This window comes from Artibeus jamaicensis, unplaced genomic scaffold (genome assembly GCF_021234435.1).
Source record: "Artibeus jamaicensis isolate MK-2021 breed Jamaican fruit bat unplaced genomic scaffold, CSHL_Jam_final scaffold_854, whole genome shotgun sequence".
In the NCBI taxonomy this organism is placed as follows: Eukaryota; Metazoa; Chordata; class Mammalia; order Chiroptera; family Phyllostomidae; genus Artibeus; species Artibeus jamaicensis.
The window spans coordinates 621,630-745,337 of NW_026522058.1; the positions used below are offsets into that span (position 1 = coordinate 621,630).

A 123,708-nucleotide genomic window follows, 5' to 3' on the forward strand; every position below is an offset into this window, starting at 1 on the left:
TCTATTGAGAACTTCATTTAGTGGTTCACAGAATAAACCAAGGAAGCAGATATGGGCATAACTGCTAGAATAGATGAGTTCCAACTGTTATGCTGTTCAAGAATCAGTGCAAATGATTAACTCTTTCTTTTAATGAGTATTTCAGCTTCCCTTCTCTTTACAGAAGTATGAAAAGACTGCCCTTCTAGATGTCTTGAGGTTGGATATGGCTATATGACTTACTTTGGCCAATAAAGTGTGAGTGGAAGCATTATTTGTCCCTTTGAGACAGAAGCATTTAAGAGCTCATGAACAATTCTTCATGCTTGGAGAATGGGAAACTCTAAGCTTCATGATGACATGGCAGGATCTCAAAATGGAGATCCATCTGCTTGGGTAACTGAATAACTTACAATGAGCAGAAACTCCTGCCAGACTGCTCTAAACATGTAGTGTGAGAGAGAAACCTTTGTGATTTTAAGCCGTTGCAGTTTTGGCATTGTTATCCCAGCATAGCCTAGCCCAACTTGACTAATACAGCGATTCATTTGCCCTGTCATTGAACTTCTCCAAGAACTAGATGCAATTCTTACACTTCTGATCAATTAATTCACTAAAAGCTGTAGTTCTTATCTGGAAGACAGTGAACGTGAACTGTTGATTTTTTTACCCCCAGCTTACTCACCTACCAACACCTTCTGACTTGAGAAAAAAAATATTTCGTGAATCTTCACACATGAGCTCTCCATTAGTCTGGAAGTTAGATTGGGAGGAGAAGAGGGAGGCCCAGATCTTGTTTTCTCCATTCCAAAACCTAATCCCAGAACTATCCCCACCCACTAGTATTCACATAACCTTGTCATAGGGCGACTATTACCACTCCCAAGGTGTCACAATCAGAAAGGAGTTGCCGCTGGCACCGCTGCAATGTTAGGGCAAGGCAGCCAGGCTGCGCTCTTTCCTCACTGGTGTCTGGGCTTGGCTAAGTCCGGAGAAGCAGCAATCTCTAAGGGAAAGAAGCCTTCTCAAGTGGAAACAAAAATGAGTGTGATGCGCACACCCATCCTGGGCACTATGTGAATTTGGGGTGAGTTCTTTTAGTACTCCAGCTCTGGTCAATTTCTAGTTTCTTTAGCGGCTAATAAGCTGCTCTGCTTAGTGCTATTGGGCCTCTCAGTTTTCCTGGGCTTTTCTCAAACCCACATGTGCTTGTCATCTTTGCACACTTGCAAAGGTCATAAACGGTGGGGGGTTGAGCGCAACCAGAGCTTCAGCAACCGAACCACTGGCGGGATCAAAGGTCGGTTGGGTAGCCGAGAGGCTGAGCCTGCGCAGTCCTGCTCCCGCCTTGGCGAGAAGGGGTGGCGGCAGCGCGGGCTCGTTACACCGCGTGCTCGCAAAGGCGGGAAAGTCGTAGGTTGGATTGCCACGTCCCTCGTTCTTTCTGCCCCGTCCATCCGTCTGCCCAGCTAGCAGGTCCTCCTCGGGAGCCCAGGCCTCGGGGGAGAAGGGCGTGAAGGGCCCAGGGTTCTGACTCATCATCTCCAACCCCTTTCTCGCGCGCGCTCCAAGTCTCAGGACTTTGGACCTGGGCACTGTGGGAGGGGGCGCGGCGACAGCATCTGGGGAACTCCCGCTTTGCCGAGGGCCATCCCCTAACCCCTACCGGTTTCCGAAGCTGCTAGAGAGAGAAGTGTGGCCCCAACAGTCAGCTCTCAGTTGCCGTGGTTGGGGTAGCGGCGCCCCCTTTCTGAATAACCCGCCCGGCTCCTCCCTGAACGCGGGGCCAGTGGTCGCGTCCGAGGAAACTGGGCTAGGCCCGGACTTTCAGCGCCTCGTGTCACTCAGCAGATGCACAGCGCCCTCACCGCAAAGAAAAGGTTCTTTATTTCCCAGCAGGCCACGGGGAGCGGGGTATCCCGGGACTTGTAGTCTCCGCTGGAGTAAGAAAGGAACCGGGTCGGAGGGAGAAAGCGAAACACCCAGGGATTGATTTCAGAGAGTGGGCGTGTCCGGGAACTTGGGCTTGGAGTGGATGGGATGATAAAAAGTGGAAAGAAGAGAACAGTGAGATGAGGAAGATACGAATCCATGTGGGGAGGAGCTGGGTAAGAATGGAAGGGAGGAAACTGAAAGCTGGCTTAAGGATGCCCTGCAGGGGGGTCAGCTTTTCAGGGCGGTGAGGTGAGAGAAAAATCTGGTCTAGGTATAGCTTCCCCTAGAAGAGAAATTGTCCTAGTCTGAGTGGAAATTGAAGGTATTCCACCAGACTTCGTGTGGATTTCAGGGGACTCCATCTAGCTTCTGAATTTGGTGAGGTGGGGTGCAGGAGGGTCTGGAGAACGCTCCCACGGGGTAGAAGAGCAGCACCCATCTGCTGCCCTTACCAGCTCATCAGCTCATTCAGATGTTCGGTTTGCTGTGTTAGCCGCCGTGGAACCATTTTCCAAATCAGTAACTTCCTCCAACTCAGAGGGACCCTGAAAACCAGAGAGAGGTGTGAGGTGTGAGAAAGGAGGAATTCCTCCTCCTCTCTGATTTTTTTCTTATGTTCCCATAGCCCTTCCATTATTCAGGCAGCTTCCTAAGGGTCTCCCACATTCTAACCCTAGCCATTTAGATAACCCAATTCCTTCTTACCCACCACTAGGTGAGGAACGTCCAAAGTCAGAAAACAGTCAGCTTGAGGTTAGGACCCTTTGCTTTCCATCCTTAAGTGCCATTGGCCAGAATAGCCATTGAAAAAAAATGAGCTCCATACTTTCCTCCTTGCCCTCAGTACCTCCTGCAGTTCCTGGTAGTGCAGACTCTGTCTCCTGCAGCATCCTGGCTTCCTCTGGGTCAGCAGGAATAGGGAATGTGCTGAGACCAGCACTCCTCCTAGGGTGAAGGCCTCAGCGCTGAGCTCCAGCACCAGCAATCCATCCAGCTGCAGGTAGACAGGGCTGAGGATGCTACAGGGAACCTGTCCGCCCCTATCCTTATACCTCTCCATCTCCTCTTGCCTCCTCATCTGCCCACCTTCTCCTTTACTCACCTGGATCTTGGAGGAAGCAGTTACAGCAGGCCCCAAGGCTGTCTTCATCACTTCAACCACCACCACGATGAGGCCAAAGATCAGATTGAAGGTGTTCAATATCATCATGGCCCGCACCTGCCAGTGAGCCAGTTCAGCCCTGCCTAGCTTAAAGGACTCATTGCAACCCCAAGCCCAGCCTGCACCTACCCCAAAACAAAACACAACTCTTATTCTTCCACCTCCTAACAGGGCCATCAACCCTCCAAGATTGTTTTTGGTTTCTGTCCTCAGTCTTTTAGGACAATTAGAGGCAGAGAGCTGACTGGATTAGCTTAGAGGACCTCTTTCTGGGTTGATGTATGTGTATGTGTGCTTTGGGTTGGAGAATAGTATTTAATTCTCTTTTTCGCTCACCTTCCAAAGGCGAGGTGCTCTACGCAGCTCAAGGGTAACAGTCCCAGTAACGAAACCCTGGATGTTGAGAAAGGCAAGTGTTGAGCTCTGGCTCCATTAGTGAAGGGCCCCCAGAATCTTCCTTCTGTTCTCTTTGGTATGGTGGATCTTACCAATGCTCCAGGTCCAAGGGGCAGTGCTGTGGCCATGTGACAAGCAGAGCTCAGACAGGCAAGTGAGACAGCAACAGGCACCACAGCCACTGTTAGCCATAGTTGGCTCATCTGGAGGCCGAATGCAGGGTGGTTGAAGAGGAACTGTAAGGGATTCCCTTCCCTCCTCCCAACACCCTCTTCTTCCAGAGATAAACAAATGGCAGGAATGAGTGATGGCGGAAAATAGTCAACCAAAGGCAGTGAAGGAGGGGATATCATTTAATTTGTTCTACCTCATGTCGTAGTTTAGTTACTTACCTATGTATTTTTCTCACATGATGGAAATTACTTATAGATTGAGGGTTTGCCTTACTTATTCTACACCTCCTCCACCCTCCTCCCTCTCAGAGTCTAGCAGTTTCAAACACACGGTAGGTGTCCACAAAACATGTATGGAATTGAATTAGGGTACAAGTGGATATGCTGAAGTTTGGGATGGGGCATCCTGGACTCACCGCTAGCACCAAGAGGTGCCCATTCTGCTTGTGCCTTGTCCAGTGCTGTAGCTTTTCCAGACGAGGGCTGGGTGTCTTCTGCTCTTGTTGCCTGGTTCTGTCTTCCATGGCTCCCTTGATTACTGAGGCTCGGTGCTTTCCTGGGAATAGTGCATTACGGCACCTATCAGGAGACAGGTCAAGCAGGAACCTCTATTACAGCTACCCCTCTGTGTGCTTCTAATATCCAGGGGGTTGTGGCTCAGGGCCTGTCACCTACCTACTCTGAAGCAGCTACTCCAAAAAGATGGGACCTAGTTGGGCCTGGAGCCCCTGGCAGGACTGGTAGCTCAGAGCAGACAACAAACTTGTCCAGGCAGACACAGGCTATCAGGGCTGGGGTGTGGTGGGGCAAAGGTCCCTATGAGGGCCTAAGGATCCAGGGAGTTGGCCGTAGGTAGTAGATACCAGCCTCTGTTCACTCCACAAGATACACCCAGCTCTGCCTGGCTCTGTTCTTTTTTCCCCCATCTCTGTCCATTGTGGGGTCCTCTTCTTATCACTCACCCATGGACACATCTACTCTAGGCCCCAATCCTCCCCACACCCCTGCCATTTTCATGTAATCTTTTTCCTTTTTTTGGCTTCCTCCTCAAGTTACTTCCTGTTCCCTAGGGAAATCCCACATTACTGTCTGGATTGTTCCCATGTCATTACCACTTGCAGCTTTGTCCCAAGACAAGCAAGGTTTAATTCTTCTGATTTCCTGTCTGTCACTTTCTGAATTGTTTCTTCTCTCTCCTTCCTTTCTTGAAGGAGTTATTGTGGATGGGACACGGACAAAGTGGATGGGGTACCCTGCTTATAGTGGGAATTGTCTTTGACTCAGTGATCATCTGCAGCTAGGGATGTATAGAAGATAGCCCCCAAATGAGCAGTCTTGGGAAAGATGCTATTGCAACAATTAATATTTTTGAGAGATACGAGTTGCATTGAAGCCAGGCTGACCTGGACTAAAATCTCAGCTCTGCCACTTTCCTAGTTGTGTGACCTTGAATACATTATTCAACCTATTTGAACCACTGTTTGTTCAAACTGAGTGATAAAACAGAGGCTAATAATATGACTGTGAATGGTTGTTGACTCATGGTGAGTGCTTAGTAACCATTACTGGTGTAGATGAGGTCATACCATTGTGCCTGATGCCCATATACTAAAGGGCTTATTCAGAAACTAAGCTGGGGACATTTATTGCTACAGTAACAAGTGGAACCAATTGGGCCCAAATATGTACTCTAGAAATCAAAAATTGGGAAGGTCCATCCTGATGCAGAGCCTGAGGTCTGGAGGCAACCAGACCTATATTTGAATCCCAGATCTACCTGGGTAACCTTGTGCAAGTTCCTTAATCTCTCTGCCTTCTTACCTGTAAAGGGAAGTCAATACCACGGGTTTGCCTTGAGTATTAAAAGAGAAAATGCATATGAACCAGTTCAGCCTAACACCTGGCACATAAGTATTCAATAAATGTTAGTGGCTATTATCATTATTATATTGATGATGAAACAAGACTGAGCAGAAGATCCCTGGGAGTTACTGCCAGGTCATACACTGGGGGGAAAGTGGCTTTCTTTGTCAGCCACTTCTGCACTGCTAAGTGCTGGGACTGGCACTCATTGGAGCATTGTGTCAGTTCTCTCCTGGGGAGTGGGGATCACAAAGGGGTGAGAACTGTTGAGCATCTTTTCCCTCCTCCACCCCCACACCTATTAACTTTATTTGGTGGCCATGGCCTCACAGAATGTGAAATGTTGGGCTTGCACTGAGGATCCCTGAGCTGGCAGGCCAGAAGAAACTCTTGAGCCTCATATTTCTTTCCTATAAATGCAAACTACTTGTATCTCAGAGTGTTACTGTAAGGAGTATATACTATTAAATATGTGAACTGGCACTCAATAAATATTGACTGAATCTGAGTATACTACTTACACATTCGTAGCCCCTGTGTAGATTATAATTTCCTCAGAGGGTACTTCCCCCACCCCTCAATTTTCATCCCCCTAAAGCGCTGAGCATAGTGCCTGGTACTTAGTAAGCACTCAGTAAATATTTGTTGTATTGAAGAGCCATTAAAGTGACTTAAGGAATGGAAAATAGAATTTGAGAGGAAGGCGTAGGAATTGTTTATCAAGAACAGAAAGGACCGAGGAGTAACTTTAATAATGTTTCTTATACGGCAGACATTATCTCTATAATCGCCCCTCCTCCTCCCCCAAAAGAGAGACAGAAATTGTAGGGAGAGGCTTTGAGATAAAACCCCAGGAAGAACTTCCCGAGTCTGTGCATGTTGGGGCAGAAAAAGCGGCAGAGCCAACTCCTTCCCTGGTATGTCCGGGTTTAGGGTGGGAGGGGCAGCGCTGCTTGGAGGCTGGGGGAAGGACGAGATGACCTTTCAAAATCTCTTCCAGTCTTCTGTAGGAATCGTCTGTACGCCCCATCCCCCTCCCTCCGATAGCGCCCCCCGTCTCCAAACTGCCCGCACCCCGCCCCTGGCGGCCGCCTCTCCCGGCTCCCGGGGTCCCCAGCTCCCAGTCCCCGGAGCCAGAGCCCCGCTCCCGCGCGGCTCCCAGTGCCGCCGCGCCGCCCCCCGCATGCTAATGGCCGGGCCACCTCCCGCCGCACACAATGCGGGCCAGGGCCGGGGGCGGGGGACCGGGGAGGGGGCGGGGGCCGGGCCGGGGGCGGGGGGGCCGGGGCCCGGCGCATCTCCCCCGGCCCCACGTAACGCTGACGCCCGCGCCGCCGGCCCGCCGCCCGCCGCCGCCGCCGCCGCCGCCCGCTCCGCCGCCGCCCGCCCGGGGCTCGTGAGTAGCCGCTGCCCCCACTCCCGGCCCCCCCTCCGCCACCCGGCCCCCGCCCCCGGCCCCCTCCCCCCTCCCGGAGGGGGGGCCCACTCCGAGCGCCGGGCTCGGAGCAGGTGCAGGGGGCGGGGGCGGGGGAGGGGCGCCGGCTCGGCCCCAAGCAAACTTCGCCCAGAGCTCCTGGGGGGGCGGGGTGGGGGCTGCGGCCTCAGAATCTTGGAGAGCTAGGGGGGGCCTCTCGGGAGGGGGCCAGGTAGGGGAGCCGGGAAAAGGGACACCAAAGGGGAAAGGCCAGCGGCGGGGGGGGGGGCGCGGGGGACGAAGACGGGCGTCTTTGTAGGGGCCCGAAGGCAGGTCGCGAGGGCCCTGGGGGTGCAGGGTGGCGGAACCGTGAGCTAGAGTGGATGACCACCCCCCGACCGAGGTAGGGCTGATGGAGGAGGGGGAAGGGACCCAAACTCTCTGGGAGCCCGGGTGGGGGAGGGGAGAGGATGGGGGGTGCTTCCCTCTCTGCGTCCCAAACAAAGTGTCACAAAGAGCTCGGCCGGCGGCAGCAGCAGAGGCGGCTGCAACTCAGCTTTTGTTCTCCCGGCCTGGGTAGCTGAGTCCTGGCCTTCCAATCTCCCAACCCTGTCCCCCATCATCGTTCTGGCTTATCTTCCTGGGGAGGGGTCTAGGGTGCTGCTGGGAGAACCTCTTGTGCAGGATCACAGGTCCTGCTCTACTTGCCAGGCTACTTGTGGGAGGTGGATTTTCCCAGAGGCTCTCCTGCCCACCCTCCACCCCCTAATCCAGGCAGTACTGAGGCCCATATGGGTGCTAAGACTCTGACCTTTCTAGGGTCAGTTCCAGTTAAGGGGACTTAGGGCTGGCTATATGCCCCCTCCCCCAAATCCAGAACTTTCAGAAGAGGGGTCAAGTTGGGACATGTCTCTGGAATAAGATTAACCATGGTGGGATGGCAGTAGGTGAGCAGGTGTATCTTCCTCTTGTCTGCTGGAGTTCATGACTGAGATTCCATGCCACCAGCTCAGGGCAGTGAGGATGGAGGGACAGAGGCCTTACCAAAAACTCAGTGTAAAAGGTGGGCAAACTGTGGTCGGGTCAATTGGAGGAGCTGCCTGAGCAGTGAGGTTCAGAGGACCATGGAGAGGAGACCATTAAAATGAACTACTGGCATGTCTGTGTGATAAAGGGTGGTTTTGACTGTAGACCACCTAAGGAAGCTCCTTTTCCTTTTAACCCCATCTAGTGCAGTGTTAACCATAATTGCTAGAGGATTTGTGGAGGTGTAGGATCCTCAACAGAGGGAAAAACATTAAGTATTAGAAATGATCAGTAACAGATGCCTAGTCACAATAGACCTCAGAAGTGCTGAACCCTTGCCTCTTCCAGTTTGATCCTAAAAACTGTTGAACCACAAGCTTTGAGGGACAATCTTCATGGTACTCTGGTCAGCAGACATTTCTACGAACCTGTCCCTGTTGTTTCTAAGAGTCTTCTCACCAAGCCTTCCATTCTTTCCTATCCAGTACGGGTTGGTGGTCCATACCCCCTTCCCCACCAGCTCTCCCAGCACAAACAAGTACTTGGCCTATTGCTTTGGAAAGACTTCTGATCCCTATCGCTGGCCTTGCATCCCTATAGAACCCAAATAAGGGCAAGATAACCCCTGACTCCCAGAGGGTGAGGAAAGTAGGTCAGTGCTACTGTCTGGCCAACTCTCGTGGATGGCATTTAGGGCCTGACTATAGGAAACTATAGAAATTATCAACTCTTGATAATTGCCCATAGGCAATACATGCATGACCTGAGTTCTAAAACAGTTCACAGAATCTCGGGCCCTGTCAGTGCTTTCTCTTTTTGAGAAAACTCATGGGATCAGATGCCAAGACCTGGTTTGATGTGGAGGTAATTCAGACAATCTTGATTGCACCTAGAGGGTGGGTTTTACTGATTTGAAGCCACCTTTTGGGGAAAGTTTCCCTGTTTAGGAATACAGCTTCAGTTTGGGTCTTTTTGTATATCATTGTATTTTTATCTTAGAAACTGCCATGTGCAAAGCAGATTTTGGGGTTGGTGCGGGGGGGGGGGGAAGATTTGCCTTATTCCTACTTTACTTGCCTTGGATATGAGATCAACTTCCCCTGAAGTATTTTGCTTACTATCCTACAGGCAGTTTCAGGGGCCCTAGAATCTTCTTAGAATCAGAGTATGTGCCTGTAGGTTAGTCAGCTATGACCATGCAGTATTCCCAGCCTCCCCCCCTCCTCCCCCACCATCTGCTTCCTCTGAATATACCAGATTGGCTGTACACCAGGATGTTCCGGGAATCCCCAGGAGAGCAACAGAATGTGATGGACCCAAATATGATGCCTCACTCACTCATTCCAGGATGTACAAACTGTAACTGTCAGGACACTCCTTATAGCTAATTAAAATTCTTCTAGTTACATCTATTTTCTGTTACATCTATCTATTTTCAGTGTCATCCAAAAGGCAAAAATAATCCCTCTGGTACCACTGTTCCACCCCCACTCCCCCTTGGCTCCCAGAAAGGAATTAGAAAAAAAAATCCTCTCGCTTTTCTCAGTGCCTTAACTGTGGTGCTAAAATGCCAAATGCAGCCCCTCTAGCACTTAGTACCTTTATCTATGGTATTGAGGTGGCCACAGTGGCTCCTCTGGTAGCCCACTGCACTCTCCATGGTACTGAAGGGATGACCATTTGTTTTAACTTCTATCTGGGGTCCAGAAGAGTCCTGTGACTTGGAACTACAATGCTTTTGAGCTGGAAGGGACCATCCATATAAATTAATCCAACCCCCTTATTTTACTGACGAGTAAGCTGGGAGGTTAAGTGATTTACCGAAGGTTGTAGGGCTATTAATGGTAAGACTGGTCCCACAATAGCCTTGTACCCCTCGGTCCTATTCTACATCTTTCTTGATACCACTACTCTTCCCCTTTCTCGAGCCTGGCTAGGCTCTTGATCTCAGAAAAGGATTTGGAGAATCCAGAAGATGAGGGTGGATGCCCTAATTTGGAGCTACAGAAATACAAATATTAAAAGGGTGGTGGAGGTTGTTTAGTGACCCTTGGACAAGGACACTTTCTTAATTAACCTCCTGTTAATAAAATTTCCATAACCCAGATTCCACACATGACAGGTACCTGCCCGTTCCTTGAGTTTCAGCACATCCACTAAATACCAAAAATTAAAGAAGCCTCGGACTTCCAGAGCCTCTTTTCTTTGCTGACAAGCAGGCCCTTACTTCTGGCCCAATTCTCACCCATTAAAGATCCTTAAGCAAAGTATTGCTTGAGTCCTTTTCTTTCTCAGTATCCCATTTCGTGCCTAATGTATGGAAGTTCATTGCATCTCAAATATTTTTTCTATATCAGGCCAAAATGTAAACAAATATATATATATATATATATATATATATATATATATTCCACGTTTGTCTAACCTTGAGCAGATAAAATTCTATATGTAAGCGGGAAGGTATACTGACCAACTTCTAGTCATTCTCCTAGGCCTATTTCCATGAATCTTAATTCTGAGATTGCTTTTAAGTCCTAATGCTAACCTCTGCAGCATAGAATCAGGAGTGCAGCCCCCCACCCCTCCAATCCTCTTCCTTTCAGTGCTCTTCTTCTTCCTCAGAACTGGAGCTCTGCACATCCCAGGCCCAGGGAATTTTAGCCTGGAGAATTTTAACCCTTTTCTGCTCAGAGCATGTACTGAGCTCCTATCTGTGCAGATGGCCCAGCCCCGCCCCCCGTCCCTCACTCCAGCCTCTTGAGCTCAGAGCCAGTGTAATCCTCCTCTTGTGTGAGGGAGCCTCTCCCCTGCAGAGAGGAGGAAAGCCTGCTTCGGAACAGCTCTGGACAAAGGGGCTGAGATGCCCCGTCAAACTGCAGGCTCCAAGGTTTGAAACACGGGGATGAATCCTATCCGGTATTTGGAGTTTTTAACCCCTTCCCCAGGCCAGCAGCGCCCCTTAACTTCCACTCCTCCCCCAACTCTCTCTCCATTCCCTCTCCCTGTGGCTCTCTCCCCCTTTGTGCCCCTCCCCCTCTGTCTGTCTCCAGACTGCTGCTGCTGGGAGGTGTTTCTCTCCCATGCATGAATGAGTCTCTGTAATGAATGGAAATGAATGGATCAGGAATCCAGGCGGAGGGAGGGAGAATGAGGGGGGAAGACAGACAGGGTAGGAGCAAAAGGAAGGACTATGGAGCAAAGGAAGGATGTTTGGCTGGCTGGTCAGTTAGGTGTCTGAGAGCAACGGTCCCACCTCATTTGCTTATCAAGCTGCACAGCCCAATCTAAATGAGAGAGGACTGTACTGTGATGGTCTTCCCCGATATCAGGGGGTGGTGATAGTGGTAGTTCTGGACCAGGCATTTAAAACGTTTTGGGGGGGAGAAATCTGTGTTCTCATGGAGTTTTGGGGGTTGGCAAATCAAGGAGTATAAGTTTTGAAGACAGCAGCCCCCTCCTGCCTCGGTATGCAAGGAGGAAGAAGGGATAGGTTTCAGGAGTCCAGGGTGCTGAGTCTCTATTTTGGGGTGACTCTTTCCATTGCTGAACATCAGGACTTATCTTTTCTTCCAAATCTATCTCTCTTGCTTTAGCTCTTCAGCACCTGTTGCCTTCACTAGCAACTTTTCCTCCTCCTCTTCCCTGCACTCCCCAGAACCAAAGAATGTGAAGGGGGTCCATGGAGGTGAGTGAAACTTGGCCTGAACCTAAATACCTGCAATTATGCTCCCTCCCCTCCCTCCCTTTCTCTCATACTGACCTGCCATTGTGATGTTATCTCTGTGACCTCGTCAGCTCAGTTCCCAGTCATCCTCCATCTTCCCCAATATGAATGGGAAGGGTATCCGGTGTACCTGGTTCAGGCCCCACCCAGCAACCCTCCCTTGGGCTCTTCCAACTCTCCATGCCCTTCTTACCCCACACAACTCTCCTTTTTCCACCCTTTGCTCCATATACATCTTTCTCCACAGGGCTCACGTCCCCGCGCCCTGGGCGGCCATTTAACGCCTTCACCGCCGGCCTTCGAGGGCGAACTGGATCTGCAGCGCTACTCCAACGGGCCAGGCCTTAGCACAGGGTCTCCAGGAATGGGAGCGGTGGGCTGGTCTGAGAGTCGCGCTGGCGAACGGCGCTTTCCCTGCCCTGTATGCGGGAAGCGCTTCCGCTTCAATTCCATCCTGGCTTTGCACCTGCGTGCGCACCCAGGCGCCCAGGCCTTCCAGTGCCCACACTGCGGCCACCGTGCTGCGCAGCGGGCTCTGTTGCGCTCGCACCTGCGCACGCACCAGCCTGAGCGCCCGCGCAGCCCCGCCGCACGCCTGTTGCTAGAATTGGAGGAGCGTGCGCTGCTGCGTGAGGCCCGGTTAGGGAGATCCCGAAGCTCAGGGGGCCTGCAGGCCACCCCTGCCACCGAGGGCCTGGCACCGCCCCAGGCTCCCTCGTCATCCGCCTTCCGTTGCCCCTTCTGCAAAGGCAAGTTTCGCACCGCAGCGGAGCTGGAACGCCACATGCACATCCTGCACAGGCCTTGGAAATGCGGCCTATGTAGTTTCGGCTCCAGCCAGGAGGAGGAGCTGCTACACCACAACCTGACGGCCCATGGAGCTCCTGATCGCCCTCTGGCGGCCACCTCAGCTGTCCCCCAGCCTCAGCCTCCACCCAAACCTGAACCCAGATCGCTCCCCCAACCGGAGCCAGATCCCGAGCCGGAGCCTGAACGTGAGGCAACCCCCGCCCCTGCTCCTGCCACTCCTGAGGAGCCCCCTGCGCCTCCAGAGTTCCGTTGTCAAGTGTGTGGTCAGAGCTTCACGCAGTCCTGGTTTCTCAAGGGCCACATGCGCAAGCACAAGGCCTCCTTCGATCATGCGTGTCCCGTGTGTGGCCGTTGCTTCAAGGAGCCCTGGTTCCTTAAGAACCACATGAAGGTGCATGCTAGCAAGCTGGGCCCAATGCGTGCCCCAGGGCCTGGATCTGGGTCTGCCCGGGCTCCCCAGCCTCCTGACCTGGGCCTGCTGGCCTATGAGCCACTGGGCCCCACACTCCTCTTGGCCCCAGCGCCCACCCCAGCTGAGCGCCGTGAGCCTGCAAGCCTGCTGGGCTACCTGAGTCTGCGAGCTGGCGAACCCCGGCCCAACGGTGAGGGTGCTGAGCCTGGGGCTGGCCGCAGCTTCGGAGGCTTCCGCCCCTTGCCTTCTGCTCTCCCGGCACGGGCTCGCCGGCACCGTGCCGAAGAGCCCGAGGAGGAAGAGGAGGTTGTGGAGTCTGAGGAGGATACCTGGGCCCGAAACCGGGCGCTGGGCCCTCTGGCTTCACTGCACCCGCGCCCAGGGGAGGGGACGGGCCACTCTGCACCTGCTTCGGGGGCCCAGGCAAGGTCCACTGCCGCACAAGGTATGTAAGGGTTCTCCTGTTTCTGAGGTTGCTCACTCTGATGCCACCCCAATGCTCTTGTCCCCTCCTTTAAAAAAGGGTGTCCCAGGGCACCAGTTCAACTCACATCAAAGCCACCCCCTCATTTCTCCAAACATGTTGTTTCCTTCAGTACCCGGAGGGGAGGTGGGGTAGCTGTGTGGATGCATGGCTCTGTAGGGTTAGGACAATGGGCCCCTCTGATTTCCCTTAATGTGTGTATTGCAGAAGAGAATGGGCTGTTAGTTGGAGGGACCCGGTCTGAAGGGAGCCGGGGGGCCACTGGCAAAGATTGTCCCTTCTGCGGAAAATCTTTCCGCTCAGCGCATCACCTCAAAGTGCACCTGCGAGTACACACAGGTGAGGGGGTAGCTTCCAGGGTAGGGAGGGTACTACTGGAGGGCAGAAAGAGGTAAGGGGGCTGCAGATGACTCTTGGCAGCCTTCAGACTGGCCAAGATGAGGGTGTTGGGAAATCCTCCTTTAATACCTCCGAGGGAGTGGGAGAGGCAGTTTTTCTCACAATCTACAGGAGGTCTGTATATTGAGCAAAAGGCGGGTGAGCGCGGGCAGTGCCCCTGACTCTGACCTGATAGCACTCTTCTCTCCCCAGGCGAACGCCCCTACAAGTGTCCGCACTGTGACTATGCTGGCACCCAATCAGGCTCGCTTAAGTATCACCTGCAGCGCCACCACCGGGAGCAGAGGAGCGGGGCTGGCCCCGGTCCACCACCGGAGCCGCCCCCTTCCCAGCGGTGTTTACCCCAGACATCTGGAGCCAAGGCGGCTCAGCAGCCTGCAACTTGGGTGGAGGGCACCTCAAGCCCTCGGCCTTCCAGCGGCACCGCGCCGGGATCTCGTAGGAAACCCGCCAGTCCTGGGAGGACCCTGCGCAATGGGCGAGGCGGTGAGGCCGAACCCCTGGACCTGTCCCTGCGGGCGGGGCCGGGAGGCGAGGCCGGGCCGGGGGGTGCCCTCCACCGTTGCCTCTTTTGCCCCTTTGCCACTGGAGCTCCAGAGCTCATGGCCTTGCACCTGCAAGTGCACCACAGTCGCCGGGCTCGGGGCCGCCGGCCGCCCCAGGCTGATGCGTCCCTGCCCTACCTCCGAGCAACGACAGGAGAAACCCCTCCGAGTCCTCCTCTGCAGGAAGGGGAGGAGGGCCCCAGGCTGTCAAGATCCGGAGAGGTGGGGCTGGGAGGGCAAGAAAGGTAGGGAACCCTCTTAGGGGCCATTAGTTTAGTAAGCTTACTCCGCAGGAGCGGGGGAGCGCTAGAGGTAGTTGGGTAGAACATCCAGCAGGGGGCAGCGTGGGACCCATATCCCAGCCCCAGGTGGACCAGAGAGAAGTAAAGGGTGTTGAGGGCATAGGCAGGTGGGCCAAGTGGTACCCACTCAGCCCAGGGGAGTCACAGTGCCTTAGAAGTGGCAGGGGTGAGGATCAAAGAACGGGGTCCCAGGGTTGGCAGAGAGAGTTTTGCCCTTTGGAGGAGATGCTCTGCCAGTCCTTGCTGGTCCATAGGCATGAGAGTTTATTTTTGTACAATGGGTGGGGGTGGGGGGCACTGTACCCTTCTAAGCCCCTTCAGGGGCCCTGTAGACGTCGCTATTTTTGGTACGATTCCTGTCATCCCTGTTGCAGAGTTGTGTCCCCAATAAACAGGTGTCTTGAGGCACAGGACACTGTGTCTGTCTGCCTATGTCCTTTCCTCCTCCTCGGGCCATTCTCTCCAGGAAAGAGGCACTTAGTTATTCCCCAAAGAGTGCGATAAGAAATGCAGGTTCTTGGATTTTACCTCCATGCTTTGGCTTCAGTAACTCCGGGTGGGGTGCAGGCATTGGCATACAGCTGGTGGTCTAGGGGAGTCTAACACCTTGTGGTCTGAGGACCTCTCGTTCTGAAATCTGGACTGTGCTGAATCTACCTTGACTGTGTCTAGACAGTGTGAGAGGAGGATCTTCAAAGGGTACACTGAGCCTCTGGGAGCCACCGTGGAGGAGACGCATTCTCCCAGGCCATACCCAACCTTGGGACAGGAAGGGATACAAGGTACCTTGTACCCTCATTGTATTTTGTGTGTTCTAGTTAATGATTGAGGAGAAGTATTCAAGTTAGTAGTATCACCTCAACCCAGAAGACTGCTCTAGCTCTTCTTTGGACACAAAATGCCAGTAAATACATTTAATATAACAATAGTATTATAATAACAGTAATTACATGTATAAAGTTTGCAGTTCCCCACCCCACCCTCATATATTGGTTTGCATAGCTCCATTTCCTATGACACCCCAGAATGGAGTCACCAGGAATTATGGTTAACCTGGCAGAGATGAGTCTTCTTAGGGAGAGTCAGGATGGGAAGAAGGGGAAAATACCGGTTATCCCGGGAGACCTGACTTGGGGCCATGCCCTGGGAGTATGCAGTGGCCCAGGGTGGGGAAGCACCCACTAGGCCACGGAAAACTCCTGCCTCCAGGGTACAAAGGCAAGCAAATATGGCTACTCTGGTTCCTGAGGAAGAAGGCACCCAGTTCGGAAAAGCTACAGAGATAGCGGTAGCAGGGAAATGCGCTGGTCCTTTGACCTCTCTTTCCAGGAAGTAGAGGGAAGGAAGTCAAAGCTCTTCCAGTCCTTCACTATGTCCCACTGCCATCCCAGCCCAAAATGTGCTGAGAGGAGGGGCTGTAGCCAAGTTCTGGATTTTGTCTAGAGGCCAGGAGAGAAGAAGGAGATGGGTTGGGAGAGGGAAGAGGTCAACTCCTAAGCAGCCGAGGGGACTAAGGGCAGTACATGCAAGAGGGAAGGGGTGTCGGGTGTGGTAGGAAGGGGGGCTCCAACTCACCCAGGTCACAGAGGCGTGGTGGGGTCACTCAAGGCTCGAGCATGACTCTTAGGGGAGAGAAACTGGTGAATTAAAAGGATAAGACATGACCTCTTTCCTGTATCCCATCTCTCTTTCTCACCCAAGGCTGTCACCTCTTTTTCCTCTCCGGAGTTTCTGAATTTGCTGATTTAACCCGAACTAGGCTGTTGGCATTCTCCCCTTTCCATCCACTCCCGTACTCTGCTTTTTATTAAAGATTGCTTTTCACTTTTGACCTTAATGCTTCTCAGCCAAGGATGCAGGAGAGGAGAAAGGAGACTGCAGGAGACTGGACAGTATCGCCAGCCTGCAGCTTTGCTGGCAGCGCAGGCTGGCTGCTTCCCTCTGTCTCCCATAGGATGAAAGATCAGAAGAACCCACCCAGAAAGTGGCTGAAGAGGTCACCCCGTCCCAGCCCTATTGCAGGGACTTACCTGCCGAGAGAGCCCTAAGATCCCTCCAGTGGCCAAAGTGGGAGTGTTGCTCCCAGGGTTGGGGGGTTGCAGGCTGGGGCTGTTTCTTGGTCCTGGGGACGCATCTCCAGAAGAGTCAAGTGTTTCTGGGGCTGGAGAGGAAGCTAGGGTGAGAGCAAGGTATAGAATTCTTCTAAATTACCTGAAGCAACCAAGCTGCTCCATCAGGGAAGAAAAAGTTCTATAGCAACAGGAAGCTGTGAGTCACCATAGCAATCCACTTGCAAGAGAACCACCCCCTACCAAGAGGCAGGAAATTGTCAGCGGCATCATTAGAGCAATGGGGGAAGAAGCGATAGGAAACTATAAGGATTGCCGTGGTGAACCAGGAGGGTACAACATGAAGCTGAGGCAGTTTCCATAGAAACCCAAGGACAGCTACAGAGAGGTACAGAGGAGGTGCTTCTTAGCAACAGGCGGCTGTAGCATTAACCTAGCAACCCAATGGAAGGCTCTTTTAGCAATGGGAAGCTGTAAATAGTTGTCATGGCAACTGGGCTTCTTGGCTAGAAAACGGAATTGCTCAGCAACAAGCAGCCTGAACATCACAGTGATGGCCCAGCTGTTGGGGGGAGCCACCCCTTGAGAGGTGCCTCACCCAGGGAAATGTGCTTGACGTCCAGATCCCAGGCCTCCTCCTCGACGCGGGCAGGCAGGGAGCAGGCTCCCGGTGAGAGGCCCGGAAGGGAGGGGCCGGCATGCTCAAAGGATGACACGGCCACGGAGGCCCGAGTGCGGGCGGCTGCAGAGAGTCGGGGTGGGGGGTGGGTGCTGGTGTGGGAAAGCCCTCCTGGCTCCCTGAAAAGACCCTAAGCTTCACAGAGGGCTTCCCAGTCAGTCCCATAACTTCTGGGAGGACATCCACTCACTATCTTTCCTCGCTTTCTACCATGCCTCCCCACTGTGCCCTCACTGTCAAGGTCTTGTCTTATGGACCACTCCCCAGCACTGGAGCTCTCACCTCTTCCAGTGAGCAGGGCACTCAGCGTCCGCTCCCCAAGGGCCTTGATGTCCAGGAAAGGTTTATTTCCAATGCCCATGGAGACCATCTGCTGCACTCGGAGCTCTAGGGAACAGAGACCCTGTTACCAACCTTCTTTTGCCCTTTTTCTGCTCCAGCCCTAGCATTGTTTTGGTTGACTTCCTTTTGCTCCTTCTCAACACTTATTTCTCCCTCTCATGCCTCTGGCGTCTCATTTCTCTTGCTGGTGACATGGATGGAGATAGTGGTCCTCAACCTCCTTGAACATCTATCTCTTTTCTCTTGCATGCTGCATCCTGCCCATTTACCATTCCAGCTGCCCAACTTTTCTTCTTATGCTCATGTTCTCCCCTTTATCTTGGGTGTTAAGAGCAAAACTCACGTTTTTACATGCCATTAAAGTTTATCAAGTACTTCCATATATAATTCTATCACACTGAGATGTAGAAATTACTTTTTTCCCCCCCCAGATGAGCAGAATGAAGTTCAGACGATTGGGAAAACAAAAACAAAAACAAAAAAACACCCAGCAAAAACCCCAAAACCAAAACAAAAAATGAGTTCAGGTCACACAGCAGTTAAGTTCCAGAACACACGTCCAGTGTATACTTTCTCACTCTTCTGCCCAGCTGTTCGCTTTTTCTTCCCTGAAATTTGCTAGATTCCCCTTTCCTTTTGGTACACCTTAGACTAATTTGTATCTCAGCAGTCTCTCTCAAATCACATCCTGAATCTTCTCGTAAGTCATTTCTCTTTCTCTGTCCTCCATCCTATTTTCCCACGTGTTCTCCACACTTTCCAGCTAACCTGCCATAACCTTGACCCCCCAAGCACACCCTTCCCCAGCTCTGCCTGTTACCCTTATTATGGGCTGCCTGTCTCCATAGCAGCTGGGCAATAGAACTTGTCCACTTGAGTTTGATCTCTGGTGAAGCTGCCTGCAGAGTGTATGCCTCCCGTGCCCGTCGCCGCCGAAACCACAGCTCAAAGCAGAGACCACTGTCCCCGATGTTTTCTGTGAGCCCCATGTCAGCAGTCTGAGAAAGAGCAAAGGAGAGTGGGTAGGGATGGAGTGAGTTCTGGCTAGATGGTACCACATGGAAAAGCATTACACTTAGCCTGGCATCTGGTAGATGTTCAGTAAATGTTTGCTCAACACCTACCATTGGCCAACTGCTCTACATTTAGTTTCTATAGCAACCATAATTTATAGAAGAGGAATGCCCAGAGTCATGAAGCAACTTGCCCAAGGGTTTATCATAGCTTATTAGAGAAGGAAGGTTCAAACCACATCTGTTATTCCAAACCTAGGCTTTTTGCTCTATACTGTACTCCGCCACCCCATCCCAAAGAACTGGAACTAATATATGGGGACAAGGTCTAGAAATCCTGAGAATCATGCCACATAGCCATAGGTTGCTATTGATGTCTATCTGAGTACCAGGGCTGTTTCCCTAAAGCAAGGCCTCCCTCCTCTTCTTCACTTCTGTCACGTTAAGCTGTATATGCATTGTCTTTTCTCCCATCCCCCAGGGAGCATGTGTGTTCTCGATGGGAAGGGTCCTCCTCCTTTCTGGCGTAGGAGGAGGAGGAGCTTCTGGCTCATGAGTCTTCTGAATGAAAGATAAGGAAAACCTCAAGGAGTAGACTGACGATGGTCTTCTATCACCCTCACACCCTAACTGCTGGTTGGTTACAGGCCAAAATCTGTTCTAGATGATGCAGATTCTGAACGTGGGTTGGGCTGAATTTACAGAACATCCTGAGTTCTCAAGAAGAACATGACTTCCTGTCTTATTCCCTGCCACCCCTCCTTCCTGCAGGCATTGTACCTTAAAGGCCTGTTTGTAAACAAAGATCTCTGACCCCCCCTCGGAGCCTTTGGGCTTGCTGAACAGGAGGAGGTGCTCGAAGAGAAAGACATGGCGAAGGCACTTCTTTCGGCCACAGATGACGGTGAAGGGGTCCCGGTGCAGGAGCTGTCCTTGTTCCTTCAGATCTGTCTGTAGAAAGGAAAAAGGAACATTATTGGCCCTGGAGCCCTTTGTGTATACTTTATGGCAAGTAAAAATGCAATTTATGGGGCAAGGACTTAATGACTAATTCTCAGACAGAGTCAGGAAGTCAAGGAAGCCCTTGGCCTAGAATCCACATACTGGTCACTGTTTCCTGGCCTAGCAGCACAGCCTGCCTCTGAAGGTGAAAGGCACATTGCATAGTAGGGTTTATAGCCTCTCATGTGGAAGCCTTTGAATGTTGGGGACCAAAGCACCATTTTGCCCCAGGAAGAGAATCAGCAAAGAATGGATGGGGAAAGAAGTCTACTGGAGGAAGCGGGTTTTCAACCTGCTCTGGAACCTCACAACTGGCAAGAGATTACATAGAGGAGAGTAAGGTATGTGTGAGTGTTGAGATGCAGAAAGAAGTGCAGAGTAGATAGGTATAGATAGGAATTAGGAAAGGAATAGGTAAGCACAGGCAGATGTAGGATCTTGGGATGTTGGGCAGAAGTCCAGTGAAGTTCAGTGACTTGACTCTGGCCAATGAACTGGTTAAAAATTAGAGCTTGGGGTCCTCTGACCTTGAGTCTAGTTCTCTTCTCACCAGCCCACACTGCTTCTGGGGCCACAGGGCTAGGCAGTTGGAGCTGGAGCCCTGGCCTCACCTCACAGCCACGCACCGCCTCCACCGCCAGCAGGTCTCTACCACGGGTCTCTTGTTCCCGAAGCAGCTGCACTGCGGCTCCAAGGGCCTGGCGCTCAGAACTCAGTTCAGGCCCAGCTTCCCTTAGGAGCTCCTCCAAGAGCCGTCCATACCGAGCTAGATGCTCCAGGGGCTGCTGCAGGGCCCTGGGCAAGTGAGGCCCACACTCCGTAGAGCCCTGGGTTGGGAAGGAGACAGGGATTAGGGAAGGGACTGGAGCTGGTGGAGACTGAGCTCTGTGGGGTGGGTGGTATTCCAGGCTTCTGGGGATAGATGAAGCTCAGATATATCCAAAGGTAAGGTGAAAACCTTTCCCCAGAAAGATAGCAGGTGGGGGGCTACAGGAGATTCGGCCATCCTCTATTTTGATGGAGCATAGAGGAGGAATACAAATCATCAATCCCTTATGTCCTCTGGCTTTTAACTTTTGAAGTCACTTTCCCATCTTTTGTTGTGAGGTCTTTTGATCCTCGAAGTACTCTGTGAGTTAGATATAGTGAACATTGCTCCCATTTATTAGTGTAGAAACAGAGGCTCAGAAGAACCAAGAGTCTTGCCCAGTAGTCCCTCAGGTGGACTAGATAAGAATCTAGGTTCTAGGAGATTATTGGTAGGTGATGTTCCTGAGCACATCCAGGAAAGCTTTTTCCCTGAGAGATTTTGAGCTTGGGTGGATTTTAGGCCTTCGTGGCCCCACCCCTTCTCATGGAGATTGGAGAAAAAGTTACCTTGGCTGGGGGGCCGAGTGCAGACAGAGCATTTTCCAGTTTGTGTCGATGCTTCACATACTGAGCATAAAGGCTGAACTGGTCCCCCTGTGGCAGTAGGGAAGAAGTAAGCCATCCCTGCAAACAGGACCCTTCCTCTCCTCCTCCACATCCTCACTGTAGCCCAAAGGAGGGTCACCAGGTCACACTCCGCTAAGGGAATGACGGACTGCCATGGAGATAGTAAAGGCCAAGCAGCACTCGTGGACACAGAGGGACCCAGGGAATAGCACTAGGTTCCAGAGTCCTGGACCACCCATTCTGGTAGGAATGAGTTTAGGGGACAGATGCTAAGGAGGTGGTTCAAGTGGGTGGGGCTGAAACATGACCCGGAAGAAGTTTCATTAAATCACTCACGTGGCGAAGGAAGCAGGCCCCAATTCGCAGGGGGTGGGTAGCGCAACCCTGAAGCTCCCGCAAAAAGTGCGTCCGATGGAAGCTGCGAAGCCTCTCTCGGACACTCAGGGCGGCAGCCCAGGTGCCCCGAAGTTCAGGGGTCAGCTCACACCCAGGAGGTGGCACTGGCTCACTCAAAGTGGCCACATACTCCTGCTCACAGGCAATCAACTCAGACACCAGACGCTGCTGGGCACTGCAGGTGAAACAGAGTGACAGAGGAGACTGAGGCATGCGAGGGGGTCACCACCCCCAACAATGTCATGTTCTTTTCCTGCTGAGCAGTTGGGCCTGCATCTTAGGCACCAGTTGGGCTGGGCTCTCACCTGATGCTTCGCTTGCGCTCCATCCGGGGGGTGCCTACTCCCCAAGGCCCATCTGGCCCCCCGGCCCGGCCCAGCAGCACGTGTTCCCTGGGTGAGCACGTCCTGTCTACCACCTCGGTACTGGTGACCTCCAGGCCTCGGATGAGCACAGTCCTCGGTGGTCTGCCCTCTGCTTCTGGAGACAGTTCAGGGCCCTCCTCATTGTCCTCCCCACAGGGAGCCAGAGAGCAGTGGGATGGGGCCGCCAATGCCCCAGGGCTGCTGGGAAGCAGCAGGGAGCTGAGACTGGGTGAGGGGCTGTGGGGGCCCCGCTGGGCCCCTCCACTGCTAGCACTGTCTGCCCGCCGTCGCCGGTGGCCTCGTGGACTGGCCTCCTCTCCCAGCTGTTGCTGAATCCTTTTCTCCAGCTCTTGGCAGCGGGCCCGGCAGCGGCCCCATTCTCTCAAGGCTGCTGGGCTCCCCAGGTCCAGGGCCAGAGCCCGCATCTCCTGGAAGGTGCCAGCACTGGGCTCCGGTGCCCGTCGCAGGGCCAGGGCTGCCAACACTGCCTCTCGACCCAGCCCCGCTCCTGCCAGCCTGGCAGAGCCTTCATCCACCCATTCATGTGCCTACGAGACCGAAGAGGTTAGGAGTTGAGAGAGGAAGGAGTGGAGTGCTGTGCTGCCCCCCCCATGCTGCCTGAGGACAGCTCTTGGCTTCTTTCACAATGGCTTCCCAGTGCTCACCACCCTCCCAGGCTTCTCAGTACATGTCCCCTCACTATTCCGGCATCACTCCCTGACCAGGCCACTTGAAACGGGTATGGAGACTGCAGCCCAGGTGAGAGGACAGTCAATACACAGAATTTACCACCGGCAGGCTCTGCACTAAGTGCTTTTTAATACGGCTTACAATCCTCACAGAGCCCTGTGAGGTAGGTGCCTACGGAGGCACACTCGGACTTGGTATCTTGTCTCGTGTTATTTAGCAAGTAGGTGGCAGAGCCAGCAGGTAAAGCCAGGGGAATGGCCACCTGAGTCCCTGCTTTTAACAACTACCCGATCAGCCTCTTCAGACAGAAGGAAGACGATGGCGGCCATGGAAGGATGAGGCTGTGCACACACCTGCTGGAAGAAGCGCTGCAGCCGCAGGGCCCGGTGGAGGCCACTCTCAACCTGCTCCAGCCGCTGCTCAAACATATCCAGAACCTTCTGGGAGGCAGCGTCGTCCTCCGGGGCCAGGGCCTCCCGAGCCTGGGCCAGGCGCTCCTGGAGAAGGGAGGCTACTCTCAGACCTGGCCCTCATTCCCACTCAGCCACCCCTGCCCCACCCCACCCCCCGCCCAGTGTCTCGGCTCACCTGCCCCTCTCCCACTTCTCACCTGAACCTCAGCACTGAAAGCCCTGAATCTGAGCTCTGTCTCCTGCAGGGCAGACAGGCAGTCCCCCGGTGCAGCGAAGCTCGCCAGCTGCTCCTCCCCTGGACCTGCTAGCCACTGCAGCACCTGGGGCAAGTGGGGTGGAAGAGCGGGACTGTGAGGGAGGAAGAGGCTTGCAGAGGGTAGGAAAGGAAAGCTGAGACCCTGTCCAAGCTCATCACCCCAATCAGCAGAACCTTGGGTAAACTGTTTCATCTCAGCTGTAAAATGGGGATGCTAACAGCAGACAGCACAGTGAGAAAGTGAGTAAGAGATCTTTGTAAAGCAGCAGATGAAAGGGAAGCTGGGCACGCAGGTCAGGGTTCCAGGGCTCTGCTGTGATGAAATCAATAAAACTGATGTGAGCCTGAGACAGGATGAGGGGATGAGGACTGAAATGAGGATCAGGAGAAATCTCACCTTTTCTGAGCCCACTGATGGGTGGAGAGATGGCTCAGGAGGTGGTATTATGTGTATGTGCACACACGTGAGCCTGCAGACACAGGCGTGTGCGTGCAGCTGTAGTTGCCTATTATGGGCTCAGGGGACTCAGTGGTTATAGGATGTTTGACCAAAAAGGGATGGTAACTTTTTCCTCTGAAGAAAGGCCAGAAGCTGGGTGAGGACAGCTGAGCATACATCAGGGTGTTCCCAGTATTCAAGGTCAACAGTGAACCCTTGCATGGTGCTTTGCTTGATTTGTTTGTTGTCCCGACACCCCTGTACTTATAATTAGCATCCCCATTCTACAGGTGAGGACTTGGGAATTCGGAGACATTTTCAGACTTGCCCAACATTTCACTCCCAGCAGAACTGAAATTGAAGCTGAGCACTTTACCCTTTAAATCCTGTGGGCTAACACTTTTTAAACAGTGGGAGAAAAGAACTAATAAACAAGCAAGCAAGCATACAGTAAGATATATAACCCCTTGGATATTGGGATGGAGAGAGCCAATATGCAGAAATCCCAGGAAGCAGAGAGCCCTGTTACTACCCCCCTCACTGCTCCCACCTTTTGACACTGGCCCTCAACTGACCTTCCCCATGCCCACATGAAGGTTGGTGAGATGAACTGACTCACAGTGCTTGGCACTAGGAAGGAGCAATGAAATTTTCAAAGCCCTCTCTAACCCACATAGTAGAGTGGGGAGCAAGTCCCTGTGGGGCTCTTAACTATAAGAGTAGAATCAAGATTCAGAGAAGCCAGCCTTATCACAGAATCTTCCCCCACAAAGAGGCCTTGGTTCTCAAGGCATTTAGGGCTTCCCTTGCCCTCTCTTTTCAAGGGGCCTTTCCAGCCCCAGGTCTGGAGGATGACATCGTATAAAGAGTTGAGGAGCCATGGCTGTGGGCTCAGTGGGTTGAGCACTGTTCTGCAACAGGCAGCCAAGTACTGTTTCTCCCTCTTTTTCTCCCTCTCTTTCTCCCTCCCTTTCCCTCTCTGAAGATGAACAAAATCTTAAAAAAAAGAAAAAAAGAGCCGAGGGAACATGGGTGGCAGTGTAGATAAAGAGCAGGTATCAATAGATATTGTCTTTAAGCAAAGGAGGCAGGCACTCCAGGATCAATCAGCTCTTCCCAGAACCCCCTAGGATACCAACCATCTCTCACAATCTTTAAGGGTCCTTGGTCAAACATGAACAGTGCAGAGTGGGAGACTGACTTCTCTTCTTTGCTGGTCTTGTGATGCTATCTCCCTCCTGCTGACTCTCACACTGACCATGACCAACCTCCAGGGGAGGTGAGGAGAGAGGGAAGGCCAGTCAACCAAGTCAGGTTAGAAGAACATCAACTCTATCAGTGGAAAGGGGGTGCTGGAGGCCAGGCCCCCAGACCTAGTGAGAGAGGTCCAGGGGTCCTGGTTCACCTGCTGGAGTCGGCGCAGGCGCTGCCGCTGCTCCTGCTGCTGCACGTGCAGGTTGGAGAGGCGCACGAGCTGGTGAATGGCTTCGTCCACCTCCTGATACAGTGTCGCTGGGCCTGGGCCCTCTAGCCTGGGAAAGGAGTGGAGCAGAATGAATCACTGCCCTTGTTTATCAGGCCCCCCTACCCCATTCTATCCTTGCATCCCTACAAGAGTTGGAGAGTGTCGTGGGTCATTGTATAGGCCTGGATTTGAATCCTGACTTTTTCATTTACTGACTAACCTTGGCCAAGACATTGAATGCTTCTGATCCTCCAAATCCCCATTTGTAATCATAACTAACTGTAGAGACCCTATAGGGGTTATGAGATAAGTGGAAAAGCATGATATCTTGTCCAGATACATGCTCAGTAAGAGCCAGTGCCCTGGCTGGTGTGGCTCACTGGACTGAGCACCGGACTGTGAAGCAAGGGGTTGCCAGTTCGATTCCCAGTCAGAGCACATGCCTGGGTTGCAAGCCAGGTCCCCAGTAGGTGGCACGTGAGTGGCAACCCCACATTGATACACATCGATGATAGCCTCCCTCTCTTTCTCTTTCCTTTACTCCCACTCTAAAAGTAGATAAGTAAATCTTTCAAAAAAAAGAGAGAGGGAGAATGATCTGACAGCTGAGGTTTATTGGCAGCCCTCTGCTGTGTCTGCACCGGCCACGTCCACCTGCCCCAGCACATCCGTCCCCCATACTTGCTGCTGTGAGTGGAGCGCAGCCTCATCAGGATCGCTCCCCCGTCCTTCTGTAGCTCTGTCAGCCAGGGATCTGCCAGCACCTTCTGTAGGGGCCCGGGCATTCCTACCGCCTCCTGGGGGCGGGAAGCAGTTGATGATTGAGGTTCTACCACAGTCCCCACCCCAGTCCCCACCCCGTGCCCTTTTGTCCCGTCTCATTTCACACCTCTCCCTCTGGCTCTGCCACTGCCTCCAGTTCCGAAATGGCTTGCCGTACAGAGCCCAGCACACCTCGGCACAGACGGCACAGCCTCGCCACCTCCTGAAACACACACACAGGGATGAAGTCCAGGGACAGTCTGGGATAAGGAGCCTCAGCTCCAGGGTGGATATGGGGCAGCCCCAGAGGCTTCTACAGAGGCAATGCTGACTTCAGTTCCTGACTTTGTTGCTTACTAACTGGGTGACCTTGGGAAGGTCCAGAAACCTCCCTGAACCTCAGTTTCCTCTACTCTAAAGTCCAGATAAGACATAAGGGTTTCGTGAAGTTTAAAGAGGTGCTGCTACATAAGCACCCAGTGTGGGCCTGGTACACTGTGTAGCTTGGGAAACAGAGTCTTCTTTCCTCTGTCTCCCTCACCCTGTAAAACCCTCTGCTCTGCCTGCTTAGATCCAGGTCCCAGGAACACAGCTTAGAGACCATGTTATGGGCCTCCTGTAATACTCGGCTGAGATCATGTTTACACCTCTTTTCTTGAATACTCCCAGCACTTCGGTTCAGAGAATCAGAGATTACATCACAATGGATGTCTTTTGTGGGTGACAATCCTGAGGCTGCGCTGTTGGTGCAGGAAGCAGGTACAGAAAGGCACCATCTCAGGAAGAGGCGTGCAGTCACTTATCCAAGGTCACATGGACCCAGAACCAGACTTCCTGGCTCTCAGCTCTTTCCAGAACCCCAGTGATGCTGTTTCACACTGCTCTCTAGTAGTTTCTGATTTATCTCCCACTGAAAATCATATGCCGCTTCATGGTATGTTAAGAATTTATTTAACATGCTCATCCCATCATAGATGCACAATATTCTGCTCACGGTTTGTGAGCCATAAGTTTATTTGTTGAACTGAATGGAAGGGAAACCACTTTTCCCCAACCCCTTGGTCGAGTCTCAGCTCTGCCTTGTCTCCTAGACCGTTCTCAGCTCGGTCATTCCTGGCCCCCAGTGTTCTGGGGGGAAGAGGTGTAGCTCACCTGGTGTACCTCTACCCAGTGGCTTGGAGAGGACTCCCTGTGACCTCCCAAGTCCCACTGCAGCTCCTCTGGCTTGGCCACTCTTTTCAGATCATTCTCTGACAGCAACTCAGCTCCCTGTAGACACATGAAGGCAGGGGTTTCTGGCCTGGGCATCGCCCCCTGGGGGTCCGGCCAGGCTCTTCTCGCTCCACCACTGAGGCACACTAGGTGGGAGTGAGGGGCTCAAACCTGAAATCCATGGAGCTCAGGCGGAGAGTCGTTATGACTGAGAAGGAACAGCCGCTGAATGATGGGGGAGTCTCCTGAGTCCTGAAGGAGGGAAGAATAACCCCAAGTTGTGGGTAATGGGGTAGCCTGGGATGGCCACTAGGGAAGAGTTAGGATCAGGAGAAGAATCAGTCTCAAGGGGTTGGTTACCTGAAGCTGACTCAGGACAGGAATGAGTGCTGGAGGCAGGGGAGGTGCCTTGCGAAGGTCCAGCAGGACAGACAGCCCCAGTACCTGTAAATCGGGCCTGCGGGGACAGGAAGAGCCAAGGAGGCTGTGTGTGTGTGTGTGTGTGTGTGTGTGTGTGTGTGTGTGTGTGTGTGTTGAGGGGATAGTGGCACAGGGTCTGGTCTTAGTGTTACTGGGTCTCAGACGTTAGTCCCTGGTATGTTTGGGAGCCAATGGGCAAAGGCCCACAGTCTGGGATTTAAGTCCCAGAAGCAGTGTGACCTAGCAATCGGGAGTCCATATTCACATGGCTACTGGGTCACAGGATCAGAGTATAAAAAATTAAGAGTTCTATGCTCTGGAGGCTATAAATTCAAAGTCAGCATGTAGCATGGTCCCTAATAGGTTCCTGGTGCTCAATAAATAGTTGTTGAATAAGGGAACCAAAGTCCTGATAATCTGGGCAGTGTCTTAGGGTAGTGAAAGGCAGCAATGTTGATTTTAAGAGTCGATGTAGACATCCTGGAGATTTGGGGTGAGTAAAGTCAGAAGTCAATAATTTGAAAATCTGAGGACTGAAGAAGCAGGTGTCTTAAATGTCAGGAAGTCAGTGTCCTAAGATGAGAAGTGGTGCAAGTCCTCATGTCCCAGGAGGGTAGTGTCCAGGGTGCCAGCAATGGGCCTCCGTTACCTGAGCAGTGAGTGCAGGTAATGAAGAGCAGTGCTCAGCATGTCTCTGGAGGGCGGGGGATCCTCAGGAGGGCACGGTGGAGTGATGGTCAGCAGAGCTCGCCCACCCTGGTCAACCCCTCCTGAGAACACAAAATGGCCAGGCTGTCCTGGCTGGGGGCTACCTCCCATCCACTCCGCCACTCTCTGCAGCCCACTCCAACCTCTTCTCCTTTGACCCCTTTCCCTTCAACCATGATGCCCACTGACCAGTCAGCACGAGGAATCCAGATGCCATCAAGTCCCAAGCTATGTCAGGGTCATCAGAGGTGGAGACTGGAGGGGCCTCTTCAGGGATCCTGTCCTCTTGCACTTCCTGCACACCTTCCAGGGTTGGCGCTGGGGGATCAGAGAGGAGCCCTTCGGGACCTGAGGGTCCTATACAGACACAGACAGAGCTATGGGCCTGAAGTGAGACCAGGTATGGCTGTTCCGCTCCCAGCCTCTCCTCCGCTCCTCCTCCAGCCCCCTTCCTGAGGCCTAACCGACACTGGTCATCGCCCCACTGACCTCAGTATCATCTCACCTGCTGTGCACACCAGGCTCAGACCCTTCTGCTCCCTCTCTCTGGCTTTCTCTTCTATAGGTCCACAGGCTTCTGGGGGCCAAGGCTCTTTCTCATCCACTGGTTTGAGCTCCTCTTTCAGCTCAGACTCTGATTTCTCCAAACCTTCATGGGCCTCCTTAACCAGGCCGCCTCCTGGAAGCTCATGCTCATTTGGTGAGGGCAGACTGATGAGCGCTTCTTGTTGGCTGGTCTCTTCCTTGTCCCCAGAGCTGAGTGGGACAGGACCACTGTCCCCTACTCGGCTAAGAGCCCCTCTGCCTGCAGCTCGCTTCTTTCTCCTGTTTCCTTTGCCTTTCCGAGGGGTGCCAGGAGGTCCTTCAGCTCCCTGGCCTACTCCTCCTCCGACCTCCCCAGGCCTCAGGGGGCATGATTCAGAGGCTTCTCCCAGCACCTCTGCTGGGGCCTCAGATACCTCCTGGGCTGCTGCCTCTGGGAGGGCCTCAGCTCCTGGGGGAGACCCCAGGGAAGCTCCGCTGCTGCTGCCCTCACCGGGTGGGCGTGCCCCATCCTGGTCTCGAGGTCCCAGACCCTTCTGGTGCATCCATGCTCGGTGTCTCCGGTGCCGGCCCTTCCCTCCAGCACCCTTTCGGGTGGGTACTGTCCGGGTCCTAGCGAGGCCTGAGGAGTCCTCAGCATCCACGGGGCTCCCCGTCATGGGAAGTGTCACCTCCAGCAGCTCCACATACTCGCCCTCAGGTCCTTCAGCAGGGGCATTGTGCCCATCCCCAGGACTCCTGGTGCCCAGGGCCTCCTCAGGGAGTGGAGGGCTGGGGAGCCCTGGGGGTCCAGAGGGCAGTTCTGGGGGCAGTGTGCTTGGCTGATGTCCTACCATGAGACCTTCTTTGTGCACAAATCGGGGGCAGATGAGCTCAGCCCAGGGCAGCCGCTGAATTCCAGAGGGTGCAGAGAGTAGACAGGTACTGAGGCGACCTGTTGGCCGGTCCTTATTGATGCCTTGTAGCCACTCAGGTGTGAATAGGTAGGCACAGGCCTCATTGGGCACCGGCAGCTCCTGCACACGCCCGCCCCCTGGGGCCAAGCACTTAAGTACCAGGCGTGGTGCTTGGGCTGCTGAGGGCACTACTTGAAGGTAGAAGTCCCCTGGGCACAGCAGCTGCCAGGGCAGGGCTGCTAGCTGTACCACCACCTGCTCATGCAAGCAGAGGGGCCAGCCCTCATGGAAGAAGAGGAAACCACTGTACTGGGCCTGGGAAGAGAGATGGGAGGCTGTGCTCAGGCCTCTGCTGATTAAACCAACAAGAGGGGACAGTTAGAATGGGACCATCCTAGGCAGGAGTGGCCTTATGCCTGGTGGGTTATAACCCCAGGGGAGCAGGAGGGGATATCTTGGGGTGTTCACATGGCAGAGGAAGGGCTTGGAACTGGTCAGTTTGCTGATGGTAGGAAGCTCATTCCATGTGTGGGAGTAAGAACTGAGTCATTACAAAGACATGGTCAGCAGATGCCATTGTCTTGGAAGACTCAGAGACTCTTAGGAGGTCTTTACAACTACAGAAATGAAGGGTCTCTGCTAAGCCACTCTGGGGGAGTTAGCATCTTGAGAGATTTGTGTGAGGGAAGAAATGTCTGGAATTGGGTCTGGAGGGTTAGGGTGTTTAGGAGTTGATGTTTCTTAGGGGTCAATTTTTAGGGAAGATGAGTGTCTGTGTGTTAACATCTGAGGGACAGTGCCTCTGGGGGGGTGATCAGTGTCAGGGAGTCTGCATCTTTGGGTTGGGGGAAGTTAGTCGGTCTGGCTAGTCTGTGGAGTTAGGCAGAGGATCTTAAAGAAGTTAGAACAGGAATGCATGGCCACTCACACAGGCTTCCTGCTGGACCTTGGCAAGCAGATGCTTCGCAGGCACCAGGAAGTCCAGTGTGTACTTCAGCGCATCCTCCCGATAAGTCCTTTCCACCACCTGGAACACCTGGCCCAACAGCGTAGGAGCTGTTGCCTCGAAGGGCGGGTACAGGGCAGCGAGCGTGCTCTGCACACAGTCTTCCACTGGCTCAGGCTCCTGGTAGAGACAAGACCAGACTGCAGATCCTTAGAAATCACCCAAGCATGGTTCCTTGGGAGCAAGGCTGGTATGCAGCTGGCTGTGTCACCCCAGGGCCCCACTGGGTGCAGAGAACAATCAGGAAATGCTGGCCCGGGATGGGGTCGGGATTGGGCCAGAGTGTGCAGGCCTCAAAGTGCACTCCATGAGAGAACTCTGAGACAATGGCTTTGGAGAGAATTTGTTGTGAATGTCTCTGATCAGGGTCATCCCTGGTTCTTGGGAATCAGCAGGATTGCATAAGCCCTCCCCCAGAGAGCAGAGACAGGCTCCTGGCCCGTCTGGGGGCTGATTTATGTCTGAGAGCTCTGGAGGGTGGGGCACTCACCTGGCCATCCTGCAAGCCCCTCCTCATAGGGCATACCATCCAGAGACCCTCATCTTAGGAGGGGGTGCCACTACCCATGAATCATGCTAGAGATGGTCACTGGATGGGAAGGAGGACTGGAGGGCTGTCTATGGTGAAATAGTTTTAGCATCCCCTCTCCCATTGTGGCTCTGAAGCAATTCACCTAACCATTCCTGGAGCACGTGGGATTGGGTTACAAACAACTGGGTGGGGACAGTTGAAAGAGGAAAAAAGTCACAAAAGTAATGAGTGGGGAAGGGAAGAGCAGGCTTTGATGGCATGAATTGGAGCTGAAATCTTTTCTGGAATGACGTCTTTGCCAATCTCCACCTAGAGCCACTGTCTCAAAAGACTCAGCCCTACTTCCTCCAAACTCACCTGCCTAAGTGAATCCATGGGTTCTTGTTCCCCATCCCATACTCTAAACAACTATCCTTCAGGCTATTCTTCTGCAAAGTTATTTCTCCTTCAAGATAGCTTTGAAGTTTATTTTATCAGATCCGTTTGCTGTAAATGGGCAAGGGGAAGCTTATTGCACAGTTTTTCTAGTTCTTTACCTACCCGACCCCCAGGTCTGCCTTTGCCCCGACGACAAAACTGCATACCGGAGTTGCCTGCCTGTCCCAACCACGAGAAGTTAGGGCAGCCACTCCGGAGAGGGCCATCGAGTGCGTCACACAGAGACCCGACCCCAAGGTGTGTGGGCGAGCAGACAGACCCCCCAGTGTTCCGGGGACCCGGCCAGCGCAGCGAGCGTGGGTGGGGGGAGGGTGGAGTCGGGCGGGGCGGCGGGGGGGTGGCTAGGCAGAGTGGGCTGTCTGCTCTGAGGCCAGGAACGGGGATCCAGAGCTGGAGCAGCGAGGCAGCTGCAACCCATTAGGGGCGGTGAGCTCATGGCTGAGAGAGAGTCTCAGCCACAGGAAACGACACCGGCAGGAGGGGAGGAGGGGTCTGGGGTGGGAGGCGGCGGGCAGAAGCAGGGAGACCAGGCTCCCAGACGGCTGGGACCAAAGAAGAGACCAGAGAGACTGAGTCAGCGCTCCCTGGCCCAGTTCCTCTTTCTTCTCGCTCCAGCCTCTCTGCCAGGGGGTGCCCTTCCTTTGGTAGAGAAGCAGCCCCGGGAGTGCTCCCCTCCCCCACCCCCGCAGGGGGCGGCCCTTGGGCCACGTCCCCCCTACCCCACTCCCGCAGTGGACGCTCCCTGGCAGTGCCACTCCTGCAGTGATTCTTCAGAGAATACTTCTGGAGTGGAAGTTCGCAGTACAGTGTCCACTGCTGTTGGTATGGGCTTCCCTTTAGCTGTGCCCTCCAGCTCCCTGCGCCCTAAGTGGCTGCTGCTGGGGTCCCCTACCCCTACAAGGGAGCTCCCTCCAGTGCCTCCCCGCCCCACCCCCCCCTGCAGCGGGAATGCCCTTGGACGGTTTCTGTTCCCTGCAGTGGGAGCTCAGGGGAACTCCCGCCACTCCCCGAAGTCTCTCGCCTACTCGGGCAGCGTCACGCCTCCGGGCACGGCGAGCCCCCTCCCCATTCTGTCCACTATCCTGAGGCAACCTCTCTTCCCCGCGGGAATTTCCCTCTTTGGTTATGTCTCTGGCCCCATCCCAGCCTCAGCTGTGGCCGGTCCCCCAGGGCCGGATGGGTGGGTCCGGCTCACCGGGCTGGGGACTGGGATGGAAAATGGTAGTTCCAGGCAGGTCAGTTCTCATGACCTGAGGCCGCTAGGGCGGCTGCAGCACCCAGCCCTCGGGAGGGCCCGGGAGGGGGAGGGAAGATCCTGCAAAGGAAGGCACAGGTCAGGGCAGAGGAGGGCGAGGGGAACTGTGTAGATTAGGGGAGAGACCAAAGAGAGAAGGGGAGAAGGGGCGGGGAAGAGAAGTGAGAAAGAAAGGGTGAGGGCAGTGCCCGGCGGGGGCCGAGCCAGACACGGGGCGGACAGACAGATCAAAGAGAAGCGGTGGGGGGGATGGGAGGGAGGCGAGGCTCGGAGCGCTCAACAGTCCGAAGCGGGCGACAGAGGCACCGAGCGGGGGTCTGGCGGCGCGAAGTGGGCTGCGCGAAGGCGGAGGGGACCCCGGCGCTGCGACGCGGGACTCACCATGGCTCGGCGCGGACTCGCGTCCGAAGCTCCGGCCGGCGGGCGGGGCCGGGCGCGCCGCCGCTCCCCTCCCGCCGCTCGCGTCTCGCCGGGTCTGGCGGGGGGACAGCGCCGGCCGCGGTGGCGGCGCGGCTCGCTCCGGCTCCCAGGCCGCGGGGCCCAGCCAGGGAGGGCCGAGACGGCCGCCCCGCCCCGCCCCGCCCCGCAGCGCCCGCCCCGGACTGCACGCCGCAGCCGGGCCCCCTGCCGGGACCCCCTGCGCTGACTCCCTCTCCCGCGCGCAGCCCGTCCGCGCCGCCCCGGCTCCCCCGGCCGCTCTTCTCCGCTCTCCCGCAGCCTCTTCTTCCTCCTCCGCCCCGCCTCCACTGGGGAGCTGCTACCCAGACCCTCCGAGGCCCGCCCGGCCGAAGATGCCCTTCGTTTCCCGCCGCCGGCCTCGCTCCGTGCGGGATCTTTTTAGTCCGCGAATTCCCTGGCGTCCCGGGCCCAGGGGCTGGAATCGTTCAGCGGCCGGAAGCCTCCGGGCTCTAACTCGCCGGGGAACCTCTTCTCCCTTCTGTTGCCAGACTCAGAAGAGACCCCCGCCCCCAGGCCCCTGTGCGCCTGGGGTGGAGCGAAGGGCAGGGAAACGGGAGGATTCCTCCCACCCTCCAAGGACTTGCTGGCCCTCCTCTTTACCCTCTCTTCTCCTCGGTCCCGGAACATTCGGTCTCTGACAATGGGCTCCTCTGTGCGGTCTGGGGAGGGCGGGAGCGTGGGGGGCAATTAGGGAGCTGGGCAGGCTTGGGGTGGGCATGGTGGCTAGAGCGGGGAAGGTTCCTCGGATCAGGATCCTCCCGTAAGGGTGTGCACTAACGCGAGCATTTTCTGAGTTCCTTTGTCGCTATCCCATCCCCTCTGCACCCCCATCTCTCCCATTTCTGCCAGTGGAGGGAAGGCACCAGAACCTCATGATTTCGTATTGGGTATCAGAGCCTTCCCTTTTGTGGGGCGGCGATAGCCTCGCAGGGCCGCTGGGGCTCAGGGCGGTGGGGACGGCTATCTGACACCGCAGATAAAGTGGGCGTAGGCTTATTAAGAACGTTCTAGCCTCACCCGCCCGCTCGCTCTCGGATGGGTGGATGGAAAGTGAAAGCTCAGCGAGGGTCCCCCAGGAGGGTTGGGGGAAGTTAGACATAGTAGGGAGATGTGTTGTCCTTCCTCTGAGCGGGCACTGGAAGCCCTGCAGGGGCAGGTGGGGTGGAGGGTAGGGGTGGGAGGTAGGAGTCGGATGGGGTGGGTGGTGCTTCTAAAGGGTGGGAATTTGAAAGGAGAATACAAAGCCAAATATACCCTGGCGGGCTAGCTCAGTTGGTTAGAGCTTCCTCCGTAAGTGTCAAGTTGCTGGTTGGATCAAGGGTAGGGGCACATACAAAAGTCAACTAATGAATGCACGAATGAGAGGAAAAACAAATTTCTCTCTCTTTCATCAATCAATAAACTAAAAAGCCACATAGTTCTCAGAGAGGGGTTAGAGGCCATGCACCACTTTAGCTGAGGCGTGACACTTGGAAAGCATCCCTGCCAGAGGATGCAGCTCCTATGAAGCCAGGAGGCCAGAATTTCTGGGCAGTCTTGGAAGAGGTTGCCGCTTAGATGTAATGGCTCTTCTCTTTTTAGAAAACTAATCTCTACCCTTTTCCCACTCCACTGGGTCTGTAAAAGAGGTGAGAGAATTTTTTTTTGAGGCAAGGTCCCTCTACTCCATAGCATCAAAAGATTAATCTAGAGCAGCAAACCCTGGCGACCATCTTTCCAGCAGAGTTAGAGACAAGGAGTTTGAGCTGTTTCCTGTCCGTGGGTTATGAGGCACTGAGTCAGGAGGACGCTCCAGCTTCCTTAGGGTTAGTGCCTGGGAAGCCGGAGAGTGTGATTTTGCTACCCCCTGGTGTCCACTGGGTAAATGCTGCCCAGTAGCTGGTTCCAGAGGCCAACACTTAAGAAACTTTCTTAGAGAATATGGAGTTGACTCCCAACGCTGGTGCAATAAAAAATCCACATACAACTTTTGACTCCTCTAAAACTTAAGTTGTTTCTCAATATTGGAGGGGGGTTGTTTCCAGGAACCCCCATTAATACCAAAATCCATGGATGCTCAAATCTACTATATAAAATGGCCAAACAATGCAGTTGGTCTTCTGCATCCTCAGACTCCCAATCATGGATGGAAACAGTACAGGTATTTATGGAAAAGTCTGAGTATAAGTGGACATGGGCAGTTCTAACCTGTGTTGCTCAAGAGTCAACTGGATTATGAACCTTATTCCCTTGTTTCAAACCCAGCTCATCCATTCTTAGTGCTGAAGCAGTCTGAACCTTCCCTTACCTGGTCTTAAATTCCTTATACTGAAGCAAGTTGTTTGGGAAACAGTTGGTAGAGCCTAAGGTTCCCACAATTAGAAAGTGGAGTATAAATTAAGCTGGTTGTGGGAGTCTATGAACTCCCGGAAAAAAGAAGTGAATCATTTTTCTCCCCTATGGAAAAAAAAAGAGAGTCATTGAAAGTTTTTGAGCTTGTACTGTGAGGGAGTTTGGTGCGGGGTCTGAGATCTGGTGACTGCTTTCCAGGAGTTGTTTTCATCTGTGATAAATTAGAAAGGCTTATTTTATTAGGTATAGTGGTTAAATACCACTTTCCTAAGAATTCAGGCTCTACCTAAGAGTGTGTAGGTGTGGTACGTGTTTGTGTGCACTATAGAGTGTGTGTCAATGTGTATGTTTTTGGGAGATGTGAAAGGGGAAGATGATGAGGAATTGGAGGCAGGGGATGGAGCAGGTTTAGAAGCCCTCTCCTGCGTTCACAGACAGTTCTCACCATGTTTCATCAATTTCAGATTCTTTGGGGCTTATCAAGTTCCCATTTCACAGATGCAATGCTGGCTTATTGAAGTTAAATAACTTGCTGTAAACTACAAAGTAGGTGGAGAAACCAGGATTTGATCTCAAGCAACCTAACTCCAGAGACTTCACTGCCAACCACCGAGTTACAGGGTTTCATCTTAGCTGTCCAAGTCCATAAAAGAAACACTCTGAACACTACACCACCCCTTCGACCACCTAGCCATCATGTTTAAAGTTGTTAGCTTTATTTTTATAGTAGCCAGTCCTGAAAAAGTTATAAAAGTGATAGATATGTTCCTATGGGTCAGAGAATAAAAGCTATTTTTTTCTTTTGACTTGTTCTGAAGTGTTATAGTTAAAATAATCCCCAAGAAATTTCCAGTATGGTTCTTATAGGGAAGGAGTGTTATCCTAACATGAGAGTAGGTGGAAGAAACATTGTGTCTATAATGTTTATTATCTAGTTTGTGTACACCAAGGGATACAACTACCATCGTATGTAGTATTGGGGCTCTAGGCTGCTCCCTATTCGTCCACTTGGAGACTAGCAGGAATTAATGAAGGACCCCAAAGGGGAATTTTAGGGACAGGAAGGGACAGACTTGAGAGAATATCTTTTTGTTTCCTCTGCCTTCCAAAAATGGGGCCACACCTTATCCTAGGATAAGAAATCTGTGCGGGGTATATACTTCCATTCTATTTTTTAAATTTCCCCTTAGTTTTTGTTTTATTTTATTGGTAAGATTCCTTTAAAAGTTTACAACTTTTTTCTCTGAGCTAGATGTTGCCAAAGTCCATGGCACCAACATCTTGCTTGTGCTGGCACATTTGTTTCCACACTTGTTTAAATGTCCCAAACGTCCACTCTCACCTCCTTATAAGTCATTTGCAGCACCCTTGCCAAAGTGATGTTCCAAAAACCTCAATCAGGTCACATCAACCCTTTCCAACGGTGATGACTTCTTTCTGCTTATTTCTGCAGCCTCATTTCTTACCCTGAGTCGGAAACTACTAGTAACCCTCCAGCCATCGTGGCCTTTCAGTTCTTCAAATATGCCTTGCTTGTTCCTAATTTGGGGCTATTTTGCTCACTTTTCCTTCTGCCTGCTGGCCTCACTTTCACAATTCTAGTGGCTGGCTCTCATCCTTCAGTCCTAACTAACGTGTTGCGTTTTCATCATCTCTGTATTGTTCCAATTTTTAGTATATGTGTTGCCACAGTGAGCACTGAAGTGCTGCGTTCTCAATTGTCTTCCCTGACCACCTGGTTCAGTGTTCCCATTGTACCTCCTGATAATGCTATTTTGTTTTTTCTTCACAGCATTATCTCTATTTGATTACGTATTTATTTGTTTATTTTCTCTCATAAGCCCACCTTCACCACTACATATTTTATTTATTTTAAAAAGATTTTATTTATTTATTTATTTCCAGAGAGAGGGGAAGGGATGGAGAAAGAGAGAGAGAATATCAATGTGTGGTTGCCTCTTGTGCGCCCCCAGCTGGGGTCCTGGTCTGCAACTCAGGCATGTGCCCTGACTGGGAATTGAACAAGCGACCCTTTGGTTCAGAGGCCAGCACTCGCTCCACTGAACCACACCAGCCAGGGCATCCAGTACATATTTTTAAATGAGCCCTATGGACTCAGGGACCTTGTCTATTTTGTCACTGCTGTAGCTAGACAGTGTCTGATTTGGTCCCAAGAGATATCACCCCTCCAGATAAAGAGTGTAAGGAGAGCAGAAAGCCCCACAGACCAAGAATGGAGGTGGAAAACAAGGTTGGTTGACACTTGCAAGTGGGAGATGCACAGGGTGAAATTAAAAGTAAGTGTGGAACAGCTTCTGGGTTGGATGTAGATTCACTGGGCTGGAAGAGTCTGGAGGAAGCGTAGTTTGGAGATGGAGTTCTGGAAAGTCTCCACATTCACATATGGACTCTATTGATATAACCCAATGAAAACATAGTTTCCTGTTCTGTTTTCTTCACGTGGCACTGCCCACCCTTATTTCCACATGTCAGTGTAATTTTTGTGTATTTGTCTTCAGTTAAAGGGATAACTCGATGCTTCCATTAAAGTGTCAAAGAGTTCCCTTATATATTTTTTAGTCATTCTCAATTTTGAGGAATTGTATTTTTTAATTTTATTTTTTAATTACAGTTTAAATAATATTTTGTATTAGCTTCACAGCATAATGGTTAGATAATCATATGCTGAACCAAATGGTACCCCTGGTATTTTGAATACCCAACTGGCACCATACATAGTTATTAGAATATTATTGACTATATTCCCTATGCTGTACTTTACATCCCTGGGATTATTGCGTGACTACCACTGTACTATTTCTTAATCCCTTCACCTTTTTCACCCAGTCTGCCCCCCTCAACTACCTTCCTCTCTAGCAACTATCAGTCTATTTTCTCTGTATCTATAAGCCTGTTTAGATTGTATTATTTCTAATTTTTTTCTGATACACAAAGAAAAGTGTTAGCAGATTTGCATAAATTTACTCCTCCTCACTTTGATTTACTTCTATTTACCCTAGCTTAGCAAGTGGAATTATTGGATCAAGCAGTAGGAGCCATTTTATAGCTCTTGCTGTTACCTAATGAGGCAATACAGGGTGGGGCAAAAGTAGGTTTACGGTTGGGAGTCGGTGAAGCCATTTATACTTGTATATTATTTACTAATTATTTTATTATTTTCTGTATGAACAACTGTAAACCTGCTTTTTCCCAGTCCTGTATTAGGAGGGTATCGATGATGAAACCCCTAAGACATTGAAAAAGCTGAGTGTGAAGAGGAATTGGATTTGTTTTGAATGGCTCAAGAGCTAGGGCATCATGAGTTGCTATAGTGACAGAAATGTAGAATGGGTTCAGTAAGGGGAATTTTTTAAAAATTTATTTATTTATTTATTTTTAGAGAGAGAGGGAGGGAGAAAGAGAGGGAGAGACACATCAGCGTGTGGTTGCCTCTTGCATGCCTCCGACTGGGGACCTGGCCAGCAACCCAGTCACGTGCTTTGGCTGGGAATTAAACTGGTGACCCTTTGGTTTGCAGGTTGGCTCTCAATCCACTGAGCCACACCAACCAGGGCAAGGGAAATTTTTAATATTTAGAGCTGCCTGAAAATGGCGCAGGCTGTCTCCTGGTAGTGAATTCCCTCTTTCTGAGGATTTTAAAGCACAATGAGAAAGTTTTAAAGGAAATTACTTTATAAGCTTTCCAGATTTGTGATGTGTGTATTTTCCTGGCCCCATTCCTTTGCTCTGAAAACAAATGCTGTTAAACAAACATTTGTGAAGACGTGACGTGGGCCAGGTATGTCTAGTGGCAGCCCGAGCCCTCACTGGAAGGCTCTTAGCTGTCTCCAGCAGCCGGCAACGCGGGAACTGTGGCAGCAGGAAGTCAATGAGGACAAGCCCACATCCTTAGAACTGCTAAGCAGGTGGGTGCAGATTTATCTTCACTTCTTTGACATCCCCGTTCCTGGACTCATTGCCCACTTACAGGTCTCTGCCTGCACTCCTCCCATCCGTGTCACAGAACTTTCAGTATGCTGTGCTGAATATGTTGCTGAATTCCTCTGCCACCACCACACTGGCCTCAGGGAAGTACACTTCCCTTTCTCAGTTCCTGTAGAATCCAAAGGGAGACCCCCTTTAAGTTGGCAGGATAACCCACCTGAAGGCAGCACAGTGCAGAGGAAGGGGGCACTGAGGAGAGATACAGTTCCAGGTTCAATTCTGGTGCCGCTACTGCCAGCTGTGGGCCTTGATCCAGGCTATTGCACCATCAGTGGCCACCCTCCCTCCTGCAAGCTTAGTAAAAGCAACAAACACGAGAACACCAGGGAGGAAGGTCACCAAAGCTAACTGCATCGTGTAGATGAGAACGACACAGAAAGTGGACTGGTTTTGCAATGGCACTGTGAGTTTTTTGCTATGTACTTTTTGAGTCCAGAAAAGCATTTCAGAGGGCTACTTTGGCTTTTTAATATTTATGTTCCCTGTATAAAAAATGAAAATTAGAGGCCCAGTTCTTCCTTAAGCTTTTTTTAAGTAAAAATAAGTTTTTTTTTAAAATTATTGATTTGAGAGACAGACGGACAGAGAAAATCAGGCTGTTGTTTCACCTTTGCATGCATTCCTTGATTAATTCTTGCATGTGCCCTGACTGGGGATTGAACCTGCAACCTTGGTGTGTTAGGATGATGCTCCAAGAAACTGAGCTACCCACCTAGGGCCTAAGCTTTTATATTTAACTTACAAACAAGTACATTTCAATCTGTTTAAAGGGTTGTACTTGATGACTATCTGATACCATTTATAAATGTAGTTAATAAGACTCCTTTAAACAAATTTAAAATATATTTTATAAATTCAAATTATTTCATGCCCTTATAAACTAATTTGGTCATCTGAGCTAACCAACAAACATTCCTGAAAAACAAAAGAGCTTTTACAAATCTAATACTTTATAAATGTGGTGGTTCAATTCTTTTTTCTTATTAAATTTTTTAAAAAGATTTTATTTATTTACTTTTAGAGAGTGAGGAAAAGAGGAAGAAAGAGAGGGAGAGAAACACCGAAGTGTGAGAGAGAAACGTCTAACACTTGCCTCTCACACGCCCCCAACTTGGGACGTGACCTGCAACCCACGCATGCAGGACCTGACTGGGAATCGAACCGGCAACCTTTCAGTTTGCAGGCTGGCACTCAGTTCAATAAGCCACACCAGCCAGGGCTGATTTACTTCTTAGGTTTCCTTAAATGTTCTAAAATCGCTTTTAAAGGAAAGTTCTATTTCAAATCACACGTCTAAACCAATTACACATTTTAAGTTAGAATTACAAGGCCAATTTGTTACTATAACAGACTAAATTAATGCGAAAACCTAAAATACCAAATATGCATGAATTCCTTAATACAAACATAGTGATGTTATGTTTGATTCTCTTAAACATTTCATCCTAACTTAAAGTTTTCTGGATATGAAAACAGACTTACCCACCAGGAAATAACTCTGTTGTCCCAAACGGCTGGGGAGCCCCATTCCCAGGTGACTTTTTGGAAACAGGTCTTCAGTGGCCCAGAGAGCGGGACCAGCGGAGATGTGCCCCAAGGCTTTGGGAAAGTTCTTCTCGAGCCTCTAAGTGCTCACTGAGCCCCGTTTTGTGGACTCTGTCATTACTCTCTGAATGAGCCAATTTCACAGCCCAAGGCCCCTAGATTCAAATTACACTCCATCTAATTCTTCAACCTACACACGGAAGTCAGGAACTCCTACCCAGGTTGCTACACCACTTGTTTAGATATAATTAATCTATTTAAGGGTTCATTCTATTCTGAATTCTTTCCACACTCTTTCCAGTCTCTGGGGCAACAACTCCTACAGATGGCTGAATTTTTTCCTGGTTTGCCTAACTCTGGTTGCAGACCTAACATTACACCAGAGACATGTAACAGGAAGGTTAACATGTAACAGGGAATGGGCTTTGGGTTAGGATGCATGAAACTCTGGGGAAGGTGGGAGGAAAAAGTTATGGAATTCATTATACTCTTCTGTTGTTTGATATGTTTCAAATGTATTCTTTTTACCCGCCTCTGAAGTTAGACAGGTAATTCTTTTTTTAAGATTTCATTTATTTAATTTTAGAGAGACGGGAAGGGAAGGAGAAAGAGAGGGAGACAAGCATCAATGTGTGGCTGCCTTTCATGCACCCCCTACTGGGTACCTGGTCCACAACCCAGACATGTGCCTGACTGGGAATCGAACTGGCAACCCTTTGGTTCACAGGCTGGCGCTCAATCCACTGAGCTATACCAGCCAGGGCTAGACAGTGAATTCTTGATTGCAACAACTTAAGTGTGTTTGCCTTTATCCAAATCAAACTTTCCTCCAAAGCCATAACAAACATTGGGCACATATTAGGAACCTAGAGATATGTGGAAAAGGAAGACTCAAGAACTTCTGTGCTCCCTTAAGTCAGTACCTGGGATACATGGGAATTACTGGAGAAACAGACAAACAAGTGAAGAAACAAAATGAGCTGACACAGATGTCTGTTAGATTTGGACCTTGAATGATGGGATATGATGTTTCCACTAACCAAGGCTGAGAGACTGCAGGAGCAGAGGCAAGTTTGGAAGCCAGGCAGATCTGACCTCAGTTCTGAGTGTTTTTCATTAGATGACTGCAGGACACTGAGGAGGTTAGTAACCGTAGGTAGATGGAGACGTATGCTTGGAACTTGGGAGATCGGGGCTGGATCATGGAAGAAAACCAAGTCACTCAAGGTAGGGCAGTGTGAGCTAAGAATAGGGCCCCGAGAAACACCATCATTTAAGGTGCAGACAGAGGAAGTGGAGCCTGCCCACGGCACAGCACTGGGGTAAAGACAGAGGGGTAGAAGAATGTTGTTTGTCTCTCACTTCCAGTCTGTCTTCCTTGGTCAGAAGCACAGGGGTGGGTGAATAGTGACACTGGTGGGCAGAGCATGGTGTGGAGAGGCCTCTTGGATGCTGTGGGGAGCTATATTTGGGGTGGATAGTGTGGATGTGGTGGGCAGCCGGAGCTCACTCTGCCTTAGATCTCTTTTTCTAGAATGCAGGGAAGGGGGTTGGGAGTCAGAGTTTGGATTCTGTGCGTTCTCTGCCACATCGCATTTCACCAATCATCCTTTCCCTATTCTGAGACCTAGTCTGTGAAGAAAAATCTTTCTAATATGGGAAGGGGTGTGTGTGGAGGAGACAGAGTCGGCAGAGGGAAGAAGAGGGGCTGCCTTACTGTGTTCGTGTATGTACTCACATGTGTGAGTGCATATTTCTATGTATGTATGTGTGTATGTCTTACTTTGGTATTTATATGTGCATTTCTGTCTGTGTGAGTATATATCAAGATAAGTATAGAAATTGAGAGAAAGCATTGAGAAGCTCTTATGCTAATTTTATAGAGTGATTTTATGTTAATCGAATCCAATAATATAAAATTTGACCTTGGGTTTTCGATATCTGTATGTCCTATTTTACTTTATTGTATTTTATGGAATTACTGGTCTGAGGCAGATTTGCCCATGAAACCAGTCCCTCACCACAGCTAGTTAGAGAAGCACTAGTTAGGACCAGATCAGGATTTTTGGAAGGTCTTGATTCTGAAATTCCCAAGGGAGAGAAATTCACGTAAGGAGGCTGAGGTTCCTGCTCTGGATCATACAGATGAGGCATGAGGTCAGGAGTTTAGGACAAACAAGGGGGTCAGGCCCCAGGCGTGACTGACATCCCAGGGCTTAGCCTGCTCTTCTCCTTCCTCCCCTTCATGTGAAATGGGACCACCAGGCAGTTCTCAACAGGGTGGATGGCAGAGTCCAGGCTGCTCAGGGTATTGCCCTCTCTGCTGTCTGCCAGACAAGTGAAGCTGATGCCTCACGGAGATAAGAAGGGGTTTTTCAAACCCCCATGCTTTGCCCCAGACAGTAACACACCCTCAGTCAGGAACAGCAGTCTTTTATTGGAGCAAAAGCAGACACATAATCATCTCGGATTCTCCTGCCCTCCTTCCTTAGATAATCTCCTCTGCCTGGGGTCCCTTTAACAGTCTGACCACAGCCCTTCTAAGGCCCTGACCTCAGTTTGTATTTGTAACTTTATATTTTCTTTTTTAAGATGGTCTCCAAAATTATATATGCCATAGACCCCACCAAACCTGGACCCACCCTGCTGACTGGGATCCTTAGGGCTGGATGGGCCACATGGTGTCACACACTCAGAAAGCAATGCAAGCAGCAGGGAAGGGCTAACGAGAACCACAGAACCACCTTTCTTCCCTCGTAGTTTAAGGCACCCATAAAGCCCCTTTGGAATTAAGAGTATGTGGAGTTGGGTGTGTGGGAGAGAAGTGCTATTTGCAAAGAGGCTAAAGATTAGTAAAGAACTCAAGGGAGAAAATGCAGCAGCAGCAGTGTCAGGAGTCTGCAGAGCTTGGGGTGAGGGACACACCTGACTTTAGATAATGTTATCCAAGGGCACAGGAACCAGCAGGCGCCTTGTGCCATCCTTCTGTGGTGGAGGGTCATGGCCACAATAAAGAACGCTTCTCTGTGTACCTGCAACCTCAGTACCTTCCCACAGGGAGCTCTCACATGGTCAGGGACACAGGCTTCTGGCTCTGGTGGCAGCTTTCGTGACTGTTCTTGCAGGCTGTGATGGGGGTCTGGCAGGCTGCGGCCACACTGGGGAAGGATTCATGCAGGAAGGTATTGAGGCTCTTGCAGTGTTTTGTGTGCTTGTTGATGTTGCCCATCGCCCTTTTGCATTCCCGGGGGCTGGGCTGCACATGCTGAGTGTCAAACCACTGAGCTGAGGTCATGTGTTTGGGTTTGGTGCTGACTGGGACCTCGGCCACTCACAGCCCCAGCAGCAGGAGCAGCAGCAGAGGGCAGAATCTCGCTCTGGCTGGTGTCTTCTCTCCTAAGAGGGACAATGGCACAGAGGAAGAGTGACGTGAGTGAGTAAGTCACCATGGGGCACGGGGTTCTGCTAGCCCTTCTAAGAATTTCACAGCCTCAGTTAACCACTGCAGGGCTCCTGCAGCCTCAAATATTTAAGAACGCCATTGGCATTGTATTGTTCAATTTCAGGAGGTCACATGCCTTTCTATGCTCCCAATGAATATTTACATTGTTTATCCCTCAAAATAATTTTGATGTGAGTATGATTACTTTTTTAACATATGGGCAAACTGAGACTTAAAAAGTCAAAGAATTTCCCCATCATTGCACAGCTAGAGTGTATCATACAGGATTTTAATCAAGGCCTCTTGGCTTCCAAAGCCTCTATTCTTTCTCAGAGTTTCTTCTTTGAAACTCTGAGAAGTCAGACCACAAAAGGAAACTAATTTTGGAAGAAAAATAGGCCACGGGTCCATGCCTCACTCTCCCAGCCTTGCTCGGGCGTTCCTGAAAGAGTCAATGTTCAGGTTGTGGAGCCAGGTTAATTCCTGCCTGTTCTCGCTGAAGCTGGATAAACAGTCACTCCCAGCAAAGGGATCACTGCTCCAGCCAGCAAAGCAGTGTGGTGAGTCGGGTTCTTTCCATGGCTGCTGTTTTGCCCTGTTGGAGAAAGCTGTGGGATGATGGAGGGTCAGAGCTGGAAGAGTCCTTAGAGATCATCTCAGTCAACTCTGTATTTTACAGATGGAGGAGCGGGAGGCTCTGACAGAGGAAGTGCCCTTCCCAGGGCCACCAGATGAGTGGCAGAGTCTGGGCCGTGAGCTTCCTGACTTTCAGTCCATCCCTCTGGTCTAGTGCCAGGTTGAAAGGGGAAGGAGAAAGTTTTTTCCATGGAAGCAGAGTGTAGTGCGTGTGTCTCTGTTTGTGGTTTCAGTGGTGTATGAACATTGCCTTCAATAACTCTGTTTTAATGTTTCTGATAATCTTTGTTTCTCCCCACTTTCCAATAAGGACAACAGACCTCAGTCTGAGTTTTCACCTGAAAACAATTCTGAATAGAATTTTTAAATATTGGATGGCACTCATTATATTTATTTTTACTTCAGTTGATTAAGTGACACTCATATTCCTTGAAATATGGTGTCACACAGTTTCATTTTCAAAGTATGATTTGAACTAAGTGAGTGAGTACTATTGAGTAAATTATATTCCTATGTTGCTGGCAATAAGTGGGTGTTGCAACAATTGTCAAGGGAGGAAGCAAATGAGTTAAGCTGAGGGATTTGATTTGGCTACAGCCTCTCAGGTCTGTGTCAGTGTGTTAGGCCCGACCCAGCATCTCCATCTGTGGGGTTTGTGCGATTTCACCATCTTTGAGATAAAATGCTCCTCAACGTGTCAAAAATCATGTAGGCTTCTAAGATCTGCATCGCCAGATGGGAAACTTCTGAGAAGCTTGTCCCTCTGCTTCCAAGACGGAGCCTGGGTCACCAGCAGAGCTCGCTCTTCCCAGGGTGGGGATCCCCTCATGCACTCCTCCCACAAAGTTAGTAGTCTGTTCTTGAACTCAGGAGAACATTATCCAGCAAGCAGCTGACGTGGGTCCCAGGGGGCAAATATATTTATTCCAGAAGCCATTTCTCTTTAGCAGGCCCTCAGCAGAACCTCTCCCATTGGGATGGAAGGATTACCAAGTGGTTATTCATTAGCAGTGGGAGAGGAAGCTTTGGAGCGAGGGGGTGGGGATGGCAGCAGGAGCCAAGGCTAGCAGAAGCATCGGTGTCCACCAAGATGATTGACCACAAACTTCGCAAGCTCTGAATCCAAGTAAGTTGTAAACATGCTTTTCCTCAAGTAGGTGCTGACCCGGCAGCTGGCCAGCCCTACTCAAGGAGGCCTGGGGAAGGGGTTTCTTTGACTGTGTATTTGATCCTCATCATTCATCACAAGTCTTCCCAACTGCTGCAGCCTCAGGGATGTTTTATACGTTGAGCAATATAGGCTCAGTGCTTAGGGTCTGGGGAGTTTTTCATGAGTCTAGCGGATCTGAGATGGGAAAAGTCTCCGATACTGAAAAAGTCAACTGAACAATCACATTGAACATATTTACTCACCAGCTAGCTACCACAATAGCATAAAGTTGATTTGTTTATTTATTTGTCTATCTATTTTTGCTGTAAGAATTTGTGTGTTGTCCTCGCAGAGGAGCCGTGCTAATCTCTGTGTCATTCCCGTTTTAGTGCATGTGCTGCCCAAGTGAGCACGATGTTATTTATTCTGAAATTTGGCACACATGGGATGTTTATTGCTTTGTAGAGCAATCTTAGGTTAGATTTTTTTTATTTCACAGGAATTCACAAGTACCACGATGGCAGAAGCAACAGTGCCAATCATAGGTTTCTGTAGCCAGATAATTTCAGAAGTAAGGCTTATTAAAAATAATTTCAGATACATTTTTATAAAAATGCTGTTGACCGAGGAATGTCTGTTCTATGTGTTCAGTGTGGTGTGACGAAATGTTAAAGTGCCTCGTACGGTACGGTGTATCACACACGGCCCTAGACATCACAGCACCACACTGCAAAGGGCCGTGCCCACACAGGGCTCCACTGCATCAATGGAAGGGAAGCACTAGGACTAAGCACCGTTTATGAACATATAATAGGTACTTGGCACAGTGCTAGTTAATAGCTAGCATTTAAAAAGCACTTATTGTATGCCAAGACATTGTGCTTTACATATAATTTTATATACAGAACAATATATGACTTGTGTTATTATCCTCACTTTACAGAAAAGGAATCTGAGGCTTAGAGAGGTTAAAGTCACAGATTTAGTCAGTGGCAAGGGTCGGGACTGGAAATGGGGTGGGTCTGGTTCCAAAGTTACGTTGTCTCTCTCTGCCACACACTGCTTTCCCACTTACTAATGGTAAGTAACATCAATGTGTGGTTGCCTCTGACACACCCTCAATTAGGGACCTGGCCTGCAGCCCAGACATGTGCCCTGACTGGGAATTGAACTCACAATCCTTTGGTTTGCAGGCTGGCACTCAATCCACTGAGCCACATGGGCCAAAGCCAAATTCTATTCTAATGGACTGGTCTTCCTTTGTCTCCTGGACATGTTTTGCTTCCTTCAACTTTACTTCTGTTTTTTTTTCTCTTTCCTGAGAGCCCTCCTTCAAATAGTGTCTGTCCTTCAGAGTTCAGCTGTACCATATCGTCTTGATCATAGGTATGAGCCTCCTTGTGTAGCCTGACCTCAGGCTAAGCCCTCCAGAACGTAACCTCCCTAGACATTAACTCCTGGTGCCACTCATGTGGGTACCTTGTTTTGTTATTTCATCCTTACGTGAGTATCCAGTCTTCCCAATTAGATGGCAAACTCGTGGCTCAGGAGTCTGGTCCGTGCATGTTCCTGTCTCTGTAGCGCCAGCACACTGACAGTGGCCATGTCGTCAACACAAAGAGTTTCAGTGTAATAATTTCTAAAATGCCTCCTGGTTCTAGCTCTCTATGAAACAAGAAGAAACATCGGAGTGTCAATAGCCAGATTAGAAAATAAGGAGAGGCCTTACAGGGAAACCCTGAAGGTATTTCAAAGAGGGGCAGTAGATAATAAGCAATGATTCCTAAAGACCAGTTTTTTTAGGAGTTGGGGTAAGAGTGCCACAAAAGTCTGTCTGGGCTGCTGGCCTGAAGGACAGAAGCACCATGAGGAAGTCTGTGAACTACAAGTGCCACCCCCAGGGTGACTGTCAGACTTCATCCTGCATCTAGCCTCCCGGTGGTGAGAGGCAGACTGCTCAGGAAATGGGAGTCCTGGAGGAGCTGGGCTGGTGCGGGGTGGGTCAGGGCCACTACAAGTGACCAGGAGGGACTAGGGGGAAATGAGGTGCACGTTTTCTAAACCTCAGCTTGGGTTCTGCATGAGCTTGTCCAGCCTAGGTTCCTGGACCCTCAGTGGAGGGCCAAGGCTGTGTAGGAGAACAGGACCAGCTATGTATGACTGATGAGCTGAAAGCTACGCTGTTCTGATAAGGTATTTATGATGGGGTGTGAGAAGAACTGCTGCTGCTGTTTTCCATCGGCGCCAAGGCTGAGCCAAGCTGGGATGTGGAAGCCTTGAAGTAAAATTCATGAAGAGAAAAGCTGAATGATGGTATAACATTGGCCTCAGGAGGCAGGTGGCTGCTCTAGTATTCTGTTTCTCTGGGCACAGCACAGAAGATTGTCAGCTGTCTGCCAAGCAGCTCGTACCTCCATGAGATGGACCACATGGGGCCAGGACAGCCCTAACAATGGCTTACGCCAAAATCCCCGCATTTGACCAGCTCTGGCTATGAAACACGACTGCAATGGTAATTCAAAAATGAGATCAAGTTTGTGAATATTTAGCTCCCCAGTTACTTTCTGAGTGTATAGAGCAATATCCCTGGGAGAGAGAGAGGAGGGAAAAGAAGAGAATAGTGCAAACAGAACGGAAGTTTAGGAAGCACAGAGGTAAGCTCAGGCTGGCAAAGCCCAGAGGGTAAAAAGGATGAGAGGACTGCAGGGCAGTGTCCTGTTCTTGACTAACTATGGAGAACAACAGGGCTACCTTGCCCTAGCTTCTCTGAATATCCTCCTTGGTCTCCTTGTTGGGATCTGGGGTCGTAGCAATGAGTCAACGACCAGGGCAGGGGAGCGGGTTGGTCTCAGATTGAGGTAGGAGCCTTGTCAGAAGCTTCACAGGGAATTTCTCCAAGAGTAATTCTCCTCCAAGAGGGCCCTCTGGCTCTGAAGGCCCATGGCCTTGAGATATCCTGGATTCTGAACTCTGAGCCTCAGGGCTCTATCACATGAAATTCAGTAGCTACATTCCTTGTGGGAAGCTTCACTCTGTTCCCAGGTTCACTTTTCTTTACTATGTAGCCCTTTGGGGTCTTCTCAGGGAGCCGAAGACCACCATGATCTTGTCTCAGTGGGTGGTCTGTCTCCCCTTTTCCTGACTGTAGGACCTGCCCTCAAGGAGAGGATACAGTCTACATCCCAACCAGAGGTGAGGCATGTGGCTCTCCTCATGTGGGTTTTGTGTCCTTTAACTCACTACAAGCCTGCGTGCAGCATTCGGATCTCCCAGAGATGACAAGGACAACCATGATAAAAACAGCCATAGCTACCATTTACTAGGGTTTTAGTCACTATTCCATGTGCTCTGTGTCTATTTTCTTTTCTTTTTTTAAAGTATATTTTATTGATTGTTATTACAGTTGTCTGAGGTTTTCCCCCTTTGACCCCCTCTGCCCTGTACCCCCCTTCCCTTCAGCAATCACCTGCCTTAGTTCATGTCCGTGGGTCATGCACATAAGTCTTTTTGGCCTCTTTATTTTGTATACTGTTCTTAACATCCCCCTGTTTTGTACCTACTGATTATGTTTTTTAATCCCTGTACCTTTTCTCCCATTCTTCCCTTTCCTTCTCCCAGCTGATCTCCATACCTGTGATTCAGTTCCAGTTCTGGTTGTTTGTTTAGTTTTGTTTTTGATTTTCTTTTTTAGATTCTATTTTTGACAGTTGTGAATTTGTTGCTTTTTTAATGCTCATAGTTTTGGTCTTCTTTTTCTTCAAGCATCATCTTGTACATCAAAAGATTGCAGATTCAATCCCCATTCAGGGCAGATGCCTGGGCTGAGGGTTCGATCCCCAGTTGGGGCATATAAGGGAGGCAACCGATGGATGTTTCTCTCTAACATTGATATTTCTTTCTCTCTCTCCCCTTCATCTCTCTCTAAAAATCAATAAATATATCCTCAAGTGAGGATTTTTAAAAAATAAAATTAAAAAAGAAAAGAAAAACTTCATTAAGGCCAGTGTACTCCTGCCCTAGGCTGAATGCTGATGTGTGTCCAGAGTATACAAAGCCACAAGATAAATCTCTCTTAATTTTACTAAAACTATGTGTTGAGGAGAGAAGGTAAAGCATTATTTTTACATAAAATAAGACTGTATGATGGAGTATTCTGGAATATTCAGCTTGCTTTTTCTTTCCTTTACAAACTATAATTTACAACTTTTTTTGTCTGACCTTGAGCCTTATTTTATCTACTCTTGGCTAGGAATTTTTTGGCAAGGAAAGTGAGGAAGAGTTTGTCTTTTGTGTTTAAATTTTTTGTTCTGTTACGGAAGTCAGTCTGGCCCATCCATCACAGGTTCTGCCACTCAACATTTGACACCACAGTAATAAATATAAATGATAACACCTCTCAACTTTTCCTACATGCCAGCCACTGTGCTATATAGCTTTGTATATAGTCACATTTAATCTAGAATATATTCCTATGAAGTAGGTTACCTTTATATAGATGAGGAAATTCCCACCTCCCTAAGTCAAGAGGACTTTCCATCATAGTGAATAATTGTGGATAGACATCTTCCCTTATCTCCCCTCTTGTGAACTGTGGACCTCCTACAAAGCCTTATTAGCGATATTTTCTCATGTCCCTGTGGCTTCATGGATTCTCCCAAGCTTACTGGCTTTGGAGTCCTGCACAGGTAAACATTCTTGTTAAGAGCTGTAATTGCTTTATCTACCTCTGCATGGTGAATGAGGGTTGGAGGAGGACTTTAAAAGACTAAGGATTTGAACTCTTTGAAGCTCTTTTGGAGACCGAGTTGCATGGGAACATAGGAGAAATGTGATAAAATGGGCTAAGGCTCTCTTAAAGAGAAGGCTTCCTGGGTGTTGCTGCTACTGGTATGTTCTCTGTGGCCATAGCTCTAGGGTTATCCCAAATGAATCAGCATGAGAAGGGTCCTGATCTCAAGGGCATTTTCTCTTCCTCCATCCTGCCCTTAAGATCAGGACCCTTCTCACTTACATTGACTCAGTTGGCCCTCTTCATAGCGTCTATGGTTCATTTACTCCAGAATGTGGAGACTTTGCGGGAACAAGTGTCAAGTAGAAAAGTCTCCTACCTAATCTACCTCAGTCTTACTCCTAGGAAAGCTAACTCATTGTGTGGTAGGCAGTTACACAGACATGAGCAGAGCAAGGAAGATGGGCCAGGTACAGAAGGCTGCCAGGACAGAAAGCCCTGGGTGCCTAGCAATAGGCAAAACTGGAAAAACAAGGTCCTTGCCCCCAGGGTAACCTTTCCTCCCCTAGAATATCACTGGTCATGGGGTTTAGACCCCCCGACCTTTCATATCACTGGCCACGTGGTTTGGACACTCCTCTGAACTTTCCTCCACTGGCATGTTGCTAGTTATGCGGGTTAGACCCCTGTACAGGGGGAACAAACAAGTGAGCCAGAGAATAGCCCTTAAGCATTAAGCCCCCAGGACAATGAGGTTCTGAGCTACATCGAATACATTTAGACTTCAGTTGTATCTCAACTCCAGGCCCAGAAAAGCAGTAAAACCAGATAAGCAATACCACGGATGACATCAGGACCAGCTATTTTGACTAATGAACCCCTGCTCTGGCATTGTCCAATTAGTAGAAACCATGACCCTGAGAAGGTACACCTGAAAAAGCTGATATTCTATTGGGATCTTCCCCTGAGACCCCCAGATAAACATCCTCATACTGGAGGACCTAGTGTGGCTCTGTCTAGGGAGCAGGCCCACCTTTTCCCACCCCATTACCCCCAGGCACATTTTCCTTGCCTCTCTTTCTCCTAGGTTCCAGGGGCCCTTCTTTTGCTTCTGTAACTTGTTTCCTAAGCTCATTTCTTCTACCACTCACTTCTAACTCTGTGACTTTCTTTTTAAGTAAATTTCCTCTTACAGTTTGAGTCTTGGCTCTGAATTCTTTCCTAGCCAGAACTCAAGTGCCAAGGTTGGTGAACCAAGGCCCTCTCTGACTCCATAGGTCTAACAACTGGTGCCATTCTTATCGCCAACAATTCTAGCTCCAGTTCTTAATTTTTTAAAAAAGATTTTTTAAAATTTATTTTCTAGAGAGAGAGGAAGGGAGGGAGAAAGAGAGGGAGAGGAACGTCAATATGTAAGAGATGTGGATTGGTTGCCTCTTGCTCATTCCCAGCTGGGGACCCAGCTTGAAACTCAGGCATGCCTCCTGACCAGGAACCAGACGGATAACCTCCCAGTTTGCAGGCCAGTGCCCAATCTACTGGGCCACACCAGCCCGAGCTAATTTTTTTAAAACTGGACTTCATTTCCGTTCCTTAGGGCCAGGCTGAAATACTTCTTTAAAGCTTGCTACACAAGGTAGGGCAATACTTCCCTAGATACCTTCTTCCCTTCTTTAAGCTTCCACCTCCAGCCACAGAAAAGTCTCACAACTAATCATTCTGCTCTTCCTATTTTTCAGTTTATAGATAGTAATGCATCAGGTTCAGCCAGTGCTGGTGTTTGGCTCAAATCTATTATTTATTTTGGACCTCAGCTTTGACCTTTGGGAGGCTGAGTAGCCAAATGCATATTTCAACATTATTCCTGGCATTCCTAAACTTGGCTTTTGTCAAGATCATGTGAAAGAATGGGTGACTGTCAAACCTAATCAGTTAAAGCATCGGTAATAAGAAAAAGGCAAGTCATTTCAATTTATTATTAATATCTGAATAGTCACTGTCATATAGTGGCTAGAGCATTCTAGGTGAAGCTTGGAGTGAAATTTTTCTTATAAACTTTAAAAAATGTTGAAATTCTATCACTCAGTAAAAATATAAATATATATTATTTTAAGAAAATGCTGTAATGAATTAATGGTTATGAAATCTTATGTTGGACACAAAACAATTATTAAGAATTTTCAGCCCTGGCTGGTGTAGCTCAGTGGATTGAGCGCGGGCCTGTGAACCACATGATCGCGGTTCGATTCCCAGTCAGGGCACATGTCTGGGTTGCAGGCCGGTTCCCTGCAGGCCAGTTCCCAGCAGGGGATGCATGAAAGGCAACCATACATTGATGTTTCTCTCCCGCTCTCCTTCCCCCCTTCCCCTCTAAAGATAAATAAATAAAATCTTAAAAAAAATAAAATAAAAGAATTTTCACTTAGTTAAAAATTAGGAAAATTTTTAAAAATTAGGAAAATTAGTTGACAATATAAATGATAGAAGAGAGTATATTGGCTGGATAACTTTAGAAAGAATAGTTGATACTTTTTGATCCCGAAGTATGTACAACAGTTTAATAAATAATACAAGTACTATTTTTTAAAGATTTATTTTTTAGAGAGGGGAAGGGAGGGAGAAAGAGAGGGAGAGAAACATCAACATGTGGTTGCCTCTTGCGTGCCCCCTACTGGAGACCTGGCCCACAACCCAGGCATGTGCCCTAGACTGGGAATAGAACCAGCAACCCTTTGGTTCAGAGGCCAGCACTCAACCACACAAGTACTGTTTAATTTAACAAATAGTACAAGGCAGAATAATAAAAGTTAGATCATAACATAATTCCATCTGTAATTTCATCATATGATAATCTTTGTAGAATTAATTGCTATGTTACCCCTTATTATTGTCAAATAAAATAATCCTTAAGAACAATACTTTTTAGGAGGATTTTTTTATTAAGGTATAATTTACATACAGTGAGTATACAAATCTTAAGTGTATAGCTCAATGAGTTTCACAAAGTAAACATATCCAGACCAAGTAAGAACACGTCTAACTTACCTTTTACCCCTTCCCAAGGTACTTTTCATTTTTGTCACCACAGATTACTTTTTAATTATATTTAATTTTTAGTTATTTAATACTGTTCGGGTCAAGAGTCTTTCACAAAACAGTCCCCTTTGGGCCCTGGCTGGTGTGACTCAGTGGGCTGAGTGCCGGGCCTGTGAACTGAAAGGTGGCCGGTTTGATTCCAAGTCAGGGAACATGTCTGGATTGCGAGCCATGTTCCCAGTTGAGAGCATGTGGGAGACAACCAACTGATGTTTCTGTTCCTCTCTTCCCCATTCTCTAAAAAATAAATAGTCTTTAAAAAAACTATATAAGTCTTATTTGGAAGTGCTTCTCATTTTGAGAGGATGCATGAAGGGCATAATCTTAACAAATTCAAAATTTTATGAGGAGGATGTCTTCAAAACCATGATATCATCAATAAAGAATATATGAAAAATTGTGAAAGAAGAAGAAAGTGAAGAAAAAATCAGCTACTCCCAAATGTCTTGTGCCTTAGTTGAAAATCTATTTGGAATGTTAAATGTATAGGGTAGTAACCATAGGATATACAGATTTTTTACTCAGCCATTTGGCCACAATGTACATTTCATGTACCTCTTCAGTCCTCTGTGATGTAGTTGGTGCATCTCTACTCTCAAGACTTACCAACTTATTGGCCCTGCTCTCTGCTTGAATCGTTCAATGTTCTTTTCTTTTCTCCTCTTTTTTTGGGATCATCCCTTCCCCACCTTCTCTCCTTATCATCTCAATCCATCCAGCCCACCTAACAGGACTTGCCTGCAGTCTTGTCCTCTAGCTGACTCATGAACATCATCCCAGCAGAAGAAAGCCCTCAAGGAGAACTGAGTGCAGTATTTGTCTTGGTCTGCATGTTTCCCAAAGGTGGATGTGACTGGACAGGGATATTTCTATTACTACCACCATGACTACTACTATCTTTTATTGTTGAATGCCTAGCAGTGCCTGAGGCTGACTAAGGCTTTCTAAATGTCATTTCTAAGTCTCCAGGAATCCTGTTGGGTAGGTGGTATTCCTCCCATTTTTCTACACGGAAACACAGCTACAGACAGGTTCAGTAGTTGGCTCCACATCACATGGCCATGACTCTCTGAGCTCAAATTTACACCCAATTCTATCTGGCTCCAAAGCTTCCTCTAACTTTAGTAAGAGGCAAAGGAGCACTGAAATTGTTAGGAGACTTCCCAGCTGGGTGCTGAAGGAGGGCAGATACAAGCCTGGTGCCATTTGTTTGGGATTGAGATAAAGGGAGAGAGATGGGCTGGTAAGGGTCAGAGCTGCAGGCAATGCGGGAGAGGCTATCAGGTCTAGGCAACATAAAGCCATAACTTCTTCATCTCTGCTCAGCAGGGAGGGAGAATCGGGATCTGCAGCCCAAGGGGACAGGGAGGTAGCATTTCTACATCTCAACCCCAACTGCCCGGGCTGACTGCCAGAGTGGAGAGCCAGGGAAGCACCAAAGCAGGAGAGATGATTATCAGGAGGAAGGAAGCTCTGGCAGCTCCCGTCAGCCTGTTTGTGACAAGTAGGCTCTGGGCCACGGAAGTCCCTTGAGGTCAAGGGAAATGTGACCTGGAACAGAAGGCTGAAGCTGGGATACTCCCCTTGCTGTATGACTTCAGGCCAAGGGGATCTAGCCAGAGACAGGCCCAGGGACCAGGTTGGAAAAGCAGTGGGCTGGAGAAGGGGGAGGACAGGTAGAGAGGCAGACAGAGAGAAATAATGAAGATCCTTGGAGCACCACATAAACAGTCTCTTGGCTAGAGAAGTAATGACCTTTATTGAAGTCAACCCAGAGTAACTGGCTCTTCAGAGCTCTCAAGGTACATTTCTTCATGGGTGAACTCTTCTCTAGTTCTCCTCTTGTCCCTGCAGAGGTCTCACTCCTATATTTTTGCGCAGTGGTGAAGTAGAAAGTGCACTGTATGCAGAGGGAGGAGCCTTAGGTTCAAGTCCAGGTGCTGCTATTAACCAATTTCACAGCTCTTTGATTAATTAAGATGTCTGAAATCTCAGTTTCCTCATTCCTAAAGAAGGCATGTCATCAAGTCTATCTCACAAAGGTCTCATGTGACTATACCATGAAAAGCATGAAATGCTATGAAGTGGTACTCCTTTGCAAAGAGGCCACTTCACTGCCACATCGGAGCTAGGCAAGATTTCTAGCTCTGTCCATCAACCCCATACACCCCTCTTACATCGATTTCCTCCTGTTGTCATTCTGCCATGATAGCATGGGGCAGGGGAAAGATAAACAAGGCATGGACCAGGGAACCCCCACCCCTGAGTTTGCTCAGCCCCTCTTAGGTATAGGTTCCTAGGAAAATAGTAACAAAAAGTAAAAGACTATCTATTCTGGAGCTTAGCCTATCAAGGCATAGACCTTGGCTGACCATCAACTTCTCAGAAAAGCCTGAGCTAGCCTGGCTGGTGTAGCTCAGTGGATTGAGCGCAGGACTGTGAACCAAAGGATTGCTGGCTTGATTCCCAGTCAGAACACAAGCCTGGCTTGCAGGCCAGGTCCCCCAGGGCGTGTGCAAGAAGCAACCACACATTGATGTTTCTATCCCTCTCTCCTTCCCTTCCCTCCCTTCCCTCTCTCTAAACATAAATAAATAAAATCTTTAAAAAAGCCTGAGCTAGGAAGGGCTCCAAGAAATGAAGGGAAGAGAACCTTCTGGGCTTGGGAGGAGGAGCATGCAGAGAGGCCTGGAGAGGAAGTTAAAGCCCAGCCCGAGAGTGAAGAAGGCTGGAAACCGAAAAGACTTTGTCCAAGTGCACAGGAACCAGGTGGAATTTTCCAGAGTCCCCTTGCTGGGGAGGGTCACAGGCTATAATGTAATGAGCGTGAAGTTTCTTCTCTTTGTACCTGCAGTTTGGGTACTTCCCTGAGGTGAGCTCACACTCCGTCAAAGACACAGGCCCTTTGCTCTGGTGGCAATTTTTATGGCCATTCTTGCAGACCGTGATGGGGGTCTGGCAGGTGGCAGCCACACTGGAGAAGGATTCATGCAGGAAGGTATTGAGGCTCTTGCAGTGTTTTGTGTGCTTGTTGATGTTGCCCATCGCCCTTTTGCATCCCTGGGGGCTGGGCTGCACGTGCTGAGTGTCAAACCACTGAGCTGAGGTCATGTGTTTGGGTTTGGCACTGACTGGGACCTTGGCCACCCACAGCTCCAGCAGCAGAAGTAGCAGTAGAGGGCAGAATCCTGCTCTAGATGGTGACATCTCTCTTGGGGGAACAGTCAGAATGGAGGCCTGGGATCACTGGGGAGAGAGAGCAAGTGGTATGTAATTGAAAAATGAGCCTCCCTATCCCCACTCTTTCTAGCTAATCAACATCTCCCTCCCCTTCCTCACCCTGGGTCTCATCCCTCCCCTCTGTTGTGCCACACCTACTGTGACCCCAGCCCCTAACCCCACACGCCCATCTCCCACCCCTTGTATCCCTGTCTCCCTTCTTTCTGCTCTTCTTGCCTCACACTCTTCGTTCTATTTCCTTCTCTCAAGTACCATCCTGTTTGTGTCCCTATGTCCCTATCCCTTTCTCTGTCTCATCCCCTCCATGACCCTTCCCCGTCTCCTCTGCATCCCCATTTTGTGTCTCCACCCCTGCCATCACTTTTCTCTTTCTCCTGTGTGTGTCCCCATCCCCTTCACATCGAGTCCCTCCTTTGTCCATTTGATTTCTCACTGGAGTGCACTCTAATCTTGTCAGAACCCATCCCTTTTCTACTCACTCTCCTCACCCATATCCTCTTGCCGGTCTTACCTCTTCACTGGGTCTTCTTGCTGCTGCTGCTGCTGCTGCTCCTGCTCAGTGGCCTAGGATGCACCTCCCACCGCTGGGCCTCAGCTCTCTGAGGGCTTCTTCTCTCCACCTGACTCCTTAAGAGCTGTCCCGGGCTGTGGTGCTGCTGTGGGGCAGCCTGGGGAGCTTTCCTGGATCAGGAAATGAATCAGGTGCATGCCTCTCCACCTACATGTGCCAATTAAGTCAATACCTATGGAGCTAATGTACCTGCCTAAACTTGTTTGGCAATGAGGAAGCTTAAATCCTCACACTCAGACTACATTTGACCCCTGGCCACATGTTTTTAATGAGTCTAATAAAGCACCTGACCCAGGTATCAACCCAAAATGAATTTCAGGGAGAGTTGTCATTTAGCTCCTCCTATATACACCTCTGGTTCATAATTCTGGGAACAACCAATCGCTGTGGTGATAATTGCTTTTTTTTTTCTGACCTGAGATACAGCTAGAATAGCCCAGAAATTAGCTTTATATGGTTTCCTGTCATCAGGATTTGCTGCTTATCTTCTTGAGGAGATGAAGATGACGGAAGTGGACAGATTGTCAGTCAGGATGCCCAGCACCATCCCAATTTGGCGATGCCACAATGACTTATTCCTCTGGGTCCCTCACTTCCAGGTGGTGAGCAAGGCCACCTGGCTTTACCTGAAGAAGGCACTCGTCGCCTCTCACCCTTCACTCTTCCTCTCCCTACTTCATTAAAATTTGTAAAACTAAAACACTGTCTAACTTAAAAATGCTGTTGGTGGTGGGGCCTTAGGCCTTCCTTTACCTTTTAAGTCCTGTTCCTGGTGGTAGTGACATCTTTGTGGAAAACTTGGGTAACTGCTGCTCTAGGGGCTCATGGGAGCTTGGCATAAAGCACTCAGGAGAACTGGACTGCGAGGCAGAGAAGCATCACTCTGCACAGTTGGGAGGCCTGGAAAACTGAGATGAACGGTATTTGTGCTTTCAGGATTCACTTGTTAGTGGGTGGTTGCAGAATACTGAGTTCAGGTTCATGCATGTGGTCAATAAAATTCCATTCAGCCTCTATTACATGCCATAGTGCTTGGAATATATTAATGAGCAAAAGAGACAAAAATCCATACCTCTGTGGCGCTTACATTCCATTGAGGGAAAGGAAGTAAAAATATGTAGGGAACTTTGCTCAGAGTGATCATTGCTAAGAAAAGAAGTAGAACAGGATAGAAGGTGTCAGACAGTGATTTTTAAATTAGGGTCATTGAAGTAGGTGATTCTGAGACAAAGACTTGAAGGTCGGAGAGTGAACTTGGGCTCACCTGGGGAGTAATGCTTCAAGTAAGGAGAACAGCACTGCAAAGGCCCTGAAGCAGATGGGTATGCCTGAGGGAACAGTCAGGCCCGGTGTGGCTGGAGCAGGGGCATGGTGGCGTCAGAGAGGGACCAGAGGCCAAATCGTGGCAAGAACGTTAGGACTGAGACTTCTGCTCTGGGCACAGTGAAGAGCCCTGGGAGAGTTCTAAGCAGAGGAGTAAAAGACCTATTTGTTTAAAGATCCCCTGGCTGTTGTGTGGACTGTAACCATAGAGAGGCCATGTAAACCACCTGGAATATAAAGTTTGTGTTCTGGTCCAGAAGTTAGGGTTTGGGTGTTTCGGGTCCAGGGCAGACACCATTATAGCAGATGGGGAGTGCCACTGTGGGTCAGGATGATCTTGGGAAGAAAACGTGGTGTTAGGGGTGGAAAACACCACTAGATGGCAACAGAGAACCAGGAGCAAGTTCACACAGTCCTACGGCCTCTCCGGTTCACCCTCCCCTGAGGCCTTGGCTGTGGGGACAGCTTTTCACTGCTTTGTTAAGGTGTCTGAATCTTTGCAGTTTGAACTTTTGGGTAGAGAATTATGCTTCTGCTGCTGTAGAAATGCAAATGTGTGGAGATAAAATCCAAGGTTTAAAGTAGACTGTGCATAGAATGCAGATCAGCACAGGCCAGTGCAGCCCTGGGCTGGAGGCTGGCCTTACAGGAGGGGGTGGGAGACCAAGCGCTCATTGGAATTCCTTGCCAAGACTCCTTCTCACTGCTCATTATTCTAGAGTGAGATGTTCCCAAACCACGACTTGCACTGCCCTCTTCCCTTGTGTTTCCCTGTCATTATAATTAACCTAGTTTGCTTTTCGACTCCATTATGCTAGATTCTCCAGAAGGCCGTCTAAGAGCTACGTGAAAGTAAAGTAAACACAGCCCTACTGTGTCAGGTCAAAGGGAAGGGAGAGTAGAGGTTTAGCTTAGCACAAGAAATTTGAGGCTTTGAACCTACCATCTTCACAATTCAAGCCAAAACCCTTACCTTGACTCAATTATTTGGATAAGGCAGGTGATTTTATTTGCCTAAACTATCCAGCTTCCAAGATTGGCTTCACCTTGGACTTGGTAAGATAATTTTGCCATTTTTCCTTCACTTTATGTATGTGGCAAGAAGAAAAGATGGAGGGATGGGGAGACAAGGTTAGGGAGAATAAAATAAGTCAGGCATGAAGCCAGGGGCTGGTCAACGAGTCTGGCAGGAGGAAGACGAGAAAATTTAGAGGACAGAAGACAAAATGGTGGGAGAGAAGATGGGAGGGAAGAAAGCCACTCACGTGAGCAGCCTGTGTCCAGGGACATGAGGAAGCTAGTTCCCCGGCCTCCTTCTCATTTCATCACCACAGTCACTGCTCTGGGTCCAACTTCTCCCCAGACGGCTGGTGCACGTGCGTGCGTGTGTGTGTGTGTGTGTGTGTGTGTGTGTGTGCTTTAACAGTCACTGGGGCGGGTGTTGTGAAAGCCCCAGCAGTGCCAGGTGGACCTCTGCCTGTCTTCCCCACAGGACAACAGCTGCTGCTTCCTCTAGCCTGTGCTGAGAGGGGGTGAGGGAGGCTGGGAGAGAGGGGGGCTGGGCCTGGGTAGGTGCCCTCCCTGCAGAGCCCAGCCTGTCTCCCTCCAGAGTTCTACACAGCCTCAGGATACCAGTGGAAAGCCCATGAGAGTTTTCCTCCAAGCAGGAGCAGATCTGAGTTCTGTTATCCCAATTTTGTTGCTCCTAGGGTAAAATAAGGGTAATGGGCTCATTTGCATAAACGGGTAAAGTAAAACAAACAGCAAGTTGGGGTCAGATGTGGAACTTGCTTTGGGTCTTTGAATTCTCATGACCTTTTCTGGAATAGCTGTGGGTCTGGAGGAGGCAGAACTGACAGGAGGTTGGAATCTTTGGCTTCCAGGCCAATGTGTTTAGTCAAGCCAGGATGTAAGAGAGGGGAACCTGACCTGGGCTTGAGACCTCCCTCATGAGAGGCCACTGTCAGCTAGCTCCCCATTTATCTACAGAATAAAATATAAATTCCTTAGCCTGATATTCAAGGTCTGCTACAATTTCATAAACCTGTTTTTCCAACTTTATCTCTGACTTTTCTTCCACTGAGTGCCTCAACTCTAGCCAGGCTGATTCTCTCTCTTTTTTCAAATATACCTTTCATAATTCTCTCTTTTTTTTAAACAATTGGGGATTTTTTTAAAGACTTTATTTATTTATCTTTAGAGGGGAAGGGGGGAAGGAGAGAGGGAGAGAAGCATCAATGTGTGGTTGCCTTCGTGCATCCCCTGCTGGGAACTGGCCTGCAGGGAACCGGCCTGCAACCCAGGCATGTGCCCTGACTTATAATTCTCTTCATCTCCACTTAACTGTTCCTTGAGACCCACCCCCAAGTCTCCAGGATAACCCTTCAAAAGTTGCTCTGATTCTCCCAATTCAGATGAGATCGGGCGCGTTCAGGGTGGTATGGCCGTAGACTGATTCTCTCAATTCAGAGAGAACTTTCTCATTTCTAAATTCCTGCACTTACTGTCTTTAAGACATATAATTTTCTACCTTGAATTGTTGGTTATTTCTTCATATGGAGTTTTTATTTTCCTCCAGTTTAGACTGTCAACTCCTGGAAGACAAGGACCATCTGTTACATTTCTTTGGTACCTCCCACAGGACACAGTATAATGCCTTGCAGATAAGTGACCTTAACTGATTCAGCCTCTGGGTTAGAAAGCCTTCACTCTGCCCCCGAGTGATCCCAGTACCAGATGGGATCATGACCAGTCCATAGCATTGGTTAGCAGAGTGAGAAGCTGACAATGCAGCTCCTAGACATCAACCCTGAGGTTGACCTGTAGCTATGACAAGAAGTTGAGATGACTGAAGCAATCCTTTAGGTTTGAGGACAACCCAGGAACTGTCTGTGACATAGTACACTGTTTGAGCAATTTTAGTTAGATAGGGCAAAAAGGGATACCACTGAGACTGAGGTGAGCTCACTCTGTGGAAAGTCTTGGGGGTTCCCCTCAATCATAGACAATCATCCCTGCACCTGCCACTGCAGCCAGCTGTTCTAGAAATGCTTACCCTTGGGGAAGTGGGGAGAGAGAATATGTAGTTGGGTGCATGCATAGGGTCACCTTTACAAGAAAAATAGCTAAAAATTATTCCAGTGGTGAACTATCAGCACTCCTTTTGGTGGTGGAAAAAGCAATACCATTACAAGCAAAATCTAACAAATAAGTCTGCACTTGTTGGGAAATCTGATTCTCTCACTGGGCCAGGATTCTCAATCTCAGCAGTATTTGCATTTCAGTTTGGATGATTCTCTGTTGTGGGAGATGTCTTGTTCAATGTTGGATGTTGAGCAGCACCCCTGGCCTCTACCCACTCGATGCCAATAGCAGCTCCCAGCTGTGACAACCCAAAATGTCTCTGCTATGAACAAACTGTTTCCTGTTGAGAACCACCAAACTAGACTTGTGACCTTGAGCCAGCTGCTGAACATCTCTAAAACGTAGTTCCTTCATTTCTAGGATAATTCTTGTGTAAGTAAAGTTCAGTGTAATGGGGTAACAATTCCACAGATCTCAGACTTAGGGAGCGGATGAGACCACAACAAGGGTGTCAGAATGGAAGGAGCGATCCTATGAATCAATCCTCTAGAATAGGATTTTAAAAACCAGACCACTAGGATGGCAGTTGGAAAACCAAAAGGCGCATCACACATTCAGTGCTTTTCCTGGCTCTGTGGCTCATGCCTTTGTAACATATACTCATATGTGTGTCTCTCCTTTTGAATTGTAAACTTAATTTGGACTGGATCTGTCATACTGACTTTATATTTCCCCGTAAATTTGTTGTAGTGCATTTCAAACGATATTTTACAACTATTTTAAAAATATTTTGGAGTAATCAACATGGGGCACAGCTAATAATAGAAAGCTTTGTGAAGATGAATTTTAAGTCAGGTGTTCGATGGAGCTCTAGATTGGCAGAGTTGGGAAGGAGGCAGGTCACTTGGCCCATTTGGGAAATGGAAGAGGCTTTGCAAATAAATGTTCAGTGAATTGGGGAAAAATGTGAGTTGGTGTGGAACCTAGGAGACCATCCCCAGTTATCCATTTAAATATTGTTTGTTAAAAGGCACTTTCATGCAGACCATCTCATTCTATCTTATAGCCTCAAGAGGTAAGAAAGGTATTAATCCCATTTTACGGAAGAGGAAATAGAAACTCACAGGTTATCTAATATCAAGTCCTGAACTCTTTCCTCTGCAGTGTGCTGTTCCATTTCTGTAATTGTGTGTGCAGAGGTGAGTGGTGGTGGGCGGGTAGTATATGAAGAAAGAGAAAGACCAAGTTGCATCTTTGAGCAAAAAGGGAAGAGATGGCATGCCTTGCCTTGATGTGGGGACCACACAGTATAGTAAGCTTCCTCAAACAAAGACTTGAGTCAGCCAGATGCCAGTACCTCCATGCATGGGCTCCCTGATCAGTGTTGGCTTAGGCACCAGCCTGAAGGACACAGATGGGCCACTTGCCTGTGTGGGATTTTCCCTCACTTGCTTGGTTGTGCACACTTCCCTGGAGAGGTCTTCAAAGTAGAGGCTTCTTATACAGGATTCCTGGAATTTGTTTTCCTATGAGCCAGCTCAGTGGAATTCATGGGGGCAAGAGCATGAGGAGGAGATGACATGAGCAAGGACATGGAGGTAGGCTAGGGCTCCCTGGGGGAAGCAGGAAGGCGTGGAGATGCAGTTGGAGACATGGCAAGGGCCAGGTCATGGGAAGTCTTATATCCTATGAGGAGTAGAGCCTGACCAGAGTTGCAGTGTGTGTGGTGTTCAGGAGACACGAGAAACCCAGCAGGGGAAGAAATAGAAATGGAAGAGAAAGGTTTAGGAAAAGTTTAGATAAGATTTCTAGGGTTTTGAATACTCAACATGTGCCAGACCCTGGGCTAAAAGCTCTTGATATACATCTTAATGAATCCTAATATTGCCACAAGGTATAAAATATCATCCTCATTAATAGATAAAGAAACTGAAGTTTACAGTGTTTTAGTAAACTCAGACTGATGGTGCACAGCCTGTAAACAACCGAGCAGGATTCAGTTTCTGGTCTGCTTTACTCAAAAGCCTCCCCACAGGTGCAGTTTGGGAGAAGAAGAGGTCTAGGGTCAGTCTCATATTTCTTGTACAGGTGACTGAGGAAGCTGAAATAGATGACAAGGAGGAGAAGTTGTGGAAAGGGGTTTCAGTTTTATATTCACATTTGTGCTATCAGAAAGAGCAAGTTAGGGGGACTATGAATGAGGAACACCAATATGTCTCTCTGTATCTGCTGCTGAAGTACACATTGGCCTTGGAGCACTCAAGTTTCTGTGGTCTGACTCCCTGATCTCCTGAGAGGAAGCCCAAGACCTGGCTCCTACCCTGCAGGGAGACCGGGCTGAGAGGCCTGTGAAAATCAAGAGCTGTGGCTGGCAGGCTCTTAGCTTCTGATGAAGGGGCAGGGGTCAGTGAAATGGGGAGTTAGGAGCCCAGCCCTTTGCCAACATGACAAACGATAGCAGGAATCTGATCTGCTGGGCTCACGTGGCCTACACCACCTCAGTCCAAACTATGCTGTCTAATCCAACCTTTGGACACATTTGAGGCTTCAGGGTCAGCAAGCAAAAATTTCCGTATGTGCCCTGACTCCAAAAGGGCCAGAGGTTATGGGGGAGGAGGGAATGGTGTGACTATGTCATTGTAATTGTGAGATTGATGATGGGGACCGTGGGGGGTCCACACAGATGTCTTTGATTCTCAGTGCATCATTCTGGTGGGAGGCTCTTGCATGTGCGTGGGCTCTTGTGCATGGGATGAGGCAGTGGCAGACGCTCTGTTCTCTAAGGGTCGGGAATAAGGAGCCCTTTGTTCCCCAGAAACATGAGACTACTTTTCTTCTCACCTTCTGCAGGGGCAGGGCTTATGGACATCAAAGAAAGCCCAAGAACTTAGAGACCTCTCACAAGGAGGTTGGAACTAAGTGTTCCTATGACACCAGAAAGGAGGAAACCAGATTGTAATGTCTCTTTCCTCCCACCCATCCAACCACCTAAGCACAGGGGCTTCTCAAACTCAGGGGACATTCCATCCTCCCAGACTGGTATTTATGCAGAAACCTTTCCAGCCTCTTCTCACCTTTGGGCTGCCCTTGGCCTCAGGTGAGAAGAAACCCTGCCTGCTGCCCTGCTCAGCTTCCAGCTTCTTTCCTTCCTCCAGAACAATCAGAATCATAGCTCAGCCTGTTCCTTCTACTGCCACTGTATCTTTTTACCAGAAGGATTGACTGGGTTCAGGGATAGTCGTGAAGAGTTGCTCACCCAGGAACCAGTTGGATTTCTTATTCTGTAAGTGTTATAGCTCATGAACTGGGTGAGGCTGGGATGGTAGGTGGACCTAGGGAAGGGGGAAATGGCTGAAGGTGGCTGATTAGCTGGGTGATGGTGGTTAAGCGTCTCCCCTCTCTGGGGCATGAGGTCTATGGCTGGATGATCTCTGAGGTACAGTCTGGCTCTTCAGGTGTAAGGGAAGGCATACAGGGAAGGTTGGGGGAATGCTGGAGGCTCAGGGAAGAGGCAGACAGCCACTCTAGGCCCACCTCTGTCTCTAACCACCTTAACTTTACCAGCAGGAAGAATGGCATTAGCTGTGGCCTGGCTCCTGTTCCTCCAGCTTGTTCTAGAGCCAAATTTGGTTGTGGACTTCAGTCTGCAGTTTGCCGTCAAGGACTTCTATGACTTACACACTGACTATCCTAGAGTCAACTACCCACAAGGTTTTCAGGGCTACTGTAATGGTCTGATGGCCTATGTACGCGGCAGAAAGGAAGACTTGTATTGCCCAAAGAACCATTATGTGATACATGCCCCGGAGACAGAAATTCACAAGTTCTGCAAGTACTGTGAGAACTTCTGTGAGAATTACAATGAATACTGTACACTCACCCAGGACTCCTTCCCCCTCACAATTTGCTCTTTGATTACCATGCAGCCACCCAGTGGCTGCCGCTACAATGGCACCCTGACCAACCAAAGGCTCTACCTGCTCTGTTCCAGGAAGTATGATGCTGAACCAATAGGTATTATAGGTCTCTACTAGGGAAAGGAGGTTTTCATTGAGAACCACCCACTACTGCCTACCACAGAGCAGCCGGTCCTCATTTCCAAAATTCTGATCCCTGGTACAAAGTTTCCTTTCTGATTTTGAAGGTAAGCAGGGTTCCTTCCCAAGAGACCAAGGAGGTAGGAAAAAAATGTCCATAGCTTTGATCACACTGCAAAGTCATAACTGTCTTCTAGGCTCTTTCTAACTTCTTTACCTTCCCCCTCCCCCATCATCTTCCCTCTCCCACAGACAGTTCTTCCCACCCAAGAAGCTGACTGTATCCAGTTGGCAGTGACTGTCCATCCACTGGGCCAGATACTGAATCCTGGATGGAGGCCCAGAGCCTCAGCTCACACCATGGCAACAGGAACCCAGTTCAATACTTCAACTCCCCATCCCCAACACCTTTCTCTTTTCAGTCTTCCTCATTTCCCTATGGTTCCCTCCACTCACTCACCCACACTATAGGTATCTCTAGCAATAGGAACCTTCCTGAGACCTTTAGGTTCATTTCAGCCTCACTTCCCCTTAGTTCCCTGTCTGTTCCTCTCTATGAAATCATGTTCTTCTCCTAACATGTTCTTTTCTCCCTCCTTCCATCATGGAGCCCAGTGTCTCTCCCTAACCTTTCCAGCCTCCTTTTCCACAACTCTCACCTTGGCTCACTGTAAAATTTCACATTACTTTCCCTGATCTATCCCCCTAGACATTCCTGCAACCTGTTCCTTCCCAAAGTTCCTCCTGATGATCCCCAAACTCTGGGATCTGCTGCTGACAAGATGGGTGACGTGGGCCTGGCTGTAGTTGCAGAAGGTTTCAAGGCCACATCTGAGTTATGTAAGATGTAACCACTGGATGAAACTGAAGAGTACATGGAACCTCTCAGTACTATTTTTGCATCTTCCTATAAATCTATAATCATTTAAAAATAAAATGATAAAAAACCACATGGGGCTCAGTTTTTATTTCATTCCTTTCTCCTTAGTGCACTAGAACTCTTACTATTAAAGTCCTGAAGACCACTCACCTGGGCTACCCCTAGCTGTATAGGATCTTCTGTTCTACATGAACCATGATGGAGGTGCTGTGGGGTAAAATTCACTTTCAGCTGAGTGTTGAAAGTGGATTCTCTGTTCCCCCAGCTCTAGAACAAACTTGTAATGAATCAGGCTAAGTAGATCCTTGGCCCACCCTAGTTGGCTTCTATTTCTCCCCACAGAAAAGCCTGTATTACAACAGACGAGGAAGGTGGAGGGACAGGGGTCTGTCTGATGCTATCTGGATCATCTTCCATCAAATCAGGAATCGCTACTCCCCTTTGGCAGGTGTGTCTACATGGGGTGAATACCAGTAGTGTGTGTGTGAATGCAAATAGCAAATCCTTTTACCTCCACATCTGGTTCATCACTTATCTCCAAATATATTCCTCAGCCCTGATCAGCTGAGGAGAATACTAACTTTTGACTTGGAGGCAGTAGGCTAAGTAGGGCAAAAGATGGAGAGCTGGGAACCCTGACATCTTGGACTTTCTCTTCTCTCCTACACCCTCTTTCTCTACACCCATGAGCCCAACCCTCCCTTACCCTGGTTGAAGACAGAGCTCCTTAGCTGCTGTGCACACAGATGTTTATTATTCCCCAAGATCCATGGTGTTAAAGATGCAGGGTTGATGGCTGGCAGGCTAAGACGAGGCTCTCCCTAGTTGCTAAACTTCTTATCATAGGTGCCAGCACCCTTGTAGCCACTCACATAGCCAGAGTTGTCGGTCATGTTTTCCCGTCCTGCGATGCCTTTGCCCTTGCCACTCTCATCAAATCGCTCCTTGTGGGTACCAGTGTACTTGCTGGTGTCCGTTAGCCGGCTCACCCCGCCCACAGTTGTTGCTTTCTGCAAGGCAGAGGATGATGGGTCTGATCCCTCTCCTTCCCCCTCCAGAGTTTTACCCCTTTTCTAAAGATGGCCTTTGATTCTTGCTCTACCTGTGGCATGGTGCTGTTTTCTCTGAGCCCAGATGTGGCTGTGGGAAGTAACTGTGGCAAGAGCCATCCACCAGTGAGGGAAGAGGAGTCTGGTGTATGAGAGTGAGTGGACTGTGTGTGCATTTTTCTGCTTCCAGAGAAGTTATTTTGATGAGGCTATGGCCAGAGCACTTCAATCCCAGAGTCCATATGCAAGGTTCCTCCTACTGGGTAGGTCCTATTTGAAACCTACTGTAGTAGAAAGAACTTTTAGTAGAGAGAGGACAAATAGGGAACAGAGAGGGATGAGGGGAAGAAAGTCAGATATCAGACTTTATATGAGAGCAGGAAGAAGACTAGGGATCACATACCAAGTCCTCTGCACTCTGTGTCCACCAGGCCCTAGTTGCCTGACTCAGATACTGGACACTTGAGAATGAGTCTAGATTTTGCTGTGAAAATAGCTGTGGACCTTGGGCAAGTCACTTTCTCTCTCTGGGCACAGATTCCTTGCCTCTGAAAGGGCCAGATGGTCTCTAAAGTCTATTCTAGTAAGAAGAGTGCCCCAGAGGCATTCTGTAGTACACCTTGAGTACCTGTGTTGGCAGGCATTAGGATCAGTGGAGGGTGGAAGAGGAGAAGGAGCAGCAGAATTTAGGGAAGTAGGGTCAGGTGTTAGGGATGAAGAATGTCACTCACAGTAACACCAGTGGTAGCCGGATCCTTGCCTTCTATGAGTTTATAAACATTCTCCAGGGCTTCATCTGGGTTGTTACTCTTGAACCGCTTCTGGCCCAGTTCCTTCATTGCTTCCTGGAACTGCTGAAAAGTGATGGTTCGGGCATTCTTGGCCCTGGTTAGTCAGACAGAAATTCAGGAATTCTGAAACATGAATTCATTACCTACCAAGGGCCAACCCTCCCCTTACTCATACTTGGTCACTGAATGTCTTGAGGACAGAAAATAAATCGTGCCAGGTACCCAGTAGGTACTCAGTAGACCCATTGCAAGTGCTCTATCACATAAACCCTTCCACGTCTCACTCTCTTGTTTATTCTACTCGCAACCCCTACTCCCACCTTTGGTTCCTTACTTGACTTTGCTGAACACGATGTCCACATCAGTGGAGGTGACTGTCTTGCCATCCATGACACCACAGTCTTTGCACAGCTTGGAGAAATTCTTGTTGTTCATTTCAGTGCCGCTGCTTGATGATTCTCCGAAGACAGCAAACCGCTGAAATGTTTTTTCTGCTTCTGATGCCATGATCAGCTGGAGGCTGGGGAGGATAGTAGAGGAGGAGACTGAGGGGTGAGGGAGGAAAGGAAGGGAGGACTGAGGAGTAAAAAGGATGGGGGTTAAGATAAAATGTGAATCAGCAACAGGGGAAAAAAACCCTCCTCCCTATTCCTCTCTTCCCTCTTTCCAATTACTGTTCCCAGCACTAGGGAAACTAGTGTGGATCCTACATTCTGAGAAATCACCACCCCCAACCATGTCCCCACTTTTGGTACCTGAGTGGCTGGATGGTGTCTGACCCTTCTCGGGCTTTGTATGTAAGTGTGTGTATATGTGGCAGTGAGGAGTCAGACAGGGGAAGAGAGGGAAGCTTTTATGACCTCAGTAGATTTTATATGATGTCACCTCCTGCCCCAGCTATAACCCTAGTCTTTGGGGGAGGTGTCTTTTGGTTTCCCTACCTTTCATTTTCATTGAACAAATGGCCAATCTTCTGATCTCCAGGTGATCAAACTTTCCTCATCATCCCAGCCCAACTTGTCCTAGTCCTCTAGGTTCTGATCAAATTGACTCATGGAAAAAAAAATTGCTCTGACCCTCAACAAAGGCTGAAGGGGGCCCAGGGGAGGGGTTAATAAAGACAAATTAGCATAAGTCTGACATTGCTCTTCTTTTTGGTCTCCAGGCCCAGGGAAACTTGGAAGATCTCATTGGCTTTAGCAGACCAGCCTCAATAGGAACGTTAAATGGTGTTGTTTTGGGGCTCAACATGGAAATGATCTTGGAGTGTAACAAATCTTGGTAGGCCAGGATGAAATAGGTCAGGGTGAGGGTGAATCTCAGACTCTGAAAATCTTTCAGGTAAGTTTCCCTGCGGTGAAGGATATTCTTCAAGGGTTCCTCTATGGCCTTTTCTGTAGCTAGAAACCATATAGATGGATGAACTTCAGAAATCCTAACAAGAGCAACTAGGATGGAGATTTCTTTCCTCTTCCTATCTAATCAGTCACCGATTTCATAAGTGTTTTTTCCTTGTTTTACATATCTATTCCTTTTCATTCTTGTTACTCTCATGCATTTAATTTAAAAAAAATATATTTTATTGATTATGCTATTACAATTGTCCCATTTCCCCCTCTGTATTCCCCTCCACTCTGCAAGCCCCCTCCCACCCACGTTCCCCCCTTTTAGTTTATGTCTATGGGTCATACATAAAAGTTCTTTGGCTTCTACATTTCCTATACTGTTCTTAACCTCCCCCTTTTTTCTACCTACCATTTATGCTACTTATTCTCTATATGTTTTTCCCCTTTCCCCCTTCTACTCTTCTGCTGATAACCCTCCATGTGATCTCCATTTCTGTGATTTTGTTCCTATTCTAGTTGTTTGCTCAACAAACAACTAGATTTTGTTTTGTTTTAGGTGTGGTTGTTACTAACTGTGAGTTTATTGTCATTTTACTGTTCATATTTTTTATCTTCTTTTTCTGAGATAAGTCCCTTTAACATTTCATATAATAAGGGCTTGGTGATGATAAACTCCTTGAACTTGACCTTATGTGGGAAACACTTTAACTGCCCTTCCATTCTAAATGAAAGCTTTGCTGGAGAGAGTAATCTTGAATGTAGGTCCAAGACTTACAAGACTTGGAATACTTTTTTCCAGCCTGTTATTACTTGCAAGGTGTCTTTTGAGAAATCAGCCAACAGTCTTATGGGAACTCCTTTGTAGGTGACTGTCTCCTTTTCTCTTGCTGCTTTTAAGATTCTCTCCTTATCTTTAATCTTGAGTGATGTAACTATGATGTGCCTTGGTGTGTTCCTCCTTGGGTCCAACTTCTTTGGGACTCTCTGAGCTTCTTGGACTGCCTGGAAGTCTATTTTCTTTGCCAGATTGGAGAAGTTCTCCTTTATTATTTGTTCAAATAAGTTTTCAATTTGTTGCTCTTCCTCTTCTCCTTCTGGTACCCCTATGATTTGGATATTGGAATGTTTAAAGATGTCCTGGAGGTCCCTAAGCCTCTCCTCATTTTTTGAATTTTTGTTTCTTCATTTTGTTTTTGTTGAAGATTTTCTTTCTTCCTTGTGGTCCACATCATTGATTTGTTCATTCCCATCACTGATGGTTCTCTGTACATTTTTCCTGGTTTCGTTCACATCACTGTTGGTTCCCTGTACATTTTTCTTTATTTTACTTTTCGTAGCCTTTATTTTTTCATCTAATTTGTAACCATATTCAACCAATTCTGTGAGCATCCTGATTACCAGTGTTTTGAACTGTGCATTTGATAGGTTGACTATCTCTTCGTTGCTTAGTTGTATTTTTCCTGGAGCTTTGATGTTTTATTTCATTTGGGGCAATTTTTTTTGTCTTGGTGCACCTGTTATGTATAAGAGGAAGAGCCTTAGTTATTCTCCAGGGTGGTGCAACTCCTTGGCTGTGTTGTGGTGCTGTATGTGGGGGAGGGGTCCAAGAGGAAATAATGTGGCTTGCTCCACTCTCTGCCAGTTTTCAGTCACTTCCCTTGCTACCCACAAGAAAATTGGGCTGTTCTGGTGCTGGGTGTGTGGGCCTGTGTATGTTCTAAGATCCCTGTGGGTCTCTCCAACGAACTCTCCTGTGAGGCTGGGAGTTTTTCCCCCTGCAGCCTCAATCCCCAAAGGTGTTTTCAATAGAAGGTTTGAGGCTTTATTTCCTCACACTGAAACTCTGGGTTGTGTGGTCTGTCTCGCTCCCCAGATGTTCCTCTCGGTCTCTCTGCATACAAATGTGGGACCCGTCCAGTCCACAATCTGCTGCCTTGTCAGGTCTGCCAGCAGCCACCTTGCCCACCAGCTGCAGCCTTGCCCACTCCGGTCCTCCAGCCACCGCCTTGCTGTGAGTCTTCTCTGCCTGGCTGACCCTCTCCACCCCTCTTACCAGTCTGGATGAATGTTTCTTCTTTAACTCCTTGGTTGTTGGGCTTCCATACAGTTTGACTTTCTATCAGTTCTGGTTGTCTTTTGTTTTTAAATTTGTTGTTGTCCTTCTTTTGGTTGTGTGAGGAGGCATAGTGTATCTACTATGCCTCCATCTTGGTCACAAGTCTATTGTCACACTTCTTGAAGTCCTTGTCATCTCATATCTAGTTGAGTATCCTGGCTTCTTTTTTTTTATTTATTTTAAAATTAATTTTAGAAAGAGGAAGGGAGAGGGAGAGAGGGGGAGAGAGAGAGAGAGAAAAAAAAACATCAATCTGTTTTTCTACTTATTTATTTATTCATTAGTTGATTCTTGTATGTGCTCTGACCAGGGATAGAACCCAAAACATTGGTGTATCAGGAGGGCACTCTAACCAACTGAGCTACACAGCTATACTTTGGCTTCTAAGTGATAAGTTTCCTAGACTGAGTGCTTTATCCCTACCTACCTCATAATCCATCACTATTATCCAATCTCCAACAGATTTTCACAGAACTATTTTTTATCCATTCCTCCTGCTCAAGAACATTCTATGGAGCTTCAGTGCCAAACTTTTTTGCCTGTCATTCAAGGACATTCACACTCATCTCCAATCCACCTGACCAAACGTCAGCTACCTCTCATCAGCATTATTCTTCATCTGGCCTAATCACTATATGCTTGAGGAGGCACTGTCTCATAGTGGAAAGAGTCTATCTTTGAAGAGTGGAATGAACCTGGGTGAGGATGTCTTAGATATATCATTTACTAGCTGGTTGGCCTTGGGCAAATCATTAGACATCTCTAAGCTTCAGTTTCCTCTTCTGTACAATAAGGATGGCAATACATACTCTATGGTATAGGGGGATAATATATGGGAAGTTTCTTGCAAAAGGTAGCCATTATTCCATTCTTCAAAATAATGTGTGAATTTATGCCCTCAAACTTTCTCCAATGTTCCCTCCTTCTCCATTGAATGCCCGTCTCACTTACCAAATACTTCATGGTCACACTCCTCATAGGGTGCTTCACCCTAGGAACAAAACCCTTTTCCTCCTCCATATTGTACAAAGACAATATGTCCTAACCTTCTGACCTACAGTCTCCTGGGGTGAGGATTTCTGAATTATCGCAAAGGCCCCCAGAATCTGTATATACACAGATTTATTGTCAACTGGATAAATAATAAGCTGTACACATTGTAGATATTGCTATATACATAGATGTTGTGATGATCAGAATACCGTACACACCTGAAAGTATTGATGAATTCATGGTTTGTCTTCATCAGGGGATACTACACCCATCATGTGGGAATGGAAATCTCTGACCTCCCACTTGAGAAGGATGGGAAACTACTGCCATAGGACTTGTTGTTTAAACAATTAATCTTATATTTAAAAAAAAACTTTTTCTATTTTTATACCTTCTCTTAACTATTCCATCATAGGCTTCTAGAGAGGCTATGACTAGATGTCACACTTTGAATTCCGTCTACACAGTGACTGCACAAAGCAGGTACTTAAAACTGTCACTTGGTTGACGTTCAGTTTGAAGCTGTTCTGGCCCAAGAGAAGGAAGTTAGAGCAGTTATCCTTGTTGGGCCACTTACACCAAGGATGGGCTGGGACCTGCCCCGACAGAGAGGAACCCACTATTAGGGCAGAAGCAGAGTCATTTTTGTCTGCAGCAGGCTGAGACCCCTAGGCCTAGGAAGTAACCGGGCTCCCAGTGGAAATTTCCCACCCTCCTGCCCCACCCTCTGCACCCCTGCTAGGCCCCTTATCAAGTTCCCCCTGAGTCATCCTGACCCAGAGACGAATTTAGATGCTGGAATCTCCAGGTCTTTCCCTCCCCCACTCCAAGTAAGACTACTTTAGACACATAAAAGAACACAGCAAGCAGAAATTCTCCCTCAGACTCTCTTTCTCCCCCAGCCATAGGAGGGCTGGTGAGATCTGTCCTGTCCTATGCATCTTTGTGTATGATCCTAATTCCAGCAGGTTTTCCTAGTCCAGGAGAGTGTTAAACTGGCATCCAGAGGGGTCAGGGCACTAGGCGGGGAGCCAGAGTGCCCAGCTTGTGTGCCAGTTTCTGGGGACATAGTTCTGAAGTGAGTGGAGGAAGGGAATAGAGGAAAACTTGGGTGCTTCAACTAGTGAGTGTAGGGGGATTCTTTCGATTTTGGGTTGTTGAAAGCTGGGTTTTATTCTGACGAGTTCTCCTCCTCTGGGTCACCTCCGCCCTCTTGGCCCCTCTTTTTTTCCAATAAACCCTGCCAAGTTGGGATGAAAGGGGCATTGATGGTCCTTGGGTGGGAGGGGTGTTGTGGGTGGTGAGGGGGGTTGTTGGGGGTAGTTCCCAGGCAAGAGGGGGTAGGGCAATTTGGGGGTCTTGGGGCAGCAGTCTATGCTGGTGTTGCAGTTGGCAGCTTCAGTTCCATTGGTTATTGTTCCCACCTGGCCTGATGCCCAGCCCCCGAAATGGCAACTCAGGAACCAGGCTGAAGGAAAGGATGGGGTGGGGACCCTGGGAGGAGCGGAGCTAACAGGGGGGCAGGTGGGAAGAAATTCAATCAGGTTTCCTTTTTTCTAAAACTACTTTGAATTTCCTTAGCCATATAACTATCTCATGACGGGTGGCTTTCCTCGTAGGAGGCCAGGGAGCGTGTATCTAAGTGTGGGGAGGCCTGGGCGAGTGAGAAGTCTAGAACAGCAAACCCACCCAAGCGCAGAGAGAGAAGCAGCGGTCGGTCCCTGAGAAACCGTCGCCTGGGCATTGCGATTCAGCCAGACCGAGCTGGTCTCACCCTTCTTCTCTGCGCCGGACTAGGAGGGGTTAGCACCAAAACCACAGGGTCTTTTGGGTCCCAGCCCGGGACACTGTGTCCTCCCCAAGCCCCCACTCCACCCGCGCAGAGTTAACTCCGCCTCCGCGCTTGTTTACCCAAGAGTCAGAGCCCCTGGGGGTCCCTGGCCCCTCCTCCGCTCCCCCTTAGGGCCTTGACCTGGGAGTCCCCGTTGGGCCATCCTCTTCCCCCGCCCTCCTGCGATCTCTCTCTATTTATAGTGGCCCCCCGCATTCCCCACCCCCCTCCCAGTCTTGTTTTCCAACTTCTCGGAGAGCAGCCGGGCTGCAGGGATCGGACGCAGCAGAGAGAGGAGGTACCAGGACCCTGGGCGCCCCGGAGTTGGAACCTCAGCGCCCTCGACGCCCCCTCCCTCAGTCGGTGCTGGCACACCTGCCCCTCCCCACGGGCGAGACCCCCGCCTAGTCAGCGGTGGTCCCGCCCACCTCCTCCCTCCTGAAGCGGGCTCTTTTTTGGGGTGGGCGGAGTCGAAATCGTGGGGTGTCAGCACCCTGGGTTCATCTCCCCTCCCCGCCCCCACCTCGGAGGTGAAGGGTGAAAGACAGCCACAGTGCGCTAGGCAAATCCAGGTCACGGGTGAGGGCGGTGTTGAGGGCGGGCGTGGGGATCCCCTGCAGGATAAGGGATCCCCGCGCACCCCACGGCCACCCTCACCCGCGGGGGCTACTGTAGGGAGCGCGGACGGAGCGCGGAAGCACCACAGTCCGCTTCGCTTAGACTTCCCCTTTGGCCCCCTGAACTGCCTGCCCTTCCCCAGCAGCAAACAGCTTGGGGCGGGGTAAGGGGGGGCGTGTTTACTGGGGGTCTGAGGCGGATCTGCGGGGTGTTGTCGGCTGTGGGCGGGCTGGGGCGGGCCGGGGGCGGGTCTGTGGGGAGCTTGAGCCCAAGCGGGCTGCAGAGTCAAAGGCAAGTGAAGGTGGAAGCGGCTGCGGCGGCAGCAGGTAGGGGGAGGGGTAGGCGAGGGGCCGGAGGGCCAGGCTGGGGCCTGCGGGGCTGGCGGGAGGCTCGCGCTCTCCCGGGGACCCACCGATTGCACTGGGCAGGGGTCCTCGAGAGGGCGGGCGCTGGGCTGCTGTGCACAAAGGTGGAGGGCTGGGAGCGGCAGGGCGTGTTTGGGACGTGCGTGAGGTTGTGTCCAGGATCCAGGGCGTTCTGTGCCCGCCTCCAGAGGGTATCGTTTCCCACGAGTTCGGGCAGCATAGCGACTCGGAGGGACAGGTCCCGGGTGCTGGGCCCGGTCAGTCCCATCCCTCTTATTCATCCTTCCAGCTGGCGCTCGGCCCTTTTGGGTTGTCCGTCGGGGGAGGCTGGGAGGAAATTGTGGGACCACCCTCCTCGCCTTTTTCCACTCATGGGACCCACACCGAGGCTGGATGGAGGAGAGAAGCGAAGGCACGAGGCTTTTTAAGGTTTTTTATTATTATTTTTAATGGCGGAAGGAAACAGTCACACTCTGCTACCCTCATATCACTCGAGAGCTGTCAAAAATCTTGGGGATCCCCTAGTCCCCACTTCTATGGTGGATAGAAATAGAAAATTGAATAGCAAATAGAAAATTGAGTAGTACTGATTGGGCCAAGGTCATACCAGTAGCGGCAGAGTCGGGACTAGAATACGGAGGTTCTGAGCCTTGCAGCACTCTTTCCTCCACATCAGCACTTCCCGGTCTCCTCCCCCTAGCCCGGACTGATACCTGCTCTCTGTTTGCCCCGCTGGCCCGTCCAGCCTGTATTGATTCTGGTTGAAACCTAGAGAAGACGTGTTCACTGGACTCAGGGGTTCAGGTTGGGGAGGGTTGGTAATCTAGGTCTTGGCTGAGGTTATATGTCCCTAAAAGACCAGGGTCTGCCTCTCTCCCATGTCATTCACCTCATTGTCTTGTTTTCTCAGACCCCAGAGCCAAGGGCACTGAGAACCCTGACCCTTAACCCCACTGCATCCAGCCAATAGGAGCCCAGTAACCGACCCCACCCCCAGGCTGCAGGCCCTTTATTGTGCAGGTCTGCAGGGGTGCTTTGCTCCACACAAGCCTCACTAATATTGAATGTATGCTAATTTATATACAGTAGGGAGGGAGGGAGAACCTTGGGAGCAAGGGAGACATTGGGTCAATTGGATACAGATGTCCTTTGGTCCCCTTTTCTTGTTTCCCCCCTCCCCCTCTTGGCCATGTTACTCAGGTAATTTTTAGCCCCTTTCCTTTTTAGCTGCTGACATTGGTTCTTTAGTTGAAGGTCACAGTCAGTTGTGAACTCTTTCTACCTGTCCCTTAGTGTCTTTGGAGTACCCAGTCACTAAGCCACTAGTTTCACCCACTACCTAACTGGGAGTGTGGGTGGTCCCTAAATATAGCCTGGGAAACCTGAGCTGCAAGGCTGCCTCACCCTGGTATTTCCATCCAGGATAGGGGAGTTGGGTGTGGAGGTGTGGGTGTTGAGGGGGCCAATGGGGATGGCCAGTGAAGTGCTGTCCTGGTTCCTTATATACAACCTTTCCCCCACTGGCGTGGACATGGAGCTGGAGCAGGAAAGGCTGTCTGTGTCCTAGTCATTTTAAGCTCCAGGGGCCCCCTGCACCCTGCACCACCCTGTCCTGAGAGAGGAAGAAGGTGTTCGAGGAGATGTGGGGGTGTGGAGGCAACCTCCCCAGTCGTGGTGTTTCCTCACCCTGCCAGGCCACCATGGCGGAGCTGCAGGAGGTGCAGATCACGGAGGAGAAGCCGCTGTTGCCAGGGCAGACACCTGAGGTGGCCAAGGTTATTAGACCCTTTGACTCCAGCCCCAAATTCTAGACATCCAAGCATCCCCCTCTTGTCCTGCCTTTCCCAATTCATAGTCTCATTCTGATCCACACTCCTACTTCCTCTATTTCTCCCCATATACCCCGGTTGGGAGTCCAGGCCTTTGTCATGTCACTGTACTAATCTTAATCCTTTCCATGTTTCTTTTTGTCATCTCTCTCCGTCTTTCATCTCTTAACCTACCTCTCTTTATCTGTGTCTGACCCTCCATCTGTCTTTCCACTCTCTGTGGCTGTGTGTTTCCGTGTGGGTCTGTCTGTGTGTCTCTCTCCAGGAGGCTGAGTTAGCTGCCCGAATCCTCCTGGACCGGGGACAGGTAACAGCTTGGGGAAGTCAGGGGGTGGGAGGTGAGAAGGGGCTCTTCTCCACCCCCCACCCCCACCCAGGGTAAGAGAGGACCTTCTCCCCGGCTGTGCTGTCTGCTCCTTTCCCTTCTATTCCAGTCTTTGCCTACCCCCATCTCTGCCTTTTCCTTCCCTTCTTCTCCCCTCTCAGGTTTCCTTGGTGCTCTCCAATCTTTCATTATTCTTTTCCACCCTCAAAATCATCTCCACTGTCAAATTTACCTAAATTAAACTTTTTCTGATTGTATTTGTAATACTTGTTCCCTTCTCCTCTATCTGCTCCTCCCCCATTTAACTCGTGGCCTTTGTGGAAGTTCTCCTGCCTCTTTTCCTCTCAGCCTAACTTCTACCTGATGATGACCTGTTTTCCTGCAGACTCACTCTGTGGAGACACCTTATGGCTCTGTCACTTTTACTGTCTATGGCACCCCCAAACCCAAACGCCCAGCGATACTCACTTACCATGATGTGGGACTCAACTGTAAGGACCTTCACTTCTCCTTTCACTTCTTTCTGGGAAGAGTCGGGGTGGAGGGTGGGGACCCCTGTGGCATGTAAAACCAAAGTATAAAGGGGAAGGGTCCTCATGGGCAGGAAGGGAGTCATGTGGTGTGTCAGGAAGTTCTCTCCTGACTATGGCATGAAAGAGGGTGGGTTTTCCTTTGGGGGACACTCTTCCCTGTCTGATTTTATTGTTTGGGTGATGGGAATTCTCTTTAGATAAATCTTGCTTCCAGCCGCTGTTTCGATTCGGGGATATGCAGGAAATCATTCAGAACTTCGTGCGAGTTCATGTGGATGCCCCCGGGATGGAAGAGGGGGCTCCTGTGTTCCCTCTGGGGTGAGAATTAGCTCCCTCCCTCATCATCAGATCGTGAGGCGTACAGCAAGTGTCAGGGAGATTGGACCAGGGGAGGAGGAAAGGGAGGACAGTGGTGATTCTAGGAAAGGATGAGTAGGACACCCTGAGGCGGGGGCTGTGGGGGCCATTGGGGCAGGCTGGTACTTTCCTTAACACTCCTCTCTTCCCCAGATATCAGTACCCATCTCTGGACCAGCTTGCGGACATGATCCCTTGCATCCTGCAGTACTTAAAGTGAGAAGCCTGGAGATCCCTCCAAACCAGATTTCTCTTTCGAGTGCGAGGGCCATTAGAACTCCTATGTCCACCATGGTTCCTGGATCAGTTTTGGTTTCTGGTCTAGATACATCCTTTCTCCTTCCTGTTCCCAACCTGATTGTTGAGGGGAAGGGGTGGGTTTGGAAAACTAACCCGAGTCAGCTGAGTAGCCCTAATGGATGGAGGAAAGAAAAAAAGGAAGGGGCTGTGTGAGGCGCTGCCTCGGGCTGAGGAGGGATCAGAAAGCTAGATGGGAAGAGGAGGGGGTGACATAACTCTGAGGAACCAGATAGACCTGTCTCTGTTGCTCCTACTCCCCCTCCTCTGTATACACACCTGGGAACTGGGAGCTCTGTGTACAAGGAAGAGTCGGAGGAGGACAAAGGCAGGCAAGGCCTCCTTGGTGTGCACTCCTGGGCTATGTCCTTGGCTTGGCTCTTCATGGACACCAAGGCCCCCAACAGCTCTGGTCCACATCTTTGTCTCTCTTTAACCCCACTCTTACTGTTGTTCAGTAAAGCAGTTTTTTTTTTTTTTAACATCTTGCTTCAAATTTCCTTCTTCTCAGTTCCTGTAGAGGAAGTAGGAATTAAAGGAGAACAAGTTGAACGAGCTTCTGAAAATTGAGAATGGAGAAAGAGCTGCCTAAGAAAATAGTGTCTGGCTGGTTGGTGGGCGGGTGTTTCTTTTCAAGATACTAGCTCTTCAAGAAGGAGCTGGGGAAAGACTTCAGGGACCTACACTGACTACCAGTGTCAGTTTTTAGCTCCTTGGCAGGTCCCTTCTGTCTTTTGTGCCCATGGCCTTAGGAAGGAGGGTAAGGAGTTTGGTGAGCCAAAGTTTTGGATACCAAGTAGACATACATCTTTTTTTCACAGTTTCTCCACAATAATTGGAATTGGTGTTGGAGCTGGAGCCTACATCTTGTCAAGATATGCTGTAAGAATTAAACTGCCCCCACTGGTGAGGGAAAGGCAGGTCTGAGGCCCATGGCAGGCTGATTAAGAGGGTATTGTTTGCTAGTGTGTATTTGGCAGGAGGACAGGGGTCTGAGGGTGGGGGAGGGAGGTCCCATTGGAGCCTAAGAGTGACTAGAACTTATGGGGAAGAGATAAGGCCATGCACTGCCTCTGATTTCCCTTCTTTCTGCTGCCCTTCAGCTTAACCACCAGGACACAGTTGAGGGTCTTGTCCTCATCAACATTGATCCCAATGCCAAGGGTTGGATGGACTGGGCAGCGCACAAGGTTTGGAGGGGTCTATGAACTGAGATCTAGAGTGGGCACCCCACCCTAGCATGGGTCCAGTGAGGCTCTACCAGTATAACTGATTGGCTTGTGACCTTCAAGGAGGGGGACATAGAACAGGAAAGAAGCTGTGTCACTTGCCTAGGTCTCTTCATCCCACAATGTTCTGAGCTTTCTCACCTGCTCTTTCCTCATAGCTAACAGGCCTCACCTCTTCCCTTTCGGAGATGATACTTGGACATCTCTTCAGCCAGGTAAGTGGTTTGGAAGATGAAGGAGAAAGAGAGGACCAGGGGGACTTGAGTGCTTGGGGTGACTTCCTTAGCTGAAACAGGATCGGGAAAGGGAAGAAAGCTTGCCATTCCGCATCTAGTAACTGTTGGCTTCTCTTCCTAGCCCTAACCTTTCTCCCTTTTCTTTCCTTCAGGAAGAGCTGTCTGGAAATTCTGAATTGATACAAAAGTATAGAAACATCATTACACATGCACCCAACCTGGACAACATTGAACTGTACTGGAACAGCTACAACAAGTGAGTGGCGGTGTGTGTGTGTGTGTGTATGTGTGTGTGTGTGTGTGCGTGTGCCCCTGCACACATATGAAAGTAATTTAGAAGCAGTGATTGGGGATGGGGAAGGCAGAGAGGAGAGGGAAGTCCAGAGTGTACACTGTGTGCCACTGGGACAGCTGCAACATGGACCCAGTGGGCGGATTGTGAAGAGCTGTCTGTCCCCCTTTCTCCTGTTGATTTCTCTTGAAATGCTGGATTCCTGGAAGTAAGATGATGATCTGTCCTTGTGCCTTTCCTCCTCATTTACTGGGGCACAGTAGATGTAGAGATTGTGCTTGCCCTCCCTCTGGTTCCCACTTCCCTTTTTTTAAAAAGATTTTATTTATTTATCTTTAGAGAGGAAGGGGAGGAGAGAAACATCAGTGTGCGGTTGCCTCTCATGAGTCCCCTGCCAGGAACTGGCCTGCAACCCAGGCATGTGCCCTGACTGGGAATCAAACCGTGATCATGTGGTTTGCAGGCCCGTGCTCAGTCCACTGAGCTATGCCAGCCAGGGCTGGTTCCCACTTTTAATTACTAATATTTGACTATAGTTTTTGGGAGAGAGACAGCTTCCTTATAGGAGAGAGATACCTTATATCTGCATGGATGGTATTCCTGTCTAAAACTCCTACTTCTTTTTTAACCCCTCTCTAGCCGCCGAGACCTAAACTTTGAGCGTGGAGGTGATGTCACCCTCAAGTAAGACTCTAAGAGATAGAGCTTTGTCTCTTTCCCTGGATCTTCCCTCGGTGCTTATATCCTTTAGGAGGAGAGTCTTTTGCCAGGGAATTTTCTTGTTACCTTCCATCCCATCCCATTTAGCAAATTACTGCCCTCTAGGTCTTCCACATTTAAATCCTCTTGGTGGGGTTGGTGGGTTCAGAGTCCAACATTTTCCAGCTGCTTTCTGGGAAGAGGTGGGTGAGGGAGTGCCAGGGGCTTACCACCTCCTCCCTGACACTGTGCCTCTAGGTGCCCTGTGATGCTGGTGGTAGGAGATCAAGCACCCCATGAAGACGCAGTGGTCAGTAGGGAATTGGGGGCTGGTTGAGAAAGGGTTGGAGTCCCAGGGTGTTGGTTAGAGGGTTCTCTTGCCAGGAGGCAAGCTCTGTTTGGGACATACAGAGCAAGTATGGTACAGATTCCTTCTAAAAAGGAAATGGGTGGGGGCTGATAAGAAAGGAACTGGGGACTGGGTTCTTGGGTCCCTTGGGTAAGAGGGGCTACAGGGAGTGTGATGTCACTCATTCAGCCTTCCGTTTGCTCCAGGTGGAATGTAATTCAAAACTGGACCCCACCCAGACATCTTTCCTCAAGGTCAGTAACCCTGCTCTTTGCCGTGCCTGATTCTTGGCCCCCTGTCCAGAGCCAAAGATCCTGAATCCTAGATTCAGCTTCTAGGCCTCCAGGGTTCTACCTGGGAGCAAGTGGGTTAGACAAAATAAAACAAACAAACAAACAAACAAACAATTAAAAGCCCTAAGGGCCTGGGTGGGGAAACAGAGGAATTACCCTTTTCTTCCTCCTGGTGGGCTCACTTTACTCATGTGTGTATCATTTTTCTGGGGGGCTCTCTTTTGAACAGATGGCCGACTCTGGCGGTCAGCCCCAGCTGACTCAGGTGAGTCCCCCCTGCCATCTGGGGATGGGATATTAGCGTCACTGAACTATACACCTTTTGCCATACATTCCATCCCCATCCTGCCACAGGATTGGGCTCCTCGTAACCCCACCTCATTGTCTCCCTCTCATCTTACTTCCCCAGCCAGGCAAGCTGACAGAGGCCTTCAAGTACTTCCTGCAGGGCATGGGCTACAGTGAGTATGGGGGTCAGAGGCTAGCATGAGGACAAGGGATTGCTGCAAGGATAAGGGATGGCCAGTAAGGGGAGGAACAATTTTAGACTAATTCCTGGACTTACCACCATCTGCCAAATAGAGCTCATGGACCATCCCCAGCCCCATTGTAACTCTTGCACCCCACTCGAGTTGCCAGCCTCTTCTCCCCACCTTCTCTCTGACTGCCTGTTTATCCTTCTGTCTCCACAGTGGCGTCATCCTGCATGACTCGCCTGTCTCGGTCTCGCACAGCCTCCTTGACCAGTGCAGCATCAATTGATGGCAGCCGGTCCCGCTCTCGAACCCTATCCCAGAGCAGCGAGTCTGGGACACTCCCTTCAGGGACCCCGGGGCACACCATGGAGGTCTCCTGTTGAATGGCCCATGTTGCCCTGGTGTGGGACCCAGCCCTCACCTCCCCCAGCACTAACCTGGGAGGTGGATAGGGCACTGGGCCAGAGTGAGCAAGGGAAGATGGGCAGATCATGTGGAAAGATGACCTTGATCTTTGATTGCTACCCTAACCTTGACCTCTAACTTGTGATTCCCCTCAGCTCCTGGGAGAGCTGTCCTAATATCTCTTAGGGACCCAGAGCCCTAAATGATCCCCTCCCTTATTCTGGTGTTAAGGTAGAGAGGGCATAAATCCCCTCTCCCTAATCTGGGTGTCCATAGATGAGGGATAAGGGTCATTGTAGTTGTCCATGGTGCCTACCCCAGATTCTCCCTACTTAACCCATTGCAAGGGTAAGGGACTTGGTGCTGGGTCTCCATTCACCAAAGTGGATATGGCTTCTCATTAGCCCTTCAAATTTCTGAAGGATATGGGCCTAAGTGAATGTGTCAGGGAGGCTTGCTGGTAGGTTAGTGGTCCTCAGGATGTGATAGAAATATCTAGTGTGTGAATGGAAGCTGGACTGGGAGGTGGTAGGCAATGAACAAGTTTGAGGGAAGCATTGGAGCTGGGGCAATAGGAAGGGGCCTGGGGCCATTGGCTGCACTAACTTTGGTAGCTGTTTAGACAGTGTGTGTCTAGAGTGGGAGGGGGAGGGGGCCAAGCTGGGGCAGGGCTGCTTGGGGCTTGGCATAGGGGTGGAAAGGGCTACTTGGGGCTCTGACCAGGGTGTGTTATGGGTGGAGGCTGCTCTCCTGTCTCCCACTACTTCTGCTGTAACAATAAACTGTAGAGGAACCCGAGCACCGTTTTTGTTCTTTGTCTCAGTGTGCCTGCACCCTGCCCCGTTCCTACCTTCTCCAGGCCCAGCTCTCGGTCTCTTCTCCAAGTGACGTAAACCAGGGGAGGGGCTTGGATGGCACAGACATTTCATAAAACATGACTTCATAGTCATCGGCCCCTATTCAGTAGAATGGTATTGCCCTTGATATTGATAGTATCTTTGTGTCTTGGGAGAGGTGCTACGTAGAAGACTTCTGTGTCGATTACTGAGAAACACCACAGGATTTCAGAGATGTCACCGACATGATCTTAAAGAAGGAAGGACAGAAAGCCGACGTGTCCAAGGACATCTGCGACAACCTTTCTGCAGGATCCTCTCGGAGGTCACCTGGATTCTATTTTCGGTGGTTCAATAAACCAGCAGGCCACGCCTCACGGTTTCTAGAGGGCTTGTTGGGTCACCCAGTGGATTCCGATCTGAAGGCTCCTTCAGGTGAGCCCCAGCAACCAGGACTTCCCCCCAGGAATTCCTCCTCCCATACCAATCCAAGAATTGGGGAGTTAATTAGACTATGTGTAGGGTTCTCCGAGAAGCTTCTCAACAAGTACCAATAGTAATCATGAAGAGAACTTCAGATTTTGCGGCTGTTGCAGGCTGATTCTTGGGCTCTAGAGGCACAAGAAGCAAAAGGAGAAGGCAGTTTATAGAACCACTGGCCAGAGTACTGTGATGGAATGTCACACGGTCATTTGCCAGATTACAGAAGCCCACAGGCAATTACACAGTCTCCTCAGTGGACCTGAGCTGACGACTCATGCAGCCTGATGCCTAGTGCCGATGTCTAGTGCTGACACGCTGACGTGGAAGTGGGCACGGAACATGCTCTTGGGTCTTGAGCATTTCATCACTCTCATAGGACCAAGTCTATTTTAGATACAGCAGGCCAGGTTCAGAAGGGGTGAGGACTTTGGGTGACCACACACAGGGCAGGTAGCAGGTGCTTAAATGTGGCATAATTGGAATCATTGGCCAAGCTTGCTTCTTGGTAAAACAGGAAGAAAAGGCAGAGAACTCCAAATAGCATCAGCTTTGACTGCCAATAGCTGCTGCTAGGCGTTATGGAAGAAGGGAAGACGGGTCTTCTCAGCACATTAAACTGCACAGATAACACTGTTGTGTTAGCAGAATAATCTTTGGAAGAGGGAGCAAAGCTCATCCGGGTGTACCTATGTGGGTGGGTGTGTATGTAGCTGCCATGGGGACGGTGTGAAATGGATGGTGACCATGTGTCTGTCCTGTAGGTGTCTCTGTACACAAAACCCAAGAGTTGGGAAGAGGGAGAGATGATCTCTGTCAGAGCGAGGGAGAGGGGTTTGCTGTCCTTGACTGACCTCTCTACTTCTGGGTCTCAGACATTCCAGGCAAGTCCATGGGGACGCAGTGCCCCCCTGTGGTTGGCATGGTTCTTCCTAACTTTCCCCAGTTCCCAGTTCCCTTCCTCAGTCTCCCATTGTTCTTGGTGATTCTACGTTAGGGAGATAGGGAGGACCTGACAACCACCGCTGTAGCTCCTGCCCATTCTCAAGATCAGAGCTCAGAGGCTCAGAGAAGAGGCGGGGTGACTTCACAGAAGCTGAACCACAAAGTCTTTACTTTTTGTCTCTGCTTCACCCTTAGGACTCCTGCTTCTCCCTTCCTCTCATTCTCAAGGAATGTGTTTCCCTGACTTTAAGGACATTAGTGCAAGGTGGCCAAGAGAGGGTCCATGGGAAGAATACAACGGAAGAATACAGTGATGAGAGCCTTGAGGTGTCGGCGTGAAAACTGTGGAACTCATGTTAAAGCACAGTTCTCTGAAGGTACCCAGACACTGAACTGCAGCAGGAGGGATGGCGTTAAGCTTCAGAGCACTCCTTGCCAGGCCCCTGCAGGCTGGCTGTGCTCCTCTCCCGAAGGCCAGTGGACGGCTGTCTGGAGTTTCTGTAACCAGCCAGCTCCTGGGGCTCCTTCTCTCCGGCCCGGTACCACCGTCACTGTCACTCAGCCCCAGGGTGTTGCACCAGCGTTTGTGCTCTGTCCCAACCCTGCCCACACCTTCTGTACGCTCCTTGGACTAAACTGGCCTCAATTACCCAACGTACTTTCTGCTTTCTCCAGAGACTCTAACGCACAAGACGGGAGGTGCCAGTAAAGGTGGGGAAGGCAAAGACAGGGAAAAGAAGAGAATGAGCTTTTCTTCGCATCACAGAAACGTGGGTTTGAAGCTCAGTTAGTTATGCGACCAAATTATTTAACTTTGGAGTGCGTTTCCCTGGACTCACAATGGGCATCACATCTACCTGGCTGGGCCGGGAAGGGGGGACAATACATGCGGAAATAACAGCAGAGGGCCTGGCACACGGCAGGGGCTCAGCGTGGAAACTCTTATTACGACAACATCCTGGGCCCTGTTCTGAGTGTGTTACGTGTGAATACACTTAATAGGGAAGGGAAGCAGAACCGGATGGTGCTTCGGGGAAATTATGTCCTGTGTCAGACGTTTTAGTTTAGTTTTGCCTTTAGCTTGGCTTCTCACTGACCCCCAGCTGTGTAAGCTGGGCTGGTGAAGAGGTTTACACATCTTAATCCATGGGAAGGAGCATGGGATGGACAGAAGACAGAAACGAAATGAGACAAGAGTGAAACTCAGGAGACCTTGCCCACGTTGGGGCCACTTGGGCCACTACCGAGCAAACGTGAAGGGTCACATGGGTGAGCGTGCCTGAGCTCACAGGACACACCTTCCCTGTCCCCACGGGTCAGGGGCTGGGCAGCAGTCGTCCCACTGCTCCTCAATTCCAGGTACCCGGTTTTTGTATTCGTGCAGTTTTTAAGAGAAGCAACACACTGTAGGGTTACTCACCTGAAAGACACATTGTAGGGTTACTCACCTGAAAGACAAATGGTCCAGGGGGAGGGGCCAGAGGCACAGCGGCAGGTAGGGCAGGCCCACGGAAAGCCACCGCCTCCTGGCAGAGCCAAGTAATCGCCCTTGGAGTCTCTCTGGCGCCTTTCTGCCTTTCCAAATACACTGCTTCTTAATCCCGCAGCACAAGGCAGATGGAGGGAGATAGAGGCTCAAAGAACAATCATGTATCCAAGGCCACATAGGGCTCAGTGTGAAAAATAGAAACCAGATGGAAGAAGGCTCCTTGGAGCCGAATCTCGAGAGTCTGCTGGAAACGTGGGTGGCTGATAATAGGTACTGGGAGCGGAGTGGGTGTGGTTAGTGTAGGAAAAATATCTAGATCCCCAAGCTTTTACCCGCTTCGTCTCTAAATGCCGGGAACTCTGGCTCAGAACCTCAACAGCTGTAGGCAAGGTGAGAGCCGGCAGTTGGAATTTCAGCAATGCTGCTGTGTCTGGGGGCCCTGATTGCAGGGGAGGAGACTGCATCCAACCCTCGCCCTTCCCACTCCACGGGGCAGCTCTTCGGTAACCTGGAGGAATGAAGTACAGCATGGTTGAAGGGGGAGGGGAAAGTGGACGTTTTATTACACATAGCAGCAAAAATGGAACAAGAGTCAAATTTGGAGCAGTGGTCTTTGTACCAATTTTCCAGAGTATAAACACTCAACCAAAACAAACGTACACATCCTGTTCTGAGTCCTGGAGGAGCAGAGGCATCTCATGAGGAAAACCCGGGACCCAGTTCATGGGGATGATGCCTAGTGAACTCTGCTTAGTCTCAGCGAAGAAATGTCTGAGGGCCAAAGCCATCTGAGCAGTGTCTGCTGGTGGTAGGGACACCCTTCTAGATGGGTCTGCAGGAAAGTCAGGAACCTCTCAGGCCCACAAAGCAATAACGGCCATGAAGGCAAAACCAGCAGCCACACAGCCCCACTTGAGCAGAGGGCCCTCGGGACCAGCTAGCTCCCGGGGCAGAATTTCTAGGAAGGTGACATATAAGAAGGTGCCGGCTGCCACACCCTCTAACACAGCCTGGGCTAAGCCTCGGCCCCCATCAGCATTTCCTCCAGCCACAGCCAGCCCCAGGGCTAGGCCCAGGGGGGACATGACAGCAAATGACAGTATGGAGAACACAGCCCATCGTGATCCAGTGCCCCTCTGCACCAGCCGCAGTCCCACCCCAAACGCTATGAGCCCCTTGTGAGCCAGGACAGCCAGACAGAGCTCCACGGTAGCTGCTACTGTTTCCTGCAGCCCCACGGCCAGGCCTTCAAACACTGAGTGGAAGGAGAGTGAGAGCAAGAGGACGAGGGCTCGAAAGGGACTCTGAGAGGGTGAGGGGATAGGTCCGTGACTGTGCAGTCCAAGGACACGAGCCCCGCCCATCTCCTCCTCCTGCACTTTTGATCCTCCATCGGCTCCACGACAGCCCTGCAATGCCAGCGACTCCAGAAGGAAGATGAGGAAGAAACCCAGGGAGATGACGAGCTCTCCGTAGGGATAGTCTGTCTGGGAACAGAGAGAGGGGCTGTGGGTCGGGGGAAGGGAGTGCAGGAGGTGGGTGGGGGTGGGATGGGAGCCTGGAGAGAATGGAAATGTGGGACTAGAACATTAAACAGTGGGAGGGGGTGGAGTCCGAGGAGATAAGGACATGCAACAAGAATACCGGAGGGACCGAGGGACACGGTGTCAGCAGGGCTGAAACACGGGAATGCGATGGGGAGCATGTCTCAGGGTCCAGGGAAAGAAGGAAAGAGTGAAGCAAGAGGTTTGTCTGGGGTTCCACAAACCCAAAAAGACTGGGTTGGCTCCTCCCTTCCCTAGTGTCTGAGGTGGGGAGCAGAGGGATTCCCGGTAGCCCTCACATCCTCACCTCAAAAGGGCCCGGTATGCGGGGCCTCTGGTTCTCCTCACCCTGCAGGTTGGGGGTGGGAAATACTTACATAAGATGAATTAGCATCACCAGAAGAATAACCCTCACTCTCTGTCCTGTTCTAGGGAGAGAAAAGCAGAAATTAGATGGGGGATTGAGCTGCCCTGTCCTTCAGCTCCACTGCTTTCCTTAAAGCTCAGTCTGACCTGTGGCCCTCATTCCACAGAACACAAGAGCTGTCGTCTGCCCTACTGGGCCACCTGTGTCCTTGGCCCCATCACTTTCCCCTTCTCCCCTTGGTTCTGCTCGTCATTCTGGCCTCTCAGCCCTGCTGCTCAGCTGCTCACCCGCATCATGAACTTCTGGATCTCTGACTCGATTCCCTCCAGGGCCTCAGCAGTCATGTGCATGAGCCCCGCGCCCAGGAAAACACCTGCGGAAACGCAGCCCAGGAGGCTGAGGACCCGGCGGCGATGACCTAATGAAAAGCAAGAGTGGCACTGTAGTTGGCAATGAGTGACTAAATGACATGGACAAAGGTGACTAAAGAGCAACAGGCAGCACCCAATATCCAAGCTTGGGGTGGCAAGAGAATCAGAGCAAGGTGTCAGGACAGGGTGACAGGGTTAAAGTCAGACTCGGATTATGGGGCCAAAGACGCAGAAGGGCTGTACCTGTGGCTGCCTCGATCTGGAACCATTTGAAGCAGATGGGAATAAGGCCACAGACGAGGGTGAGAGCCAGCAGGGCAAATAGGCAGCCAATTTTTACTCCTATCAGCAGTTCCATCCTTGGGGTACAGGCTAAGCAGAGGTCTCAGATGAAAAATGGAGTTACAAGCTTTGGAGCAGGAGCGGTGCCTTGGGTGGTCAAAGCTGTGGTGTCCACTCCCCAAGTTTCAGGAGGCTGTTGGGTCCTGTTTGGTGCTGCCTCTGCTTGCGCAGCCTTGCGTAGCTGACTGGGGCCCTGCCCCAGCTCCCTGCCCGCCCCCTACGTGGAGGCCCCTCCCCTGCCTCACACCAAACTGGAAACTCCAGACTCCCAGCCAGGCACAGCCTTGTGCTGTCTTCTCCTTTTCAGTTCCATGACTAATCCAAGGGCTGTGGACTTTTTGAATTCATGCTTGGGGCTGGTCTAATCCAGTCTGTGGCAGCTACTTCCCAGCTATTTTGTGTTGGGGGTAACCTGGTCCTGCTTCACTCAGGACATGTGATCTCAACCTTCCATACCCTCTCTACCCCACCCAGGTCTTGTAGGTCACTATGCTGACACCTGAACCACACTCTTTCAGAGGGGATTTGGGGCCTCCAGCAGTGGGGGGTGGGGAGTGGGGTAGGAAGCAGGTGGAGCTGAGGAATGTGCTGCTGCCGCCACTCTGGGAACTAGTACATGAGGGGCTCCCCTTTCCTGTAACCCCAGAAAAATAGCTGCAGACATGGAAATGTCTAGTGGGGCATTGAGATTTCTAGTTTGACAGCAGATTCTGTTACCACTTCTGATTGTGCCTATTTCCTGATGTGTGTTGTGGGAGAGAGACTGAGTTTTAACACAATGGAAGCTGCTCTAGCTCCGAACAGCAAGACCTGGGGGAAGACAGAAATGAACCAAGCAAACTGAAGGACGCTGCCTGGCCATGTGGGGGTGGAGACGGAAGGGTCAGTCCTGAAGGGATCAACTCTTGAGGAAAACTCATGAAGTAAACTCTGGGGGAGCTGATGAACCCTGAGAGCGATGAAAGAAAAGGATGGAGGGAGAAAACCCAGAGGCTGAGCAGCTGCTGGTCCCCTAGGCAGGTGGCCTAGCAACCTTGAGACCTGTAGAGCCAGTTCTCAGAGTGCCGGGGGCAGTTTTCCCCAGTGCCCCAGATTACTTCCCCAGGAAGTTCGGGTCTCTGGTAGACGGAGCAGTGTTCTTGTAGGAGAGGGTGAGCTTGAGATTCGTGTGGGAAGAAAGGCATTGCAACTCTGAGGACTTGCTTCATTACAGCTATGATGGCTGACCTCTGTAAGAATCACGAGATCCATTTCCATTCTTTGAAAACTTTTAATTATGATTAAAACCTCAAACAAATGCAGACATATGGGGGTACCAGCCCTTCCATCCTGGATACCAGGTAGCTTTAGCCTTGGCAGGCAGGCAGGATACAAGAAAACTCATGGTACAGGTCCTTGTCAACTCTCAGGGGGATCTTTAGCAGGGGACGGAGGAAGCTCAGACGGCGTGGTCACAGGTAAAAGATCGCCCCAGGAGCTGACACGGGCACAGCGATACAAATCCCTGTGAAATAGAGGTCACGGTGGGCTGCAGGTTCCTGCCACCTCCCCCTAATTTTGGAATTTTGGTCATAGCCTCTATACCTGCCGTGCCGGCGAGCTGTGATCACAGCGTGCTGCATGTGCCCATCTGGACAGCACAGGTGACAATGCACATGGCGCGGCCGTTTAAGAACAGGCTGAGTGATCCGGGGCCAGCGAGCAGCCTCCCCTGGAGAGCCCCGGGCAAGGATTACCATTGAGAACTTTTCCTCCTTTGGCTTCTTGTTCTAAGGTAAGGACAGAGAGACTGTTTGGGGAAGAAAGATATGGGAAAAAAATTTTGACCCCGTCCTGCAGCCCTTTTCATATTCCGTGTCATGTGTATTCAGGAGCTACAATCTCCAGGCTATTCAGTGAATTCTCCAACTCTTCCCACTGCTGATTTATTTTTATCCTGCTTTCCCAATTTCCTCCCTGTAATATTCCCAGAATACATACCCAGCTGAAGGGGATGGGGTGGTAAGCCTGGGAAAAGCTGCAGGCCAGGGGCTTAGAAGCTGTCAGCTGGGGACAAGCAAGTTCATGGGGACACTGTAAAACACACACATTAAAAAACATGAGGTAAGACAAGGAACCACAGATCATAACAATGAAAAACTGAGAGTGACAGAGTCAGGAAGGGCTAAGGATAAGGGAGCAAAGGAGCAGGGGGGCAGGGAGAGCAGGGAGTCCAGGAAGAAGAACTCGGATAGGGACACAAAGCAGTGGAGGGCGGCTTGACTTTGCCCTCACTTGGCCTGGACACAGTTGAGCTCGGACCTTAGCATGCTGGGAAAGGCAGAAGTAATACTCACTGGGGCAAAGACAAAACCAGGTCGAGGGTCCAGAGGTGACTTCTCCTTTCCCTGAAATCAAAGGAAATAAAAAAAAATTTAGTTGGGCTTGAGGGGTCTATTCTTAATAAGTCAATCTCTGCACTCAGTCAACTGAGGACTCCTTTAACATTCAATCCTGGTAATTTTTAACTCTGTTCTTTGAGTTAAGCTGGCTGCTTCTGTAATACTCAAAACAAAGAACTCTTTGCAGCAGAAGGGCAGGAACTTGGCACATAGGATGGCGCTGTCCTTGTCAGCAACTGCACTCTCAGAAAACCCCACTCTAGGACAATTAAATTCAGGATTATACACTGGCTCATATACTTCCAAAGAGATACAATTTTTGGCTCAGCCATGTCCTAGCTCAGGGGTCAGCAAACCGTTTTTCTAAGGCCCAGAGAGCAGCCAAAATGTGTTTCTGTCCCCACTATGCAGCTCTGCCATTTGTAGTGTGAAAGCAGCCGCACACAAGAGACACTCAGACAGGCCTGGCTCGTACTCACACAGGTGGCAGGCCAGGTTTGATGCACAGGCCCCAGTTCTCCAACCACCACCCTACGTCATAATGACTTTATATGCCTCCTTTCCTGAGAGTCACCCTTACCTCTGTATGACAGTCTTTTCAGTTTTTAAGGGAGTACCAGTAACTGGTGACAGAAAAGTGGGGGGCTAGAGGGGGGGAAGCAGAAAGATCCTTACGTTAAGGACCAGGTCCCTGGCTTCCATGAGAAGGCGGTGCCCTGCTTTTGTTCCACTCTCCACCAGTATCTGTTCACAAAGGGAGAATGAACGGAAGCCCTGAATTACATGACAACACGAAGGTCAGTAGCTCTGTCTAAGAGCATTCACAGATGGAACAGCAGTCCTAAAGGAAAAAACATTATATATACAATGGGGATGGTGACCCTAAAAGAGGGATGAAGGACTCTATGCAGGAGGAAAAAATGGTCAAAAACAAAGACAAACTCCAATGTAGAGAAGGGAAAGCATAAAAACTGTGAAGCTGCTTTAAAACTTGAAGGGAAAAAGGGATTTGTACTCACCAGAAAATCACTGGTCTTGCGCCACAAGGTTTGGACCACCTCAGCGCGGTCAGCCTTGCTGGGCAGTTCACTTAGGGAGAAGGCCGATACCACCACGCTGAACTGAACCTGAGGACCAAGACGGGGAACGTGACAGATCCACCATTACCCGCTTCCAAGAGCACAGTGAAGTTCCAGCTCCCTAAATTTCTTCTGCTGTCTTTTGTCTTCTAACATTCAGTGCTGGGTTGCAAAGCTGAGGCTAGTTTTCCATCCACCTAATTCCTCATTTAGTATACTCTACACATTGCCACTTGCCTTGGGTGATACCGGTAGAAACTGTCTGAAAAAGACACCTGGAACATATGGCTCCCCACATTCTGAACCACCTGTAAAGAAGAGCAGACGTGTGCCAACTACAAGTGTACGGCAATGATTTTCAACTGGTGTGTCCCAAGAATTGTTAAAACGTGCAATACCTGAGTCTTTAGTCACGGGCACTGCCCTCTTTCCCCTTAGAGTGCCAAATAAAAAGTGGCAACAGTGAAATAAACAACAGCCATCCAGGGTGAATGAATCAAAATCATACCTATTTTTTTTTGTCAGACCGGTAAAAAATGTAACATTTTTTTGGTGTGCCGAAGAATATTAGTAATTATATGTGCCATGAGATGAAAAAGGTTGAAAATGGATGGCTTATAAGTATAAACTGAAGTGATGTTCTGATAGGAAACATGGTCCTGAGAATAAAGAAAGATGCTAGGTGAGAGTGAGATGCACAGGGTAAGAAAACAGTAAAGAGGACAGGGAGAATATTGGGTAACCTGTCCTGTTACTCATACCCAACCCAACCACAGTCCAGCAAGACCTCCATCACCCTGTGCTTGACCATAACAGTGAAGAGACCAGATTCATTTTCAATTTTTAGCTCTCTCCTTTACTCCCGAATTAAACAGACTTTTTAGTATTCCTTTGCTTAATTCCTTCAACTTTGGAAAAGCCCTTCCTTATACCTTGTCCTCACCTTTCAGTAGTTTTCCTGCCAGATCCAACATGGCAGCTGAACTGTCCACACACATGTATTCACGTAGGCTCTGGCCCCAAATACTATGAGCAGCCCTAAGATGACAAAATATAAACCACCAGTTCTCACGACAAAGAATCATTACTACAAGAGACTCCTCTATCACGAAGCCTACGACTGGGGAAATAGAAATGTTGGAAAAATTAACAATGCTATTTTCTTATTTAATTTACGACTCCTTAAAAAAAAGGCAGACTCAAAAAAACTACTTGTAGGCACAAAAATTTTTGATGATACATAAAACATGGGTCTCTTCACTTGACATGTAAGTTCTGGCCCTAATCCATATACCTTCTCATGTCTTGCCTATTCTGAGGGAAGCAACTTTCCTATTCTCCCTCTGGTTCCCCAGTCTCTTGATATTGGAGTGCTATAAGCATGGTTCTCTAGAGCTACAATGAATGGAGAGAGAGAAAGACACTCACCAGGTGACAGAACCAGTACCCGATCCAAAGTCCATCAAGGTTTGTGGCTGAAACTCTGGAATTCGAGCATGGATCTGAAGAAATATGTAACACCACACCGTAGGGTAAGTAGACATTTATTTAGGGCTTTGCTAAATATGAATTAGGAGAACAAGATAGAGGGAATGAAATGTGATTGCATTTTGAGATGCAATACAAATACTTTTATAAAAGGAAGCTCCTAAACAGTGATTCTAATCCTTTCCTGGGTCACAATATCCCTACGGAGGATAGAGAAAGCCTTTTAAACAAATGCACATGAATATGTCTCAAGAATCCTACCCCAGAAGACTACTGTCTGAATGGGGGAACTGATGGTAAAAAGGTCAGGTTGGAAGTTGTGGGAATTTCACCTCATGGAATGCCCTGGAGACTGCTGCAAAGCCACCATCCAGTCTTGCTGCCATATACACCAGGCTCAGTCCCTCATTGTAGCTGCCAGAAAAATCAGAGTTATTTCTACTGGGAAATAACCTCTATCCCATAGCTACCTCTAGATTTTTAGGAAGTGAAATCTTTGGAAAGGGCTCTTCCTGGTCAGTACTTTCCCTTCACAACACAGAAGAGTCCTAGGGAACTTTGCAAACCAGGTTGCTTTTTGAAATACAAAATTGTGCAGTTGTATTTGTCCAACTCCCCTTCAAAAGACAAACTTTTCTTTCTTCTGCAGTTCCTCTAGCCTCCCTTACCTCAGTTCTTGCCAATGATAAGTAGTTTTACGCAGGGCACGCAGCACTGATCCACGAAGTTTCTCCTCTGTCTGAGGTGAGTCTGGGATGAGAACAAGGACTGGAAGTGAGGATCTGGGAAGAACCGGGCCCAAATCCAATATTTGAATACATTGCCTGCCCATTCCTCCCCAACTCCCACTTGGGAAAAACCTCAAAGCTTAAGAAAGAAATCAATTCCAGAGAAAAATTTCAGATAAGAGTAACAACAATCATCACCACTACCACTGGAGCAAATCAAATAGTATTTTGTCTCTAACAGCAGTTTATGTACTCGATCCATCACACGCCAGGGAATGTAGTAAAGATTTAAAGGATAGGAAAAGGACCATATTTTATGGATTTCCTCACTTTCCTCAAACTTAATATTGTAACAGTGTTCCTACAGGAGGCATGGGATTTGTAAATCTTAAGACTTGTGATTATGTTCAGTTCAGTACTATTTTGTAGGCTAACGTTTATTATGAGCCAAGTACTGTGGGAAGTACAGAAAATATACTGAGTAAAAGGCAGGTCTGTAAGATGAAGGAGCTTGCAATCAAGAAACTAACTTGATGAATTATACTTATTCTTTTATCCCTGGAGGTTTCAGCACTGGACAGGGAGCCATACAGGGACTTTATTTCACTGGAATAAAACCTTGGTCTAAGCCAGTAGAATTGGAGGAAAATAACAAAGATCTAGATTTTGACAAGATACTAAAGCACTCATTTACCTTCACCAAAGACCCAAGAGCAATCTCTGAAATTATCTATCTTCTCTTAGTGGGTCATCATTATGGTTACTCTCCATGCAGAATATCAAATAAGAAACAGCAGTATCTATGAGACTAAAATTACTTCTTGCTCTTCATTTCTCACTGACATTCCCAATTGATCTACTCTTAAAAAAAAGATTTTGTTTATTTATTTTTAGAGGGGTAGGGAAGGGAAGGAGAGAGGGGAAGGGACGGAGAGAGGGGAAGGGGAGAGGGAGAGAAACAGCAATGTGTGGTAGCCTTTAGCGGACTCCCTGCTGGGAACTGGCCTGCAACCCAGGCTTGTGCCCTGACTGGGAATCTGACCGGGACCCTTTTGTTAGCAGGCCCGTGCTCAATCCACTGAGCTACACCAGCAAGGGCTGACCTACTCTTTAATTATTCTTAAACCCTACCTGGGTTTTCCAGGAATCTTTTCTCCAGATGTACAGCCCATCTTTGCAACTCCTCTGGCTCCACGGGTAAATGCCGGCTCCAGAGATAATTGATCAATGCTTGCACCTGCTTCTCCACATTGGGCATTGAACTCTCTAGGGGCCAAAGATGAAAAACGGCATGAGTTTTATGCAGGCACTGTCTCCGCTTCTTCTCGAGCTTCCCTTTCCCATCATTACTCACCAAGCAGCAGTAATTGAGCGGTGTCAGCCAGTGCCTGAGGCAGGCGCACACTCGGTAGCTGCAGGATGCCGGGGTGCCTGCGATGGGGCCTCTTTCCCAGAAAATCGGACCTGTTATCCACCTGGGATACGCCAGGCACAAGGGCGGCACGAGCCTGCAGACCCGGGGAGAAAAGGCTGCATACGGGGCAGAAAAGAAGGCTGCCGGAGCTCGCTCGGCGACGAGCTGCCTAGAGCGCTCCTGCTCCGCGCGGAGCAGTTCCGGAGACCCAGGGTCTCTCCGAGGGCAGGGACAGTAGGCACTCACCCGGGACTGGGGTGCAACTTCAACGCCCCGGCGCCATCTACCTAATGTCAACAGATACCCACGGCCTCTCACGGTCGCCATGGCTCCGGAGGCGAACCGGAAACGGAAAGGTAGTGCCTATGATCCAGTCTCACTCGCTGTGGAAAACGCCCATTACACAACTTTGGCACCGGAAGTATCAGCCAATGAAGAGAGCGAGTACTTGCTAGTAGCCAATAGACAAATCTATATGTAAATCACCTTGGAGGATCAGCGTTCGTGGGTGGGACTAGAACGTCAGTTTTAACTTAACCTGGAGGAGGGATAGCAAACCCCTCTCCCTTGCTCCCAGCAGAGAGCATCTCCCCCTCTTCCTAACTCTTGGGTTTTATGTACAGAGACATCTACAGGACAGACACACGTCACCACCCATTTCACACCATCCCCATGGCAGCTACATACACAGCCACTCACATAGATACACAGGGATGAGATGAGGTTCTGGTTTCTGCGTTCGGAAAGCCAGTGGTGAGGGGGCCCTTTCCTTGGGGTGTCTAGGAACGCATGGTAGACTGGAAGTCTATTTTCTGCATACGTTAACTGCCTGCGTTCCCTTGATTACTTCTCTGGAGAACTCTGAAGTCTTGGTCCTCCCCCATCCCCCCCATGCTATCACAGGGAGAATGTAGTAAAGAGACAGAAGCTAGGTTTAGGCGACTAAAGAGAGCAAAAATGAATAGCTAATAAATGTAATGCTTTTTACATGCTAGTTTCTCCCAACCCCCTTAGGTAAGTAGCTAACACACTGATCATTATGTGCCAGATACTTAGCAAACACTTTTACATAATATTACCTCATTTAGTCCCCACAATCCTATGAGTAGATTCTGCTTTTAACCTGTTTTGCAGCTGAGGAAAGTTGAGTCTTCAGGTGGTTAAATACCACCCCCGAGATCACTTAGCTTGTTAGGTGACAACTACCTTTAAACCTAGGCAGTCTAAGTCTGAGCTTCACCTTTAAACATATGCCCTACCACATTGTTGGTATTTGGAATGCAATTAGCAAATTAAGAACAATATGCTAAATGTCCCGAAGTGTTACATTAACATGTAGCATTAAAATGAATTCACTGTGCTGTAACCTCTTGATTCCTATAGCAAACACAGCCAACTGGGGTATATCTTAATCTGGTGACTGGTAGGTAAAAAGTATTGCCTTTGCTGTGTGGACCCTGACAAAGAAAAGACATACTAAGAAGGGCTCCCAGTGGCTAAACATAGGCTGTTCTTAGCTGGAGGCAACCAGCCTGAGAGCTTGGCAACCTTGGGCCCTGACTATCTTTAGAGGGCAGATGGCATCAGAAACAATAAAGAATTGCGATTAGAACAAATCCCCATAATGGCAATTGTATACACTTGAAATAACTAATCAGAAAAGGCCGCCACTGCTAAGGATAAAATGTCAAACACAGTTGTCAGCTCTCAGTGTGTTGTAGGGACAATACCTGAAATATTCAGCAATAAGAGAAAGGTTAAGCAAGTGACAGCTCATCTCTAGGATGGAAAACTATGCTGCCACTCAATTACATTCTGTGAGAAGGGGTGTCTGAACTTTTGCCACCTCTGGGCCACACTGGGAGAAGAAGAGTTGTTTTGGGCCACACAGTAAATTCGCAAACACTAATGAAAACTGCTGAGCAAAAAAAAAAAAAAAAAAAAAGGCTTTAAATAAATTTGCATTCATTTGCTATCCACATTCATAGCCTTCCTGAGCCACATACAGCTTGCAGGTTGTGGAATATTCCCTTTATGTTGTCAACCAGTATAACCAGGAAAATGATTGGTAGAAACTTTGTAAATATTAACAGGCTTTATCTTTGGCTGCTGAGATTACAACATTTTTTTGGTGAGATTTCTGAGTTTCCAACACTTTCATATTGAATGTGTGTGACTTCTCTAATAAGAAAAAGTGAAAAAGTTTTTAAAAATACTGAAATACAGACTCTTTAAATTGGACCTTCTGAGTTATTTTCCAGACACACAGGACCCCTCTCCTTGGTCCAGCGGGGACCACTGGAGTTTGGATTCTTCCTCTAGGTAGGTGATACCAACAGAGCAATGTTTGGAGCACTAGGGTTTGCTCAGAGTATTCTTGAATGATTTATATGGGGTCAATCTACTTTTTCCCAAGAACCCATTAAGAAAAATGCTTCACTCTCTGTATAACTAAAATTTACTTTGTTGTCTTTCTGACTGGTAATGCATACTATCCAGTGAACTTCTATTTTTGCTACAAGAGTATTTTCCTCCAAGATGAATCATCATTGACTTCTCCCATGTCTCCTGCTATTCTTTCTCATGAAGGCAAAGCTTGGTGTCAACAAGAACATATGAGCTTAGTATGAGGACAGGTAGAGTATCAGTAAAAGCCCTGATTGTTAAGCTGTGGCAAAACATGAGGAAAAGGCAAATAACTCCAACCAGCATTAGCCTTGACTGGCAGTAGCTGTTGCTGTGAATATGGAAGAGTAGGCTGGTCTTTTTAGCACATTCATCTGTATAGATAACTTGCGTTAGCAGGATAATCTTCAGAAGAGAGAGCAAAGCTCATCCCTGTGTATCTATGTGAGTGGCTGTGTATGTAGCTGCCATGGGGATGGTGTGAAATGGGTGGTGACGTGTGTCTGTCCTGTAGATGTCTCTGTACATAAAACCCAAGAGTTAGGAAGAGGGAGAGATGCTCTCTGCTGGGAGCAAGGGAGAGGGGTTTGCTATCCTTTACTGACCACTCTACTTCTGGGTCCCAGACATTCCAGGTGAGTCCATGGGGACGCAGTGCCCCCCTGTGGTTGGCATGGTTCTTCCTAACTTTCCCCAGTTCCCAGTTCTGTGCCTAAGTCACTCCTGGCTTCTAGTCACCATGCCCCCAGCCAACTCAGCTATCTCCTGTGCTGTGGTTCTCACGCCTGTTCTTAGTCCACCCCTTATTGTTTCAATCTCACTTAAAAATCACATTCATATTCTTTTAACCTTCTCTGTCTCCTTGCTGGGGATTGATATCTTTTGAAAATAATCAAGATATTTCCTCTTCCTGATCTCAATGTTCTCTTTATGGGGTCATTCTCTAGCCTTATTCCAGCTCTTGCTGTAGTATTGTTTGGACTAAAGATGGTTCCTGTTCTGGCTGGTAAGGATCTTGGGAAAGGGAAAGGCAATGGTGATGGGAAGGAAGCACTGATGTTGAAATTACAGGTGGCTAATCTAAGGGCTCCTGGGTTGGAAGGAGGCAAAAAAACATGACTCACTCTGCTTGAAATCTCCTGACCTCTTCTCATTTACCTCAAATGGTGATTGCATCAGTGATCCAGAAATACATGAAGAGCCCTGGAGGCTAATGTGGTTCTCCTCAAGTCTCTTTTCTATGGTCATACAAATCCTCTGTACCAGAAATAGCTCTGTAATGTCCATACAATCATGTTCCTTTCAATTCATCTTTCCGAGTCCTGTCAAGTTGAAAGTACCAGAGAACTGATGGTATGCTGGACATTATCTGTTTGATGGAAGGAAGGCAGACAGATTGTCCTTCTAAAGGCATAGCTGAAATTTTATTTTTTTGCATCCATTTCAGCAAAACCACTGTGTCATTACAGTCTGTATTTTCACACAGTTTTTGTCCTTCTGATAGCAATGAATGTCAAGTTAGCTAATCTTCCTTGAAATGTAGTTATTAGGTAGTTCTTTTTAAAATTAATTTTAATTTGTAGATATATTGCTATTAAGGCCATAGCAACTGGTATTGTCAATACAATTCTTAAAGTAATACTTAGATTTGGACAGTAATTGTTTTACATATCATGTTCTAACATTGTAAATGGGTTGCATATGATAAAATGATCACAGTAAATACTACATATCATTTTAATTTTATCATGTAAAGTACTATAATTCATGTTGCAATTTTACCACTTCTTAAAGCACTATCTAGATACATAGAGTGTTATAAAGAATTAGTATCAAAGTTCCACACATGTCGTCCAAGCGACAAGCGTATACACACACACACACACACACACACACAATATACAAATTATACAAAGTTAAGAGTAAAGAAATAGTTGTAAAATGTGTCTCAGGTGCCATGGACAACTTTGGGAATACTGGGCTAATTTGTGAGTATCTTCTGAATGGTGCATTGGAATCCAAAGGGAGTGAATAAAATGGATGCTTGGCACTATGATACATCATGATATAAAAATGCATTGTAGTCATGCTGAGAAAGAATTTGATAAGTTAGCTTTTTTTTTTTTATCTATATGCTTCTGTTGCCTAGATGCTTCAAATACTTGGAAGCAATGTCTTTCTGCTATCCTGGCCAAGGTACCCTTTGCAAACAGTCTTGTCACTTTAATGTAGTCACCTTTTAAGACTCTGGACAAGAGATGTGGAGACATGTTTCCCTTGAATGAGCCATGTCAGTCATCAAAGTTGAGGTGAGGGTTATGGATTGTACTGGATCCCAAGTGACAGAGGAACCGCTATATTCTTTAATAAATTTGTTATTTTATGCTTGCATTCGTAAACAGGTGCGGCTTTCCTAAATGTGAGGCAGTTCCGGTTATATCTTCAGCATTTAGATAAAGTCAGGTAGTCATAGTAGGTTCCTGGAAAGAAACTGATCAAATATATTTTGTGTGAATGAGATGAGAGCCTGAAAGAGACATGACTCTCTGGATGCCATGTAGTTGATAAGTTTGAAGAGGTTCTTTAGAGTACTGATAGGGGGAAAAAGCTTTCAGGGCAGAAGTTTAGACTTATCGACCTGAAGAGACCAACATATAGAAATGTTCTTCAAACAAAACACAGATAAAATCTTAAGTTGCTTTTGTATGGACATAAGGTGGGTAGTTTCTACTTCAGCCATGAAGGCTGGGCTCAGAGTTCAGATTCTAAGAATGCTGTTTCTTCTGAGATCAAGGGACAAATAGCTGTGCCCTAAATGGGGATTGACACTACATGTGAACTTGGAAATGAACTGTAAGAGGCTTCAAAGCCTGAACAGTGGGTGAAATTGTGCCAGGGCAAATTGTGTGACATGAGGTAGTATCTATAATTTTTCCCATGTGTTATGTAGTACATGCTGTAAAACATTATCACTGTGGTAAAATAATATGCATTTTAAAAAAGATTTTATTTATTTATTTTTAGAGAGAAGGGAAGTGGGGAGAAAGAGAGGGAGAGAAAAATTTATTTGAACCTGCAACCCAGGCACAAGCCCTGAACCAGTGACCTTTCACTCTGCAGGACAATGCCCAATCAACTGAACCACACCCATCAGGGCAAATAACACACATTCTTTACATAACCATCCATCAGAGGACATGGGGAGGCCCACAGCAGGGAGGTATACGGATCAAGGATCTCAGCTCACCCTTCATAGAGAAAAAGACTTTGTTCTTTAAAGTTACATCACAGCAACTTAACAAACTGACCACAAAGCTGGCTAAGAAGTTCTTGGTGGGAGTGTGTCCTTGAGCCGTGCTTTGTCAATACCACTTGACTTCTTTTTTTATTTTTAAATATTTTTTTAATTTTTATTTTATTAATTATGCCATTACAGTTGTTCTATTCCCCCCTTCATTCCCCTCCACCCTGCACCCCCCACCCCCACCATTCCCCCCCTTTAGTTTATGACCATGTGTCTCAAGTTCTTTAGATTCTATATTTCCCATACTATTCTTGCCCTCCCCCCTATCTATTTTCTACCTACCGTCTATGCTACTTATTTTCTATACCTTCTCCCCCCTTCTCCTCCTCCCACTCCCCTGTTGCTAACCCTCCATGAGATCTTCATTTCTATGTTTCTGCTCCTGATCTAGCTGTCCTTTTAGTTTGCTTTTGTTTTAGGTGTGGTTGTTAATAACTGTGAGTTTGCTGTCTTTTCACTGTTCATATTGTTTATCTTCTTTTTCTTAGGTAAGTCCCTTTAGCATTTCATATAATAAGGGCTTGGTGATGATTAACTCCTTGAATTTGATCTGATCTGAGAAGCACTTTATCTGTCCTTCCATTCTAAATGAAAACTTTGCTGGGTAGAGCAATCTTGGTTGTAGGTCTTTGGTTTTCATGACTTGGAATACCTCTTTCCAGCCCCTTCTTGCCTGGAAGGTCTCTTTTGAGAAATCAGCTGACAGTCTGATGGGAACTCCTTTGTAGGTGACTGTCCCCTTAGCTCTTGCTGCTTCCAGGATTCTCTCCTTCATTTTAATCTTGGCTAATATAATGATGATGTGCCTTGGTGTGTTTCTTCTTGGGTCCAACTTCTTTGGGACTCTCTGAGCTTCCTGGACTTCCCGGAAGTCTATTGCCTTTGCCAGATTGGGGAAATTCTCCTTTATTATTTGTTCAAATAAGTTTTCCACTGGTGGCTGTTCCTTTCCCCCTTCTGGTACCCCTATAATTCAGATGTTGGAGCATTTAAAGGTGTCCTGGAGGTTCCTAAGCCTCTCCCCATTTTTTTGAATTCTTGTTTCTTCATATTCTCCTGTTTGGTCATTTTTTTCTTTCTTCTGATTCACTCCCTTGATTTGAGTTCCCGTTTTCTTTTCATCACTATTGGTTTCCTGTGCATTTCCCTTCATTTCAATTAGTTTAGCCTTCCTGTGTTCCCCTAATTTGTGACTAAAATCAACCAATTCTGTGAGCATCCTGATCACCAGTGTTTTGAACTGTGCGTCTGAGAGTTTTGCTATTTCTTCATCACTTAGATTTATAGGCTCTGGGGCTTTGAGATCTTCTTGAGCCATTTTTGGTCTGTTCGCGCCCATTAAGTATGAGGAACGGAGCCTTAGGTGTCCACCTGGGCAGGGCTGCTCAGGTCGCTGGGTTGTGATGCTGTATGTGGGGTGGGGTCAGAGCGGGGAAATGGCGGCCCCCTCTGCTGCCTCCTGCCGCTGGGGCCTGCTCGGTCCGTCTCACTGCCCACTCCTTCGCTGGTCTATCTGTGCAGGAATGCACCAGCACAGTCAACCTGCCGCCCTGTGCCTTCACGGGTCACTCATTGGGTCCGCCCGTTGCAACCCCACACCTGGGATCCGCGCGCCTGAGTCCGTCTGACCGAGTTTTCCTGTGCAACCCTGCTCCACCAGCTGCTGGTTTCACCCCTCTTACTGGTCTGGCTGAAGCATTCGTTGTTATCAGACTTTTGAAAAGTTCAATTTTCTGTGTTCTGGCTGTGCTTTCTATTGCTAATATTTTGTTGTCTCTAAACTTGGTTGTGTGAGAAAGCACAGTGTATCCACCTATGCCTCCATCTTGGTGGAAGTCCCCACCACTTGACTTCTTGTCCTGCTTTCCCTCTCATTCTAGAGGCTTAAGGGGAGAAGTTCTAGACAATAGACGAGGCAACTTTCAAGAGATAAGAGAGAAGAGAGAGAATTTTTTTTACAGAGTTGCACTTTTCCAGAAATTTTAGGTACTTGCTGAAAAAGATATAGTATTTCTTATCTGTAGCTCCTACCAAAGAAAATAGCATCTGCAATGTGGAGAATCTTAACTGCCTTAGGACTTGTAGCAAACTTAGGTTGTAAACTGCCTTCTGGGCTACTTTGGTATGGATCTACGATATTTAGGGGAAAAGGCCCTTCATTTAACTACTTGCTTAAACGGAGAAAGCAATTTGTGGCTCCTTGCTTAGCGGGCTGGGTGGTGGAGAAAGAAATTTGGCTGTAGTGTTGGCAAGCTGTCAGAAAATAATTACTGGAATATAAAGAGCCAATTCATGATAGAAGATTGTAATTAGTGTAATGAACTGTGGGGAAATTATTTAACTTCTTTAGTAAAGAAATACATGTTAAAATATTAGGACACAGTTTCTCCTAATAAAATAGCCATGAGACCTATACTCTTTGTGTTATTGAACAGAGGACCTGGCCCTGAGCAGGTCTGCCTAGGGCCAGCGGGTAGTGAGTGGGTTCTTGATTTTGTATAGGAAAAATCTCACAACCCAAATCCAGATGCCTATGAGGGCACATTTATTAAAGCTGGGGACAATGGAACAGCATGGAGGAAGCAACAGGACAGCCCAGGCTGGACTGCCTTAACTCACTGGGAAAAGAGGGCCTTGGGGACAGGTCAGTTAGGGGATTAGCCCTGGAAGAGCTGCCTCTGCCTGTTTTTCTCTGGGTTGCAAGTCTTGTGGGTACCTTTAGAGTTTAAGAGATGTGTGCCTCGGGTGAAGAAGGTGGGGGTAGGGCAGAGAACAGCTCAGGCTGCTCACCAGGGAAAAAGCACTCAGGCTGGGTGCTTTGTCTTGAGGCATCTATCTCATACCGGCAGAAATCTCAGGGAGGTCTCAGGGGAGGGTTTCAGCAGAGTATTCATCAGTTCTCCAGCTGTGCTCTTTCAGGGTCTTGGTCTCAGTGCCAGGGCAGGGGGTCCTTTGTCATTGCAGCAGGGCCTGGCTTCACTCACTTGGTTTTGCTGCTTTTCTGGGCCTGGCACTGACATACAACTGAGCCTAGATGTCATCTCCAGGGAGGTGACCTGTACCCGGCTGTATATTGTTCAGCTGTCTGTCTCAGTGTCCCTATTCTACTTGCCAAAGAATTTTCTAGCTTTTTATTATCCTGCCTCATATGCATAGCACATGAAATTGTAAATAGATGCAAAATTTTTGGAGGACAGTTTGCAATATGTCAAGAGACAAAAGGATGTTCATGTCCTTTGATCAATGATTTCATTTTTGTTATTCTATGAACACTTACAGAGTTCCTCCCATATGATAGCATTCTAGGTAGAGATATCAGTGACTGATATTATAGATTGTGCCCTTCAGGAACTGACAGTCATCTGGGGGAAAACACACCTATAATTAGATAATAATACAGAAGTGAGAAGAGAAGGAAAGATTGGGGGGGCAACTAACTGCAGGTCTAGGGAGTGCATGGCAGGGGACAATGAAGGTTTCCTCCAGGAGATGACAATGAATTGAATCTGGAAGGATAGATAATAAATTCCCTAGAAGACCAAGTGGGGCTGAATATTTTGGGTAGGGCCAGAGCAAGGCCTGGAGGTGACTGTCCCTGGTTCACCATGGCTACCTAACAGGCCTGGAAGGAATTTCTGGAACTCATTCAACCATTCCCCAGGATGACTCTAGAAAAAGATTTCACACATCTGGTTTCTTTCCCTTGACCCTGGTTTTTATTTTCTGTTTAGAGGTACAAAGTCATCTCTTCCCTTCCTCAGGATAACACGTTGGTAAATCATGCCACCTTGGTCACAAACACCCCTGTGGTAGCAACTGGCAAGCAGGGGCTGTGCTCCCTGGGTCCCTTTACCACCACACAGGGGTCCTGAGCCCCTAAGAAGTAGAAATGACTTCTTGGGAGGAAGAGACTGGTGCCTGGTGTCGTAAGCAGAGGACGGGCGGCACCTGCATGATCCCTTCTCTTCTCCATGACCTCTTCATCTGTCAAGGGTCCCCCAGGTACCTTGGTAGAGGAGACTGTTAGGCCACAGCACAGGAGGAAGTAATGGGGACATACTATAATGTCTCCAGAGAGGAATGGACTTATTCCTGCTCACCAGCATTGCCAAGAATGACCTCCTGCCATAGGAGGTCAGCAAACATGACTGATAGCTTAGGAATTATAACCTACAGGAAAAGCTCAAAGAAAGGTCTTGGAAAAGAGAAAGTTTTGCAACACTAAGAAGACTCAACATATAGTTAGTTTTCACATTCCATCTCATCTAAAAACAGAACAAGCTGAATGGGTTACAATTGCATTGACCCCATTAGTCCCAAAGGCATTCAGGTAAGCAGTGCACCTGAGAAAGCCCTCTCTAATGTTCAGCCATGCTGACACTAGAGCAGGGACCTAGGAGACTCAGAAGAGCTCTACAATAGGAGAAGCCCAGTCATCACTCTGCTGTGTTGTAAAGGGCCAGATGGATGATAAATCTAGTTTTGGAACCTTCCTTTCACCAAGGCAGCCCCATTTCATCCTGTGAAAATTTAGTTAGCAGTTGCTATGGACATTGCATCATAAATGAATATGTATTTTTTTATTAATACTTCAATTTTGCAGATGAGGAACAATGATTCCTGTTTATGGGTTTGTGGCAGGTCAGAATCACAGGGGAAGCCCTGAACCCAGAAGGAGGGGACTAGGCAGTGTTGAGAGGTTGGGCTAGGCAGGGCTAAGGGGTAAAGTTAAATAAAATAAAGACTGTGGTGAGCCCCAGGGATGATTCAGGCCGCAGTGCATAAAGCTAGTGAGGCATTTGGAGAGCTATTCCAGAGTGTGGACTGTGGCAAAAAATCTTGAGACCGAAACTCGAGCTCTGGTGCTAGAAAGGAAAGAGTACTCGGGTTCAGGGTTTTTCTTCATGGAAGCTGGGAGGGCCTGAGAGAGGCCATTGCAGCAGAACCCGTTCAACCCGTTCTTTTCCTCAGATCTCAGCTCTTGCTCCACCCCACCCCCCTCCCCGCAAGGGCTCCTCAGGCCCTCTCCCCTTCTTTCCAGCCAACTTTCAGGAACCTCTTTCTTACTGGAAAACTATGAATACTATTTCCCCCAGGCCCTTTGATATACCGGCTTCAAGTTAGAGTACTGCAGGGCTATTTAGAAGGAATAGAGCTTGGGGAGAGCAGTCAGGGTGGAGGCTGGTGTAGGATTTATACTTTCTACTTAAACTCTGCTCCTCCTCAACCACTGCTCCTCTGGACGGGCACAGGACCCCTTCCCCATATGACCTGCAGCAAAAGAACAAACAAACAAACAAACAAACAAACAAACAAAAAAAAGAGGCTCAGGGAGTGGAGACACTCAGGGAGCCCAGGAGTAGGTAGGGACTTCCTTCCATTTGCTTCTCTTCATTCTCCAGGCCATGCTTGGTCTGATTTCCCCAAGGACCACTGGGCTCCTGCTGTGCTGTCTTCCCACCCATCGCCTGAGGTCCTACTTGAGTGTTAGGACTGAAAGTCTCAAACTTCATCCCGGAAAGATAATGGGGTAGTACCCTACTCAGCCTCACCACATCCAGTTCCTCCGTACATCTGGGCATGGAATAATAGTACTTTAGGAGGAGGGACACAACCCCTCCCCAATGGCAGAATCCCCAACTCAGATTCTGTGGGGTCCTCAGCCCAGGGCCTAGTAAACTGGGCCCCAGTGGCTGAAGCCAAGACTATGAATGTGAGGACTCAAACTGGGGGAGCAGAGGTAGCTGTGGTGACTCTTCTGTGGTACTGGGGAGAAGACTGGGAAGGCAGGAGTGGGTAAGGGTCCAGGTGAGGTAGGTATACATTAGGCAAAGTGCAAGGCAAAGAGGAGGCTGTAGATGCTTTCTTAGTTTGTAGCCTGAAGCAGGTTTCTAATCTTGGGAGACTTAATTTTTATGGATGATTTGAAGGGCTTGCCATTGTTCAAGGCTATTTCTCTTTTAGCTGTTTGACTTTGGGCAGGTCATGGACACTTTCTGAGAGCCAGTTATCTCTTTACAAAATGGGTTAGTAAAAATACTTGTCTTATAAGTCTGTGGTAGAATCAGATGAAAAAATACTGTAATCCCTAAACCACTTTACAAATGTAAGTTATGGCAATTACCGAGAATCAATTAGGTGAGTATGAAAGGTCCTTTGGGATAAGATGAGGTCTCCGCAGTAGGTCTTGGAGGAGGTGGACCGAGGGAGAAGAGCCTCTGTCTCCTCCGAGTATCGCTGTTCTTGCTGCCAGACGAGTGCAGGGCCCCTGCCACATGCTGAACTGACTTGTTTATTTTCCAGCTTTTCCTTATTTCCCCTTTCACCTGGGGAATCGTTATTAGGTGCACAGTGTGGGAAGGTAGCATGTACTTCGTGCGGCCCTGATGCCCTCTGAGTTATAGAGCTAGTTTGTTCAGTACCTGCTCTAATGAAACTCCTGAAGACCTTGACCCAGATTCCGGCTGGCAGCGACTTAGGGGTTCCACTCTTTTCTCCCACAGAGGCGCCGCTGCTGCACTGGACGGCAGAGGGCGCTATGGGGCTACCTCCCCTGAACCCATGGGTCCCCAGAACTTTCCCCCATGGTCCTGCTTAGCAAGGCTGAAACCTGCTTTATCTTTTTAAAGTCTTTTTAAGCCTCTAAGAGAACAATTGAGAAGTAGACATATAAGATTTAAATATCACATAACAGATTGTCTCCCAAAGCGCAAGGTTTTTACCCTTTTGCAGCGAACTGGTCTCCCAAGCTCTCTCAATCTCCCTGTTGCCCTGGGGATAGTAAGTCTCCTTTCCAGTTTGTTCCAATCTTTTATTACTATAAACAAGCTGGAATGTATATCCTGGACCTAAATAGCAACAATATACTCTGTGTTTTAGGCAGTGACAGGCTCACTGGCAGGCACTACCAGTGTTCCTAGAACCCCGCGTACTGAAACTCCTGCATATGTGGGGTGGGGGAAGCTGTAGGAAGGCAACGCCAAATCTTCCGGATCACACGTGTATCACTGGCTCCCAGGAAGCCCGAGAGAGTATTATTTTCAGCATATAACATGACCAGTAGAATCTTTTCCTTGTAACATTTCCAGTACCATCTGTGACCGTAGAACTCAGTATTATTGTTTCAAAGTTCTGATCTTTTACTACTGGAGAGAGTGAAAGTAATACGTGTGTGTGTGTGTGTGAGTGTGTGTGTTTTAAATCCTCACCTTAGGATATGTTTTGAGAGGAAGGGAGAGAGAAAGGAGGGGGGAGGGGGGCAGGTTGAGAGAAAGAGAGAGAGAGAGAGAGAGACTGATGTGAAAGAGAAACATCTATTGGTTGCCTCCCATCTGCTCCCTGACTGGGAAATGAACCTGCTACCTGTGTATGTGCCCTGACTGGGGATGGAACCTGTAACCTTCTGGTGTATCAGAGGATTCTCCAACCAACTGAGCCATCTGGCCAGGGTGATACCTGTTTATTTGTGTTAGATAAACTTAGGTACAAGTGATGGGGGAACTCAAGAGTAGACAATTTTAGTTTTAAGTCATACTAATAAGCTTAGTAATTAATGCACATAAAAGCTATTGTCCCAGGAACTGAAGGTAGACCCACCCTGGCTCCAGGAGACTACAAGCAATTTGACCTTTGTGCCCCAGGAGGACTGCAAGCAATCAAGATGGTGTCTGAGTGAGCCATTGTGCTCCAGGCAGAGCTGTCCCTCTGCACCGGACACAGATGAAGAATCACTGGTCAGCAGATGAAAGTATGCTGGGGAAATTGTTACTGCAGTTTTTATCTGATTAACCTTTTTGCTGGATTCCAAACCCCTTACTTACACTTTGTTTCTCCTAAAAAAAAAAAAAAAAAAAGACTAGCTTGGAATGAAATGTAAGACAGTCCTTTAGGGCAGCAGTCTCCAACCTTTTTGGCCCCAGGGACTGGTTTTGTGGAGGACAGTTTTTTCTACCGATAGGGGTGGTGGGATGATTTTGGGATGATTCAATTGCATTACATTCAAGTTCACCTCCTGCTGTGTGGCCTGGTACTGGGGGTTGAGGACCTGTTTCAGGGTACAGAACTTGCTGTCTTCTCAGATCACCAGCCATCTGAATTAAGTGCCCATAAAGATCCAATCCCTGTCTCTGCTTATTGGTTCTGGTGGTGACAGGCAGCACAAACTTTTCCAGTTTCACAAGTAAGGACAACTAATTCATTTAAAAAAATACAGAACATTTTAGAACAATTTCAAGCTCTCATTTTTAAGCAACAGCTATGGGGTAAGCATTTTAGTTAAATTAACTCATTTAACTTTCACAACAACCCACAAGGTAGATAAGCAAACAGAGGCCCACATGGTTAACGAATAGCAGTGGCAGAACCAGGGGTGTCTCCCCTAAAAGCTGGAGTGCTCCCATGTATTCCCAGCTGCCTCTTAGACGGAACTGGGCTACACAGTATGTTTATAGTAAATCTTTTTCTTCTTGCCTCTGTTTCTTCATCTCTAAAAGAGGAACAATCTCCTGTCTGGTGTGGCTCAGTGGATTGAGCATTGGCCTGTGAACCAAAAGGTCATTGGTTCAATTCCAGTTAGGGCACATGCCTGGGTTGCAGTCCAGGTCCCCAGTTTAGGGAGTGTGAGAGGCAACCAATCAATGTTTCACTCTCTCTAAAAAAATTTTAAAAGGAACAATCATCCGGGATAACGTTTCTGTTATCTGGCTTATTATCGAGGAATTATGTTATTTCCATAATAAAATATGCATTCTGGAAGGTGAGAGATGGAAGGGGGTCTTCATTTGTTACATCTCCAGGGACCCCTGTCATGATGATTGCATGTGAAACACATGTTTTTAGGACATACTGAGTAAACTAGCTATGTTTACTTTTAGCCATTTGATCACTTTGCTTTGTCATCTTGTTTTGTGGAGCTCCTTTTGTTATTAAGCAAGTTTTTTCATAGATACCATACCAAAGCACTTTTATAGGTGATGAAAATGTAAAAATGAATTAAGTACATTGCAGCTCCTCTGTGGTGCTTCAACAGGTGGAGGAAGCTGCTCTCCAGTGTTCACACTGTGAGGCAAAGCCCACACACGGCTGGCATAGGGGTACGTCTGGCCCCAGACCTGCTCTGACTGGCTTGTTCAGTGGGTTTTCTAACTTGTTGTTTCTTTCTAAAATAAACTTTGGAGTTGGTGATGACCTTTCCTAACAGGAATTTTCACATAGAAAATCCGAATTCCTGGCTTAACTTAAAATAGCCAAAAACGTAGCCACCTTGAGCCGCCATGACGCAGTGTGACTGTCGGCTAGAGCTGAGCAGCAGCTGCCTCTTCTTAAGGGGGCAACGGCTCAGGCGGTTTTCACCGACTCCTCCTGACTCCCAGCCTGTTTACCTGGTGATGGTACCCGCCTGAGTCCTGTAGACATTTGTGTTGTGACACATCAGGCTTGTTAAGTGTCCCAAGGGAGGTCTGGCCAATACTCTACCTAGTCCTTGACCATCCTCCTTCTTTAAATTGTGTTCAGAGCACATCCCCAAACACATTTTTTGTAGTTTCTACTATAGATTCCATCTTTGAATTTTAAACTGCCCCCCATTGTCCCCAAATTTAATCCAAGTAGATTGTAATGGATAGGGAAGATTGAGCCGACAATCTGTTTATTTGGAACAAGAGCCCGCGCAAACCCATACTAATGAAATCGCACCAAATTGTCAGTATGATTCTGTCTTTATTATCAAAAAAGCCTGCCAAATATGAACTCTGTACTTTCACTAATTTAATTACCACATCAGTGTCACAGCTACCGCCAACTTATCAGCTAACTTCATTATGCCATTATTTGTAATCAAGGGACATTGTAAGATAGAGTCCCAGGAAAACGTCTTCTGCATTGTGGCAAGAACAACTGTTGAGAACATTGGTCACAGGGTTGCTCAAAGTCATCTTAATGTCCAGTATTTGCTATCTGTTCAGCCCCAGGGTACCCTCGAGATATCTGCCCTTAACCTGCTAATAAGATTCGTCAACTGCCAATACCTTCCTTCACATGGATTTCACAATGCAGTAGCTATCTACGGGAATGACAACACACATTGCTTGTTGGTGTCACTTAAAGGACTGTTGTAATAACATGGTGCAGGTTAATTTACTTGATGAATGGAGGGAGCTAAGTAACCTGAGCTCAAATGACAGCTGGTGTATTGGTCCCTCCCTGGTCTCTTAGGTCTGCCTTATTCTTTCTGGGGCCTCCTATGTATCTTCTCTGAAGGCCATTGAAGAAAGGCAGATCTTGATCCCTTTGGTTCAAGTTTCTGGACTGAAACAGAAAAGTAGAGGAAAGGCTGCAGCAATGCATTTGCGGTAGTCACCCTGCCACTGGCACAGATCTGGAAGGCGGAGCATGCTAGCGGTTGGGCCTCACCAAGGAGGGCTGTTGTGGGGAGGCCTTGCAGAGACTTCCTAGGGGTCTCTCTTGCCAGTTTTTCATCATTTAAGGATGGATAGAAAGGAACTAACTTCAGTGTGTTACAGGGTATTTTTATTTGTTAGTCATTAAAATTTTTTTTTCTTTTATTGAATTTATTAGGATGACACCACAACACATCATCTGTACACTGTATCATGTGTTCATCTCCCCAAGTCAAGTCTCCATCCATCATAACTTATAGCCCACGCTGGAGCCCCAAACCTCTGGAATGTGTTATTTGGGTTTCAGAAATGATCCTGACATATTGTTGTATATCATAATTGCCTGCGAGCCTTCAGTCCTATGACTGGAGCTCTGGAGGACACAAATTGTCTTCATACATAATTTGCATTTCCAGTGCTTAGAGGAGGGCCAGGCATATCATAAAAGTTGGCATGTAGATCCTGAATGAGTGAATAGCTGAACATTGTTGGAGTCCCTTAAGAGTAAACAAAGACTTAGGAAATCAAATATATACAACTAGGATGTGAGGATGTGAGTAAAATGCATTCTGAGCTATTTTTATTTAATCACATAAAGGCGCAAGAAAAGTGATTTTATATAAACTTTTATCATATATCTAAGCCAATTATTTTCAGTGACTGTGGCTTTGAAATTTCTAGAGGTATTTTTGGTAACTGTAATGTTGGGGTGGGGCCAGCACTGGCATTTATTGGGCGGGGGCCAGCTGTGTTCAGTGTGCAGCAACATTGTGTAGAAAGGTCCTGAGAGATGACGAGTTAGTGCATGTCCTACAACTTATGACTCTCCTGTTGGATGTGAATGAGAAAGTAGCTTATAATGATCCTAGCCTCCAACCGGTTCCTTTATATTTTTCATAATTTTAAAACAAAAACTTTGCTGGGAATGTAACTACCATGTATACTGAAGACAATTTCACTTCTTTCTAGTTCTTTGATAGACACCCAGTGAGCTAAAGGTGGACAGTGAGCTAAAGGTGCCAAAGAAGGTTTTACCTTTTTTTCACCGAGTCCCCCTAAGGCGGACTTCAAATGGGCCATTCATTGGTCCCCACTTCTAGGGACCCTCACTAAAACTGACACAGAGGAGTGAGCATTTGAAAAAAATCAATTACAGTTGACATACAGTACAACATAGTAAAATCAGCTTTCTAATGCACTGCTTTACTCATGGACTCAGAGCAAAAAAGAAATACATGGTCACAGAGTTTTTTCATTAGCTATGAAAAATACAAGAAACTAGGACAATTGCTTGTCCTATCAAGCAATTAGAAACATTTCCACAATGATGAGAATTATAGAGCCTGCTTGGTTTAGCCTCTCTTTTGAACAGAATTGGATATTTGTTACCTAACATTTGGCCTTGGACATCATTTTTTCCTACTGTTCTTGGGTCTTTCATTCTTCTCTTAAAGCATTTATCTGGGTAAGATTTTTCAAGTTAAAGCTCAGGATAAAGCTGTTTGTAAGGATATGAAATGTGGACAACTGGTGTTTTGAGATGAGTGATGTCAGGGAGTATATGGATAAGTATTAGAAGTGTTCATTGTTATGTGTTTGTTTTGATGTTGATCAAGGGTCAGTGGAACAAATCCATGGTTTTGTGTGCATTATTGCGTAGAACAGAACAGTGTGAACAAGTGAGTAGATGAAAGTGTATGTTAACAATGCGGATAGAAGGGAGCTATGGTGCAGGATGCCTGATGTCTGAGAGGCCCCAGGGAAACAGCCAGGCATACCTGGGTCTCTGGCCTCAGTGTCCCGTGCCTTAGTCTGAGCTGTTCCACCTGTTTCCCAACAACAGTCATCACTGCTGCTATTTGTAGTAGGTCTATGTTTTTCTGAGGAAACATTGGCTTCTTAACTGTTAAGCTAGATTCTCCTTCCAAAGCCAGAACGTCTTCCCGCACAGGGCATCATCCCTTCCTCCACATCAGTCTCCTACTTGCCACACATCCTGCCCTTAAGAGGGACAAGCCAGAGTGTCTGTTACAGATCATGGGCTTTTAAAAAAGACAGATCAGGTTTTGCCTCAAGGTTCTGCTATTCAGCAATCACACGACCTCAGACAAGGAGCTTGTCTTTTCTTTTCTACCAGAAAAATAGTAAAATTCTTTGCATTTCTCAGACAAGAAGTCTGAGGGTGGGTCACCCTGAGTCCTGAACACAGGCGAAGACTGGGAAGTGTAGAGAGTGTCACCAACTGGACAGCACTTTTGTGAGGCTCAGTCCAAAATGCCTAGTTTGAAATAGGTGCGCCAGAGGAGTGGTAGCTTCCTTGTTCATTCCAACACTCCTTGCATTTATTTTCAGCACTTCATAGGTACAAAAATTGTAAATGATGCTGAGATATTTTAGGCTGTATAAGCACCTATCAAAGCTTCTTCTGAGGTTTAATGAGTTTTAGGCCTCTTGTTTTTTTTTTTATTAGAGCAGGGGTTGGTAAACCTTATTAGAGATAGCCAAGGATGGGAACTACTTCATTAATATTTACTGACTAATTGATGTTCCTCAGTTTATTAGCCAGTGTTCATACCTAGAAAGTCTCAGAGGCATAAGAGCATCCAAAATCTTCTATGCTGACCTTTTCTCTCCCTCAGTTGGAAAACAGCTTTGAGGAATAGGGATTTGTCTGTTGCCTGCAATATACTAGTTAAATGTTTTTCTTGATAGTCTTAAAGTAACAAGAGTAGTAAGTATACACACTATATTTGCATTTCACCCAAGAGTATACATTTGTGTATATGAGTAAATTTATTATAAGGAATTGGTTCATGCAATTATGGAGGCTGTCAGGTCCCGAGATTTCCATGTAAGCTGGAGCCTAAGGGTATAGTGCCAGCCTGAAGCCCAGCAGTCTTGAGACCCACGAAGAGATCATGTTTGAGTCAGAAGGCAGGGAAAAGACGATATCCCAGTTTCAAGGCCATTAAGCAGGAGAGCTCTCACTTATTTGGGGGAAGGCTCAGCATTTTTCTTCTACTCAGGCAGCCCTTCAACTGATTGGATGAGGCCCACCCACATTAGGGAGAGCAATTTGCTTTACTTAGTCTACTGATTTAAATATTAATGTTATACAAAAATACCTTCACAGAAACATCCAGAACAATGTTTGCCCAGCTCATGGTCCAATCACATTGACATATTAAAATTAACCTACATTGGGTGCAAGGCAGAGGGAAATGAAGGGGATAAAAATGGGACAACTGTAATAGCATAAACAATAAAATATTAAAAAAATAAAAAAATTAACCATCACATATAGACACATACATATATGAATATAACACAATATTTTATTTCAGATAATCAGGATTTAGGCATAATCGTTTTAAAATACATTTTATTTATTTATTTATTTTTAGCGAGAGGGGAAGGAAGGGAGAAAGAGAGGGAGAGACACATCCATGTGTGAGAGAAACATCAATCAGCTGCCTCTCACATGCACCCCAACCAGGGCCCTGACCCTCAACGCAGTCTTGTGCCCTGATTGAAAATCAACCAGTGACCTTTCAGTTTGCAGGACGACGCTCAACCTCCTGACCCACACCAGTTAGCGCTAGGCATACTCTTAAGAAAATTAGATTTACAAAACAGAAAAATTAAAAACTGCGGATTGCATTTTCTGTAGACATTCCTCTCCACATTCATCACACACATGTACTCCTTAATCAGGGATTCAGAGAACTGCAGAGCCTAAGATGAAAGAATTTGTGAGGTGCTAGAACCGGATATACAACAGAAAAGTGAGTTTCTCAGGTGCGCACTTTGAGGAGTGAGGAGAGATGGAGAAAGGGAGAGAATGTGACGTACTGAGAGTCTGGGGTCTGGGGCAATGAGACACGGATGCCTTACTTTGTCTCTTCATTTTCATTTCCTCCTCCAGGACAGAAAAGATGACTCAGATGTGGACCCTCTTCTTTCTCACTTCTCCTAGACAAGACTGTCTTCTTCTAGACTAAGTGCTTTGCAAATCTCCCCAGTCAACTCCTCAGACTCCTCAGCTCCATCAGTAGGGATTATGGGTACTCTCTGCATATGAAGTTAGACTGTCCCAGCCTAACAGGGTTGATTCTCCATGCTCAGCAGCATTAGGCCTGGTTGATCACCCTCTCCTCCTTGCTGATGCATATCTGGGAATGATGCTTCTTGTGACAGAACAAGAATGAAAGGCATCCTGAGATCAGTGCTGATGCCCTGAAGGCAGATAGTCACTATGAAGCTGCATGTTGGTCTCCTGCCTCTTGGGTGAACTCACAGGGCTTTTGTTCTCAACCTCTACTAGTTCCTCCACTTATTCTGGTATCTGACTTTTGGAGAGCCCCATGTGTCAGTAATTTGTCAGCTTTAAAGTGATATTACACATTCTCAAGGCTCTAAATGCCATTGATTTTCCAGTTCCTATCTTTGCATCTTTAGCTCAGTTCTCTACTAAACTTGACACTTGTACAGCCAACTGTCCACTTGACATTTTCACTGGATGTCAATAGACACCTCAAACTTAATGTGCCCCAAATAGAAATAATTATCTTCTCCTGTACTGACCCCCTAAAACTGCTCCTCCATTAAAATTCCCCACCTCAGTTGGAGGTAACATCATCCTTTTTGTTCTGACGTTAACAACAATGGTGTTGTTAGATCCCTTTTTCCTTTGGTCCCACTTTCAACCTAACAGTAAAGTCAACTGTTTTTACCTTCAAAACACATCCAGCATCCATGTGTCTCTCACTGCCCCCACTGCTGACACCTAGTTTAGGAGGGCATTCCCACCCACCAGGATTACTATACAGGTCTTTGACCTGGAGTCCCTACTTCTGCCCCTGACCTCACACACAGCAACCCCAGAAATCCTTTCAGAATATATCTCAGATCATGTGACTCTGCTTTGAACCCTCTAGTGACTCTTCATTTCACTCTGAGTAAAGCTAAAATCCTTACAAAACTCTTTACACATTTAAGTGACCTGTCCTTCCATGCTCTTACCTTTTGGAACAAATCTGCTATTTATTCTGCCCCCCCCCCCCCCCCCCCACACACACAGGCTACTCTAGCATCTGCCTCTTTGCTGTTCCTGGAGGACACTGATGAATTCTTGCTTTCAGACATTTCCTCCTAGACCCTGAACAGGGAGTACCCAGGCCCACAGGGGTATTCTTCAGTTCCACGGGGGCAGGTGATGGGCTCCTGGAGAGGGGTCTGGAGGGCCTCCCACTTCCTTCATAGAGCCTAACTACCACACCACTTTTAAGGCTTTGCCTAAACATCACCTTACCAAGGAGGCTTACTTTAACTATCCTATTAAAAAAATGCTACCCACAGCTTCACCTCATCCCTTTTTCTGTTATATATTTCCATAGAGCTTATCATCTAGTGATCTATATAATTTATGTATTTATTATGCCTTTCCTCACTCCTCTCCCTTGTTTGTTTTATTCTCTGGTGACTCCCACATACCTCTAACAGTACCTGGCACACAGATACTCAAAACAGATTTGCTGAATAAGTGTGCAAACGAAGGGCCCAATTGCCATTACTCAAGATCCTGATATGTCAAGTTCACTGACTGATTTGGGCTCCAGGACAGGCCTTAGCAGCTGCTTGTGCCACTGATATCCCCCCCCCCCCATCTCCAGAAGGGGGAGGGGGGCGCTAGTATAGACATCCCCTTCCCCTGTATGGCAAGTGCCCATGATCTAACGCCTCTTTATCTGTGAGGAATTTCAGTTCATTCTTCCCTTGCTGAATCACCTCTCTGGAATCTGCACCCCTCGCTGACCCCAGCTAGAGAGAGGTCTCTACTTCGGCCCTCTGTGACAAAGCACAGCAGGAGCTGGCCCCTAGGCAACCCTCAATGACCGCTGTGTGTAAGAAGAGCTCCCTTCCGCCAGCGGAGAGCATGAGCTGCCGCGAAATCCTGCGCTGGGCTCAAGCCGGAGCAGTTTTCTCGACTGGTGTCCCTGCACTCCCCTAAACTCCCTCCTTCTTTCTGGGTGGGAATGAGGGAGGAGGAAGGCCCAAAGAGGGTGTGTGTGCGCAGCCCCGATGGCCTGGCCTGGCGGGCAGCTGTGCGGGAAAGCCGTGCTCTCACCCTGGAATGTTACTCCCCAGGCTCATGGTCCCTGGTGCTCAGGGGCCGCTGTAAAAAAACTCTGGGGACACTGACCCTGAGCACCGAGTGACCGAGTCCACAGGGGTATTCTTCAGTCCTGCGGAGGCGGGTCACAGGTTCCTGGAGAGGGGTCTGGAGGGCCTCCCACTTCCTTCATAGTCACAGTACCCAGACGGGAGCACAGCTCAGAAGGAGGCGCAGCGAGAAGGGGCGGGGGGCGGGTGCGGATCCCGGGGGACCATCCTCTGGTTCCCTGCCTCTTCTCTGGCTCAGGCCGGTTCCGCGGCCGCCTTCCTGGCCCATAGGGGGCGCTGCGCGGGCCAACTGGGACCAGAACGTTCCCTCTGGTTCTTGGAGATGGCCTCCAACTTGCAAAAGCCTCACTTAATTACCGAGAAACACCGCAGGAAAATAAACAAAGGCTTTAAATAACGGGCACTTACAGGGTACCGTGAACTCTCCTAATGAAGGAGGAAGGAGGGCAGAGCCACGAAGAAGGCGATATCTGAGGCACTGCTTGTTTGCTGTGTAGTGAGGAGCGGGGGTTTCAAGATCAAGTCTATGCTGCATCTCCATGGTAGTTTTACTTCATAACTTCATTGTTTGACTTTTCTTTAATCAGGGACCTTTCCTTACTCAACTGAGAAAGGGGAACCTACAGTGAGGCAGTCTTTTTCCTTTCTATGTGTATACAGATGCATTGTACATGCAGGTAGCAGACATAAATTCAAATACTGAGAGCAAGTTGAGTAAAAAGGATGTCTTCCTCTGGTCGTTGTCTTTTAGGCCCCGACTTTCTTTTCCAAATGCAATAATTATTCAGTTTTTTTCCCTACCCTTTCATAGTCTTTATATATCTATATATGCCACACACAAGGTTATTGATATGTGTGTGTGTTTATCTCCTCTTCTGCCCTCACAGATAGTAACATTTTATTCCCTGTGGTCTACACAGCCAAGGACCGCACCGGCCTGGCCTGAGTCCTGTTAGGAACTAGCCTGAGTGCCACCTCCTGTCTGCCTCACTAACTCCACCACCACCTCGAAAAACCTGTCTCTGGTGCCAAAAAAGTTGGGGATTGCTGCTCTCTACACCATTACCTCTTTCCTGCTAACAATATGTTTGGACATATTCCACACCAGTAGCAAGAATACTTCACTCTATTAAGTGACTTCATAAAATTCTGTTGGGAGGACACTTTAATCAGTCTCATATTCAGGATGTTCTGTTTCCGAACTTTTACTAGTATAAACAAGCTGGAATTAATACAATGGAATAAAGCAGTGACATCAAACCCCATAAATTTATCTATAGTGTATGTGCCTCTGATAAGTCGCTCCAAGTACTCTCAGGACCAGATGTTCTAAAGCTCTTGCGTGAGTGTAGGGTGAGGGGAGCTGTGAGTAAACAACAGAAAACTCTTCCAGATGCACCTGGTATAACTGTACCAGCCTGAAGAACGTGAACATTTTTGGCACTATTCAGTTCTTTTTTTCTTGCTGCGAGAACCCAGAAAGTCAGTATTGGTTGGATCTAACTTTGGTCTTTTAATGCTGGAGAGGGTTAAAATAATAACTATTTTTATATATGGTGAAAAGCTAAGATGCCAGGGTGGACAACTAACTTATTTTTGCATTCACATTGAGCTTATTCTAGAGCAAATTGAAAGTTTGTAAAATAGTTTCTTTATTCAAATGGACTCATTTGACTCTCACCGTCATCTGTCAGGCAGGTATGATTACCTGCAGTTTACTGAGGCCCAGATAGTGACAATGGTAGGCAGCCACAGAACTTTCAGCATTCCCCTCAAAGCTTGTGAGTTCTGCTTCATGGTAGGCTGCTTCTCAGAGGGAGGCTGGATGCACAGTGGATTTAGGAAAGTTCTATCCATCCAAGTTGCCTTTGATTCTCATCTCTAAGACAGGTATACCATCCAAGCTAAAATACCTGCTTTATCAGGGTTCCCCCCACCCCCAGGTAATAATGTTGTTTCCTTAATAAAATGTATTTTCAGAATGTGAGAGGTGAATTAATCTCCATTCTAATGGTTCTCTACCTTTTACATCCACAAAAATCCTTGTCATTATCCCTTAATGTGGAGGCTGTTAATAAGCACAAGGAATGAAATTATTATTTTGCCATTTTAATTGATCATACACACAAGTATGTATATAATGGTTACATGATACTTCTGCGTACCTGAACCAAGTGGTTTTACCACAGCACAGACACTTGATGTTTGTTTGCTTCCCATATTTATCCTTAATATGTGTATTCCTTTTGGGGTGGTTGCAATATTATGTAGTATAATACTTGTTCTCTGGTAAAGCAGTTGTCAAAGTGTGGTCCAAGGACCCTGATGGTCCCCCAAACCCTTTTGGTACATCTATGAGGTCCTAATCTATACAACTATATATCTGTGAAAGTCTTGAGTTTTCTTTATACAATTAACAAAATAACATTATACAATAGATTGACTGGAAAAGAAATATGACAATCCAGCTACCTATTTTAAGGTAAGCTTTAAGAAATTTTTTAAAATGTAAAACAATGCCATCCTTCATATTAATTTTTGTTTTGAAAAACTGGATTATTTTACATAAAATATGATTTCAATGTCTGCAGACAACGGGCCCACTCTTGTTATTTCAAAATGAATTGATGAGCAAGTATTAAAAAGCTTTCTCAGTGTTCAATTTTTACAATATGATAAATATAAATAGATATAATTCCACAAAGCTCTTTGGAATCATAGTTTTTAGTAAAGGAGAGACAAGAGCAGAGAAGTTTGACTCCTGCTGCTATAGAATATTGGGCAGAAGCTTGGGGTGTGTGGAGGAGGTGAGGTACTCTAACCCTCAAAGCTGCCCTGTTGTGAGAGGGATTATGGATGGGACATTGCTGACAGCCTCTAGTAGCTGAGTGTGGCTCCTTCCTGACAACCAGCCAGGAGAATGGGCCCTCGATCTTACAGCTGCAAGGAAATGAATTCTGCCAACAATGTAAATCAACTTGGGAATACCTTCTCCCTTAACTGAGCCTCTAGATGAGAATATAGCCAAGCCAACATCTTGACTGCAGCCATGTGAGACCCTGAGCAGAAGACCCAGATAAGCTCAGCTTGGACTCTCAGCCCATAAAAACTGTGAGATAATAACTATATATTGTTTTTAAGTTGATAAGCTTGTGGTAACTTATGATGCAAAAACAACAAAGTGATACAATCTATTTCTCTTCATTCATTCAAAAAATTATTGCACATCTGCTCAGCACTAGGTGAGTTCTAGGTACAGGTGACATAGCAGTGAGGTTGAGGATTTCACTGATTTAGAGGGTCTCGGTCAAAACCCTCAACCACTGTTCCCTTTATTTAATGGAAAATGTCTTAATGACAGGTAGGTCAGTTGTGTGCACTGAGGTGCTGATTAAGTCAAGTTAACACTGGCCTATGGTAGGATATAGGGGCTTGATTAGAAGTCTTTGTAGCTGGAATTATCTTGGGCCCCAAGGTGAATGGCACCTCTACTTCCTCTCACCTTGAAATGGTCTCAATACCAAGAAATTACCAATTTCTATCATAGACTTCTGAAGTCAGGGTCAGATAAAAGTAGCCCCAAATGCCAGGCTGGGGACAGTTTATGTCAGAATCACCTGAAGAAAGATTTGAAAGTGCTGAATCCTGAGCTCCACACCCAGGTATTCTGTGTCAGCATACCTGGAGTGGAGCTCAAGAATTCCCAGTATGAAGAACTCCTCAGGTGATTATGATAGAAACTGTTGTGTCACAGAAGATTTTTCATATGTGGTATCCCATAAGCATGTTGGCAGAAAGGGTTACTCATGGGTTTGTTTATAATGTTTGGTCATATGACTTATTGTGAAAGAAGGTTGACTATTGGCCCCAAGGAAGTATTCTGAAATATTCCAATGAGACAGAGTGAGTGACCTGAGTGTAGAGCTCTATGTATCACCTGTGGCTCCTTTTTAAAATAAACAAGGTTTGTCCTCTTGCCTTTCTACTAGACTAGAGGCAGTTTAAAGAAAGAAGAAAAGGTCTTCCTGTTCAAGG

The 123,708-nt window shown here is 48.3% G+C and overlaps 9 protein-coding genes across 30 annotated transcripts; 3 read left to right on the top strand and 6 right to left on the bottom strand.

Moving 5' to 3' along the window:
* Positions 1-919: 919 nt before the first annotated feature.
* Positions 920-15,054, top strand: ZNF219 (zinc finger protein 219). 7 transcript variants are annotated; one of them, XM_037129368.2, is made up of 5 exons: positions 920-1,066; positions 11,542-11,633; positions 11,920-13,339; positions 13,586-13,717; positions 13,970-15,054. In XM_037129368.2, exons 2-5 carry the CDS (start codon positions 11,628-11,630, stop codon positions 14,569-14,571), a joined length of 2,160 nt encoding a protein of 719 aa, XP_036985263.2. In that variant the 5' UTR covers positions 920-1,066; positions 11,542-11,627; the 3' UTR covers positions 14,572-15,054. The 7 variants fall into 7 exon arrangements, with proteins under 7 accessions (XP_036985263.2, XP_036985266.2, XP_036985264.2 ...); XM_037129369.2 differs by lacking the exon at positions 920-1,066 and adding an exon at positions 6,326-6,425; XM_037129366.2 differs by lacking the exon at positions 920-1,066 and adding an exon at positions 6,522-6,904.
* On the bottom strand, positions 1,853-4,470 carry TMEM253 (transmembrane protein 253). 2 transcript variants are annotated; one of them, XM_053660742.1, is made up of 7 exons: positions 4,321-4,470; positions 4,062-4,224; positions 3,565-3,675; positions 3,413-3,469; positions 3,017-3,133; positions 2,762-2,908; positions 1,853-2,459 (listed from the first exon to the last, which is right to left on the bottom strand). In XM_053660742.1, exons 2-7 carry the CDS (start codon positions 4,167-4,169, stop codon positions 2,379-2,381), a joined length of 621 nt encoding a protein of 206 aa, XP_053516717.1. In that variant the 5' UTR covers positions 4,170-4,224; positions 4,321-4,470; the 3' UTR covers positions 1,853-2,378. The 2 variants fall into 2 exon arrangements, with proteins under 2 accessions (XP_053516717.1, XP_053516716.1); XM_053660741.1 differs by lacking the exon at positions 1,853-2,459 and having other exon boundaries at positions 2,635-2,908.
* A 469-nt stretch (positions 15,055-15,523) lies between the features above and the next one.
* Positions 15,524-33,497, bottom strand: ARHGEF40 (Rho guanine nucleotide exchange factor 40). 8 transcript variants are annotated; one of them, XM_037129362.2, is made up of 24 exons: positions 33,344-33,497; positions 30,660-30,857; positions 28,798-30,046; positions 28,482-28,649; positions 28,234-28,354; positions 27,525-27,621; positions 27,336-27,416; positions 27,105-27,221; positions 26,080-26,175; positions 25,872-25,987; positions 25,131-25,257; positions 23,228-23,350; positions 22,971-23,114; positions 21,868-22,475; positions 21,503-21,737; positions 21,107-21,193; positions 20,341-20,556; positions 19,508-19,678; positions 18,535-18,712; positions 17,655-17,759; positions 17,292-17,435; positions 16,655-16,785; positions 16,200-16,246; positions 15,524-16,063 (listed from the first exon to the last, which is right to left on the bottom strand). In XM_037129362.2, the coding sequence occupies exons 1-23, from the start codon at positions 33,344-33,346 to the stop codon at positions 16,205-16,207; spliced, it is 4,557 nt and encodes a 1,518-aa protein (XP_036985257.2). In that variant the 5' UTR covers positions 33,347-33,497; the 3' UTR covers positions 15,524-16,063; positions 16,200-16,204. The 8 variants fall into 8 exon arrangements, with proteins under 8 accessions (XP_036985257.2, XP_036985255.2, XP_036985256.2 ...); XM_037129360.2 differs by having other exon boundaries at positions 16,200-16,261; XM_037129361.2 differs by having other exon boundaries at positions 16,655-16,797.
* A 5,827-nt stretch (positions 33,498-39,324) lies between these two features.
* RNASE13 (ribonuclease A family member 13 (inactive)) lies at positions 39,325-67,456 on the top strand. 2 transcript variants are annotated; one of them, XM_053660746.1, is made up of 3 exons: positions 39,325-39,678; positions 65,671-65,771; positions 66,138-67,456. In XM_053660746.1, exon 3 carries the CDS (start codon positions 66,146-66,148, stop codon positions 66,605-66,607), a length of 462 nt encoding a protein of 153 aa, XP_053516721.1. In that variant the 5' UTR covers positions 39,325-39,678; positions 65,671-65,771; positions 66,138-66,145; the 3' UTR covers positions 66,608-67,456. The 2 variants fall into 2 exon arrangements, with proteins under 2 accessions (XP_053516721.1, XP_036985304.1); XM_037129409.2 differs by lacking the exons at positions 39,325-39,678; positions 65,671-65,771 and adding an exon at positions 65,788-65,856.
* LOC119037264 (ribonuclease 7-like) lies at positions 57,056-57,562 on the bottom strand. The gene has a single exon (XM_037129378.2). The coding sequence runs from the start codon at positions 57,560-57,562 to the stop codon at positions 57,056-57,058; it is 507 nt and encodes a 168-aa protein (XP_036985273.2).
* An 855-nt stretch (positions 67,457-68,311) lies between the features above and the next one.
* On the bottom strand, positions 68,312-69,837 carry TPPP2 (tubulin polymerization promoting protein family member 2). The gene is made up of 3 exons (XM_037129408.2): positions 69,665-69,837; positions 69,271-69,424; positions 68,312-68,500 (listed from the first exon to the last, which is right to left on the bottom strand). The coding sequence occupies exons 1-3, from the start codon at positions 69,835-69,837 to the stop codon at positions 68,312-68,314; spliced, it is 516 nt and encodes a 171-aa protein (XP_036985303.1).
* A 5,989-nt stretch (positions 69,838-75,826) lies between these two features.
* On the top strand, positions 75,827-84,717 carry NDRG2 (NDRG family member 2). Of its 5 annotated transcripts, XM_037129395.2 has the most exons (17): positions 76,495-76,560; positions 76,889-77,028; positions 78,294-78,374; positions 78,694-78,735; positions 79,139-79,244; positions 79,484-79,604; positions 79,797-79,859; positions 80,762-80,822; positions 81,044-81,130; positions 81,328-81,384; positions 81,558-81,661; positions 82,337-82,381; positions 82,655-82,706; positions 82,952-82,999; positions 83,268-83,303; positions 83,448-83,499; positions 83,731-84,717. In XM_037129395.2, exons 2-17 carry the CDS (start codon positions 76,993-76,995, stop codon positions 83,895-83,897), a joined length of 1,158 nt encoding a protein of 385 aa, XP_036985290.1. In that variant the 5' UTR covers positions 76,495-76,560; positions 76,889-76,992; the 3' UTR covers positions 83,898-84,717. The 5 variants fall into 5 exon arrangements, with proteins under 5 accessions (XP_036985292.1, XP_036985291.1, XP_036985290.1 ...); XM_037129397.2 differs by lacking the exons at positions 76,495-76,560; positions 76,889-77,028 and adding an exon at positions 75,827-75,914; XM_037129396.2 differs by lacking the exon at positions 76,889-77,028 and having other exon boundaries at positions 76,478-76,560.
* Positions 84,718-87,816: 3,099 nt separating this feature from the next.
* On the bottom strand, positions 87,817-90,480 carry SLC39A2 (solute carrier family 39 member 2). 3 transcript variants are annotated; one of them, XM_053660743.1, is made up of 4 exons: positions 90,195-90,480; positions 89,868-89,998; positions 89,591-89,641; positions 87,817-89,156 (listed from the first exon to the last, which is right to left on the bottom strand). In XM_053660743.1, exons 1-4 carry the CDS (start codon positions 90,307-90,309, stop codon positions 88,524-88,526), a joined length of 930 nt encoding a protein of 309 aa, XP_053516718.1. In that variant the 5' UTR covers positions 90,310-90,480; the 3' UTR covers positions 87,817-88,523. The 3 variants fall into 3 exon arrangements, with proteins under 3 accessions (XP_053516718.1, XP_053516719.1, XP_053516720.1); XM_053660744.1 differs by having other exon boundaries at positions 89,068-89,156; positions 89,521-89,641; XM_053660745.1 differs by having other exon boundaries at positions 89,111-89,156; positions 89,591-89,636.
* A 1,077-nt stretch (positions 90,481-91,557) lies between these two features.
* Positions 91,558-97,742, bottom strand: METTL17 (methyltransferase like 17). Its single transcript, XM_037128627.2, has 14 exons — positions 97,630-97,742; positions 97,324-97,477; positions 97,101-97,235; positions 95,910-95,991; positions 95,574-95,655; positions 95,182-95,255; positions 94,697-94,791; positions 93,991-94,061; positions 93,694-93,801; positions 93,350-93,418; positions 92,630-92,680; positions 92,274-92,366; positions 91,878-92,062; positions 91,558-91,797 (listed from the first exon to the last, which is right to left on the bottom strand). The coding sequence occupies exons 1-14, from the start codon at positions 97,708-97,710 to the stop codon at positions 91,692-91,694; spliced, it is 1,386 nt and encodes a 461-aa protein (XP_036984522.2). The 5' UTR covers positions 97,711-97,742; the 3' UTR covers positions 91,558-91,691.
* Between the last annotated feature and the right edge of the window lie 25,966 nt (positions 97,743-123,708).

Excerpts from the sequence above, each read along its gene's own strand:
- TMEM253 (XM_053660741.1), bottom strand. The coding sequence starts at position 4,169 with ATGGAAGACAGAACCAGGCAACAAGAGCAGAAGACACCCAGCCCTCGT. Across the intron at positions 3,676-4,061 it reads GGCACCTCTTGGTGCTAGCG|ATGAGCCAACTATGGCTAAC; the intron begins GTGAGTCCAGGA and ends TTCGGCCTCCAG. Across the intron at positions 3,134-3,412 it reads GAGCACCTCGCCTTTGGAAG|GTGCGGGCCATGATGATATT; the intron begins GTGAGCGAAAAA and ends GCTCACTGGCAG.
- ZNF219 (XM_037129368.2), top strand. Across the intron at positions 13,340-13,585 it reads AAGGTCCACTGCCGCACAAG|AAGAGAATGGGCTGTTAGTT; the intron begins GTATGTAAGGGT and ends TGTGTATTGCAG. Across the intron at positions 13,718-13,969 it reads GCACCTGCGAGTACACACAG|GCGAACGCCCCTACAAGTGT; the intron begins GTGAGGGGGTAG and ends TTCTCTCCCCAG.
- ARHGEF40 (XM_037129359.2), bottom strand. Across the intron at positions 28,650-28,797 it reads GAGCCTGGTGTGCACAGCAG|GACCCTCAGGTCCCGAAGGG; the intron begins GTGAGATGATAC and ends GTGTCTGTATAG. Across the intron at positions 18,713-19,507 it reads TTTACAAACAGGCCTTTAAG|ACTGCTGACATGGGGCTCAC; the intron begins GTACAATGCCTG and ends GCTCTTTCTCAG.
- LOC119037264 (XM_037129378.2), bottom strand. The coding sequence starts at position 57,562 with ATGTCACCATCTAGAGCAGGATTCTGCCCTCTACTGCTACTTCTGCTG.
- RNASE13 (XM_053660746.1), top strand. The coding sequence starts at position 66,146 with ATGGCATTAGCTGTGGCCTGGCTCCTGTTCCTCCAGCTTGTTCTAGAG.
- TPPP2 (XM_037129408.2), bottom strand. The coding sequence starts at position 69,837 with ATGGCATCAGAAGCAGAAAAAACATTTCAGCGGTTTGCTGTCTTCGGA. Across the intron at positions 69,425-69,664 it reads ATCGTGTTCAGCAAAGTCAA|GGCCAAGAATGCCCGAACCA; the intron begins GTAAGGAACCAA and ends CTGACTAACCAG. Across the intron at positions 68,501-69,270 it reads CGGCTACCACTGGTGTTACT|AAAGCAACAACTGTGGGCGG; the intron begins GTGAGTGACATT and ends TCTGCCTTGCAG.
- NDRG2 (XM_037129395.2), top strand. The coding sequence starts at position 76,993 with ATGGAGGAGAGAAGCGAAGGCACGAGGCTTTTTAAG. Across the intron at positions 79,860-80,761 it reads TGCATCCTGCAGTACTTAAA|TTTCTCCACAATAATTGGAA; the intron begins GTGAGAAGCCTG and ends TTTTTTTCACAG. Across the intron at positions 83,500-83,730 it reads CCTGCAGGGCATGGGCTACA|TGGCGTCATCCTGCATGACT; the intron begins GTGAGTATGGGG and ends CTGTCTCCACAG.
- SLC39A2 (XM_053660743.1), bottom strand. The coding sequence starts at position 90,309 with ATGGAACTGCTGATAGGAGTAAAAATTGGCTGCCTATTTGCCCTGCTG. Across the intron at positions 89,999-90,194 it reads CCAGATCGAGGCAGCCACAG|GTCATCGCCGCCGGGTCCTC; the intron begins GTACAGCCCTTC and ends GCTTTTCATTAG. Across the intron at positions 89,642-89,867 it reads TCCAGAAGTTCATGATGCGG|AACAGGACAGAGAGTGAGGG; the intron begins GTGAGCAGCTGA and ends TTCTCTCCCTAG.
- METTL17 (XM_037128627.2), bottom strand. The coding sequence starts at position 97,710 with ATGGCGACCGTGAGAGGCCGTGGGTATCTGTTGACATTAGGTAGATGG. Across the intron at positions 95,656-95,909 it reads TATCATTGGCAAGAACTGAG|CTACAATGAGGGACTGAGCC; the intron begins GTAAGGGAGGCT and ends TTTTTCTGGCAG. Across the intron at positions 93,802-93,990 it reads TTCTACCGGTATCACCCAAG|GTTCAGTTCAGCGTGGTGGT; the intron begins GCAAGTGGCAAT and ends CTTGGTCCTCAG.